Below are 121,896 nucleotides of genomic sequence, written 5' to 3'. Positions count from 1 at the left end.
ACACTAGAAACACTTTTAGCTCTGATTGCTGTTATATGCCATGTCTGAAGTCTTGTTTCTCCAGCAGACAGTGTCCAGCATGGCCCATGCATTTCCCACTCCAGTGAATGCATTATGATGCTGATGTCCAGCAGGTAAGTGTTTCACTGGAGTGCATTTACCAACCATTCCTTAAAGGGAAGATCTTTTTCTTTCTGGGGTTTTCAAATGCTACATCTCATCCCATGGTTGTTGCCTATAAACGTCTCAGAGCCCAAGAAAAGATGTTTCTAGTGTTAGCAATTGTTAACTCAGATGAACAGAAATTCTGAATGTGCATAAAACACTTCCTCAGCCACAGGATCTCACGTTGTTCCGTCCAAACTGCTCCTGCTTGGGGGTAAATGATGGGTGCCAGGCAGAGCACACCCCAAGCAGGAGTGTGGCAAGGACAGATGGCAGGCTCGGCTCTGCCTGGGACAAGATCATTGGAAGGCTTGAGCAAAACCAGATGTTTATGTTGCACTGATGTTTGGTTGAGTGACAGCCCATGAGGACTCCAGTGGCAGCCTGTGGTATCCCTTCAGTGAGGGGCTCCTCTGGCTTTTGACTGACCCTCTGTCAGGATCAGCTGTGCTCCATCTCTGCTGGAAGGGTGGCTGCTGTCACCCCAGGCCTGGAGGAAATATCATGGAGAAAGAGCAATGCAGGGCTTGAGGGAACACTAGTGATAAGGCAGAAGCAAAGACACCCCAACAGCTGGGTACCATTGACTTCCAACAGGTTGGAAGTTACATTTTATTTAGACACTTAACAGAAAGCAGGTAATTAGCACTAAAGTCATAACCCAGCAGCAATTTAACATGGATCATACTTGATGTAACACTTATTGTCAGACAAACTCTGTGTACATAAGCCCAAGAGATACCATGCATGGAGTAAGCATGAAAGATTGCTCCCCAGGTGGTGGTCCCAGGAAACTCTCCAAGTTCTGTCACTAAGTGATTTTTATTATTCAGTTCCCATTCTTCTTTTCCCTGTAAACAATTTGATCTGGATGTAAACCCTCAGGAAATGCTGTGATGGAACAGAAGCTCAGGGCTATGCAGAGGCCATGCCAAACTCTACTCCAGGGGTGGCAGGACTTGGGGCTGCCTCTCACCAGAGTGAAGGGTGCACAGGCCACACAGCTCCACTGGGCAGGACTCTTCAGTGTCCCTTGTGGGGCACACAGCTGTGTCCAGGACAGGCACTCATCCTCCACACTGGTTTTTGCTCATTTTCCCCAAGTTTGACTAAAAACCTGTCTGTCCTGAGCAGGAGCAAGCCTCCATGCTGGGGACACTCAGCTCCTCCATAGGTTGAACTCTGCTGTGAAAGGCAGATGGACTTTAGGTCCTTCTGGGGAAGCAGGGTGGAAAATCAGAAGTTCTATAGCAGCTTGTTTTCTCTTTAAATTGTACATGAAAACAAATAACAATAACAAATACAGTGATATCCTTGGGGTTAATATGAGGTTAGTATCAAGGCTGTATTACCTTTTTTATCTTCCTTTTCAACTTTCAATCTGTAGTTGATTTACTTTAATTGGCAAAACACAGGCATGGCCCAGAGATGCTTTTGGGACTGCAGAGGGGATCAGGTAGGGACAGTGGGGCTTGGTATATTATCTTCAATTTTAAAACATTTTCTCAATTCCAGAGCGGGAAATATGTACTCTTTAAAAGCACTGATCCTGTAGTGCAGAATCCATATTCTGCTGCAAACCTCCTTACCAGAAAACTGTGAAATATGTCACACCTCAGATTACTTAGAGGACAATCAATCCTTGAACTTTTAGACCACCTTCTGTTGCCTCTAATATTAAGGCTCAGCCCAAGCTTATCACATGCAAACTAATTCCCATTTAACCATGGTGGATGGTGCCCTGTACATTAACTTCCCAAATGCTCTCTGTGTCACTCCTAGCTTATACCAGCCTTGCCTTTCCTGGATCATCCCTTCCCTTTGCTCGCACAAATGTATGACAGAACAGAGCAGCCACCAGAACAGGGTTAAAACAAAGCTTGAAAGAAAGGAAAAAAATAAAAAAGTTTTGTTTTAACATGGATCAGTTCCTCAATCCTGTGCTTCATATTGTCAGGAGTGAGTGAAAAAAACCACAAAAAAATGGACAGTGAAGAGCAAATGATGAATAAAAAGACAAACTATAAATGCATGGACATGATCAGTCTCAGTCACATGGCTTTAGACAATAAAAAAATCTTCTTTAAGCCTTCAAGTATTTTTGTAGCTTTAAATCACTGGTTCTCCTCTCTCTGAAACAATCTCCAAAAATGGAGAATGACAACAGTGGCAGAAGGAAATGGGACCAGTACTCTGAGTATGGAGTGAGCAGCTCCCATCTAAGTGCCCAGCCTCATTCCTGGCTCCCTGAGCTGCCCAGGAGACCCTGGAGGGCCAATACCTTATTTTATTTTCCTGATTTCTTGCAGCCCGTGGAGACTTAAGTGGGACTCTGCTCTGCTCAAAAGAGTGAGAGTTTAGAGGCTGTGCCAGGTGATCCTGGGAGATGTTTGTCCTAGCTCAAACACACTGCTTGGACTGGAGAGGGCTCATTCCACTCTGAATTCCTGCCTTCAAGAGAGCTCCCCACAGGGATGAATTCTGACCTGCAGCTCACAGGGACAGAAGAAGAAAGCTCCAGCAATGCCATCGAGCCCTTCACTGCCAAGAGCCTCCCTGATACATCATCCACTGCCCGGATTTCTTGTGGCACAGGTGTCAAGGATGGGGGCTCTGGGCTCACTGCAGGTACATGTTCATCTTTGGTATCTGATTCTGAGTGTTTGACTGGAAACAGAAGGAAGTACTAAGCTGTGACCTGCAAAGTGTCCTGGCCAAGAGGCCCAGGTTACCAATGCCACTGACACTGAATACAGGTGCTGTTGCTGGGAGCTGCTCCTTGTGGGGGCTGGCACCCAGGGAGATGGGTTTGGTTATTTCTGAGAGCTGTCAGCAGAGATTCCTGCTGGCACCAGGCTATGAGACACAGCTGTGTGGTATCACTGAGCAGTGTGGGAGGAAAGCCCCCTCTCAAGTGTGGGGTGCTCACACCCAAAGCAGGGGTGTGTGAGCAGCCCAGAAACAAACTGACCTTCACTCTTGCACAGAGACCACATGAGACCCCAGGCTGCTCTCAGGCTTCTCAGCAGGGCTATGCCTCAGACCAGCTGGAAAAATGACTGCAATGAGAATCTTCTGGAGCTGCAGAGTCCTACAGCTCCAAAAGCAACATAAGTTTGCCAAAGGTCCCAATCACTCTCAAAGTGTAAAGAAACAGGATAGAGATAAAGGCAGGGGAAAGATAGAAATGTACTGCATGGCTATTATTTTGGGGCATGAATTTACATTTTAATTAAAAACAAGGTCCTGAAGCTTAGGGAGAATCTGCACCTAGTTCTGGATCCTATCTCCTTGCTGCTCCTTTTATTTACAGAGTAAGTTGCAGAAAGCTGTTGTTATTTTAGACATGAATATTTTTTATTTGAGTGTTACTGCCTACCAGAGGCTTTGATTTATTTTTTTAATGTTGGCTAATTTTGTGGTTTGAGTAGGAAGCTTCAACTTCACACCAGTTCTACACAGGCCCTTCTGCTATCCAGCAGCCTGGGCAAGATAAACCTGTAACCAAGACATTCCTCCCTTAACCTCTATGGCTTTATCATGATTTTATTATTGCTCACCTTACTGTGGACTTTTAAAAGATATGGGGAGTATTTGAAGTAGTTTAAAACTATTTAATCTTTTAAATATCTGGGATGCAGGCAAGTGTCCCTATATATCCACCCAGCCCCCAATTTTGCTTTTGCTTTCCAACTTCTGAATGAATTTGGGAGGGCAGGGCCAGGCGAGCTGCCTGCAGTGATCTCTGAGGGGAGGGAGCTTCCTCCCACCCCTCAAAATGCACTAACCACCTGTGCTCCCACACCAGATGCCTTCCCAAATCCTCAGTCCCTGCCCAAAACATCTGTGCTGTTTGTCCTGCACTACCCTATTGCTCACAGGAGAGGGGACCCCCATGGGCACCACCCCATCTTGCCCACACTTATGGTGGAAGGAAACACCCAGGCAGCATCAAGGCAGGAAAAGTCTCTGAAAAGCAGCAGAATTAGCAATGTCTTGCATGCCAAAGCAAGTCCTAAGGCAGGCAAAGCAGCAGCCAGGAAAGACAGAGACCCGCTCCCAACATCCCACGTTGTCCATCCCTCCACCTCAGCACAAGGTGGGAGGCAGTGGGCAGCTCCAGCACCCTCATCCTGCTCCATGGCTCATCCATCAGGAGCAAGAAGGAGGATTAGTGCTTGCTATCAACGTGGGCATCTGCCTGCCTGCCAGGCTTGCTCTTTAAAACAGGCTGTCAAGCACAGATAGCTGTTGAATCAATATGTGCCTGGTAGCTGTTGATGCCACTTCTGCCAGCACGGGGTGGGCTGAGGCACTGCACACCAGGAGGGATTCAGGCTCTGAGAGAGAGGATGCTGACTCCTCAGTACCCATATCAGATGACTGTGAGAAAGCAGTCAAACAGGAAGACTTCAGTGAGGGTGTCTCTGTGTCGCTGCTGCCAGTCCCCCCTCCCAGTGCCAAACAGGAATGTTTGCCAAGCACAGAGGAGACTGGATAAACCATGGCTGGTCAGTTCTTTGAATGAGATGTAAAAGCAGGGGCCTCCACTGCCAGCCTCGGCAGATCCTTCCCACATCCTGAGCAGATGATGAAAATCAGCTGACATCCAGATTGCTGTCTCCTCCTCCTCTGGGCAGCTTCGCGTGCCCATCCCCAGGCTGCAGATTGCTGTGGACAATAGCTGTGACCGTTCACCCAGACCATGGCTGCCTGCCTGTGCTGGCGTGGAGGGCCCTGCGCTCGATGGTGCCGCTGCAGAGGGGACAGGCACCCAGCTATTTGGAGCTGGTGTACTTGGTGACAGCCTTGGTGCCCTCGGACACGGCGTGCTTGGCCAGCTCGCCGGGCAGCAGCAGGCGCACGGCCGTCTGGATCTCCCGCGAGGTGATGGTGGAGCGCTTGTTGTAGTGCGCCAGGCGCGAGGCTTCCCCGGCAATGCGCTCAAAGATGTCGTTCACGAAGGAGTTCATGATGCCCATGGCCTTGGAGGAGATGCCCGTGTCAGGGTGCACCTGCTTCAGCACCTTGTAGACGTAGATGGAGTAGCTCTCTTTCCTGCTTTTGTGGCGCTTCTTGTCGCCCTTCTTCTGGGTCTTTGTCACGGCTTTCTTGGAGCCCTTTTTGGGGGCTGAGGTTGACTTTGCTGGCTCTGGCATCCTGAGAGCTCTTTTGTTGTGTCTTGGAGATGCTTGGAGAGAAAACAAAAAAAATTCTAATTATTTTTTGACCTTCTACAGAATAATTGTACTGCAAGATGAGAGAGTCTCAGTTGGAGGCAAGTAACAGCTCAGAATCTGAGACGAACACCCCATGACCCTGCAAAAGCATTTGAACTGCCAGCATTTCTGAACTGCCAGCAAGAATTTCTCTGGTTGTGTATGGCTTTTTGTTGTTTTTGTTTAAATACCTACAACGCTGGCCTTGTCAACATCTCTGAACACAAGCCTAATTGGCATCTACTCAGTAAATATGAGATGGAGCCTGAACATCTTTCTGAGAACACTGCAGTTCCAAAGAAAACACTAACTGCAGTACGGATTAAATCAAATCTTGCTGGAATGGGCCCAAGACTGTTGCAAGGTATCACTGCAGGCACATGAGACTGGTCAAAATTATTTTACGTGGCTTACAATCTCCAACAAACTCTTTTTATTTGCATGTAGACAGAAGTTTACTTTGAGGGTGCTTGCATTTCTGTGGCTATTGTCTGACACCATGTTTTCCAGTGAAATATAAAAAACAATACAGTTTTAAGCTGAGCTACAGGAATATATCAGTATTCACATTTGCTATCAAAAATACCAGAGAGTAGAAAAGCTTAGAGGAGGTGGCAGGAATCACCTGGCTGAGAAACAGAAATGTGGATAGGAGTCAAAAAGCAAAGTGCTTTCAGGCTACATGTTGATGGAAAAAATTATTTCCTGTTATTTGATACTTTTTGCTTTCAAGACAGCAAGCCTTTGCTGGACAGTTTACACCAAAGATGCCTGATCCTCCCTCTGAGTTTTTCTTCATTAGGTCACAACATGAGAGCCATGACCTGCAGCTGACTGCTCTCATCCAGAAGTGCAGTAACAAAAAACCAGTATGTAAACCCATGAAAAAACTGTGTGCCTCCCATACACTACAAATTTACATGTACTTTACTTCATGGGCCAAGGGGAATAATAACTGTGTTGCAACCTGGTAAATGCTTTTGTGTTTCAGACAACACTTCAAATCATCCCCTGAAAGACAAGGCTCCTCCAGGTTTTGTTGGAGGATGAGCTTACAGCATCACCCCAGGGCTTGGGTTTTATTGCTCTGCATCTCCTTTGAAGATGGCCTAGGAATTACAGTCTGCTGGCCAAGAGAGACTAGTAGAGAAAAAAGAGCTTCAGGGCTGCTGGCACATGGGAAATGGATAGAAGTAAACAGAAGAGAGAAAGCTGGGATGTAACATATGGTCTGCACACTCTGAGTATCAGAGAAGGACCTAAACAGTGCCTGTGCCAAGGCAATGGCTGCATGCTCAGCCCTGCCTCTCCTCCTTGGGAGAGAGGGAGTGGATGTCTGATTTCTCCATCTCCAATCACAGCCAGATGCAGCAGCACTGCTGCAAGCAAGCCCATACCAAGTTCCCAGTTGCTCCCTGTGGGAGGAGACACCTTTGATCCTGAGTCTGGATTGATGTGCCCACCCACACCTCAGTGGGTACCAGCTCCTGCTTCCAAATCCCCTCCATGGCTCCAAATCAGCCTGTGTGGTGCTGCCTGCAGCGAGCACCAGGGCTGGGCTCTGCTCTGGCAGCCCCTGGGCAAGGGCCAGCACTGGGCACTGCAGGCAGGGCTATTCCCAGCAATGCCAGGGCAGGCTGGCATTGCTTGGGATGCTGTGGAGTGGGGAAGAGAGGTCTCCACCACAGCCCTCCAAACATGCTCCTGTCTAGAAGCCAAAGTCAGCACCAGTGTCCTGAGAGCTGGGTTTCTGCTCCAGAACAGCAGTTCCTTCTCTAAAGACATGATTTTCATGTGATAAGTTTTTGACTCTGCCACCTCATGTCCTTTCTTAGTTTTTTTCTGGCATTCTTCCCAGTGGTGGCATTTGGAATGGCAAGCGCTGGACTGCCCCGAAAGTTCTGGACACCTTTCAAAACTGACACCTGCCCACTTAAACACAACATTTTCTTCCTCTGGTGAAATCACAAGTTTTCTTCCTTTTCTTATCTATTTGGGAAACAGTCTTGGGAAAAGAAATCCCCTGTTTGTAGACTTGAAAATATACCTTTTCAATGGAAAATGATTTTTCTACAGGAAGAAATAACTGTGCACTTGCTCCTTTTTCTTTTGAGCTCATTTTCTCATCAAAAAACACAACTGAAAAATGCAAACAAGTATTTCTTGAGCATTTTGGAAAGTATTTCCTTCTAAAATAAGTATTAATTCTTAAGTGCACTTCTACTGCAGCTTTAAAAAAAATGAATAGAGAGCCCAACAGGCACCAGAGTGATTTCACAGGGCTCCAGAACAGATCACATCTACAGGACATCTCCATCCATTTGATCAGCCAACACCCTTGGGTAGCACAGCCCAGATCTCACTCCCCTCCCATGCATGGCTGCAATGGGGGAAGCAATGATGCTGAAGTTCAGAGATCAGCACTTGTTGTGCTTGTGCTTCTCTCCACCCATTTCTTTGCAGCTGACTGTTTAACAGGCAAATAACATCTTCTTTGAAAACAGGTTCTGTTCTTTGTGGTTTATTTGGGCAGTGCCTAGCAGGCAGAGCCTGAGTGCATTTGCCAGGTGCTATATAAATAATGTTAATAATGGTCAACAGTATTACCAATCCTTCTGTCAACAGTGCAGGGCAACCCACAGCAGATGCTGCTCTGGTACAAAGACAGAACTAGTAGGATTATTCCCAAAGTGTCCTTGTGGAGAGTTTGTTGAGGAAAACAAAAAGTGACCTTCAAAAGAATGGTTTCTTTTTATAAAAATAGTTGTATATCTTTGTTTCCTTAAGGAAAAAAAGTTAAAGAGAGAGAGTTGGAGAGAGAACCTGAAGAGGTTAACAATTATTGGCTTTTATTTTGGAAATGTTGCCAGCATGACTGACTTCTCTACTGTGAGGCAGACCAAGCATTGGGTAGCTCAGAGAGGCTGTAGGATCTCCATCCTTAGAGATACTCAAAATCTAACTGGACACAGCTCTGGGAAACCCACAGTGGGTGACCCTGCTCTGAGCATGGACTGGACTAGATGTGTGCCAGAGGCACCTCCAACCTCATCCATTCTGTGACTTTTGGAGACTGAAACTGGGTAGAACTTTATGAACACTTTATGAGCTGTGTTCCCTTGACTGACATCTCCCATGGGATACTGCAGCCTGAGATTCCCACATGGACTCCTAAGAAGAGATGGTGCTCATCCCCAGGTCCAGGCCACTGAGGTCCCTGGTATGCAGGGTATGGCCATGCAAGAGAAGGCACTTTCAAGCAGCACATTTGGAAAGTTTGAGGTTTTTGAGAAAAATCTCTGGGAATGTTTTTTTCTTTATGGCTTTGTATGCTCTGAGTTATCAGTGCTGGCAGTTTTTTCCTTCCTCAGAAAACCAACAACAAAACCAAGCACAGTAATTTTTCCAGCCAGTTCCAAGCAGCAGCCTGAGTCCTGCCAGAAACCAGAGCAGTGCCAGTGACAGATACATCTTCCTTTGTGCTGACACTCCTTTCTTCAGCATCATTAAAGGGAAAGTGAACGGAAAAACATATTCAAAGATACAAATCACCACAGTCTCTCAGATCTGAAATGGGAGAGGAGCCCTGCTGAGAAATCCCACGTGGAACCTGATGCTGTCTCCTATCCCCAGGCTTGATATATCAGTGGAGAGAGACAAGCAGGGAAGATTTTTGTTCATTTTTGGCCTTGCTGCTGAGTCCTTAGGACCAGTGCCAAGCTGCTGCCAGCAGCGTGCATGGGTAACCGTGGGTGGGCTGTGAGCTGCCCTTTTGGACCTCTCCTCATGCAGAGGTGGAAACAGCACTTGGATTTTTTAAACTTTTTTTTCTTTTTGAAAGCTGTCCTTGCTATGATGAGCTCTGGGGAATTCACTGTATATCCTCATGCCCGTTTTGTAATTTCCTATTCAACCATAAAAGTTACATTTGTAGAATCAGCATTTTGTTCTTAGGAGGTTTTGGTGACAAATTAAGTATTTGTAGGAAAAAACTCAAGCTCTCATCATTTGGACACCTGAAATTCTGATATTTGTTAATCTTCTGATGTTCTACTTTAATCCTTCCTGCAGCAAATGAGAACCAATAGACAACTGCTGATAATTTTGCCCCTTAAATAAGAGTTCTGTCCATTCTGTCCAATTATTGCCCCTTTCCTCATTTTCTCCTACTATATAAAAGAAAGAATACCTGGCTTTATTCCTGCATTCCAAGAAATACTAAATGAAATTTGCTGCTGCTTTTTGTTTAATTTTCTTTGAAACACAAAGGGTAAAAAATTAGGGAATATTTCCACCAAAAAGAAAAGGCTTTCTAATGGATTCACCTGCTCTGAAATGCTTGTGAGATCTGGTAAATATAGTTTACAAATTACAATGTGTAATGACTGCAAATGACTGTTATTGGAAAAGAGAATTTCTGCAAACTGCAAATCCTCTTCCTTTTATTATGTACGGCCATCTACTATTATACAAGAACTTGTTCATCTGTCAGGTGTCATTATATAGTCATAGTTGAGAAAACAAACAATATTTGTGATTATCTGGTAGCAAGCTCTGCCTCAGGTATAAAGCAGAAGCATGATGAGTCATTGTGAGACATTGGTGATGTTGCCTCGTGCAAAAACTGATAGTTGTATTTTGGTCTGAAAAGAATTTTTCCCTTGGTATGTTGTCTAGCATGTGATGATGAGGTAATATTTGCTTTAAAGTAAGGAGGAGGAGAATTTCCTAGAATAAGGTAAACTAATCTGAAATGCCTGATTTCTTCCAGTGGTGGAGAGGTGCAGAAAACAGTTTTGAGATCCTAGGCTTCCTCCCAGGTAATCCAGTAATAGCACCAAGACCCCATCCTCAGTTCCACATGCTCTGCTGCACTTTGTATCTCTGCTCCTGTGAGGTTTTCATTTAATGGCTACCTGTCAAAATTGGATAGACACATGCAGTTTTCTAGTGAACAGAGGGCTGTGACTATAGGTTAAAATTGAAGATGACCTCTACTCACTGACAAAGAAGGAAAATGCTACAAACTCAGTCCCTGACACTGATGCTCACGTAGATTTTTCAGATTTCTTTAGAACAAATACAAGCAGAACAGCGCACTGTGTCCAAGCTCTTTGACTGATTCTTATCTTGCTTGTCCTAACCCACTGCTTGGGAGTTCTCTACAGAATACTACAGGAATCTTTTCTTTTCTTTTCTATAATTTCAATTTAAGATTTTTAGAAAGCACATTTTTAATCACCAGTAACAGCTGTAATTTCTTGTGCTACTTCTGCCCAAGTTGCAAATAATTCTCAAGGCTGTAGGGGTTTCAATCAGAGATTTTGTATTATTACCTACAAAGTAAGGAGCAGGGCCCTACATCAGAGCTCTCTGCAGAGAAGATACATTGAAGTTTTCAAGAAAATAAAATCTTACCCATGAGTAAACTAGAGCAATAGAGAGACAATGTTGCAAGAAGAATGACTGTCAGGAGACTAAATACTGCATATCTTACGCTGATTTAAAGAGTGTCTGAAGTCAATGGGGATTTAACATAGGTCTGAAAGCACCTATATGAAATGTTTAGAGATGTTTAGCACCAACAGCTGACATTGATTTCCACTGGAATCCACTGGCTCATTACTTCACAAAAATCAGACCTCATATTTTATCGAGGTTTTGTTACTGCTAATAAAGGAGTATTTAAAAAAGCTTTATTATCTGTTCTTTGTCAGAGTACTCATTGCATACTTGCTTTGAGATAGCTGTGATCTACATGCTTGAGCAAGTATCCAATAAATACAGAAAGGAGAATGACGTTTTCTGCGGATCCATACCTGTTAAATGTGTGGGGGGTACACCCAGTACCAGCACCTGCTACAATTACACTCCAGTCAGCTTTCCCACAGAGGGTCAGGGTTTCTGAGAAACCTGTAGGAGTTAGATTTGATGATCCTTGTGGGTCCCTTCCAACTTGGACCATTCAGTGATTCTGTGTTATCACAATCATCGTCAAGAAGCCCAACAGAGAACACAAGCAGGCTCAGTCCCTTCCCGATGTTTTATCAATAACTCAAAACCTCACACATAAAATGCAGCATGAGCTTCCTCCCCAAGTTCTGGAATCATCAGGATTTTCTGCTTCTGCCATGAATCCTTTCCTCAAGCAACAGCCTTCTTTTCCCTTCATATCCCACTTGAACTCAACTGGACCCACTGGGAGCCAGCCTGTCAGCAGCAGCCCCGTGTCCAATTGCAGGGTTTAGCTCCCATCCTCAGACTAACTCAGCAAAATTGCTCTGGAGGCAGGGGGAGGTCAGAGCCTGCTCACCGTGTAAGGGCAGCTGATGTCCAGCTGACCTGGGACAATCCTGCTGGGGAGAAGGAGCAAGGCATCACAGCAGCTCCACTGCTCACAAGCATCACAAGCTCTACATGTATTTTTGGTGGTTTGCAATGTACATACTAGAGGAGATGGGTGTGAGCACCAAAATCATAGATGACTGGTGTCTGTAATACCAATGGAAGAAAGATGCTTTACTTATTCCATGACACCCTATGCTATTGAAAATAAAAACTGCAGACTTGAAACTAATTGCTCTGTGCTGTATCAAAAATGAAAATCACTTGCTCTTTATCCACATAATTTCAATTTCTCTGGAAAAGAAGGAGAGCAGAACTTCACTAAGTAACTCCTCCTTCAGTGGAACCATGGTCTCTAAACTAGTAATAACAATAAGCCTAAAGAACTGCTACCACATTTAAGTAAACTATTTTTATGCATTTTATGGAGTAATGGAGAATTATCAAAATTCTAGGCTATTTCCATAAGTGCTGCAAAAGGCATCCATTAAAAATGTGCTAATTCAGCCATTGAGCCAAAAATAGGAGAGAAGCTACAGCCCAACACCTGCAGGCCATAGGGAGAGAGTGGGTGGGAGAGGGAGAAGAAGCTTCACCAAGAAATGAGAGCTGCTCTGAGTTAAGGTAGGAGTTATGTGGGAACCAATGCAGACACATGCAGCACCTCTTCCTCCTACATACCCCACACCCAGGCTTTGGCAGGCTCCTGTAACCCTGTTCCAGCACCATGGATAATTGGTGTAGCAAAAAGAAACAAAAGCTGAGATTGTACCCCAAAATGTGTACTTTGGCCAAGCCACACTGACTGAGAACAATAATTTGGACATAAACCCATGCTGAAGTGGAAAGCTACGTGCCCATATTAGGCTGAAGACCAGGCCAAGGTCATAAGGGTTTTATGAGTGATGTGATTGGTACATCACAACGTAGGGATCTACCTATGTAGTTACCACATATTCGCAATGCAATGGATAAAATAAACCCAGCAAAACCTTTTAACAACCTTCCAGGTATCTATATGGGTCTAGGGCATGTATGCTCAACAGACCTGGACCTCACCACCACCAAGTCTCCCCCGACATGGGGAGAAATGTCAGGCAAGGGCATGATGTGTGCAGCTGTAATCAATCATGACCAACATTCCTTCTAAATGAGTCTCTCACTTCAATCATCCCTTCCCAGCTACATTACTCACATTTCAGCAAGTCCTGAAAATGGTTTCAGAAAAAATAGCAGAAAGCATGCAATCAAAAAAGTCAGGGATATGTGAAAGCTGCTTTATAATGGTGGTAGAGCCTGGGAATACAGACTTTAAACACAGAAGGTGGGGCACCAGACAGCTATATCCAAAAGGACTGCATGCCATGTCACAAGCTAAAGGACAGCAAGTGACACAGCATCTGATTTCATTTCTACAGGATAGTGAAAATACTGTAATGTGTGTATTAATAATTAATTTGGCATGGTAAAAGCAATTTTACTGTAAAACAGAGATATGTGACTATTACTGGAGCCTGTAGGGAAACAAAGATAAATGTCCTTCCCCAGATCATTCAATATCTGGAATGGGAACACGATCCAAGACTACTGACACTTTTTTCTGCTGCTGCCACCAGATCACATTACCACAGGCAGAGAGTCCTCTGAGCATTAGAGGTCATCTTCTGTAGGAAACAGGAAAATGGAGAATCTGTTAGATGGAAGGAGAGAAGCAGGGCTGGGACAGCCAGGTCTGGCAAAGCTCCCCTGAAGAGGCAAGCTGGCTTTTCTCCAGAAACAGATGGGGGCAAGCACTAAAGACACAAGAGTTATTGAAGGTAAAAGTAAACTCTGAAACAAGAACTGACAATAAACAGTTTTATAATGTTCATGAATAAATTTACACTGGAGATGAAAGGGATTTACACTTACATCCTTAGTTGGAACTGGGAGGATAAAGGCAAGGGAAGGGCAGAGAAAGACAAAGAAATCCATTCCTTCCATATTTCAAAGACAAAACCTGATATTATATAAATTCTAGGAAATGGCTCCAGCATAGCAAGTAACTGCTCTACATTAACCAGGCAACATTTTTTATGGTGCTGTGCTACTGAAGAATTGTTATCAGAATGCACAGATGTCCTTCACTTTGTACTTCTCTTTCCTTTATTCTTTTATTTATTGTTCCTTCCTTCTTTTTCTCACATCCATTACAAGTGCCAGGAGGTTCAAAGCCCCAGCAGGTCTGCTGCCACCTGGTCCTGTCTCACATGTGGTATTCATACAGAGACTACCACAGTACTTTGAACAGCCACAGGGCTGAAAAACTGGCAGCCCTCCAGAAACTTTAAAAGAAATGGCTGTCAAGTTAGCCCATGCCCAAATTCCACAGTGTACAAATTGCTTGTGAATAGTGTTTTGATTTACCTCTAATTTGTGATAGCATCATTATTGCATGAATTTAGTGTGGTAAATGTGCTGATGCAAGTGAAAAAACACCATCTCCCTTCCAGAGAAGTCAAGATATAATTGGAGATACACCAATATTTACATCAGGCAAGGAAGCAAAGAGCAATATGCTGAAGACTCGGTTGCAACCACTAGACCAGCAGTGAAGAAAATGGGGGCTGCTGGACAAAATGGCAGTGGTCCTGGATGGTCAGTAGCAATTGGAACAGTTAAATGTAAAGTCCACTTTTCAAAACTCAGAAAGGCAGCAGGTTTAAAATGCCAGTGGAGTGCCATATTAGCTGTACAAGACTGTTATTTTTAACCATCCTTGGCTCCATCCTCCCACATTCACTTTCCTCCTGAGCTTTCCACGCCCTTAGTTTCCCCACTGCTTTAGTCCAACAGCCTTCCAAGCTGTTTCTTCCTCAGATGAAGTGCTCACCCTTTGCTCTCCTCCCTCCCTGCTGGTGCCTCCCCAGCACACTCCCTCCACAGAGCTCATTAGTGCCTCTGCTTCCAGAAGCACATCTTTGCAGGTGACTGCCAAGTCCTTTTCTTGACTTGTGTCCCAGTTATCAGGCAGCTGCAGTCGATCAGGAGGATGACTGGAGCTGGGCTGAGGACCCACAGAGCAGGAGAGGAGATAATATGGGGTTATTATTCTGGCATGCAAGAAAGAGGAGGGTGGTACTGGAAGGTCCAGACAGCTGCAGCCTCCATATCTTTGGGGCAGAGCTGCTGCACTTGCAGTGCATTTTAAGACAAACACATCAAGAATGAAAACAGCCTGTATTTATATTAGGTGTGGTCAGACAGCTCCTTCCTGACAGAAAGTTATCTGTCTCCCATCTTGTTGAACCTCACTTGTCACTCAGTCAATTTTCAGGTCCCCCAGAAGACCCAAAGAGGACTCTGTCAATGTGGAAGCAGCTTCCCTTCCCTACACTTCCTTCTTTGATATTTACCAATGGTTCACTTCAGTCCTTTCAAATTTCCCCTTTCCTTCCTGTTCCTTGTTTCTACCTGCCTTTGTGACAGAGAAATGAGGAGACTCTTACCAAATGCCTTCCCTGGCCTCTCTTCACACTTGGTTTTATCTTTAAGTGCTGAGCTCAAGAATACCTCCCTTTCTGCCCTTCCCCTATGTAATTTCAAGAATTTCTTCAGAAAAAATGTCACAGGCTTTCTGCCCCAGCTTTCTAGTGTAACTTATGTCCTCTTTGTAACTCCCAACAACCTGGGGTGGCTCTGTTCTCCTACCCTTTCTTCCATTGCTTCCTGTATACACTACCTATTGCATTGCCACCTCTGTGTTCATTTATTGTTTTTATTTATTTATGTATTTATTTATTGTTTTCATTTCTACCTTGCAGTCTTCTCTCATGCAATATTTTCTGCTTGACAAATATCAGCCTACTTCATATGATCTCTCTCCCCACAAGTGACAGTCACAGAGGTTACACAAACAGGTTATAAGGAACAGAGATCTGATGTGCCCAAAGGCATGTCTGTCTTTCCTGACTCTAATATAGGTACTGCCTCTGACAAATTTTGCCCACTGTCATCCTTGACCATTGTGGCTAAAAGCCCACAGTTTCCCCCTCAGCACACACCACCTGCAGTGATTACTTAGGGGATGGTCCTCTGCCTTCAGCTGATGGATTTCCACTCTCCAGGTGACACATCTCATGTCACAGATATGTCCTCTGCAAATGGAAACTCTCTCTTCTGTGGTCCTCAGGTAAAGGTTATCTTTTAAAAAATAACACAGAAAATCTTGCTGCATTGGACCGCCTATGTACTTTCACCAAATTCAAGAAAAACCCCTCACCCTATTTTTATAGGAAGTTTTAAGGCTGGTTTGAAAGGTAATTCCTACTCCAAGAAGGTCGATGAAATAATATGACAAGGGTGGTGATTAAGTCTCACCACAAAGGAAAATGTTGAGCTGCTGTAGGTGGCACATAGAACCCCCCACTCTCTTTATGAGTCAGGTAAGCTGCCAGAAAGCGGAGGTGGAATCCGTGGGATGGAGCTGTTTTCATTCCAGCCAGTTAGTAGTAAGCTCTTTGAACAACACAGAAAAAAGAAGTTTAAAGAATAAATTATATTTTTAAAAACGAAGACTCTTATCTAAATGGCAAAATCTAACAATTGCCCTTAATCCTCAATGATGGTGTTTGTAGTCAGTGACAGTCAAGGGAAAAAATTATTAAACAACTTTTCCCCCCACCCTCTGAGGTTAATGTAGCATTTTTGGATTATGCATCTATTCTTCCATCTTCCACCCAATGCATATGATCCTGCAGTCACAGCTCTCTCCTCTCCCTCTGGCTCCAGAAAAAAGGGAAGCTGACAAGCTGAAATCCCAGTCTCACCCCACACAGAACCCTTTCCAGAGGAAGAGCTTAGCTCTGCTGAGGAGAAAGCATTTCTCAAGCCACTTTTGTGCAGCTATTTCTTCCAATAGCTGCAAAAAGTTGGCTTAACAAATGCATAAAACAAACAATTGGGGAGAAGAAAGAAAAACATTTTGTGAGGTATTATTTTGGGTCAGTCCAGCATCCAAGGGATATTTCAAAGATATGGCAGTGTCCCTCACTTAAAAACTAAGTCTTTTTATTTACCCAAAAAAACCCCAAAATTGAGAAACGTAAAAAGAATGTCATTAGGTTCTTGAGTTCAAGGGGCCTAAAGTCCTCCTCTGGTACTGTCAGTGGGAGCACAACATCTGCTCTGTTCACAGTGCAGCCTGAGGAAGAGGCTTTCTCAAGTACACATCTGAATTTAAGAACATTTCCCACATAGTTCTCCAGTCTACCCAATACATATGTTTGAGGATGGGCAGGAACAGTGTATTTCAGGTGCTAAGAAAGGGGTTAAATAGCATCAGACTCTCAGCATGAGTAATTTCTTGTTTTCAGCTGAAGAGTGAAAGATGTGGAGTGGAAATATAGGTATACATATATATACATAATATTAAATTAAAATATATGTAAATGTAAGGGAGGAAAAGGACAGTGACCAGAGGAACAGCTTGGAGAAGAAATGTCAAGAGGAAGGTAGAGTTAGGCAATGGACAGAAGTGAGATGTCAGAAAGGAGAGAGAGAAGGAGAGGATTTAAAGAGAATGACACAGAGGGGAAAAAAGAGATGTAAGAAGATATATGAAGGGGAACAAAAATGAGAGAAAATAAATGAGTTGACAAAAAAACAGAGGAGGAAGATAAAGTAATGAGCACAATGTTTGGTAAGGCAGAAATACTTAAGTATAAATAAGACACAGAAAAGAGAAACTCATAAGAAGAGCCACAAGAAGAAAAAAAGACCTTGCACAGCAGAGATGGGAAATGAGCAGCAGGAAAAAAATCACTTGCTAGCACAGCACTTCTGAGAGTCACGGGTGAGAGGTGCTGCTGTCCCAACAAGGGACAGACAAACCCTAGGAAGTGACAGGCTAAACCCAAGGAGAACAAAGGACAACACTGGGAGAAGGTAATGATACCCTTGTACTAGGTTGCTGCCTTTTGTCTGAAACAGAAGTCACAAAGGTCATTGAAAATGCTGCTTAAATCTTACATCTGATACTTGGAAAAAACCTCTTTCCCAATACAATCATTCTTCCTTCTCTCTCAATGCTGGATTAAATTAATTACTGTACACTCTACAGTTGTACCTCCCTGGCTGGGGAAGTAAACCCCAGACACCATTCTGCTTAAAGTAGACCTTTGTCTCTGGCTCCCTTTGCCTATAGGGGCTTCTGTAGAAATCTTTCAGTAGATAAAGGTAAATTTCCTGCAGCTCCAAAATCATCATGCTGGATTTGGCTATCATTAGTAAAATGAGGAAAGAAAGAGGAAGGAAACAGGGGTAAGCACTCAGGAAGAAAAGCTTTTTTTTTTTTGTTATTATAATTAGGAAATTTACCCAGTAGAGAGAGAGAAAGAAATTGCTGCCTGTAAATAAACTGTCACTCCTCTGAACATCAAATAATAGGAACAAGAGGGAGTGTGTGGGAAGTACATTCATATTATCAAATTCTTTCTGATATTTACCTGTTCAATATAATTAAAACATAATCAGGAAAATAACATATTGTAACAGGAATACTATGGAGGCTATAGAGAAAAAACGCCAGGAAGATTGGTGTTCCCAGGGTAGCTCCAGTCTGAGAAACCAGAGCTTTATTAGTAGTAACAGGAGCAACATATGGAGATGAATGAAACCATGTTTGTAAATGTGATATGCAATTGCACGCTCTCATTTGGCTTTCCTTTTTCACGATCTGACTCAGCCTCCACACTCCCCCACCTTTTGATTCATAAATTCTTGATATCAAAAAATGAAAGAGTTACAAAGCCCGCATGCAAAGGGCATGAGATGACGTGAAATACAAGGATGCTGGTGAGCACAGAACGTGCCATCAATCACCACCCTGCAAAGGGCCAAATCTGCTGGAGACAAGCAGTGGAGACAGGGCCACCCTCTCCAGGGGCTCGCTGGAGGACGCCGCGCAGCAAACCCCAGCTCATCTCCACTGCGCTAGAGGCGCATGCTGAGGTAGACAAATCTATTACAAAATTGTATAATATTGCTTATGCTGCACAGCAGCCACTCTGTTAGGCAGCCCCTGCATCACCAAACCCGTGAGACTGGAGGTGAGGGGAATGAAAAATAAAAGGGTTTCCTGTGGCGTATACTCCCCGCATTTTTTAAGCTATGGAAAAAAGATCAGGGTTAACCACAAGCAACACAAAACACAACAAACAGTGCATGAGCAATGGTTTACAGCCCTATACGCTCACTAAATAATTAACGACCTCACAGAGTGTTGACACAGTGGGGGTCTGTACACAGGATAATCCCTTCCTTCCCCGGGGGCCCGGGCATCTCGGCATGTGCGCGGTCAGGCTGCAGAGGGCCAGCCCGGCCCGTGGGCACCGCTGCCCCACTGCGGGCAGTGCCGGCTGCGGCCCCAGCCCCGCCACGGCCGTGCCCGGCCCGGGCTTCGCCTTCGCCCCCGGTTAACCGGAGCGCACTGAGCTCCGGCGATACGACTCCCACCATGGCAGCAAAGCACTGGCAAGGCTGACACCGTTCCGGTGCATTCGCCAAGCCCGGGGAACGACGAAGCCCCGACTCTGCGGGGCTCAGGGTCGAGCACAAGGCAGGGCAGGGCAGGGCAGGGCAGGGCTGGCCGCACACCGCATCGCGGCACGGCGGTGCTGCAGCCCTCACGCCGGGCAGCGCAGCCCCGCTGCGGACACTGCGGCGTGCGGTGCCCACCGCTGCCGCACGGCAGGCAGCCAGCGCAGGGGAGGGTCTTGCCTGCTGGGCGTCTGGACTCCTCCGCAGGCGAGCTCCAGGCGCCGGCGTGGCGCGGGGCAGGCGTGGGTGGCGGGGCCGGGGGGCTGCTCGCTGCCGCTCCGCGCAGATCCGGCGGCCGCCGCGCCGGGTGGGCCGCGGGACCGGGACCCGCCTCCGGTCCCGACCGGGCTGCGACCGGCGGAGCGCCTCGCTGTGCGCCGCCGCCGCTGCGGCCCGGGCCGTGCCGCACCGCCCATAGCCCGCCCGCCGGCTCCGCCCGCCCCCGCCTCTGCGGGCTCCCGCCGCGGGGCCGCCGGGGGCGGGGCGGGCGCGCAGCGCGGCCCCGGCGAGCGGCTCGGGCGCTGCGGCGGCGGCGGCTGCGCGGGGCGCTCGGCACGGCCGCGGCGGCGGACGGGCACCTGCTGCCGCCTCGCCCGCAGCAGCGCCGCGCTCGCTTTGTCCGGGCTGAGCGGGCGCGCCCGGCCCCGGCCGCGCCCGGCCCCGCTCAGCACAGCGGCCGGCGGCTCTCGGGGCGTCGCCTGGCTCCGGCGGCCTGGGCACGGCGGGGAGCGTGAATGAGAGTTTGCTCCGATTTCCGAGCAGGGTGAGTGCCTCGCTGGCCGTCTCGGAGGCATTAATACTAATAATACTAATAATAGTAATACTAGTACTAATAATAATAATAATTTTTGGGTGTCCATACCTTTACCCACTAGCCCGTCGCCACCTCCCTGGGACAGCGGGGCGCGGTGTCTCTCGCCACCCCCGGACGGGGAGCCTTGGGAGGGGGTTGCTGTCCTTTGGTCCCTCCGCTCCCTTTTGTTCGGCTCTCCCGAGGCCGGGGGGAAGGGGCGGACCGGGAGGTTGCGGGGCAGCCAACGGAGGTCTCGGCCGGTGGCCCGGCTGTCCGGGCGGTTGCGGCACGGCTGTCCCCGTGCGCGCAGGGGGTGTCCGGCTGCTCCCTCCCCGCTTCCCGGGCGGAGCAGTGGCCCTCGTCTCCTCCCCGCGCCCCTCCGGCACGGAGGAGCCGCCCTGGGCTGCGGGGACAGGCGGTGGCATCGCCGCCACCAGCCAGAAGGCACCGGCTGTAGTAAACACAGCGCATGGGGCGGCGGTGAGCCCGGTAAAGGTCACATCCTTGTGTGCACACGCAGCCCGACCTCTCCGGGCTCCCCAGCTGCTGTCTCGGGGCCGCTGTGGTGGCTGCCGGTGGCGGTGGCTGGCAGAGCCGCGCTCCCGGCCCTTGGCTGGGCTCGGCGGTGTTCCCCGGCTGCGTGCAGGGATCTCCCTTGGCGAGGAGCAGCAGCGGGAGCTGCGTCACACCCTCCTTTGCCTCCTCCCGCCCCCGGCCGGGGTGGCAGCTGGGTGGCATCCGATTTAGCAATAAGAGCTGGGAATGCAGGTTCTGCTGTGAGGCTTGATTCCTGAGCGGTGCCTGTGCCTAGCCGAGTTCAGGGCTGGGCACACGTTCATGTTAAATAGCAGCCAGCAATGTGCTGATTTCTCAGAGCATGCAGTGTCTGGATGCTTCTTGGTGTGGAGCAGTGAGGCACGGGAGTGTTGGAGCAGTAGAAGCAGAGGAATGCTGCTGGAGAGCTTACTCGGGAGGAGACAGAGAGGATGGCATGGTAAATGGCTGTTTTGCAATTCAGGATGTCAGCCTGGACTCCTGCAGACAGGTCAATAGGTATGCGTAGATTTTGTGGTCTTCTGTGTGCTCCTGTGGTCATCGCGTGCACAAACGGGGCAAATGAGAAATGACAGTTTTTTGTCATGTTTTTGTGTCTGGCCGTGTTGCTGCAGCTCGGGAGTTTTAGATTAGTAGATGTGGTACTGTTAAGCTTGTGTGATTATGGAATGAATGATGGACGAGTTCTCGGTATCATGTTTCCAGTGGTGGTTGAGATGTGGGTGGGGAGAGGAAATATTTAATAAAGTAGGGCTCTCAGGTCCCTGTGCTTTGCATTATCTGGCAGTATCCTGCCTTTACTTTTAACATGTGATAAATAATTTCATTCCACAGAATTAGAAGTGTGAGCTTAACTACTTCTTTTAATGCCATGTTTAGCTATCAAATACCACATCTTCAGAAAGGGAAGGCTTTTTTTAGTCCTTGTCTGTGTTCTTCAGAAGCTGACAGTTAAGCTGTTAGCTCTGAAGCTGATAAAATACAAAATTGGTGTTGTTATGGCACTGAATTGTGCAAAATTCCATGAAAGCCTGAGTTATGTTTCACTATTTTTCATATGGTTGCCACAAGAATGTTTGGCTCATCCCTCTGCCCTAATAAAGGTGGTTTTGGGCTGAGATGTCAGACTGAGCTGAAACGAGCCATGCCGTGCATCCTGCTCTGCAGGTAAGCTCTCAGAGCTGGTTTCAGACAGTGGTAGGTGGAACTAACTTGAGTTCAAGTATCAGACTGATAGGTTTGGTTTGGTTTCTTTTCCTCATTTAACTGTGGTACTATTGAGATGTGATGTGCTCAGTGTGTCCTTGGCCAGGGGGTGGCTCTCAAGCAGCCTGGGGTTGGCTGCTGCTGTTTGGATGTGTGTGTGTGCCACTCCTTGGCATGGTACACCTTCTGCTCTGGGTGAAGGCATCGCCCAGGCTTTCACCTCCTGCCTGATGCCTTGCCAGCATTGCTGTGTCCTGGTGACCTCACATCAGTACCCGGGGTGGGGGGGTGAGGAATTAAGGCAGCAGCTGGGAAAAGCCTTGTCCTGGCTCTGCTCTTTCATGGGACCCGGTTTGAAAGAGACTGGTAGAGGGAGATCCCAAATGAGGAGGCAAAATCAGGGGACTGACTGCAGCCCTGCTGTCCTTCCAGCTGAAATCTAATTCCCAGTGATTTACAGCAGAAACTGTTCCCTGCCCCTACCTCTGCTCTTCCCATGAGTGATATTGAAAGGTTATAGGAATAGAAGTTCATTATACAAATGAATGGCTGGAGCAGTGTTATGTGCCAAAGAGATTCAGTGTTGTTTGAGACCCGGGGGGAAGATCCTCAGCTGGAAGACTTTGTTTTGGCAAGGGAAGCCTTTCAGTGTCTGAGAAGTGATTAGTGCTGCTGTTAAAGGTCAGGTATAGGTACTGGGTGTGAAACATTGTCTGTGGATACACATGAAGTACATACATGTTGTACTACATATATGTGGTATGTCTTCAGCATCATTTTGCTACTTGAGTATTCAATCCTTAATACAGAGACTTCAGAACTAGGGAGAGGCATTAGCTGTTTAACCCCCAAAGTGATGACAGATCTGTTGGAAGAATAACAAAGATCCCATTTCTCCTTCTTTTGTCTGCTGAAAAATCGCATTTTATTTTTTGACTGTATCACCACCAAATGTATAGGGACTCTTGAACACCAGTCTGTGTTTTGTGTAACATATGGTCCCACTAACAATTTTATAGTGAATAATTTTTTATTTAAGGAGTAATAGATCACATTTCCTGATGTTTTCTTTTTTATAGGTCTGGGTAATAAATGCTGTTCATGAATGCTTGAGTCAAGGGCAACATATACCTCACTGATTTTTTTGGGTTAAAGTTATGTAGCTATTCAATGATTTGTCATGGTCTCTACCTCCCTCTCTTACCCCCAGTATTTATCAGGCTTAGCAGTGATACTCTCTAACTTCAAAGTCTTGAAGGCCCTGGCTGCAACTAAAATACTCCAGTATTATGTTCAGAGAATTCTGTCATCTTGAATTGGAGGCTCTCTTGTTCAAACCTGTGTCAGGCCCAAATAAAGTACACAATTTTCTAGCATTATCCTGTAACACTGGTTCTATTTCTTTCCTACACTGACTTTTGCAGCTAAAGAATATCTGCATGACAGCATCCATGCTAGGAGGAGAGATCACTTTCTCTAATGTGTTATTTTTATGACACACAGTTTGATCAGAGGGAAAGCTTTCGACAGTAAGTGCTTAATCAGAGTTTTCCAATACAGATTTTCTCTCTGCCCACTGCCCTTAACCTGACAGGTTAATCCATGTAATAATCTGTGCATAGAAATACAGACAACAAATGTAGTGCTTCAATTGTAATGTTGGCTGCTTTGAGGTTTTTATCTGTTTTGGTCTTCGAAGTTTCTGAACATGCAAGTTTCCTCTTTGCACCTTGCGTTCATTGCTGTTGCTATGGGACACGCACTTCCAAACCAAAGAAATAACACCTTTTCCTAGAGGTCAGAATTTACTAAAAGAGTTATAGTTTAGTTGTGAACTCCCCTTAAAATTTAATGACTTAGTGCTGCTTTTTGTTATGACATAAGAAAAATGAAGTAAAGAGTCTTTGAAGCTACTTCAGACTTCATAAATATTAACAGGCTCTGCAGTCTTCAGAGAGCGTAGGTTCTGGGTGTTTTTCTTCACCTTAATAGTATGGTTTCATTTGCAAAGTAAATCTTCTTGTCTTGACTAAACTGAAAGAGCAGTTATCAGATGCAAATCAGAAATGCTGTGTTTGTGGGTGGGAGCACTCTTACTGTGTTTCCCCTTCTCTCTTGAACACCTAATCCTTTCTCCCAGTGCATGCTCTGGGAGCAGTAAATTTAATTCCATGGCTTACAAGACCAGATCTTCAGAGGTGCTTAAATGATTGAAAATGCAGGTTTTTTGCTTCTGAGGATAGTGGAAAGTAAAGATTCACAGCTTGCATTGAAAAAATCCTTTCTGTTTGCATCCTGGGCCACTATACATGTTTAATATTTGCCTGTGTTAATGAGGAAAAAAAACCCACAGGAAGTGTTCTCTAAACATGCCTTGAGTATACCCAAAATTGTCTCTAAGTTTAAAAACTAGTTTGCATTTTAATAAAAACTGAAATTCTGTTTGGTTGCAGCTTCCTATGAATCCCGGTTAATGCAGAAAACTTTCTTTGGTGGTGAATAAAAAACACTTCACCTGTAGATACACTTTGGATGAAGCTTGATGCATTCTTTTAAAACTTGCTCTAGGTGTCTCATCAGTAATGGAAGAGAATTAGTCTTTTTATTTTGCAGCATCATGGAATGACTGAGGTTAGAAGGGTCCTCTGGGGATGCCTGATCCTACTCTTGGCTCAAGCAGAGCCAGCTAAAGCAGGTTGCTCAGGGACAAGTCTAGATGGCTTTTGAGTATCTCCAAGGATGGAGACTCCACAACCTTCTTGGGCAGCCTGTGCAAATTCTCAGTCACCCCCACAGTAAAAAAAGTGTTCCCTGATGTGCAGAGAGAACTTCCTTTGTTTCAGTGTGCCCCTTAGATGTGCTTCTGTCACAGCACCACTGAGCTGGGCCCAGCTCTGTCACCTCTACACCCTCCCTTCAGCTTTTTATCTAAGTTTATAAACTCCTCCCCATGAGCCTTTTCTTCTTCAAGCAGAACAGTCCCAGCTCTCCCAGCCTCTCCTCACAGGAGATGCTTCAGTCCCTTTCCTGGACTATCTCTAGTTCATGTATCTCTTGTGCTGGGGCCCTCAGAACTGGGCACAATGCTACAGCTGTGGCCTCATGTTTCCCAGTATGCTTTAAAAATAAGAAACTTCTAAAGTAAATTGTGCCTTTTTTTTTTTTTTTGGATGCAGGTCCAAGAGATCACTTTGGTGCTGTAAATCACTGGTGATTCGCACTCTGAGTTCTTCTGCCCTTCCATAGGAGCTAATGTTCCTTGTTTAAAACACTTCAGCATTTTGCTGATCCCATCAGTGCAGGCTTTGACAACTCTTTTGACCTGTGATTAAGGGATTTATGACTGGGTTTGCTGCTGCACATCCCTAATAAGCGTAAGCACTGGATGCTGAGTCACATGGGGACATGTGTTTTTGGGGTGTGTTGATGCAGACTCCTGTCTGAAACAGAGCTCATTGCAGCTTATAATGAATTTGTGGTTACATTTGGGAGGGCACATTCCTTCTGTGGGCTGGTTTGGCTCTCCAGCAGCCACCCTTGTGCTCTGTTGGGGCTGCCCTGCCCAGCCCTGGGCACTTCTGCATAGCTGCATCTCCCAGAGATGAGCCTGGAGAGGAGCAGCTGTCTGTAGACAAACCCAGGCAAGTTTGGATGCTGTGTGCGTATATGGGTGATTCTGTAGTTGGTGTTAAGTATGGAATTTGTAAACAGGGGCTTTATTTTTAGGTCAACAGGGCTTCTATTTTTAGGTGAGCACTTCTAGGTGGAGAATAAAGATGTTGGTATAATGCTGCTAACGCTGGTCATGGACAGGAGGGAGAGAGAAGAGCAAGAACAAGGCATAAAACACAAAATATCACTTTATTCTTGGGTTTTGCATCAAACTCCTTGAGAGGGGATGCTAATTTCTTTACCATTAAGTAAATGTAATGGTTTACATTATATTTACATCCTCTTAATGTTAGTATGTGTTGTTGGTTAAGATAGGATTTTTTGAAGGTTCTTAAAGAATATAGCAAAATCATGTGGGAAAGGAAGTTGGCAGTTGCTTGCCTTCTCTATGCCCAAATACAATGGTTAATAGATAGGCACCTTTCAGATTTTCTTAGTATCCCCCCAAAAGTAACTTCACAACATGAGAGGTCTGTACTTACCTTAATTGGAAAGAACAAAACCATACCCTCCAGGCTGGCCTGATGCATGCAGTTAATGACTGAGTGCAGTTAGTTTCCAGCTGCTAAAACTGTCTTACCAGATCTCTTGACAGGACTATCAGCAGTTTGTGTCAGTATCCAGCACTACTAATGCTTGGCATTTTACCATGTTGTAAAAGCCACTTGTTCCTTCAATATTCATGTCAGGTATCAGGGTTACTGACATAGGGAACATATCAAATTCACTGGTTTGGAAACTGACCAATATTCAGAGATCAAAAACTAGTACCAGGTTCTTCAGTGAAGGATGCACAAGCATTTTTAGATGCTCTCAAGGCAGGGTTTAATTCATAAACTAAAATTTATCATTAACTTAAATTTTGAAAACTGTCTTCTTAAGTTCGAAACGTGTATGAAAAAACTGACTTCTTAAGAGAGTTTTAGCTTTAGAGGTACCTTCAGAAAAAAATCCTCCAGCCTTTCACTATGTATTTTACTACCTGAGGCTCCACATTCCTTCTGCATTTGGAAAATGGTTTGCATGTTTTTCTTTCTTTCTCTCTGGATCTCTTCCCTGCATTCCCAGGTGTGCACAGTAACTGCTTTAAAATACCTTGCTGCACTTCTCAAGGTCAGAAGTGTGTTGTAATTCCTGGGGAAGTGTCACAGAGGTGTGACAGATTTCTAACTGTCAGCAGTTTTTCAGGAGTGTCACAGCCATAGGGGTGGGGAGACATGAGGTGTCTGGAGAAGGAGCTCTTAAAATGTAGCATTTTTTGGACTTCACCTTGAGTAGTCCCTGCTGCTGTGTTAGAAGCCTTATGAGGATATCCTTTTTTTTTTCCATGTTGTTTTTTAGATCCAGGTGATGTCTGTAGTTGTACAGCTTCAGTGACCTGCCTAGTTATGTTAGGACTGAAGAAGGTGTCTAAACCCTGTAATTTGCTGTAATTTGCTCCAGATCAGAATCCAGGGAACTGTATGACTGTGTGCTTTGGGTAAAGCTGCTTCCCATGGCACTTCCCTAGTAGTGAGACCACTACCAGTGTCAGACTTTGTTCCAGGGATAAGCCAGAAAATGGGTGAGTTTATGCTTTCTGTGTTGTCTGGAGAGAATGGGATGTCCAATATGAGCCTTAGAGATCTTAGCAGTAGAGCCCAGTCTGAAAATACCTGTAACCCCATTCTGGGAATGCAGAGAACAATAGCTTGGGCTCTTGAGTGTTTTGTGAAATGCACAAGTATTGCAACAAGATACCAGGTTGGAACAGGAAAAAACAATAGCATTTTAAGCACCCAAAGATGAAATGCTGTGTACCTTCAATGTGATATTCCTTGCAGTTACATGGCCCCTGATGAACATGACCTTTACCTAATTGAAATTAAGTGCAAGATGATCTGTAATCCACAATCCTATCTCTGAACTCATTTTTGTGTTAGGGGCTTTCTTCATCTTCTCTCTTGCTCACCTTTTCCCCTGTGAGACAGGGAGTAGTGCCAAAGAAGTTGCCTTCATGCACCTTGCTGTCTTTAGCTGAGATGTTTGATTCCCAGCAGCTGCCATCCTATTTGTGTGGAGCAAAGATAGCTGAGAAGTGTGGAACTTAGGGGCAGCAAAGCATCTAAAGAATCCTCATGGGACTTAGACTAGTCTTTGGATTGATGGGATCATCAGATAATAGTAAAAACCATCTCTGAAGACTACTAAGTCTTGCATTGCCCTGCAAGGATTATGTTGTTGGAAGGAGTAGGAAAAATGGCAATCTGTCTGAATATATTCTTTGTGTAGTCTGACTTTTCAAAGCATTAAACCACTTGCAGGTGTTACTACAATTAGATTAAGTTTATAATTCTTTGCACTTCTGCAGTGCTTTTATCCAATATCTCACACTCCTTTAAAAGCTAATCTACAAAGTAACCCAGAGGACACCTCCAAGTGTCTGAGATCACTTTTTGTACCAAAATGTGGTGTGACTTGGTTTTGTGTAAAACCCTGCATGGTCTCAGCAGCTCTGTGGGATCACAGTGGGTGTGCAGTGGGGAATGCCCTTCCCAAAAAGCTGTGAACGGTGTGGCTGAGCACGGTGATCCTTTAAGAGAACTACCAGCTGCTACCAGGTGCTGGGCTTGCAAGATTGTCCTCACATGGAAGAGCTTCCTGGAAACTTGCGGTAAATAAAACTAATGTCAAGAGTTTTCAAAACACTGCAGAAATGAGAACTCTGTTCTCTTCCAGATTATCTGGAATAATAAGCAAGCCCTTTTCTATTTGGAAGAAATGTTCTGAAAACAAAAGCTTTTGATACTTAAGAAAGGTCTCAGCCTATTTTGAGAAACTTTGTCTTCCCTCCCTGGCAGGGTTGCTTATAGGGCTGATGATTGTACATGCATTCAACAGCTCTTTTTACTTTCAGTCATGGGAATAACCAGCCAAGGTGGAATAGTTCTGACTTCCCCAGAAAACTATATTAGGCAATATTTTACAGCAAATACACATTTTGTAAAGTGTACTTCTGCTTCTTTTCTGTTTCTTCCAGTAGCAATTCTTCCCCAGTTTGAGGCCTCTGCCAACAAAGATTCCCTCTGATGCTGGATCACTTATCCCTCTTGAAAATAAATGAAGCACAAATACCATTTCTTGAAATATTTTACAGGCGGAATGGGGAGTTTACTTTGTTAGCAGATTGAATTTGCTTGGTGAAGCTCTCTGGCCCTTGCAGTCCTCTGTTAAAGGAGAACAGGGACAGTATATGCTTTTTGAGTAGGAAACAATGGCTGACATTTTCAGTCTGGTTTTCCCGGTGCAGTGCAAGCCTGGCTGTGTCCAGTGCCCACTCTGAGTTTCACTTGGGTGGTTACAGCTCACCTGGTTTGAGACACTACAGGGATCTATTCAAAACTCATTTTGTGTTTTGTTGTTAATACTTTGAAATTGCATAAATATTTTTTTCTTTAGCAATAAGCTCTAAGTATTAAGCTGTTGTCTGTGACTCATTAGTCTGTTGTTGGTGACAGTTAAATCGTGGAAAATCCTTCCATGCAGTTTGTATTCCTTATTGTCTGAAGCAAACTGCAGCTGTTTGTTTTACCCTGAAGGAGGCTTTCTTTTAATCTGGCTAAGAGTTCATAATAACACCTGAGAGCTAATATGAAAGTACAGCAGACCTCATTCATTGAAGAAAATATTTCGTGTGCACATTTAACTGTTGAACATTTGTGTTAGATGAATTTTGAAAACACTGCCTAGACTGACACAAAAAACAGTGTCCGTTTCCTTGGTTTTTTTAACTACTTATTCTCATTTCAAAAGCTCCAGCAGAACTAGGTGTTGGTAGTTACACAGAGTGATGTTTTCTAGAACTTTTTTAATCAGTAGTTTAGTTGCTATGGGTTAATACTGCATTCTTGTAAAAGTCAGAAGAAAAGTCAGTTGAAGACCCATATACTTACTGGAAACACTGTGAAGGGGTTCCACCTTGAAGATGGCTGAACAACCACAGATTGCTCATTGTGTGAAATGAGACATGGGAAACTGTGTTTAGGAAACAGATGCATTGCTGAAGGTTCTGAACCACAGAGGAAGCACCAGACACGAGATCTTGAGGTAGATTAGCTACAAGCTGGCAGGTTTTCTTTCATATGAGTTGATAATTGGAATAGCTTATTTTTATTTTTAAATAAGGACTTACCAGTAGATTTAACTTTTACTTTAAAAGTTGTTTTGAAAAGTGTAGTCATAACTGGCAATGTGATTATAGTCCAGTGTGCCAGTATAGTCCCTTGTGTAAGAATGCCAGTAGGAAGTGGTATGACCTCTTCTGTATGTTTGTTAACTATATACCAAATCCAAAGACTTTTTTTTCTGTACATATGTGAGCTCTTGGTCAAAGTTCTTAGTGCTGGTTGTATACAAATCAGACCCAGCTTTCTGATCCCAGTGTCAGTTGTGATTCCTGGGCACTCAGAAACCTTCACACTTATTAGGAAACAGTCTAATTTAGAAAAACTTGCTTTCATGTCTCTGGGTTGTGTGCCTCCCTCTTCTGAAGGAAGGGTTTTAGCAAGGGGAGGTTTTTATTTTGCTTGTTGCAATATTGAAAAGCCTGATGCCCCTTTTTGAAAAGTCTGATGCCCCTGGTGTGCTGTGGGGCATCAAAGTTGAGTGCAGCAATTAAAAGCTAGAACAGCCCCTGATTAAAACTGCTGTTTAGTTTCTGAAGCTTTTGTACTATCCAACAAATAAAACGGTTTGGCAGGGGTATCCATAGGAGATGAACTATCCCTTCATTGTGTATTTACAGCTTTTCTTTTCACCCTAAAGACAGCCAGTCCCTGTTACTCATCAACTCTTCTTCCAAGAGTAAGGTGTTGTTTAGGGCAGACTCCCATTTCCAGCCATCCAAGTCCCTGCTCAAGTTTAGTCTGTCTGCCTAGATCCTGAAGCTGGATGGAGGCTCCAGGTGTCTACAACAAAGAAATCCAAAGATACCATTTTCTTTTTACTTACCCTTTACCAAATTTGATGTTTTGTAGTTTGCTTTTGGGCATATATTGCTCTGGAGATCCCAGTATATTCAAGAATAGTATGGTGTAGCTGTTTCTTGTTTCTTGTTTCTTTTTTTTTAAATTTTTATGCCAATCATGTAAGCAAATCAGAGGCTTGTGGGAGTTCAGTACTAGCTGGTGGTTCCATCATATTCTGCATTTACTGACATTAATGCAAAAAGTCTCAGAATTCCAAGTTTCCATGACTTTTGAGAGACTCTATCTGTTAAAACATTTCTGTAGTATAAACAAAAATCTTGATATCCCTATACTGGAATTTGAGCCTGACTTGTAATTCAACTTTTGGAACCCTTCTTGAAAAGTGAAATCTATGGTTTAGGTTTTAAAATTCCAAGATTTAAATATGTGAATATTATTTAAGTAATTGGGAATAAGTTAGAGCTGTAACAAATCCCAGTCAAGAAACTGGCAGAAGTGCCAAAAATGTTGCTCTCTGTCTTCATTTGTATCCATTCTTACATTCTTTAGAGAATTTTCAGGAGGTCTTTAGAGGTCTATGGTGGTCTCTGGCGTTCAGCTGGTGACAGGGCCTCTCAGTTTTAAAATGAGGCACCACTGGCTTCTCTCTTGACTTGGAAAAACACTCTATTTTGTAGGAGTGGTTGGATGAAGAAAGGTGGGATCTCTCCAGAAATCTCCTTTGTGGACTGAGGCAGCTTTGAACGGGGCACAGCTGAAGTGGTTTTATGGCAGCAGGTGGGTGGGTGGCTGCAAGGGCTGTGGCTCCTGACTCCTTGCTTCCCCGCTCCAGACAGACTGCTTGGAAAGACACACATACATGGCTCTCTGCCTCCGGGGACTTTGACCTCTGGACCTTTGTGGTTGCCAACTGAAGTGTCAGCATGGCATAAATAAGTCAGATCAAGGAGTGTAGTTCTGGCCCTTGTCCCAGCCTTAGAGGCAGACGTAAATGCCATCCTCTAGCTGCCTTTTAACTTGTTTGGGCTGATTGAAATGATGACTGATAGAATCTTATTTCTTTTCCCTTGGTTTCTTCACTTTGTTACTAAACTCTCTCCCTCTATCTTTGTGTTAATTTAAATCTATTTTGAGTCTGAAGGCTCAACATGTGCCAGGTTGCTATTTGCTGTCATTGGCTTTGGATTATTTTAGCAGCCTGACAGGCTTTGCGTTGTAGCTGTGACATTTTGAGACAAGAAAGTACTGGGGTTTTTTTATAATAGAGCATGCAAAAAGTATGGTAATTTAGAGAGCTTTTACAGGCTTGGTTAATAAACCAAAAAGCTGATCCATTAAGTGCATTGGATTCATGTGTTACCCCATGCTTGGGATCAAATGGACCGATCTGGGAGAGATTTTTTTTTCCTTTTCCATGTGTTCAGTACATCTCATGTTGAAACCTGGTGGAAACCAGCTAGTACTGCTGTTTCTAGAGAGGAGCTGGTTCTCTTGGGAGAAATGCCACTTAGCCTATGTGTATACTTTGGTGGTGATGCTGACAGCAGGCTCCCCCTTTGCAGAGAAGTGGAGCTGGTTTGTTGACATGCCCTGCTTTATTTAAAGACTTGCTCTAAGATAATCTTGTTCCAGTTGTTTCAAGCAGCTTCAGAAATGTAGTTGTTAACTCCTTTGTCATCTGCAGTAATGAGGCGATAGAATATAAGAGGCACCATTAAAATGTTAATTTTTTACAAATATGACCAAATTAGTATGAACTGGGCAAGCTTATGGTAATTACCTCAGCTGTGTGCTTTATTGTTAGGAAGAGCCTTTGTGTCTTCCTTACAGACTTATGTGAAGCATAATTTTTGTGTTTCCTTGAAATTATGGAATTTTTTCTTTAGTTTTTCTTGGCTCTATTCTTGCTTTAAGGAGGCCTCAAAATTGCTCGTAGAATGTGGCCATGCATCTCCTGTTTTGTCCCTGTTCCTGTGGCAGCCTGTGTATGCTCCAGGCTGCTGGAGGTGGGGAGCTGAGCTGCCCTGTGTGTGTGTGTGTGAAGATGAGTGCATTATGATTGCTGGCTGGAGCTTGTTTCCAGCAGTGTTGAGTGTCTTGAGTGACGAGTTATTTTGGTTTTGTGTGTAAAATTAAATAGGTTTTGTCAACTAATAAAATTTGGGAGAAAACACAAGAATGCACGGGAAACTTGAGTAATGTCTTTTTTTTTTTTTTCTTTCCCTCCCTGACTTCTCCATCATTCTTTCCTAGGTTATTCTACTTCCTCATAGGCTACGGTCCCCTCTGTGACTGTTGGTGGGGTGAGGGGATGTACTTTGCTCAGCCTCACCTTCATACTTCTCCATCCGTTGCCTGTCGAACCCTCACTACTGCTAAGCATGTATGGCAGCCTTTTCCTGGGCTGGCCTGGTGTCCATCTTCAATCCTCACCTTAGAGCAGTTAGTGGTAACACCCAAATTGGCTTTTTTGACAGCAGTTGATATTACAGGCAGAGGTTGTTGGGAAAGAACATGAAGGAGATGCCCAGACCACAGCTGCTTCTTGGAAGAATCAGATTTAATAGCAAGGATTTCTGCTGAGTTTTGCTGTCCCAAGCATGTTAAAATCAACATGTGAAATGAAAGATCTGCAGTTATGGCAGAAGACCCCAGCAGTTTACTGAACAAAAGGGTTAACTTGCAGGATTGTGGTTCTTTTCCTTAGGGATCTAGTTTCTCACAGGACTGTACCCTCTGCTCCCTGGTATGGCTACACTAGCTGGGAGTTTTGTTTCTTAAAATTTTAGGATTTCCACTGTAAGCATGGGGACAAAGAGCAGATATTCTGGTTACTGTGGGAATGATGCAGTTTGAAATGTGAGAGAATAGAGGTTTGCTCCTGTAAGGAAGATTACCTTGAGCAGCAGGGCTTTTCAATCTGGAGCCTGCTATTTCACTAGGTTAATTATTTAAACAAGTAATTGCAGTTCAGATATCAAACCCATATTTCAGGTACAGTGATTTCTTTCTTTTCCCAGCAAATGTAAGAGCAGTGCAGTTGGGCTTACATAAAGGGTGGCAGTCAGAAGACATGCAGGAGGGGTCTGTGATAACTAGAGACCAGATTTGGTGCTTTCCTGTGTCACACAACTTCCTCTGCTATTTCCTAACTCTTCTACATGGAGTAAAATATCTCTCTCATCCTTTGACAAGCTGCGTGGGTGGAATGAAGGAGACTCTTTTCCAGAGTGCTGCTTTCCAGCAGAGCTGCTGTCAGTCTGGTGGGAACTTGACCTTGACTTCTTTACTCTGTGGTAAGATTTCAAGGAATAGTTTACATGGCTTTTACAAGGGGCTGTGTAGTGCAGACAGTGCCAGAAATTAAACTGATGACTGAAGCCAAACTTATTGTATAAAACTTGGTCTTTCTGTGTTACTTCTTCATTTAACTTACTCTGATAAACCCCATCTTTCTGTGTTGTGCCTGTCCTTTTACGCATTATTTATGCAATTTTTGCACAATATATTATGCCCCTTCATTTAGAGGTTTGACATGATGAGTAATTATAATACTGCAAACTTGTGTATTCCATGGTGTATTTTAACTTTTTTCCCCCCTTCCCTCTCTTGTGTATTTGTAGCACCAACTTCAGAAGCATTTTCAGATATTTGTTGGGAGAAAGTGGCAAGGAATAGAATGAGCAGCAGCTCTGCTTCGTGCGTGGAAATGTCTGTGATTTGGAGATTATACACATTCTTTGTAAGCTCAGGGCCAGTATATAGGTAGGAAAGAAAAGATGCTGAATTATAGTGATGGTTGTAATTGGCATGTGCTAGCTATGTCTTTATAGTTCTTCATGGAATTACAATATTATATAAATCTTTAATGCATTAACATTATTTTTATAACTGCATGGCAGTTGGAGAGCTACTGGTGTTTGGTAAAATGCTCAGTTCTTTTCCTCAGCTGTTTCTGTCTTTTGATTTTTGTAGTCAGCATAACTGCAATGCTCGATTGGTTTTTTTTTTTGCAACATTCACATTTCAGAAGGTTAATGAATTCTCAGATCAGCAGTAGGATAGTTAAAACTTGGAGAAACAAGTTACAAAGTGTTGTACACAAAATTACTGCATCTTGGGAATCTTTCACTGAAAACTTGCATCGGGATGGTTTCATGTTAACTGGATACTCACAAAGTTCTAGTGTTGACTTCTACTGAATTGTCTCCCTAAATTGAGAGAAGACCCTCAGAATAGACCATCTTGCTGTACTCTGGCCCTTATTCTTGTTCTCAGTGAAGTACCCTGATAGATATGTGATTTGGGAAGTATTTGGGAACCTGGGCCTGTGGTTCCTTAGTGTCAGAAGGGTAGGGGGGTTCATTTTATCCCTGCGTGTGTGACAGAGCAGTTGCAGCCTGTGATCCTTTGCCTCTTAGCTTGAGTAATTCCTTTTGTATGGCCTGGCCGTGAGTGAGATCGCAGTGCACAGGAGGCTTGGCAGTGTGGCTCAGGGAAGTGTTTCTCACATGTCAGAGTTGCAGAGGTGGTGAGGGCTGGGGCAGGCTCCCCTTCAGCCCTGGCTTGTGCTCTCAGCTGTGCTCGTGGCTGTACGTGCACAGCAGAGATTGGTCAGGCTGTGCTCGTTAGCTGTGAGCTGTGTCTGCTTCACTTGGGTATATCTTTGTTTTTACACACAACAAACAAAAAGGAATGCACAGACATTCTTCAAAACTAGGCAATGCTGTGTACCTTTGCTCTGTTTTCATAGGTTGCTGAGTGAGCTGTGATCAGACACCCTGAGCTGATGAGACACTTGCTTCTGAGAGACCTCTCAAAGAAATACCTGCTAGCACCAAGCCAGTGTGTATAGACTTTGGAAGGCTGTTCTCAAAGAATCTTTTTTTAAGCTTGGGTTGCAGCTCATTTCTACAGTGTCTTTTTTTCTTAGTAGTACCTTCATTCTCTGATTTATCTGTAGTTACCCTCTGAAGATGAACATGCAGTTGAGATGATTAAAAACTTGGCATCAAAGAGGTGTCAATAACTTGCTCTTTCTTACATTGAAGGAATATAATCAAAATTCTTCAAGGCTGGCAGGACTCACAGTTTTTATAAACAGTCAGTGATTACCTTCTTAATAAACTTTATTAGTCTGCATAAGATGCTCCTGCCAGTATATGTACTTCCAACTTTAAATATTTATTTTAAAGTAGGTTGCAAAAGACCAGCATTATTTTGAGTGTTGTGTCAAGTTAGACTTCTTACAGTTTCCATTTGAACAGTGGAAGAGGAGATAAACGCAGTGACGACCTAATCTTACGCTGTGTTAATTGTGTCCTGTCCTTCTGCCCCATTTGTCACCCCCATGTCTCTGTTTTTATAGGCAGAAGCTGTTCTTGCTGAGGGCAGCACTTGCTGTGTGCCCCACCTTCTTACCTGTTGGAAGTCCATCCAGTTCTGAGCTGCCTGAACCTTCTCATATGCAGAGGCTCTTGCTAAGCTGGTGATGCTCATCTTCCTGTCTTCACCCTCTGCTCTGCCCAGACTAGGAGACAAAATTCAGAGCAAGGAAGCAGAAAAAAGCCTTTTGTCAATGCCAAGCTGTGACAAACTCTTCCCTGTCCTTCAGAGTAGGGAATGAAGCTCTTGAGTTCAATTTCTGAAATGTGCCTTGTGGCAGCTTCATAAACACTGTCTTTAGGGTGAAGCTTTGCAGTTGTTTAACCTCATTTAAGTGCAGGTGGCTCCTGTAAAATGATGCTTTCTCCCCCTTCCCACCACCACCAGAAATGTTTTCTGTGTGGGAGTAGCAGAATTTCCAATAGTCTGTGCTTCCCGGAGTGAGACTGCATCCCTGTCTGCTCTGATTAAACTGACCTTGCCAGAAAACAAACACAAAAATTAGTTGCTCAGCAATGAGCTGATAAACTGCATGAGTGATCAAATGACGTAAAGGCTGTGGCAGAAATTAATGGGGTTGCTCTCTTTGGTGTCAGCCTGTGATCTAGAGGGCTTCAGGCTTGGCTGGGCTCCTCTGGGATTGGGATGGGAGCACAGCAGGGGAGAAAGGAGGACCCAGTGGGTGACCTGGAAGGGAGAAGTTCATGTCAGCAATGGCCTTTATCACAACATGCTAGCCCTTTCACAGGCTATCTGCCATGGCTTGAACTGGTGGCTCCTCCAGTCTATACATGCTGCTGGAGATCCTCTCTGCAGGCAAAGTCTTCATGCAAGGTTTATTTGTTCAGCTCTTGTGGTGCCATAACCAGTGTCTCACTTTTATTATCTCCCACACAGGTGTCCTGAGGAAGAATGAATTTCATCTTCCTGTTCAGGGGTTAAAATTCTCAATTTACAGACAAATTAATTTAACAAAGCTTGTTAATTTCAGGTTTCACAATGACAGACAGAAGAAGTGTGTATGGTGGCTCTCTGTTAGCAGAAGAGGTGTTAGGGTAAGTGGGGAGTTCAGGATAAAGTACAACTCCCACAGACACTCAGTGGAAACAATTAGTGCCTTTTGTTCCTTGACCCAATGGAGTTTGACCTGAGTAGGTACGTGTGTGTGGTTTGGGATTTTTTTTTTTTTGTGAACCAGTCCACCCACAATTTTCCAGTGGTGGTCAAGTCAAGGGCCCCAGTTTCAGCTGTCTTGGACGTGGAGCAGCAGCTCCCTCTTCTCCATCCTTCTTTGGAGGTGTGGAGGGTCGCTGGTGCTGCTGCCTGGCTGACTGAAGGGCTGGTCCCCAGGTGCTTGAGGGTTAAGATCTGCAACTCTGCAGGAACTGAGCAGCTCATTTTGGGAATGTCTGCCTTAACATTTTTGCCAGATATGTGTGAAGTACTGTCTGAGGAAGGTACAGAAGAGATCCCTACAGCCCCAAGCCACCATGTTCTGGGTCTCCCCTCTTCCCCCAGCCCTTTTGTTTGCAGCAGCCAAGCTGAAGGTTTTGAAGACAAGTCACTTTTACTGTGCAGTCCTGATTTGTCTCCCAGGGAACTTCATGTTGTGAGCTGAATGACATGTTACTCCCTTTTGGGGAAAAAAAGATAGATTTTACCATAATGCATATTCATGAAGCTGCGTTATGGTTGCTGTGACAACCTCAGCAGCGGTAGTCGAGATCTGTATGTTGAACTTCATCTCCAGTCCCCATATTGAACTACAGAACATGTTACACAGCTTTCCACTCTTTTCTTCCTCCCCTCCTCCTCTCAGTGGACAATATAAATTGTTTGACTCGATGCTTAATTAATAGCTGCATCTGTTTTAAGTCTCAACACCAAAGCACAACTTCCTGTTGGTTTCCAAACTGTGTTAACTGAGTGTTGCTTCTGCTGGGAGTGTGTACACAGAGGAAGTGATTCTGGTGGGATTTTTTTGTTTGTCTCCCTTCAAACTTACAGACATAATAATCCTGAGTTACTAAGCATAATGTTTCTTCAAAGGTAGCCTGATAACTTCATCTATTATGAAGAAAAACAACCCACCAGAGTCCATCCCCATAGTCTATCCCTGTCTAGTCTAGTCTGTTCCTAGAGTTTTAAGGACTCCTGACCCTGACAGGAGCTTTTAATAGATATTACTCAAAACCAGAAAGGAGTTTGTTCTGGGTATGTTATGGCCCTGAAGCCAAGGGTGATGTAATTCAAGGAAGGCTTGACCACACTGTGACGCTGAGGCAGTGAGTGTTATTTCAGGATGAACCTGTTGTGATGAGTGTGGGGAGGGCTCAGTTGGAAGATTTGTTTGCGTGTTTGTGATGTCAGAAATTGAGGGCTCTTGTGCAATCCTTGTAATTTTCAGAGTGTTTGTAGGCTGCTCTTGGCCAATCCAACTGAATGTTTGGCCCAAAGTATTGCAGTCTTGGTTTCCAGTGACAAGTGATGACATCCTACACTGAGAACCCAAAATGTTGCATTGTCCTGGATGAGCTCAGTCTCATGTTGGGGCTGTTCATGAAAGGGCCATGGTGAGTGTGAGTTGTGCCCCTTCTGTGTGCTAGATGTCTTTGAGTTGAGCTTAATGCAGAGTTTTCTTGAAAGGTACAAACTTCCCCTTTGCAAAATCACTCTCTGTTGTTAAAGAACAGCTGTGGGTAAAGTTTGGCTTTCTTCACAGATGTGAGCCTTCTGGAGAGTAGTCTGGGAGAAGTCTATGCACAGGGGGAAGAAAAGTGTCCTTTTCTTTTATCCTGTGTTCTAGGATGACCCTGCTTGAGTAGGGAGATTGGACCAGATGACCACTTTGGTTCCTTCCACTCTGACCCATTCTAATTCTGTGAAAAGCTGAGCAGACAAGGAGCTCTCTGGTGCAGTTGATCTTTCTCTGGTTAGTTTCTTAAATATTAATAAGTACAAAATGTTCGGAAAGTGACTTGAAATAAGATTCCATTCATTAAAATGAAAAATTGGGGGGGAAATCATGTAGCAGGAGGGAACTTTTTGCACAGTACATTATACAGAGGACTCTGAATCTGTATTAGGCTTAGATATACTTGCTGTTCCTTCCAGTTTTAGTTAAACATGTCTAGAAAAAAATACAATAAGCTTAATTTTCAGTGTATGTGGATGGATTGAGTTTGTCTTGTGTTACTGCTCTCCTATCAACTCTCAGGATATTATTAAGGAGCATTTCAGTGTAGAAGTAATGAATACCAAACACAATCTTGATACTTTCCACTCCCTCAGTTTGTACATCCCTTCCTCATGATAAGACCGAAATGTCCTGGTGTTGACAACAATGTCTGTATTTGTTCATCCACACACAGCCTGGCTTTTCTTGGATACCAGGGCTCTTACACTGGACTTCTGCAGAAATGCATTTTGAGAATGAAAGAACAATATGAAGGAGATGGAATGTAGAGATGAGAACTAGGGGTATGCTAGATTAGCAGGTCATCTTCAGCTTTCTGAAAAGCTATTTTTCTAGCAAAAGGAACATGGGTGCCTTGAAGGTTACTCTACTGTACCATAGTCTTGTACGGCCTTTATGACCTGGAATGACATTCATCCATGATGTTTTAAGTGGTTTCTTTGTTTGTTTTCCCTCAGGCTCCAGACTAACACTTGCTGAGGCAATGCTGTTTGACTTTGTGTAGCAGGTTTGTGTTTTGTTAACAGCTAAGGAAAACTGACTGAACCCTCTGTTGTGAAGCAGAGCCCTTTCTCTGAGAAGTGCACATGAAGATTTCACTGTTCAATCCCCGCTGGGTCTACCAGGCCACAGACTGTACTTGTGTAAAAACTAAATGCAACAACAGGAAACCAAAACCTGTGTACTACTTGTAGGAGACTCTACAAGGGGTAGAATTTAGGCAGGTGTCAGACAGCAGCAGTGCATTGGCTACTGCACTTCCCTGAGTTCCCTCTGCATCCCAACCTCTTCCTCCTCCATACAGGAGTAGAAATGGGGTGGCAGTGGCACGAAGGGGTGGGAGGGTTGTCCACATCTCATGCACAAGTCCCTCCAGATGGCAGGGGTGGCTGTCTATATTCCCTGGAAATGGTTGTCTGCTTACTGAAGCGTCTCTATAAACGTAGGCTGAAAAATTTCTTGTAGATCTCCTCACAATTTTCATGTGGAAGTTCGGGAAAACTTGATTTTTCTGTTCTTAGTATAAATTTGGAATGTGAGTGTATGTTGTTTTTGGGTCTTGATATATTCACTTGAAATAAAGGTCTGACAGTTGTTTGAGGGTTTTTCATGCTAGGTCAAAATAAAGGCGTCTTTTCCCTGGCCCTCTCTAAAAGGAATAAAGCTTCTGGCTTGAAGGACTTGTGTTAGCTGGTAGATATTAATGGCAGATATTAATAATTAATATTAATGAATATTAATGTTAATTAAAAAGAAAATCTTTAAAGATTATTTTAGCTAGGAGGTTTTTTAAGCATGGAGAAAATAGGCCTTTTTCACTTGATTATTGTCACATGTATGATAGTGTTGGGAAATGCATGTTTGGTAGTGTTTAAAATGCATGGAATTAAAATACTTGTATTTTTATTAGAGTGTTATGATATTTGTTAATAGTTAGTTTGGAAGCAGAGTGAGATGTGGGTCTGCCTGTGCACTCTGAGCTCCTCACATGCAGAGAGTTGCATGGTGGTTTTGATGTAGTGGGTATGGGGAGTTACTAGAAACAGCCTGAAATAATCACAGCTGAACCAGCTGGGCTCAGAATGGGTGTTTGGGTAGGGATGGGTCCAGGGTAGGTAGTTGGGAGAAGGTGAGGGATGAATAGCTGTGATGATGAAGCGAGTGTTTTGATATTTAGTTGCTGTATTTTACAGTAAATCTAATTCTAGATCAGATTCTGGTCTTTCATTTTACAAAAGCTTCCCCAAGCTTGCCTAAATTTGACTCAAGTTAGTTGGAATACAGAATCTCCAAGAATCTTTTTTCCTAGTGAAACTGCTGAAATGTCAGCATAAAAAAAGTTGCTGGTTGCAGGAACAGGCTGCTGACATAAAAAGCCTGTCTTAGATCCAGCATTTGGCTGGAGGCCAGATAATGAGTTTTCATAGGAGCTTGTTGGCAAGCTTACATTTCTGCTTAGGTTAATGTAATGTAACTGTAAGTAATTTGGGAACCTGGTACATGCAAAACAATTTTTAGACAAAATGATCTTATTATTTTTAAATTTTAACTGAGAAGATATTTTTATAAACCAGATTCTTGTACTTCAAGCACTTCAGAAATGCCTTGGAGTGTGGTTCTTTACTATGTCCTCCTTTAATGGTTAACCTACTGAATAATCCTTTAGAAATATTGACCCTCATGACATACCTGTCAAATCAGAATTTATGCTGACTTCATTCAGTGGAGTGATTTAAAGAAAGGATTGCATTTTTAAAAGGCTAGGCGGTAAGGGGTAAGTCATACTTAGGGGTAAGTCATCAGTTTTGTGAGTAAAAAAATACCATAAATGTGTTCATGGGTGACCTGTTGGCCAGGTCATTCTGTGACCTTGAGCTGAAATGCATGAGCCATCCTAGGATGAGAAAGGAGCTCAATTTCCCCAAATGGTGCCCATCCCTGGCAGTTATGGCAGTGGGCCTCTTCACTGTCCTTGTGGCTTCTTTCAGTCTTCATTCAAAGGGTTGGAGATTGCTTTGTTTCCAGATGTTTTTGATGCTTCTCATTTCTTACACGTGCAAGTGAATGTGAATTTACGCTTAAGGGGAAAGAAAGCTGAATTCTTGTCTTGATCCATCTGTGGAAGTGCTGGATATACCAGGCTATAAAAGATGTCCAGATCCAGCCCTGTCCTTTGAGGATCAGTGGAATAAATGTGATTTTAGAGGAGAATGCTGAGGACTCCTGTTTCTGTCCAGGACAGCAATGCTCATCTGCACTCACTCCTCCATCTCTGAGAGGGGTTGAGAGGGCATGGCATGGGTCCTTGTCCTCCATCGTTATGGGCTGCCAGCCACTCCAGAAAAGGAGTAACTCTTCCATGCCTTATAATATATTTCCATGCACTGCTGTATCATTAGCAGTGGCAGCATGGATGATGAGCAGACAGGATTTGGTTTACAGCTGCTTTGCTGTAGGTCTCCTACATGGTGTGTAAATCTGGTTGAACATAGATGGAGATCATTGTGATGGGAGAGAGAACCATACAATTGTGCTGGTGCTTATCAGAGGTTTAAACTTCCCTCATACCATTTGTTCCCTAATTGCTATTAATAGTAGGGCCTAGAGATATTTCTGGATGTGATAGCTGACAAGTTTCTTCATCAAATAGTCAATGAATGAGCAAGAAGTGTTTCTATTTTAAACATAGCTCTGACAAGTAAAAGAACTTCAAAGAAAAGCTGTTCTTAGAAAATAACCTTGGTGTGAGTTACCATAAGTGTTTCTCTATAAGTGATAGATTAAACACAGGTTGAAACTTTAAGCATCTCTGATAAAGGAAGAATTTTGTGGGGTTTTTTTGCCAGCTGTACTGTAAGGGGTTTGTATTGGTTTAAAACTTCTGTGTTTAATTGAAAGGTGCTAATAAACTTTGGCAGAGGTGCAAACTAAGACATATTTGAAGGGAATGATCTCGTTTGAACTTGGAGTGAATAGTCAATGCCAAAGTGTTAGGTTAAGTGGAGAATCCATAGGGAAAGTTGTAGAGCTTTGTTGAAAAGAGGTTTGTCCTAGGAGGTGAGAATTGCCTTAGGTACAAAGGCTGTGGTAGCAAAAGGTTTTTGTATTTTGCTCTCTATTTTACTCCTGAAGTGACATGAGTCTGAATTTACCTTTGTACTTCCATCTCACACCAGTGTCTGGGATGATGTGCCATGAAGCCAAGCATGACCTCTAATGAAGAGGATGGTAGTGCTGACCACAGAGGACAAAAGGGTAGTACCAGGAACAAGTGCCTCAAAACAGATTTTTAAAAATCCATTTGCTAGAGCATGGCATCATCCTCCAGATGAATCTCTGTGTACTGAGATAACTGTGGCTTTTTTGTTATAAACTGACAGAGCAGGAATGACAGGATCAAGGAACTAAATGTTGGGTTTGGCTTTTTTTTTTTTTTCTTTTTTTTTTCTTTTTTTTTTTTCTTTTTTTTTTTTTTTTTAGATGAAGCTTGTCACCTTTGGTACAGAGTGTGATTTCTTGAATGGGACCAGTTTGGCAAGTCTGGATTAAATCAGAAATTATACAGTGCAGTGTCTTGAAAAGCTGCCATTACAATGAGTTTACACACATAAATAAAGCTTTCTTCTGTTGTCTTTCTAAAAGCAAAATTTCAGGGGTATACAAGATTGTCAAGTTTGGTAATTTTAAGGATTTTGGCAGTATGTTTGAATATGATTTATGGTCTGTTTCAGCTGTCTAATTTTTCATGAAATCTTCTGCATGGATCTGTCTGTGGCTTTTTTCAGTAAACCTTTGGTACTTTGTTTCGTTAGGCTGAGGTCATAGTAAGATATGATGGCATCCTTACTCTTTTGCTTTAGTTTTTCTTGGAATTTAAAACTTGGTTATGAAGCTTGGTGAATTTTCCTGTCTTTGTTTAGAAGCATCACAAATTGAAAAATACTGACTTATCAGCTAAACTTTCCTTTTTTTTCAAGTAACTTCCTAATCTTTCTTTGGAGTGCAGGTTGTTACTGTTTGTCTATTCTGACTTGCTTTAAAAGCTGCCAGGAGAGAGGGGCCATGATAGTCTGGGAAGAGGTAAATGATCAACTACTGCAAACTAAACCATGCATCTGTTACACTGTGGAAAAAACTCCTGTTAAAAAGCTAAGCATGTTTTTCCTCAAGTGGCAGGAAGGCACTTGAAAGATGGTTGGGAGGAGTTAGTGATAGAAATGTGTGTATTTAGATTTATTGCAAGCTTTCTAAAATACTCCTGATTTCTTGATCTTGCAGAGACTCCAACCGTCATGTTAAGGTAAAGCAGAAAAGTGCAGTGCTGAACATGCTAAAGAAGTTGGACAAAATAAGGTTCAGAGGTCACAAGAGAGATGAGTTCCTTGATTTAGCAGAGTCTCCAAATGCTTCAGACACTGAATGTGGAGATGAAATCCCGGTGAAGATACCTCGAACGTCAGCTCGAGACAATGAAGAGTTGAGAGACCCTGTAAGTACTCAAATTAGTATCATTATATTATATTATGTTATTTACTTTTCAGGCAGAAAAATAATAGAAATTACTAATTCTTTATCCTTATATTATGGTTGTAAAACTTGAAGATTGTGGGCTAGGAAGTAACTTTCCAGTAATAGGCCTTCATTTTGTGGAAAAATCAATTAATTTCTCAATACTAGAGTTCCTTGTCCCTACTTCTAATTTTAGATGTTGTGAGTTGACAGGTTTGTTAACTTTGGATGTGCTTCTGAATGCTCTCTGGTTTTTATTTGTTTTGTTGAATTACTAATGAACATGTGAAAGAGAAAAGGCAGCCTAAGGAGCTCAGGTCTGCACAAATGGCACTGTCCAGGACTTTAAGGATAAGACTTCTGGTAGCTTCATTAGTGTTAGAAGGTCACACCAGCTCCTTCTTCACTGCAGTGTTGTAACCAGTAGTGCTTCCATGCAATTAGAGCTGGTTTAAACCTGTGAAGGGGGTGCTAAAACGTTTTGGTGCTTATAAGCAGAAGCACCAAAGCACACCTACCTTTTTCAAAGACATGGCTTCAGTAAAAGTTAAATATTCGTTAAAAATGTAAAATAAAATCCTTCTTTAAGTGTTTAAAAATAGCTGTGTATCCATGAGCTTGGAGTGCTACAGTATTAGTTTAGATTTGTTTATATAATTGTATTGTGGAAGTGACTTGGAATTCAGAACTTATATCACCCTTAAAAACTTCCTAGTTTTTATCCCCAAAATGTAATCAGACTGTTGTCTGAAGATTCATTCCTAGGAGCATGGGGCTTGCTCACAGGAAGCTGTAAACTAAGATTTTAAACTGTATATGCTTATGCATCTCCTTTGGGGTTGGCAGCTTGTATCTAGTTCTGTAGCTATTAGCTTTTTTAAATTTAAGTGGGCTTTTATGGTACTACATACAGTCCTGCTTATAGAGGGCTTTTTTGCCAGAATGTTTTTCCTATGATCATGGAACAAACAGGTGGTAATGACAGAGCATGTTTTGGTCACAAAAAGTCTGTTATATGAAAATCCTCAAGCTTCTCAGACAAGGAAATCTGTTAAATGCTACTCCTTTGCTCTTATTCTACTGAAGACATTTATCTGTGGCAATGTTCCTCACTCAGGGTCACCAAATGTGGAATTGGCAGGCAACTCCAACTTGGGAAGAGATGAGAATCTTGACTCCATGTTTCAGAAGGCTGATTTATTATTTTATGATATATATTATATTGAAACAAAAGGATATATTAAAACTATGCTGAAAGAATAGAAGAGGGGTTTAATCAGAAGGCTAGCAAGGAATAGAAAGGAATGGAATGATAATAAAATCTTGTGACTGCTCACAGCTTCAACACAGGTGGCTGTCATTGATCATCAAGCAAAAACAATTTCACATGCTGGGTAAACAATTCTCCAAATCACATTCCAAAGCAGCAAAGCATGGAGAAACTGAAGCTTCTCAGCTTCTCAGGAGAAAAGATCCTAAGGAAAGGATTTTTCATAAAATATGGCTGTGACATTTGTCATTTGTTAAGATGTAAGTATTGTGCATACTGGGACTAATCTCTGATGCTGTCCTTCCAATGTGGTGTTTTGTGAGTTTTTTGTAGGTAAATACTGGCTTATTTTCATTAAACTTCAGGCTTTATGTTTGGTGTTGGTATATATGTCTTTTGTATTTAATCAGAAGTATCTGGATGGCAGAGCTAGAGGCTACAGAAAGATCTGCCTGAAACTCCAGGTACCATTTTCTGTATTTCTTCAGGGGAATAGTAGCTCCTGGGTGGTGTGGAGGGCAGCTGAGGGCACAGCAAGGTAAACTTGTAGTTTTGAATAGTAATAAAGCCTTAACAGATGCACATCTGCAGTGATGATCTCTGTTTTCTCAAAATGTTGAGCTCTGTGTGCTGAGAAGGGAACTTGGAGAAGCATTTACTTTCTGGCTGATTGCATTCTGCTCTAGGCTGTTGTGGTCTAAGTCCTTGCATACAGTTGAGGGCAGTTCTTTAAAATCAGGGAGAAAGAAAGAGAGGAAAGCAGAAATGGCATCGAACTTGTTTTGCTCCGCTCCTGATGTTTGGGAGCTCCAAACCCAGGGTGATGCTGGAACAGCCCAAGAGCAGTGGCTGTGTTACAGATATGAGCAAAATAAGCCAATTGCTATGAGCAGAAAGGTCTGATGTATAAGGGATAAATTTCAGATGGGAATTTTGAGAGATTAGCAGTTGGCCCTCACAGTCATCTGTGCACTCAGTGCTGCTGCCCATCCCTCAAATGAAGGGAGAAGAAATAATCCCCTGTGCTGCAGAGGTGCCAAGAGTAAAGAAAGCAATCCTTATATAGTTAAATCAATATTAAAGTAGTGGTGTCTGAGGTTGTGTAAACAGTGCAATTTTGAATTATTTGTCTGTTTCTTATTGAGATTATATAGTTGAGTTGTGCCTGAAAGGGTTTTAATTCAGTGTCTAAAACTCATAACTTAAATTGCTTGTACATGGTGTTTTATAGGCTCTGTGAGCAACTTAGTATTATACTTGTATTCCACTGATCATTAGAAAACCAAATCTTCTTGGTTTCTTCCTGTTTAATGCCTTTGGGAAACTGTTGAAAGCACACAAAAACCAATGCAAGTCTTCTGTGTAAATGCAAGTCAGGCTACATGTCTTTTCAGATAGATGTGAGCTGTACTGTGCTTCCACTTCTGTTCCTTCATTGTTTCTATTGAAATCTGGGTACAGAACTCATGGTCTTGAAAGAGCAAGGTTAGTGGCTTGGAACTGAGCATAGTACCCAAAATTAGGGTCCTAGCATCTTCACTGTCAGCCATTCCCTAGACAAAGACTTCATCTCTACCCCTCTCTACTTCCCTCTCCTGCCCCTGTCTGGTGTATTATTCATTATGGAGGCATTAAGGAAAGATCTCTGTCTATTAGAACAGCACAGTGCAGTCATATGAGTGAAGAACCCTTCATGGGTTACAGTGCTCTTAAAAATGTGCCTCTTCTGTAGGTATGTATCTGAACTTGACAACAAGTGCAAAAGCTTGATGCAAATGGAGGTTGCAGAGTAAAAAGCCTTGTCATAAAAGCTTGTGATTGCAGAGCCCTGACCATCTGGCAGGAGGAGCATCATCCTCTGTTGCACTTGCAGCAAATGAAGTGAATGCTCAGTCCCAGGGCACAGATTGTGCAGTGGCACTTAGTCCCAACACTTCACATGCCTTACTGAAGTCACACATGTAAAATTCATACCCTGTGAAAAGACAGAAAGGATGGCCAGATAAGGTCATTTCCTGTTCTTTATCTTTAAACTGAGCTTTACCTTAGCTTTAGTTCAATAATAAACATCCTAACCTGTGTTTGGGTAAAGCACCCAGCTAGCTGCTGGTCCAAGGACTCTGGAGGTGGAAGGATTTATATTTTCCTTTGAATTCTCAGTGGTTTCTGAGAGTTTTTGTTCAAAAAAGAGTTTTTGAACTAGTTTGGATTCAGCTTACAGGCTGGCTGCTTGCTTGTGTGGGTTTCCCCCTCTCATTTAAGTGCCCCAGCTACCAGATATGCCTTGAATAGGAGATACTTTCTTGGGTCCCTGTGGGTGTTTGGATGCTGTGATCAGATCATTGCCAAGACAGCAGTACTGGTTAACAAATTTAACTCTCTGCTAAGCATCTCTTTCAATTCCTGAATGGCTTCCTAGATTTCTTCCTTCATTCCCTCTTTACCATAGCTGGTTGTTTGTTTTTTTTTTAAGGCAAGGATATTAGACACTCTATGCAGCACTGCTCTTTCTGCATTGTTTTGTAAAATCACCACAATTGCAAAATAGGTAGAGGGAGGAACCTGGTCCATTCCAAATCAATTAGCATGTGATTTGTTGTGACATTAGAAATTGAGGCAATGTTGCTTGCTCAGTAATTAAAGTCCCCTTTATTCAGTGCTACCCTTCCTGTTTGTACAGAAGGGGAGACAAGATACTGTTCTACATGCAGGTGTATGAATGAATGTGTTGCAGACAGATCACGTCCCCTTCACAGAGCAGAGAAAGAACAAACTGTGTTTAAACCTGTAGAGGCTGGCACTAACCTGACAGTGAGAATTACTGGTAAAGCTCTCTTGTATCTGGCATATTGTACTGAAAGCAGTCTAATCTACTTATGCAAGTTCCCTGCCAGTGTGCTAGGATTAAATCTGAGTTACTGTGGTACAGAAAACATTACTTTAATTGTTCTTGCAGTATAGCTTGCTTTTCCCTGACACATGTCAATTAAAACCTCAAATGCTGCTCTGTTGGTCATCTCATTTACAGGGATTGGAAGGTACAAAGCATGATGCAAACATTACAGTTAAGAAGTTAAAGTCTCTGAATCTGGCTGGCATTAGATTTTAAAAAATTTATGTAGACTATAGCTGTGGTTTAGGAGCATGCCAGTATGGGTGTGCTTCCATGAATAGCTACTAAGAATTAACTATTCATGCAGATGCTTTCATTCTTAAGCAATGTTGTTGAGTTTTTCCTTTTCTTACAGCAGGTAATTGCATCATTCATGGGGAGCCCTTTCATAATTTGAAGTAAGAAAATGCACATGAAGTGCAGATGAAAAACTCAGGAGGCTAGAACTTCATGAGACAAGCTGTGTAGTTTGTTGTATTGCTGAAGACTTCTCCCCTCCTCTTTTTTCCTCAAATGAATGCAAGTTAAAAATTTCTATTTTAAACTATCTCTTCCCTGTGTTGTGTCCCAGCCACTTTCTGGGCTCTAAGGAGTGACTTGAGTGGAGGATTTTACCCCCTGCATTGGCATGTTGTGTCCTCACTGCTCCTCATCCTTTTGAGAACTGCTCTTCTCCAAGGAAACCTCACCATTTTGTGAGATATCCCTAGAAAAATCTCCCACATACATATGATGTTGTGGAAGGAAATTAGAAGCACAGAGTTGGGCGGTCGTGTTTCTGTGTGATACTGAAGTTATGCTGTGCTGCAGGTGGAGAGGACAGATCCACATCCACTTAGCTGGGAAGTGACTGGGACCCTTTCTGTGGCTGTACAGCAGCAGTGGCAGCACACAGAACAAAATCCCAGGGCCTGCAGGATGGAGGGGTTTTGGAGAGGGAGGGCAGAGAAGTCTTGGGCTGGGAAGTGCTGTGTGAAAAGCCTGAACTGCAGATGGCTTTTGGAAAACACTTTTGTGGGGAGATGTGGGTTTTAGATGTGGAGCTGGATGTGGCTCGGACAAGCAGCCCTGAGCTCTGCTAATGGCTTACAGGCAGTCTGTTGTCATCAGAAATGTTCCTTTAACCCCTCTGTCTCTGTGTTCCCCTCGGGCATTTCTCTGTCTTCCTAGGCACTGCCAGGCCTTCTTCTCATGGTCTTGGCTAAGTAATAACGATTGCCAACCTTTTAAGAGGGCTCCTGTGTCAAATGCTGTCAAAGCTAGAGAGGCAGAAGGAAAAGCAGAAATCTGTGGAAGCCTTCAAGGCTTTTACTGTGAGTCAGGAACTGGAAAGGACATCTGTACAGGGCAGTGTAGGTAATCCAGCCTGAGTCCCAGCACTGTCCACAGAGGCAGCAGAGAGGAGAAACCTTTACTCAGATAAAACTGGAATTAATACCAGGATTTTGATAACTTGTGAATTGATCCAGATATGCTAGCTTCAGACAGAGGGACTTTTTTGAATTCAGAGGCAGGCAGTTGACCTTCAGCAAATGTAGAGACATTATTTCTTGTTTTCTTAGATGTGTTGGTGTGGGGAAAAAGCTTCACTGACAGAGACATCTGCTTAAATGTTTTCTATATCACTGTCCTGGGCATCCTCAGTTTTTCAGAGTGTTTCTAAATGGTACTCATAAAATGTTGTGGTAATGTTAATTTTGGAAATTGGGTGCACCACCAAACTTGTGTCACTGTGTATCTTAATAAACCATTTTATTATTATTACATGTTAGTTACATTATCTTGCTCCTAGTATTCTAGTGAGCACCCTTATGTTTTAACTCAGTGGATTTTCTTTCTCTTTTGTTCTCCTCTCCAAGTTAGAAGCTTTGTAGCTAGTTTAAAGATGTGTACCTTCTGATTTTTAACCTGTCTGTGGATGTCAGGCTGCTTAGGTCCAATGCTTTAGCAGATAAACATATTTGGAAACCCTAAGAATGAGTCATGTTAACTGGTATCACTCTCCCCAGTGCTCTGCACCTCTTCCTCAGAGGCACTGTTAAGGTATCCTGGGCTTTAATTATTCACTCAACAGCTCTGAAGAAGCAAAAGCAGAGCTGGTCCTCCAGGCATATTTCTGAAATGTAGCACATCTTTGGGTAAAATATCTTGAGTACCTTCAATGAGGATGAGAACTTGAATATGCTTAGGTACTTGCTAGCCCCTTTTTTTTCCTGTCTCCTCCCTCACCTGGGGTGGGGACCAGCTGCTGTCTAAGCACGGGGCTGATGCCCAGAGAGTTCAGGCACATTCCTTTTGAGTACAGCTCCTTGCTCCTTGTCCTGTATGTGATTTTATTATTTAAGCAGTGGCATTGATTCTTCAGACAGCTCCCTGTGAAATCCTGCGTGCTGGGAGCAGAGATTGTCCCTGTGTGCTAGATGTGGGTGTACAATACAGAAAGCCATGCATTAACACCTGGGCAGCAGTCTGAACTTTAATAACACTTCCCTTGTGCCTGCCCATGTTGTAAGGGTGCTGCTTTTCAGCTTCAGCAGCACCATCCTCCTTGGGGCTCTCCAAATGTCTGGCAAGTGATAGCACTAAATCTTGCAGTGTAAATAAATACAGCCCAGCTCAGTAGATAAGAGATCAACACAGAGGTCAATTTGCATCCTGTGCTCATCTGAAAAGAGTCTCTGATAATCTTCTGCAGTGGCTGGAGCAGTTGCAGATGGCATCTCTCACTGCACCTCCCTGGCTAAAGGCAGGAGTGATGGGGAAATGTGGGCATGGCGAGGGGGACGCTGTGCTGCAGCTCCTGGAGTGAGGACTGCCCTGGGCTCTGTCCCTCTCTGCTGTGCTGTGATTCCTGCCAGATCCAAAGTGGATCTGCTGAGCTAACAGCTTCTCCTCCTCGTCAGGGCCAGCAGCGTTGACAGAGTGCTGTGTGGGTGGGTGCTGCTTGGGGGACTGGAAATAGCATCTCTGCTTGGCACTGTGTTCAGCAAGCCCAGGTGGGGACTTGGTGCCAGGTAAATGCTGGGCAGTGACTGCCTGCAGATTGCTAATATGTCTGCACAGACAAATTCTGAGGCTTTAACTCAGGATCTGTTCTTAAACTCAGTTTCAAACAAGAAAACAGATGTTTAATAGGTATTTCCACACTGTTTTATCTTGAAAGTACAAATCCATCCCAACTGTGAAAAGACAACTTTGCTGTCAGTAAGCTTTCTGCACATCTTTCCTAAAACATAGAAAATGTCTGAATTTAATGTCTCCTGTAGATTACTTGAATTTATATATGTATGTAATTTAAGCTGTCATGGTTAAATGTATGCAAGCTGGTGTTTGAAAGGAATGCAGTTCCTATGTGTTTTCAGGGTTCAAACAATGAGTGGATAATAGTCAGAATATGTAAATAAATTCCTTTTTATCTTGAGATCATTTTTGAGAGGTAGGCTTCTGCAATCTATCCCTTTGGTTTTGAATACAAGCTGCTAGAGAAGCTCCTGTAATTCTCATTGACAGATTTTTCATACCTGGTGGGGGCTGTACACAAGCACCGAGCAGCCATTACCCAGGAGATGCCCTCACCCACCCTTTCCCCTGCTGTCTGAAAATGCCCACTTTATGAGAGAAAGAAGGCATCACCTGCCTTCTGCTCTGTGGCCTTGGGGTTTTTCTGTGTTTAATTCATGGGGGTGGACATTGTCAGTGGTTTCACTAACCAATTAAATTGCTTTTTAATTCCTGCTTTCTGCAGTATTTTCAGTATTCTGCTGAGTTCATTCAAGGGGTGCTGGTAAATCTGTTGAGGCATGCAATCTTCTGGTTTCCCACTCCCCTGGCCTGCCAGGGTGAGCTCCTGGGCACCAGAACATCCTTCTGCAGTAACTGGGAGAGTTACTGTTGTGGGGGAGTGGGGAGCCCCTTCCTTGAGAGATCTTGAAAATTACACATTCCATAGATGGATATTAAAATATACAATATGTGTTTCCCAGTAGCTCAGTAATTATCTAGAAAAGTATTACTTTTACTGGCCTCACAATTTTATGTTTAAAGTGACCATTCATTCTATGGGAAGAGGAGAGGAGTAGTATAAATATGGCTTTTCAGTCAGCAGAAGAAGGGATTAAATGATGGTGCAGTAGAACTGGTGAGGGTGGTGGTGGTGGGAAATACTTGTTTTCTGTGGCTTCCCAAGGTTTGCAGAAGTGTGTTCTGTAAATTCACATTTGATTAGCTTTCATTCGCTTATTTTGGTAATCTGATGCTGACAGAGGCATGTAGAGTTGTTAATACTTGCATGTTTCTCTCATGCTTGTTTCTTTACTGCCCCAGAAAGCAGTTGATATATTTAAATGACACACACACACAAAAAAAAAGAATTCCTTCTGAACTTTCAATATGTTCTGGCTTTCTTATAGGCTGGTCCAGGGACCACCATCATGGCTTCAGGAGTCCAGGATTTTAACAGAACAGAGTCTGACAGACTGAATGAGATCAAAGGTCACCTGGAAATAGCCTTACTGGAGAAACACTTTTTACGTAAGTATAAAATGCTCTGTGGAGAGGAATAGTTTTGGACTTCTGAAATAATGTTTCTCTAACAGTAGGAGCTGGCATCAGAATTTTGAGGTGTGCTGATGTGCAGATAGCACGTGAGTTTATGCTTCCCTGAGAAGAGCTCAAAAGCATTCCCAGGGTTTCTGGGTCACTTGGGTATTTTTTCCTCATTGCATTCCTCACAACATACTCACTATGTGACAAAAGCTGCGTACTTGAAGTCTGGATGTTGACATCTGCAGGTTGGCTTAGAACTATGTCAACCTTAATGTGCCTGCAATAGGTGTTTTGCTTTCTAGTAGTAATTGCTAAGAAGAGATTTATGACAGGGAGACCAGTTCATTTTCGTGGCAGCTGTTTCAACAAATAATGCACCTTAAAACATATGTCACTTAACATTATGTGTATTATTGGTAAGTGGTGTAAGAAATACAGAGAAGAGGGTCTGGAGATTTAAAGTGCTGGTTTTTTGGGTTTATGCTTATATATGTGTACATATGTGTGTATAATGAGAAAAAGTTGTCATTCATGGCAAGGGGAAGCTGCAAGATTTTGGGGATTTTATCTCAGCAGGTCTGAACTGTTGATTTATAAGACAAGATAGTTAAAAACAGAAAAACAGAAAACAAAATAACTTGATACAAGTAGAGATCTCTGTAATAAACTAATGAGAATTCTTGCTCAGTTGCTTCCCAAAATGGCCATTTTAATATTTTGGTTTTGAACTTCAGAGTATGAGGGTTGTTTTTATGTCTTCAAAGCTTGTCAGATATTTTCTAAGGAGTAGAAATAACAAGACTATAGATTCTGTTCAATTTCTAGGCTATAATCCAATGACAAGACTTAGGTTTTTATCTTCAGCATGTTCTCAAGGATTTGTCATTATTTTTCTGTGACTTGTTTTTCACTTGGCAATACTTCTTTGATATGTTTTCCCCCTGATGTGTATAAGAGGGAGGCCTGATAAAGGAGACTGGGCAGGAATTTATAACAAGCTGCTGTCAGCTTCCACTGATACCTGGAGAAGGTGTCATGGTTGGAATGTCAGGTAAAAACTGAAAGAAATGTTTGACTTGCCTTGTTAGTTTCAGTGATTTACTTGATTTTTATTTAACTATTTGGTACAGAGTTACCATGTACTCCTTCCATCCCCAAAGATACATTGCTTAAGCCCCTGTTACACAGCTGTTTTTTAGGCTAGGTTGGACACATGTGATTTCTCCGTGCAATCTAATGTGCAGTAGAAACAGCAGGACTTAACAGAACTGATTTCTGATTTGAAATGGGATGTGCTTTTTGATGTAAAAACATGGTAGGGCTCCCAAGCGCTTCCGTGGCTGGTGAATTCATTCTCCTTCTTAGTATGTTCTTACAGTAACTAAATGGGGCACACAGGTTTGAGAATATTGGTAGTCTTCAGGTTCCTGCTGTAATTTGAAAACCTTCTGATCAACTGTTACTTGTAGCTGAATCATTTTTCCTTTGCACAGAGCTTTGTTGTGAACTCCAAGGTGAAGGATAAGGAGGATAAAGTTTCCCCTTTGTGTAAACTTTGAGCAGATGTTTGGGGGTTCAGGCCAGTGGGATGGTTCAGCTGAGTGCCTTGAGTCAGCCAGGGTTGTCTCCAGCCCTCACTACTTCAGCAGAGCCTGATGTTAGCTGTAGGTGAAATAACAGCATTGTCCTGACAAATTGGTTGTAATTCTCTATATAAAAGCAATAGTAAGAGTCATAGACTGGTTGAGAAATAAGTAAAATAAAGCTTATCCCTTATTTGGCCACTTTCCATTCAAAATTTTGGGATGAAATAGGTCACCATGTTTGTCAGTTGGAGTGAAGTAGGAGTTCAGCTTTTGCATATGGCTCCTCAGTTCTTACCCTTCCTTTTTCCTTCTCTTTTGAGTTGGTTTGGGATTTTTGATACTAGAAATCCTTCATTACTGTTTTCTTCCCAAAAATGAACTAATGGTGTGAAGAAAAACATTCTTGAAATGTGCAGTTCGTTCACTTCAGTTTGCCCTTGGAAGAAAGCCTGATTATTATTTTTTTCAAATCCTATTGCTGCAGTAGGTGATTTTTAGGAAGACTAGTTGCTCTGCAGTATTTCCATACTATTTTTGACTATGGAATCCCTTAAGGACACCTTGCTATGATTGTGATTTTGCATATTGTTTGCCAGGTCCACATACTCCATTTCCTCCAGCTGGGCATGCAAAAGTCAAAGCCATTTCTAGTTTGTGAGGGAAATATATAAAGTTTCATGCATTTGCTTTTTAATGTGCTGTGGTTCTACTTGTTATCAGCTTGATTCTGACTTTTTTTTGGTCTCTTCTATACTTTTATTTGTATTGATGTCATCAAGCAGGAGGTTCAAGGAGGAGAGATTTCCTCTCAGCTCTACGTCATGTGTGATGTACACACACATTACACAGCTGCAGGTCGATGTGGGTCTGTAATTTGAGGTGCCTGGCTAAAGTCTTTCTCTAAACTCCATTCACTGTTAGTAGGCAACAGCAATGGGTGCAGTTTGGCTGAGTAGCACATTCAGTGAAACACATCCCAAACCTCACTGTAGCCTCTCCAAGCTGCAGGGGAAATCCAGAGCAAGTAGGTATGGAGAGAAGCTGTTGTCTCTAAGGGGGAAATATCTTCATCTGAGATGCCAGATGAATGTCTTCTTTAGCAAAGAGGTAATCCAGACTCCCAGAGATGTGAAGATGGAGAGGAATTGCTTAGCATGTGCAGAGCTGTAAATGCAAATCAAATGTGTCTAGAAATGCAAGGGATTTAAGCTGTGGATTGACAGGAGGCTGAGGCATGCAGAGAATGGGATCTTGGATAATGTCTTAAGCAAGGGGCAGGGATCATCTGATTCTCCCAGCTAAAGGGGCTAAAGTTGCTTTTCCTGTCTGTGTGGGAATGGTCTTAATCTCTTGATCTAAAGGCTCATTCTGAGCCTTATTATAGGAATGCTGAAAATGTGCCTGTTGGGTTTGTGGTATTGGAGTGGGTTCCTTCAGAAGAAATCTTGGAACAGCAGCTGAATCAAGAGTGCAAAGGGCTTAGTCTGCTGGAGTTTCCAGTGCATGTGGTTGGAAAAAGCTTTGTCTTGGAGCTGGGACAATCAGAATCATTTATTTCTAAAGGACTTCCTGTTATTTTAACCTAGTTTTTCATACATGTGAACACTGCCTTGGGCTAGTTAAGGGCTCAGTTTTGGAAGGCAACTACTGACCCAGGGCAGTTAGATTGATATGCTAAGATTAGTAGTTTGCAGTTCAAAACCTAGTTGTATCTTAACAAAAAATAAAATTGTACCTGCTGCTGTTGCATTTGAAAGACAAAACAACCAACAAAACAATCTTTCTGCTTTTGCACCTTTTTTGTTTGAGGTAAACACCTTGCTTCCTTGTGCCTGCTTATAGAGGGCAGTTTTGGAGATATCAGTGCTCTTGTCCTGGTGCCACAAGGTGCTTTGTAAGCACACATGCATCCTGTGGTTTATATGAAGTATTAGCTAATTCTAATTCAAGGGTGTTGAAACCTTTTGCAATGTGGAATTCAGCAGCTCAGGAAAGAGGAGTTGGTAGCACCAGCTGAGAGTGAATAAACCTGGTGACTCTTAGAGAAGAGGGTTAGTCATGGACTGTTAAATCAAAGGAACGTCACATGAGGATGAGGAGTAGTAGAAGGAAATATAATTCTCTCCCAAAAGGGTTTTTGCATTCCACACCACACAGCTGTCTGTGGCAGGATGCTTTAAGGTCTCACCAAATCAGTGGTCTCAGTCATGATGTTTATACCACATGACAAAAGAAGTTGGGATTATGTTGCTTTCCCACTGAAATTTCTGCTGTGGCACACTGTTCATCCTCATGCCTTTTTGAACCATTTATGTGACTAACTCCACAGGATTTTCTCTGGCTTTCACTTCACTTTCTGATAGAAATGACCTGATGATTCTTTCTAAGAACAACCTAGAAGAATACTGACCTCATGGAAATAGAGCTCTAGAAAACCATACATGATTCTCAGGCAGAACTGGCATGTTAGAAAGTGTTAAACCTCAGAGGCCAAGCGTGTGCTGACCAGCAAAGGACCTATGCTGAAAAGTCCAGTTCTGTGCAGAAATGCTTATACCTCCTCAAACAGTGCCAATCATTCTGTGTGAGGAGTAGGCAGTGAAGCTGCCCAATTACCAACTGTGTCAGAGCACCTTCTCTTTAATTTCCCCTGATGTGAGGGTCACACCAGCTGCAGTAGCAGAGCTAGAGAAGAGCAGAAGAATAGATTCACTGCATTGGTTTTGCTCTTTTCATACTGACTTAGCAGCCTGTAGTCTGAACCTCAGGTTCAGAAATCATGAAGCAGAATCTAGAGCTGATTTGAGCTGATTTACATAGCAGGTGAAGACCCTGGCAAGAGAATAAGCAGCTGCTGTGTTTATCTGAGAGACCCAAATCCCAGCTGTGGGCCATAATGGCCATTCCTTGCTACATGGTCAACCCTTGGCAGGTGATGCTGCACCAAGGGCTCTGAAATGAAGTGTGCTGGTGCTGGTGAGTGCTGAGGGTGCTGTGGCACTGGAGTTACCCTGGGTTTCTCACATCCTTTACTCCTTCCTCTAAACTTCCTTTCTTTCAGTTTAAAATCCTGGACTCCTTAGCACTAAAAATGTATCCCTGGGAGATTACCTGTCTCTTTTGAGATTGTAGAGTTCCTCTGATGAAGACTGGTTTGCCTATGGTGACTTTTGGGAAATCTTTAATGTTTATCCTGGGCACCTAGAGTAGACACAGTCAAAAATATGTGAGTCCAGCCTTTGCTATAGTGCTGTCTCTTTACTAGAGCTGCTCTCATTTGCTTCCTAACAAAATTTAAAGTTTTTCTAGGTCTGACTTCTGTCTGGGAGAATTCTCAAAAACTACAGAAAGTTTCTTAAGAGATGTAGGAAAGATTTTGCTTATACCCAGAGATACTCAATGTGTATGTTGAGTTCTCATACTCAACGTGTATGTTGAGTTCATTTCTAGCCTTCCTGGGAAAAAAAAAACCAAACCAAAAAAAAACCCCTCCAAAACTCTGACTTCATTTTCCTGGAAACACTTGGAAGAGGGAGTCATGAGCAGTTGTTTGGGGGTCAACAGGCCTCAATACAGACTAATGAGCATTCAGATCTCCATTTCTCATCTTCAAAAACTCTGCTCTGACTGGTGGAAGAGACAGATTAGGCTTTTGCTCACTCTCAACTTGACTTCCCAGAGCATGAGGTTCCTGAGACAGGGGAGAGGGACAGGATGTGACTCCATGCCAGTACAGCAGCAGGCTGGGGTCCTGGGCTGTTCCTTGGTGTGAGCCTGGCTTGTGCAGTCTGCCCTTGTCATTGTACAAAGGATGCACTTGGTGATGATGTAGGGGATGGTGCTGTACGTGAAGATGCCCAAATGCTGCAGGATCTTGTATTGTCACACTGCCTTTCATGAGGCTGATGGACCACAAAAAATGCAGCACAGTGCTCAGAGCGATGTCGTGTTCGAGCTGCTGTGGAGCCTTGAACAGATCCCACCTACACACTCTGTTATGTGTGTGGGCTGTGCCTATTTCTGCCTTTTTTTTTGGGTGCCCAGCTTGGCTTTGATAATTGCAGAGATGGTGTGAAAACCCAGGCAGGGTCAGCACTGTTGTGCCTCTCCCTTTTGTATAACTGGGACAGAGATTTTGGGAGCTCCATGTGGAACCTGCATTTCCCTGCTCAGCTTAGTAACACAAAAGCCTTGGAAGAGCCTGCTGCTATTCCTAAGCCAGACATTATTTCAACATTTATAGACTGTTTCACTTCTGCCAAAACCACAGAGTGAAAACCATTCCTGCAATAATGACAACATTTTTGCAGCTCTGTTTATTTTAGGTGGGTTTTGCAACACTTCTGGCATTTTTATTCTCTGAAATTCTGAAAATTCATAGAGGAGCAGTATTTTTCTTTGCTTTTAAACTGAACTTTTAAGTGTATCTAGCAGCACAAAACTTTCCACTTGGTGTTTTGAGAAGGGGGTCTGTCTCAGTAAGCTATATTTTCAGGAAGTGTAATTTAGAATCCTTCCCTAATGAAGGGGAAATGATCCAGGTCTGTGTCTATTACAACATGAAAAAGCTCCACTGAAAGCACTAAATGTAAATGTAAAGTTACTAATTGGTAGTTAGCTTAATGATTTTGTACAAACCTTAGCAATGGCATCTTAGTTCTTTCTAACCTCACCCACTCCAAGTAGGACATGACAGGAATGGTGAGAGAGGAGGCTGGAACAGCCTGCACAGAGGAAGAAGACTTTATAAAATACGATGTGTTTTGTAAATCAGTCTTCCTGATCACATGAAAGAGGTCACTTTATATGAAACTCTTGGTGTTGAGGTGAAGAGAATACCTGTGAATATTAACTGACTGAGGGAGGATGCTGCTTCAGACTCTGCCTTCCCTCCACTGTCTCTGGATCAGAGTTGGCTTGTTTCTTATCAGCAGAGCAGGAGCCCTGTCAGCACGCTGCTCCCTGTCCTGTAGGCATATGCAAAGAGGCTCAAAAACTGGTCTTTCAAAGCTCTCCTTAGTGTAAGTACTGGGGCAGGAGCTCTGTCTTTGGAAGAGCAAAGGGAAGCACAAAGGAACGATGGAAACAACGCAAAGCAAAAAGCGATTGTTTAACTGCCAAACCTGTGTTAAAGTTTTTAAAGGGAAATTGGCATGACTGGTTCTGAAAATGACAGGTCACTTCTTTGTTTTGATGTGTGCAGACTTAGCTGGAGAAAGGTGATATTGAAAATGTGGGGTTTATATTTAAGCATTTCACTTCTCCACTCTACCAAATGCCTGTATAAAGTGGGCAGAGAGGAGGGAAGGATATACACTCAGTAAAGATACTTAATCATTAATGATTCTGTCTGCCTTTTGGCTTTTTATGACACCAATATTCCTATTAGAAAATCTTTTTCTGCTGTATGAAAGATTAATGCAAACAAGCAAGAGGCTTGACCACAAGGGAAAGCCATTAAATTGACAAACCAAGGTGTTCACAAATGAAAAAAAACAAAACAAAAAAATAAAAAAAGAGGAGTTCTTCCAGACCAGTTGTTGTTCATCTCTGGAAGAGCTATGGAGAACAAGAATACTCAAATCCATTTTGACAAAGGACATTTTTAGGTTCTTCTTCATAAAATCCTTAGAGCAATCCTCCTAAGCAGTGAGCTTTAAGATTCCCTAGTGAAGTGTAGAAATCCAAGCATGAAACAAACATGACCGTAAGAGGTGACTTAAGGAAGAAAGGACAGTTAATGAAGTAGAGCTGCTAGAGTGATGGCTTAAATAAGCACTTTGCCAAGCATCTGGCATGCAAAGAAGTAGAATATCTCACAATGTCTGGTAATGTTTTATCTGAAATCTTTTGGGTAGATTTATGATAAGTTCTTTGGCAATCTCCATGGTTCTCAAGTCACTGATGGAAAGAACATACGCCCTGGAGAAGGAGAATCATGGATTAGAAGCAGCACAGGTAACAAATAATGCACAGTTAAGCTGTATCTAGTTGTAGCTGTGAATTGTGACCATGCCTTCAGAGGAGTTAGGTAAATTCCAGAGTAAGTGTAAGCAGGAAAAAAGCAGATTAGGGAATTCCATTGCAGGTTCTTCCTCCATCACTGCTTGTTGGTCAGACAATATTCTTTGTTTGTCCTTGCTTTATCATAAGTGATGGAGCTGTTCCATGTCTTTCACAGCACTGCCATTTGCTGCTGGTTTTAATGATGAAGACTAAAAGCTCCTCAGTGTCTATGATGATAAAAATATCTGATGTTTTCAGACTCCTGACATTTTGTTAGTAGTGTCATATAGTGGGTTTACCTTGGGACAAAGTTAACATATTAGCTTTCTGTAGGAATGAGGAGTCTGGCAAGGGTGGAAGCTGCCTGCCCTGGAGACAGCTCCCAGCCCCATCAGCACAACTGGTGAGATCCAGACTGAACGTGTGTGGTTGGGATTTAATGTATTTAGTAACAATTAAATAACATACTTGAACTCAAAGGGTTGTAAGGAGATTTACCATGATTAACATAGATGTAGAAGGGTTATTTTTGTCCTGTTAAGTACTGGTGTTTCCCCATGTAAATATGACAGGGTTGCACACATGCTTTTTGCTGTTTCTAGTTTTTAACTCAGATTAAATTCCTTAGATTTAACACTAGACTGAATTCAGGTAGCTAGAAACAGTGACTGGCAGTCTCTAGCTCTGCTCTGAAATAAATTTTTGGTCACTTTGTCCCAGAGGGGGATTTTGCAGCATACCTGTAGGTCTAGGAAGAAATGGTATTATATAAAACAGCTATGAGGAGGCTCCCTAATCTACCTCCAATCCTGGGATTAAGGGAAACATCCGCTTTACTGCACAAGCAGTTTTGAATTAGAAATCCAACATTCTGCCACGCCTTTCTAGCCTGATGTATCATCCTTCTTTTCTAAACACCACTCACATTCTGTTCAGTCACTAAATACTGAATACTAAACACTTGGGTGTTAAAGTGCTTTTTATCAGAACATTTCTTACAGGTGAATATTCTGAGGAGCAAACTGAAATTTTTCATTTGCTGTAGTGGCTGATGTTGTAAGATGATGCAACAAAAACACTGGGTGCTGCTGTCTTGTAGCAGTTTCATGGTATCAGCTAAGCTTTTTGAAATGCTAAGTCTTTCCATTTCAGTTGTCAAATCCTAGGAGTTCAGGTGCAACACTTCCATTACACTTCACAGAGGATAAAATGCTGTAGATAAACTGAAATGGATAAGTTTTTTTGGTAGCCTGTGAGATACATCACTGATGATGATCTTTACTATGGGGTCAATTCTCGTAGGGTTTACAGTGCAATAAGAAGTGTAGTGATTACTGTCATTGAAACACCACTGTTGCCTTGTCTCACAGACTTTTATAGCTCATTTTCAAAGAGCAGTAGCATCCAGATATTGTTCTGATTTTCTACGCAAGTTGACTTTGCTAGAGAGCTTCTAAAGCATTTTTTTCAGAGTCACACTTGCTGTCCAAACCTAGAGTTACCCAGTGTGTAGGTATTTAGAGGTTGTGACTGAGTTCATAGGCTTCTCTAAGACTCAAGGGCATGGAGGTTTTTTACTCTAAATTCTCTACTTCATTACATATTGTGACAAAAATCATGGCTAGCAACAATATCTATGATTTATAACTCAAATATATATATATATATGTGTGTGTGTGTGTATAAAAATATATATTAGGCTATTACAAATTCCTGGGAGCAATCAATAGTATGGCAGCAACCAAATATGTGTATACTGTTACAGGCTACTGCAAACTTTCACTAATTAAGCAAACTTTCCAGTAAAACCACAGAAAATGTAATTATGATGGATTATTTATATGCACATATAAAAATGTTTACATTAATACCAGTATCCAGCTTATTGGACAGATGTCAGAATGGGCCAGACCATCCCAGATGTTGGAGGAAGCTGTCCTGGGTGAGGGTCCAAGATTTCTTAGAAAGTTTGTGTGAAGGGTTCATCTCGTTTAGGAAAGGACAAGTATGTGCAGCATGCAAAGTTCTTGGAGAGAGAAGTTTTGTTTTGGATAAAAATTAAGTCATATTAGACAGAAATAAGGAAGTGTAGGACTTTGCCACTTCAGCAGCCAATAGATGCTGTTAATTTCTATATTTCACTTGGAATAGCCAATATAAGTTGTTTTCTGTTCTCTCAGTACAATTATTTTTCTAGACTGTTTTCTTTTTCCTGCAGATAAAACAGCCAATGGTAATTACCAAGTCTTACTTCCTTAGGATGCTTTCCCTGTTTTTGGACTACTTTTCACCTTTTCAGATGATAAGTGGCTGTTGTGTTTCCTTGTTTTTGTGCTTATCAATGCTATCTCAGGGTGTCTCAGGTTTGTAGGTACCAGGCTGTGCATTTCAGAGAGGCCAGCTGCACTTTTCAACAGTGCTTCTGGTTCCCAGGTGTGGTTCCCAGGCATACCAGCATTTTCTCTGTCAGTATTTCAGCAGACACTTTCTTCTTTTAGTAATTTCCCCCCTCTAACCAGGTCACCTTCATGGCTGCTCACTTCACCTGAGTGTCCAGCTAAGACATGCACTGAGCCTCCAGCAGTATTTTAATGTTTCTTGCCCTGGAGGAGATAGTGAGCCACGATGGATGTGCCTGGGAAAGAAATTATGGAAACTGATTAATCTGGAACCTTGAAGCTTGATGTTTCATGTTTTATCATTTTGTGTGTGTGCAGAGGGGAGAGGATGTTTGAATTTTGACTGACTGAAGATGAAATCCAAGGAGCCCTCTATTCTCATCATCATGGATGGTACTCATCTGTAAAACTCAGTAGACAGATACCATGGTGAAATATTCTTGTGTATTCTTCTCAGGGGTCCATGACCTCTGCTCTTTGTAGCCAGCTTCAGTCATTCTGCAGGAGGGCTCTTCAGGGACAGAGAAATTTGCTTTGAAAGTGTAGATGAGCTTGGCCAAATGGTAGATTATTTCAGGGGAGAGAGCAAGGAAGAGCTTCCCCCCCCTTCCCTTCTCTGTGGCCTCTGTTGCTTAGCAGACTCAGGAGTATTTAACTAACTGAACACGAAGGTTTTGCAGTGCCAGACCACACTGCTGCCAAAGTAGCAACAAATACTGCTTTAAGGGCTTGATGAGATGGATTTGGATTGCAGTCATGTATGGGAAAGTTAGGAAGTGCTCTGAAATGTGAAGCTATGACAGTCCTTAAGGATTGGATGTTGTATTTTTTGTTTGTTTGTTTTATAGGAGTTCTGCCTCTTTCACTGTGCACCCTTTAACTCTGCCTCTTTCCATATAGAATACTTGGCACTGCTTGTCCTTTTTGGAGGACAAGAGGTACAATTTCTGGAGGTTTTGTTTTGGTTTTAGTAGTACAAGATGTAGCACAATCAGAACAGCTGGAATTAAGGAAGCTGGAAAATCTGACTTTCAAGGACACTGAGGTTAATTTATAATTTGTGTGGTTTTTTTTATGTACACAAAATGCATAGTCACTTCCTCTTTAATCAAACAAAAAATGCGTAATGAAGAATTTTTTCCCTTTAATGGTCTTGAGAAGATAGTGTCTCTATCAAGCTTTGGAACTTTCTGTGATATCTGCATGATATTGCACAAGCTCCAGTGCAACAGATGTTTCCCCTCAGCTGTGTGCAGGCTCTTGTTCTGAAACAAGGCAAGCCCTTGAAAGTAGGGTAAATTAATTATAAATTTTAGTTTTCTTGTTGAATTTAAAATTCCTTGTGGATATGTCATTAGGAGCAGCCCCATGTAGAAGTCTGCCCTCATATCCATATCTGGACAGGAGAGACAATACCTTCTGCACCAGTGACATTTCCCTGCCCCACCCCTGGGGGTTCTCAGTTTCAGTTGCTGGGGATAAGGTGGTGATTTCTGTGCTCCAGCTCCTCCTCCCAGGGTCACCATCTCTCGGGGGAGATGGGTAACAGCGCTCCTGTCTTTGTGGTGGAGTTCAGTTGTGGAAGCCATAGTGTTGTCCCCTTGATTCATGTATCTTCTTCCCATGTCCCCTAATTCTGTGCTCTGAAGCTCCTGCTCTGCTGCAGGACAGTCAGCAGATGGAGTGACTGGACACCCTGCACAGGGCCTGCTGCAGGGCACGGAGAGTGCCTCAGTTCCTCTGGACATTTGCACTATGGCTTCAGACCTTCTCAAGAGCCATGGTGCTTGGAGTCAGTGAGGCTCAGATACCAAAATTCTCTGAGTATCAAAGATTTAGAAGGCAGTATGTAAGAAGAAACAAAAGACATTGTGTAACAACCCTCTGGAGGGTATAAAATGGTATTCGAGTCTTGTAAAACAACGTAAAAAGCCTGAATCCATTGTGCTTGTAATGGTAGTAGAAATAGAAAGTAGTTTCTGTTCTGGTTTGCTGTAAACTTGAAATACACCTGCTGTTCTGCTATTGATTGTTGTGATTGTGCTCAAAAACCATACCAGAAAAAAAAAAGTAAAGTAAATTTTGGTTTTAAAAGGAAAAGGAAAAAAAAAAAAAGAGAGAGAGACTCCCAATCTTATTTTTGCCATGTCTCATGTATGCCTATCTGGAAAAGCTGTCAGTAATAGTGACTCCATTTTAGCTCTAGAGTAAAATAAGGTCATGAGCAAGGACACTGGCAGTGACAAAAAGCAAGGCTAATTAGCCACAAAAAAGCCTTATACATACTTGATACTAACTTCTTGTGAAAAATGTTGTGAGAATGTTTATGTGTTTGTATAACAAAATATGTGAGTATATTTATATATATAATTATTCCATGGAATTTAGTAGCTTTTACACTTTTCCAACAACCTTGGAAAAGTGTAAAAATTTAAACTTAGTTTCTTGTTTCACAACCCTTTCTTAAAATTTTAAGGTTCTGAGGCTCATAGAGGCACCATATGACTTAGTGCCAGAAATTGATGGGCATGGGTTTATATGGCATCATATAACTTCTTTTCAGTTTATGATTTTGTGTTTTCCCACCCACAGACACAAGGGAAGAAAACAGATTATTTTTTTGTTATGACCATTGGATTTAGCAGTAGACAGCCTTTCCTGCTGATTATTTCTTTGGGGAATGAAGAGTATGTCATGTTTAAGTAAAGATAGCTGATATCTTGTACCAAGGGCTTATTTTGCATCTTGAAAAGAAAACTTAGGAGCTGTTTTCCTCCTTGTTTAACAATAGTAATGAAACATTTTGTACTTGATACAGCTGTGTGCTTTTTATGAAGTCTGTCTATCCCTTGAATACTTGTTTTTTTCTTTTTCTGGTGAACATATTTGGTATAGCACAGCTAAAGAAATCCCCACACCAAATCTGTCATAATTAGATTTTAAAATTTCTTATAGAAATACTTCAGGGTAACTAAATCTTTATCTTCTTCTTCTTTAATTAACAGAGGAGGAGCTCAGGAAGCTGAGAGAAGAAACAAACGCTGAAACATTAAGGCAGGAGCTAGAAAAGGAACGGCAGAGGAGATTAGAACTAGAACAAAGAGTCAATGAAGTACTTAAAGCAAGGTAAGAAACATCTTCACTGTAGAGCTGAAAGCCACTTGAGATCTCTGTCTGTCTCTGGGAAGTGCTGGTAAAAGCAAATGTTTCCAGCCCAGGTGCTCTTAAATTAAATTACTGGTCACAGAGAGAGCAGCTGTCTATGTTGTCCTGTAAAATGACATCATTAACATCCATGTACATATAAGTTACTTGGCCATAAGTGCTGCTGTAGCTATAGAAGTGCCATGACACTTTCTAGTTGAGATATTTTTCATTTCACCTCTTCTGATGCTCTCCCTCTGGGATCTTTCCTTCCTGGAGCTACTGAATGCCAGAGCCTTTGCCATGCCATTGCACATGCTTATCCTTCTCAAAACCTGTGTCTTCTGCAGACTGCCCAATCCTTGTTACTCTTACTCTAGCAGCAGCAAGGATGTCCCAGCACCACAGCAAAGCCCTAAATGCATGTGAGTAACTGGACTTTGAGCCTTTCTTGCCACTGCAGTGACAGATGGAAACACCTCCCCACACTCCTTTCAGCCTCAGGGGCATCCATCTTGACGATGCAAAGCATCACATTTGATGCAGTCTCTCCTTACTCTGCTTAGCTACGCAGATCTTCAGACCACAGCAGTTGCTTGGGGCTGGTTGTTCTAGACCCCTTGTGCCTGTTGTACCTTCCCCAGCAGGAGCTGAGATCACTGGGCTGAGCAGCAGCAGCTGTGGCTCCCCACCCAGTGCTGTCATCAGGACACGCTGCAGGCAGAGTTGGTGATCATGTGCTAAGCACTTCCACTTACTGGGAGGTGACAAGCAAGAGCAGACAGGCAAAATGTTTTGCTTGGATATGTGATTTCCCAGTGCCATGCAAATTCTTCCCAACCTCCCACTTCATTCTGTACTCAGGTATAAAAATACCTTCCCTCTCAGGCCAGTCCACATCCACTGGTAGCAGTGAAAGTAGGAGCTATTTATAGGAAACATGTGGGCCTACTTTCTCTCTGTTCTCTGTCTACCTCCTGCTCCCATGGAATCATAGAATTATTTAGTTTGGAAAAGACCTTTAGGACCATCAAGTCCAACCATTAACCCAGCCCTGCTGAGGCCACCACTAAACCATGTGGTCCAGAGCCACATCTACATGTCTTAAAATTCTCAGGGATGGTGACTCAACCACATCCCTTGGTAGCCTGTTGCAGTGCTTGAGAACCCTTTTGGTGAAGGAATTTTTCCTAATACCAAGTCTAAAACTCCCCGGTGCAACTTGAGATCATTTCTTTTTGTCCTATAGCTTGTTACCTGGGAGAAGAGGCTGACCCCCACCTGGCTACAGCCTCCTTTCAGGCAGTTGTGGACAGCAGTGAGATCTCCCCTGAGCCTCCTTTTCTCCAGGCTAAACAGCCCCTGTTCCCTCAACCACTCATTGTGAGCATACACATACACTTTATTTAAGGGTGTCAGAAGGTACATTGCTGTCTTTCACTTCAGTCTCTCTTGGCAGACCTGTTATCCATGAATTTATTTAACACTATTAATTGCTGGAGCTGTCTTCTTCTGGAAACTGTGGAGACAATGCATTACAGAAGTCCCCTCTTAACTCTAAAGAAGCATTTTATTTGCTTTCCTTTTTAACAGATTTTATAGTGGTTTCAAGAAGTGCCCCATAGTTACAGAATTGTAAGAAATGGTGAATTACTGTTTAGCATTCAGTTTATTTGCCATTCTTAATGAGTCCTTTCTTCTCTTACATTCTCTCCAGACTAAAGTGTTCCAGCTTTTCCACTATCTCTTTAAGAGTTCTCCATCCCCTTCATCAATTCAGTTGCAATTTTTTTAACTATTTTAAGAGTTTGAGCAGTATTCAGAGTGTTGGTGCACCAAGGCTTTAGATAAAAGATAGATTAGGCCTTCCCTCTTATTCTCAGTACCCACTACAGTGGGATTTTTTCAGGTGATATTTCACAGTGATGGTTTTCTAAAATCACTGGTTCTGTGCAGGATTGGTCTATGTGAAGTCTTTGACCTGTCCTGCCAAGTCAGCTTAGAAGGGGCTCTTGAAGGTCCTTGTGGAAGAGTCTGGTTCCCAAGCCAGCACCACAACTGTGCAGTGGGAAGGTGGCCCAGACTGCTCTGATCTGGACTTTTTTTGAGTGACATTTTAAAGTTGCTCTTACAGCTGGGATGTGAGAGTGCAATTTTATTGCCTGTGCTGGTTGGTCTGGCTGTGTGTCTGGACTGGTATTGCCTGTTAGAGTGGACAGCTGAGGAGGAGAAGCTTGAGCCTGTTGTGTGCTGAGAGGATCAGTTGGCACAGTGACAGCTGTGCAAAGCACTGAGCCTTGTTCCCTGCTCTTGGTAGATGAAGCTGATGCTTCAGGGAAGGGTAATTTCTCACCTGTGACTTGCTCCTTGAAGAAGTTGCTTGAGATGCAAATTCCTCGTGCTTGTCTGTAGAGCTGGCACAGCTTTGTCCCGAGGGTGGCTGTGCCTGGACTTCAGGTCATGCACAGAGAAGGGGGACAGGGATCTCCTTGTGGCTGTGAGTCCTGGAGGAGGATGAGGAGCTCTCTGGTTCTGCACAGGGGTACTCATCATCCTGCTCTGTTTCACAGTAATAAGGCTGACTCAGAGTCTCATCTGGCCCACTGCAGCTTATCAGCACAGGTTTTACTGAGGAAAGAGATGGACAGTCTTTGTTTATCAATATTTGTGTCGACATCTGTACCTTGTTGGGTGGTGAACAACAGCAAACCTCTAGCAGGAGTGACAGTGCTAAATTAAGGTAGGATGACATGGCTCCCTGAGTGCTATTTAGATACCCTAAGGATTGCATTAGTCCTGTCAGCTTGGGTATTGCACTTGGGGATTACATTCAGTCAATTATCCTCTCTACTGAAGTGTTTCTCTAACTGGTCTTACTACTATTTCAACCTCTTTGTGACAGGGTGCATAAGGTGACAACAAAATAAGACTTTGAAATTTTTTTGGTTTCTACCCAGGAGGAGAAAATTTTGTTTGTCCATGATTTTTGCTTAACTTGTGCTTCATTGTGTGAAATTCTTCACTGCTTACTATATTTTGCACTTCATTGTAGACATTTAAAAATACTTTTATTAGGACTGCAGGGGAAATTTTGGCTTACGTAGTCAAATATGTAATAGCCCATATTTAATTGGAAATTAAATATGGGCTGATGGAAATTTAATTTTATTAAGCAAAGTAATATTTATTAATAAATAAATATGGCCTGATGGAAATTTAATTATTAAGCAAAGTGGCTGCAGCAAGTTCTGTGTGGTTATGTCAAATTCACCCTGCTTCTAAGGTTATTGTTAGCAGTTTTAAAATAGAGATTCATATGTCCCCTGGTAGGGGAGGGAGCAGCTTTGTGGTACTTAGTTGAAGGCTGGAGTTTTCATGTACTGTTCCTTTTGCTTGCAGAAGTAAACTAATACTAACGAAAATCAAACTGTGCTCTGGCATAAGAAAGAAATTATTTTAAAAGTTGCAGTATTCAAAAGTATTCGTGAGGCAGATAATACATGTATCAATATAAAACATGATGAAAAATGTTTTGCAAGGAGAAAACAAGTTCAAAATCTAAATTTTTTTTTCTAGTGAAGAACATGGGCCTCCTTCATTGAGGTCACAGTTGTGCACAGGGAAGAGGGTAGAGTGGAAGAAGAGGATTTTTGGTGCTTTTGTTTGTCATGGTGTTTATTGTTTGTATACATGGTGTATCGTTTGTATTATTCAAACAATACATGGTGTATTGTTTGTATATCTGATTATTCAGAGATACAGTGGCCTCAGCTGAAGTTTTCCACAGATACAGTTCAGAATATCCCAGCATTTGGTATGGCAGCTGAAGCTTATGACATATTGTGAGCAGAATGATGCATAAATAATCTGGAATAGTTTGTGAGAGCTGTAACTGCCATATTTTCCAAATTGTGAGCTACAGTCATGCAGAAAAGAAAAATAACAAAAAGTTTTGCAACACCACTTACCAGGAGCTTGTGACTTATGCAGCACACCTTGTTATTAGTACCATTGTGAACTATTTTTACAAGGACCAAATAGACAATGCTTCTGCATAAATCACTATTCCTTCATTGTAGATGAGAATAGCAAGGGCTTCTGAAATGTTTGGTGTGTTTTAATGGAAAGGAGATGGAAAATATGAAGATTATTTAACTTGGTTTTTTAACAGCTCTTCAGGGTAAGAAGCCATGCATACCTGAAAGATATGTTTTTAAACTAGGCTAAGAAAATACCTGCTTATTTTTGCATTTATGAGGTTGGAATGTGCTTTTGATGGAAGTACACACATATTCAGGTTGCTTTTAGCAGTAGGAAAAGTGTTAACAGCCTTGAGTGTCTTCTACAACAGTGGTTGAAAAACTGGTGGTGGGTTGCTTGTGAACTTGGAGTTAGCCTGTGGGAAAATTGCTTTGAATATGTCTGAGAACATCATGGCAGTGATTGCACCTCTTGTGTCCAGCAATTCTGGTCTGCATCCTGTTTTTTGGGGGAGTCTGTTGATTCACAGACATCTCAGCTTGCAGCTGCATTCAGGGCCTAATATGCATAAACAAAAATGTTTATTTTAGGGAAATGGTCTTCAGTGTCAAGGTTCCCTTAACTTTTGTGTTATGCTTGCAACTAAATAATTAAATAGCACTTGGGTGCTGTTCTGTGGGGCAGCTCTGAATGGACACTGCATCAGAGTGTGCTAGTTGCTTTTGAGAGTTACACGTGACCTGGTCATGAACAGCTCTAATATTCATTAATATTGATGCTTCCCTGACCTCAGTATATTAAAATAAACAAAAAAGACAGTTTGTGTTTGTCTCCTTCACTGTCTGAGCTTGCTCTTATCTGTTTCAAACAGCCTGTGCTTTAAATGGCTGCAATCTCTAGTTGCATAGAGATGACCTAGCTTCATGTTAGGGATGTGTTGGTGTTACCAGTTACACCTTTTTCTGAGTGGAAAGTGTGTCCAAGAGGAATTTTAATGCAGCTTGTTTTCTTAGGTTCAGGCTGCGGTTAGGAAGCCCACATAGGAACACAGTGCTGTTCTGGGGACTGTTTGTGTTTTTCAGCCTTTTATATTATCTCTGGCATGAAGAGTGGTTCAGAAACCTGGAAAGATAATTTCTTCCCTCTGTCAGTGGTCTTGATGAACTGGATGGTTCAACATGACCTGGTTTTACAATCGAACTTCCCAGTAGGTGTGCAAGCCCAAACAATGAATTCTGAGCTTCCTGTCACAGATCTGTCTGAAGTGGCTAATTATAACCTGATTCACAGGTGCAGTAATGAGCTGTCATTAACCTGATGATTCGTAAAGGTCAGGTTCTTCATGGGGAAGAAGTAACAGGCAGATGGCAAGTAAGACATTGCCAGAAAAATGAAACAAAAGCACCAAGAAGGGCCAAAGCCAGCTGTCATGTGCTCCTGATGGAGCCCAGTAAGGCTGCTGTACAGAGCTACTTCTTGGTGAGATTTTCTTGATTTTTTGCCCAAGAAATGTGAGGAGTAATGTTGCTGTGCTGCTTTTGAAAACACATCCCAGCATGTCAAAAGGAAGACCCAGCCTGAAGACTCTGACAGCTGACAGTGGTGGGATCTCATCTTGGCTCTGGTGTGACACCACCCCAGTCAGTGCCTCCACACATCTGGAATGGGCTGAGTAACTGATGACCACCTCCTTTCCACCTAAATGTGGCTTCAGCTTCAGTGAAACACAGCCCGAATGACAGATTTCAGCTGAAATGCTCAATATGTGGTGTAACCATCTGATGTGTGGCTGGTAGAGGAAAACAAGATACCACTGTGTAAGAGTTGGTGCAAATTTGATCATGTTTGTTGCTGTCTGTCTTTTGAGAGCTGGAAATGGAGGAGATGCAAGGATATGGGAGAAGAAGCAAGGATAGGAGGAGTTTTTAGATGAGGAACCTGTGACTTATATAGAAATTGGGGCAAAATGGCACAGGAACCAAAGTTAAAGTTTAGCTAAAGAAAATAAACTGATGACATTTCAGGTGACTTTCAAAAGGACTTTCTGCTGCAAATACAGAAGCCATGGGGAAAAGTCCTGACGAATCATGAAAGCAAGTGTCTTTCAAAGCCAAAAACATTGAATTCTGCTAATTAACACCAATAAATGTCGAGCTGTAATTCATAAATCAGTAAACTACTTCTAAATGTTCTTTTTAGAAATGAACAAGGATGTGGAAAGCTCATTAAGGATCAGGAATGCTAAGGAAGGAAGGGATGTACTGTAGGTCTCCATCATGTTCATTGATGTATGGTAATGTTGAGCAGCACACAGTAGTAATGACCTTTTCCATGTGCAGGCAGTACAGTGACATCTTTTCCTAACATCCTTTCTAGAGGAACAACAGGAGAGAGAACTGTGTGTCCATCTGTATTGCTGCAATCTGCCCAGTGCAGTGGGATCCCTCTCCTTGCTCTTCATTTGCTGACCATGTTTCACTTGATTTCCTTTCTGAGGAGCAAAAGATGAAAGGAACATTTGAAAATGCTTGCATTGCCTGATAAATGAGTGATCATGAAATTGCACAACTGACACTTTTATTTCAAGAAGTAATCTTCTCAATCATACAACTCCCTGCCAAAGCTTGCTGTGGCTGGTGTTAAGTTGTCAAAGCTCCTGCTTCCTTAGAAAAATCTTTCTGTTAGATATCTGCATAGATGAATGAAGACTTTGGGACTGAAGCCTGAAGTATTCTCAACACAAGTTGGCAGTTGGAGGCTGTGTACAAATGTAATTTGAAGCCTTGCACATGTACAGAATGCCAAAAGCATTTGTGTTTTAAAAAATCTGTTCACTTTTAATGGATGAGAATATTCTTGAGTCATTTTGAAAGGTGAGACCAATGATGCCAGCTTCTTGACATATATTTAGAACATTTTTGTTGCAATTTTTCAGACTATTTGATTTCTCAAGTTATTTTTCAAATTGGTTGTTATCTGTGTATTTTGAGAGTTTACAACATAACATTTTAAATCATTCTTAACACCTGTTCCTCTTGTGAAGTTGTTTGACCCTAGTAGCGATGGCAGGATTCAAGATTTGTGTGTTAAATTGTGGTTTTGTTCTGCTGCTGTGGTTATCAACTTGTGATACAGAATCCCTTTTAATTTCTTGCTGTGGGAAAAGTCATGGCTCTGAAGAATTTTCCTGGCAGGCATTGCAATGAATATACCACACAAAGGCATAAATAATGCAAGAAATTTAATACTACATTGTTGAGCAGTTGTAAGATGAAATGGAGCTGTTGTAAGGTGAAATGGAGCTGTTGGTGACAGGAATGGCTAAACCCCACCTCACAGTGGATGCTATTTCCCAGGATCCTAAGTGCAGTGAATATTTTGAGTTTTGTGAAAGGGTGTAAGCTGGGTTTTCTTTTGTCATGATTGTATAATCTCAGCTATGGAAACCATGGAGGCTCTGGTGTTTCCTTTACCTAAAAGGGAATAAATTCTTCCTCTGTAACATTTCACATTGTTTCTGTTTTCTTTGTAGGGCAGAAGAGGTGCCTGCAGCTCAGCAACCTGCAAAGCCACAGGCACAAGCCAATGGAACAGGTGAGCCTGGTCAGATCTCTAACAGCGCTTTAGTTCAGTTGGATTTTTTTCTTTTTTTTTTTCTTAGATCCTGAGAAGATCAAATCTTGCTTCTTAAGAAGCTGATTATAAATGACAATTCAAGCAACTTCTCTCTCTGTACATGATTCTGCATTTACTTTTTGTAGTTGACCTAGCATACCTGAGCAAGGAATTTATTGTGTATTGTAAGGCCTTTAGGTATGTAATGAAACCTATTGGCTCACTTCATCATTCTGGCATGCTTTGCTGATCCTTGACTTAGCAGAAAATATGTAATATATAGAAAAAATGTTCTGTTTTGTTCTCAATTGCAGAAGGTCTGTTATGCCCTTAATCATATTACTACTTCCTTCATCTAAAAGAAGAGACATTCTAGTGAAGGAGTAAGACTAAGAGTTATTAATTTGCTGGACACCTACACTGCCATTTCTCAAGCTGATGCTAATTATGAATTCAATCATGTACTACTGATGTATGAAAGAACTAAGGCAACAGTTAAATTCTTAATCTTTCAGTGCACTTTTACTTCCCTTCCTACCGCTTGTGATCGAGATTTAGGGTTTTAAATCTGTGGACTAAATCTGAAATTTCCCCTCCTGTACTTCCTCAGTGTCAGTGCTTTCTGTTATGTGGGCTACAACCTGACATTTTTTTCCTCTTGTCAAAATCTCTTTCTCAGTATTTTCTGAAGTATTAGCATGTGGGAAGCTACTTCATATTTTTATTCTCAAATAGAAATGTTGTCCCAGCTGTAAACAGTCACTAGATTCCTTATTTTTTCTAGATTTCATTGTAAATCATTAGTAAATGGTTTGATTCTATTTTCTGAGCACCAGTGGCTTTTTCTCATGAGCTTAAATGCATCTTTTTGGCTGTTGTAATTGGCTGATGAATCTTCCATGCCTCTGTTTAGTCATATATTAATTTAATGGAATTCTGTACTAAATTTGGTCATGGAGTAATTATGACCAGTATCCTCTTGGTGACATTGCTGCATTGAGCTATGTTTCCAAATGGTCTGTCTGTTCCTTCTAGACCACAATTTTGTGAGTTACAGGTGATTCTTTCATTCTCACTTGCAGTGCCTTAAGGCTTTTAGCCTGATTTTCTTGCCATGTACCCCTATATTATGTTATTTTTCCACTGAAACTGACACACAGAAAGTGTGCTTCACTTCATTATTTTGCTGTGTAAGACTTCCCAGGTAGTATTATGACTGTATATTCCATATATAGAAAGTGGTATATGCAGCATAATTTCTGAAGGCTGCCTTTAGAAAAAAAGAAACTGTGTGGTTTTTTTGTATAGCTCTATGAAGACACACACACACAAAATCTTTATGAACTATCTGTGGTTGGAAAGTGGAAGTAAAAATGGCTCTAGCAGAATCTTGATTATGTTTCCACCTCCCTTTCCTGTCAAATCCCTGTGGCTGCAGGGTGGCTGTCCATTTCTTTGCTCAGGAGTGTTTTGCTTTGCAGTTGCTTTTCCCAAGGTGACCCTTCAGCACAACAGGGAGCACTGCGATTTACGTCGGGCTTTGGTTTACAGAAGTCTCTTAACCAGAAAATGTTTTTACTGTGTTTGCTAAAAATTACTGTTTGTTAGGATGTTTTACTTTTTGTACTTTGGGTAATAAGATGCTTTCATGTACTGTCCTAAGAGCAATGCAGGAATCACTTTTAGTGTTATTTTACCAATTTAATGCAGTTGGGTTCCTGTGCAATGGCAGAAGTAAATTGCAAGTTTCCACAAAGAGTGTTGGTGAGGGATGGGGAAGCTGAGCAAAGTGTGCTTCCCAACAAAGCACCGTGTGTGGGAATGGGCTGGCTTTGGATTAAGGGGTCTTCTAGCATTATCCTGATACTTAGTGCTTCTTTTTTATAGATAAGAGCTGTCACACAGTCTCCTCAAGACTCCATAAGTGGTTTTGTGATAAATTTGGGGAGTATGTTGAGGACTTCAGATTTCAGCCAGAAGAGAATACAGTGGAAACAGAAGAGCCACTTAGTGCTAGAAGGTAAATCCCTAATGTCATTTTGAGAAATTCTTGGTGCCTTTACAAGTTACTTTTCTTCTCACTTTTTTTTTCTTTTTAACCAACATTTGTATGGTTTGAGCAAGTGTTTCAATAACAAATAAAAGTACAGAACTACCTCAAAAGTTTTTTGACTACTTTGGACAAAACATGAGATTTTAAGTTTATCTACTGTCTGAAATAAAATAAGATTTGTATTATTTACCAGGTTTTGTCATATGCCTCCCAGAAACAGTGAACAAAGTCTTAGTTAGGTTGGAGATCTTTTAAACTTCAGTTTTTGGTCTGATGCAAGGTAGATTGTATTAGTAGAAACACATTTTGTAGCAAGAAATAATAAAGAGTAGGCAAGAATAAAGGCTTATAGTTTCTAAGTGTGAAGAGTATTTCAAGGATCAAATGTACACAAGTGTGCACCAGTTGTCTATTTAACAAATTGCTTTTATCTATTATTTTTCAGGTTGACTGAAAATATGAGAAGATTAAGTAAGTACTTAGCAATATTTTATTTGTTGTGTTTGTTCTGGTTTCATTTGGGAGAATATTTGTGATTTGTTGTCAGTGGTGTACATGCATTGCCTTCAGAATGCCTTTTAAAAAATAGTATTAAAGTTAAATTTGGGGTGGTTCCTAACTTCCACTAGGTTAGCCACAAAATCTACATCCCTGTTGTCCAAGGAGCCTGACTCAGAGCTCTCCAGAGTGTTGTTGTCACCAGTGATTTCCAGCCTTTCAAGTCCTAATCTTCTCTATGGGCTTGGTGCAGGCTGCTGCAGCAGAGCAGGTGGAAGCAGCACTTGAGTCCATGAGCTCTTCCAGTGCCTTGGGTGTGCCCTTCCACTTCCTTCATCTGCTGCTTTGGATGTGCTGCTGGAGCTTAAGGAAATCCAGTGATAGTTGTGTAATTACTTCACACAGCAAGCGTGTTTGGATAGGTCACAAGCCAAACTGGGACAGCAAATCTGAGGCTCTCTTGAAGAAAGACTTGAAAAGTTGTGAGTTCTACTGCAAAAGAGAGTGAGAGCTTCTGAGGCTCTCTGTGCAGGAGGGATCATCATTCTTCTCATCAGGAAACACAAAACTGATGTGGTGCAACAGGCACCTTGGTGGCCTTGCAGCAGCCCTCTCCTGTTTCCTTGTGTTCCCTAGCTAGTTTGCCCAAGTAGTGAAAAGGACAAGAGGGTTTTAGGGAGCTGAGGAAGAGCTGCTGTTGTTCTTGCTGGCTGGGTGTGCCTGTGTGTGGGCCTCTCCCAGCACAGCTCAGTCTCCCCTGCAGCCAGACCAGAGTCTGCAGAGGTGGCACACACACTTCTTCAGGGGGTCATCTGCTGGGTTGCCTGGCTTAGCAAGAGTAAGCAGCAAAGTGCTAGCAATGGGTAGAGTCCTGCAGAGACACAGCCAGGAGATCCAGCCTGGCTCCAGTCTAGCTGGTGAAGCAGAGCAAGGGAGGGAAAGGCTCTGGATTTTGTCTACCTGGGCTGTAGTAAAGCCTTTGGTGCTGTTTCCCACAGCATTGTCCTAAGAAAGTGGCTGATCATGGCTTGGACAGGTGTGCCTTTACTGGGTAAAAAACTGGCTGATGGCCAGGCCCAGAGAGTGATGGGGATGGAGCTACACCCACCTGGTCACAAGTGGTGTTCCCCAGGGCTCAGTACTGGGGCCTGTCCTGTTCAACATCTTTATCAATGATCTGGACAGCAGCATGGAGTGCTCCATGTCACTTTGCAGATGACACCAGCTTGGACAGGAGTGTTGATCTGATGGTGGGTGGGAAGGCTCTGCAGAGAAAATCATTTAGGGGCATGGGTTTTGGTGGATTTAGCAATGCTGGGTTAATGGTCAAATGCAATGATGATCATAAAGATCTTTTCCCACCTAAATGATTCTGTGATTCTAAGTTGTTCCTTGGTGGCTTGTAATTCAGTCAGACTAATGTACATTGTTTTACAGTGAGACAAACTGACCTGTACAGTGGTCTTTGGGGTAGTGTGAGCATGGCTGAGAACAAGCTGCTTTTAGCATCCAGGGTGCCCTTATAAATGATGTTGATATTTTTTTCTTTGTCTATACATAAGAGTTGAGACATAATCTTTGTCTTAGGTAACACTTCATTTTTTGGAAATACATTCTTTAATTGTTCAGTTACATTGGTGAGTTTAATTTTTTTCATTTGGATAAGCCTTTTTATCATTACATGTTGTGAATATTCCTGTAGTTTTCTAATTTGATTGTTTGCAATTTAAAAGTGATTTAACCACTCCCAGCTAATTCTAATACTGTGTTTTTTCTCAACTTCCATTTAGAGAGAGGTGCCAAACCTGTTACAAATTTTGTGAAGAATCTTTCTGCCTTATTAGACTGGTATTCTATCTACACTTCTGCTATTGCCTTTATTGTAAGTTATCCTACTCCTCCAGGAGTAGTAAGAACTTGAAAAAAATACATTATTTGCTGAAATTCTTTGAAACTGCCGTATCTGAGTAGGGATTGTGCTGCAGTTCAAGTCAAATCAAAAAGTGTAATTTCATTTGACACAAAATAGCAGTAGTGGTCAGTTCTGTTATATAAAAAACCAGTTAAATTGTGTTTCCTGGGTCTTTTGTAGCCTAGCTTTGTAATTGTTAAAATAACTTAGAACTGTCTGGGTGTTGTTCACTCCTTTCTTGTTTCTTGTCTCCCAGACCTGGTAATTCAATGGTTACTTCAGCCTCTGCAAAGTTTCTTCTTGTCTAGGGCTGAAATGCTGAGAGTGGTTACATTTGATTGTCCCCATCAGGGCTCTTTGCCATTTGATAGGATCATACTGATGAGAGGAAAATGCTTTAATTTCAGTAGGATTCACTGTGCAAACATCAGGTCTGTGAGCTAGGTTCAAGCATTTCTATGCTATCTTAATGAGGTTTGGATGCTGCAAAGAGACATAAGTATCTAGTGGAGTTTTGGTTGTTTTCCTTCCTCCTATTGTTAATTAAATTATCTAAATTCTTTTGGTCATAGTGTATATAAAATGAATTTCTGTCAAATGATTTGGCAATAGCTGTGTGGTGAAAATGTCACACACCTTTTTGTTAAATATTATCTGTAAGTTATAGTCCTTCTGCTATTTTGCATGGCACAGCTGAATGAATATTGAGAAGGAGCCTTCCCTCCCAGTGCCCTCTGTCTGTCCCTTCTCCATATCTGCTGATTTTTCTCTTGCCTCACCTGGTAAGCCCATATTTCAGATAAAAACTGAAAGAAGAAACTTTAGCTGGGTTTTTTTTGAAAGCTCTGGGACCTGGGAGCCAGAGCAAGGTTTCACTTTGTGGTTATCAGTAAAAACCCTAGTGTCTTTCACAGAGAGACTGTAGTCTCTGTTTTCAGAAGCTGGGTACAGAATACCTTTTGAAGCTTTTTGTGTTTGTACTTTTTACATAAAATAAAACCTGTTTTCTTGCAATCTTTCTAGTCTTGGTAAAAATTTGGATTTAATTGACCTGAAATAATAGAATGAGAGTTTATCCTGTTACCCAGTATGGGGCTAGTTGCTGTAATTCCACTTCAATACCATGGCTTCTGTGCCATTGCTGGCCATATCATGGTCATGTAGCAGATTCACAGACTTGAGGGTTTACCTCTTTTTTTTTTTTCCTCCTACCCCTTCAAGTAATTATAGTGTTGATAATACTCAATGCTCTCTCTGAGGCAGCTGAGAACTAGTTCAGTGTCATCTCTGGAGATCTGGTTCATTCTTAGTTTTGATTTTGCATTCCTGAGTGTGGGGCCATTGTCAAATACAGAGTGGCTAAAATTTATTAATTTTTTATATGAATTGCATGGTTCTGAACCCAAGAGCACAGTGGGAAGTGGTATTTCATGTAATTCACTGTACCCCAGTTTGTAATCCATATCTCTCTTTGTTTGTTTTTCTTCTTAATCTGCAGATTTACATCAATGCTGTATGGCATGGCTGGGCCATTCCTATGTTCTTATTTTTAGCAATTTTGAGGTTATCCCTAAATTACCTCATAGCCAGGTATTTGCATAAATACTAGCTTACTCTCTTAAGTAATGCTTTGTTTGAAAGATGTTTTGTTATCCTTGCACTGAATTATAAACTGCTACCTTTTCTTACATTTAACACAGGGAAATTCAAACTCAAATATCCTAAGTGTCATTGCTCAGTTTCTATAATCTTTTACTATTATTGGGAAGTATCTTTGTATCTTGTGGCTTGGGTTATCATAAACAGTGTTGCATGCTCTCAGACAAATCCCTCAGCACTGAAATTCTAGTATTTCTAATTCTGCAATGCTTAGAGTACTTGAAGAACATCACCTTCAATATTGAAGCTTGCTGTTTTTCCCAGCAGAGAATGTTCACCTAGGCCTAAAATGGCAGTTTTGCCTTTTTCCATAGCTCTTGAAATATTTTATCCAAAGTATCTTCCAGTTGTAAAGTCAATCTCTTCTAAAAATTAAGTCTATGTGATTGTTGTTTTTGTTTGTTTTTTTTTTTTTAATGCACCTTAAAATGGTGTAGAGGACCTTAATGTTCCTGTTGTAAACTACTTTTCTGACTTCTTAATTGATATTTTGTTTGACATTGTATTCCCTGGAAATTGCTGGTAGCAAATAGGCTTCTGAGTAAGTTGATGTAATTTTCTTCACATGGAAAAAGAAGAGAAAAATATTCCTAATCCTTTACTCCATGCACACCATTAAGTTTTATTGTAAAACCCAGAAGTAGTGATTCTGTTTAGTATCTACTTAACTAATATTTTTAAAACTGGCTGTTGTTGGCCACTTGTGCTTCTGTTATATTGTGGGTTCTTTGTTAATTTGGGGGTTATATTATTTGCTTTTAAGCCATAAGTGCTTATTGCAGAAAACTGCTTTTTAACCTTTTACAAATAAGCCATGTTGATGGATGGAGTTCTTGCTCTCTTTAAATATTTCCATCATTCCTAGGGGTTGGAGAATACAGTGGAGCATTGTGCCTGAAGTTTCTGAGCAGATGGTAGGTGTTTGATCAGCTTCACCTGTATGCCTGCAGAAAAAATTGCACCTTTAAACCTTTCTCTCTGTTTGTGTGGGTAGCTGGAAAGCAAGGAAGAGCAAGCTGCAAGTGAAGACACATTTTTTTTTTCTTTCTCTTGTAATTTAAAAGTAAGGGCACTTTAGTAAGGGCACTCTTGGTGCTTCACCCTAAAATATTCCAAACCTAAACCGCATTTCTGAAATGAATTTTAATTTGCCAGCTTGGCCCAAATTAGGTCCTGTGGGATCTTGAAGAAGTCTTGCAATCTGTTTTCTTTAAGAACATCAAGTCCATCTGTTAATTCAGCATTGCCAGCCCCATCACTGGGTCTGGGTACACATCCCTAAGTGACAGATCTAAGTGTCATTTAAATACTTCCAGGGATAGTGACTCCCCATCCCTGAGCAGCCTGTTTCAGGGCCTGACAACCCTTTTAATGAACAAATTTTTTCTGAATAGCCAATCTACATCTCCCCTGGCAAAGTTTGAGGCCATTTCCTCTTGGTCTGTCACTTGTTACCTGGGAGAGAAGACTGACCCCCTCACCTCATTACAACCTCCTTTTGGATAGTTGTAGATAAGGATAAAGTCTCCCCTGAGCCTCCCAGAGCATTGAAAACTAAAAATAACCAGCACTGAAAGACATAAAAAATAGCTGTGAAACAAGAGAGGAAAATGGTAAATGTAGAGACAATTAAAAGTGAGATGAGTATTGCTGAGAATGTTGAGGAGTCACCTTGTTCTGTAAGAATGCATTTTATCTGAGCTGCAAATCAATGGATTGTCTCTTTCTTGCTTAAGGAGCACCCAAAAGAGGACCTGACTGTGTCTGAAAAGTTCCAGCTTGTTCTAGACGTGGCTCAGAAGGCTCAGGTACTGTGCTGCTCTCTGGCTGCCTCCTTGGGAACAAGGGGGTTCATGCTCCAGGTGGTCAAAGGAGGTTGTTCAGCAGCATGTGAAAACAAATGCTTAAAGAAGAAATACTTCTCTTGCAAAGGGAACTTTATCTGTGAGCAGTGGAGATCTCAGTAAGATTCCTGGAGTTTTTGAAATGCCATGATGCTTCAGAGAATGGTGGTTTGAGGTTCTCTGACTGCAGAAAAAATTGCACCTTTAAACAAGCAAGCTCTGGAGGGGAACAGAAGCAACTTCTCACAGTTTCTACCTTATATATCATATAAGCTTCTGATAATGTAGATTGGGTGGTGAATCTTCAAAATGTACTGGAGTGTGGATCCATATCACAAATCTGCTAGTCATAAAACTGAAGTAGGAGACTCTGTTCCTTTAAGATGTAGCTGAAGGCAGTGGTCTGTTTAGCTGTGTTAATTCAGCAGTTTGCACTTCATCTCTAAAACAGTATGTTTTAAAAACCTCCACCCCCTCCAAGCCCTGAAATCTGCTGGTGCTGGAGAGGCTGAAGGAAGGTTTTCTCCCAGCCCCCTGAGTTGGCTGAGGTAGCAGCTGAGTGACTGCAGCACGCAGATGAGCTGCAGCCTTGTGCCCTGCTTGGTGATGTGCTGCTGTCAGAGGGGCTTTAACCTTCCCTGCTGACTGTGGCTGCTCAGCTCCTTCCTTCTGCTGGGGGTGGTGCATGTGTTCATATGAACACCTTGGGAAATTGATTGGGAAGGTGAAATTTTCAGGTGCTCTGATGGTAAGGATTGGTCAGAGAATATGGCCTGAGTCCTGAGCAGGGGTCAGCTGCCTCCCCATTTGTTGGAATTAGTTGAAATCTGCTGTCTCTAATGGTTTATTATAAAAGCTGATAATGGTCTGTTTCCAAGAAGCTAATAGTCCTTTTGATGAACTCAGTAACCACTTCCTGAAATTTCAGCACTCAAAATGTCTGAAGAGACCTTCAGTTTTGTTACCTACTAAGAGAAGCTCTTTACTCTTAGATTGACAGCTTAATTTAAAATATTTGCAATAATGTAAATGCTTTCCAGTCATGACAGTGGGATCAAATAATTTCTTCACTTGTAAGGATCAATCACAAGTTACAGAACAAGGTTAAATGAGATGGAAGTTATCATGTATTGCTACTCTGTTCTGTATTTACTCAGTTGTGAAGTACATAAATGGCTAAAAGTTAATTTTAAAAAAGTCACTTCTGGGAATTGCTTACCAACAAAATCAGAAAGCTATTTGTTTTCATTACGTGGACAAAAAACCCCAGGACAATGCAGGAGTTGGTTTTAATTCTCTTGCTTCTTATGCAGAACCTTTTTGGCAAGATGGCAGACATACTGGAGAAATTTAAAAAGTAAGTTATCTGATATGAGATTTTCTTCCTTTTTAAAACAAGACTTGACCAATATCTGTAACACTGGTAATAAAATTTTGCTTCTTCTTTGTTTTCAGCTTGTTCATGTGGGTCCAGCCAGAAATAACACAGAAGCTCTACATTGCTCTATGGGCAGCTTTTATTGCATCCTGCTTTTTGCCCTACAGGATTATTGGGCTTGCATTGGGTAAACACAATAAATAATTCATCTGTTATGGTCTAGATTTAATGGTTAAAACTTACATGATCTTTAGAGGGAGAATTTTAGAGTTTAAGAGAGAAAACCTGCATTAATAAATCATGCAGTGTTCTAAAGTATTTTCATTGTGCTTGGCATCATTTGCCATGACCATTTTGAAAACCATCTCAGTGTATAATAGGAAAAGACTGGATAATGCTTTTGCTTCTTGAAGAGAAGTCTATGATGAGCTGTTAGCAGAACTCCTCAGACTGTCAGCTCCAAGGCTTCTGGAAAATCCTGTATGTTGAGGGTTTTTTTCTCATACATCCTTGTAGATGAAATATGTGGCATGGCCCAGGATGCATGAAAATGACAATGTAGGAAAAAAATAAAAGTAATAGTGGGATTTCTGGTAAAACTTGGAGGATGGGCTGGACAAAACAAACAGACTACAGCTGGTCTGTTACAGACACTCAGTCTCAGCTGGGAATTGAGAAAAGGGTTCTCACTACATCATGAGACTCTTTGCTAAGGTATGAAGCCATGTACTGTGAACTAAGAATTCTAATTTTTTCTCATTAAACTAATGATGTAATCAAATTAGTATTACATTTAGTTAGCATGAACATAAATGTAGGTTCACTTGACACAGCAATTGAATTTAGATGCGTGAGGAATAATTTTTGACTCTTAGGAGATCTGAATTGCACTCAGTAAAGTTTTGAGAGAGTATTTTAAGGCCATTTTGAATGGCAGAATGCAAGGAAATAACTTGTATAAGATAAGAGTTGGGACTGGAAGGTAGAGGTTTATGTAGTACATGAGAGCCCTCTGTTGCCATTAAAATTCTTGCAGGAGCTGCATAGTTGAATGCTCTGGTGTGTTTTTTGTTTTGGTAGTATATGTTTTCAGAATGCTTCTGGTAATAAGGAACATATGTTTGAATTATTCAAATGTTCTTCTGCATAATAGTGACTATGTAAATGTTTAAAAGAACTTGGGATGGGAAGGAAAGAAAAATCATTTTCTGGTGTTGCAAGAAGAATAACAAAATAGTAAACCTAGGAGAATGGTTTTAACACTGTGACTAAATATACAGAATTCTGTTTCATTTGTGAACTTTTGAAAATATGATCAAAACAGTGATGTTCTTAATGCCTCTTCAGCATTCAAATTGAAGTGACCTTTTTCTTCAGGACTCTATGCTGGAGTCAAGTTTTTCCTTATTGATTTTATCTTCAAACGATGCCCCAGACTAAGAGCTAAGTATGATACTCCTTATATCATCTGGATAAGCCTCCTGACAGATCCTCAGCTCAAAGAAAGATCTAATGCTACAGTGTCGAGACGGGTAAGGGTAATGAATCTTTTTGTCCCTGTGTTCTCAGCCTCTGAAAATCAGATCCCTTTCTCCCTTTTCCTTTTCTCCAGTGACTAGAGCACATTAAAGAGAAGGTTAATTAAATCCTTACAATGAATGTTAGTTGATTGTAATATCCCTTTTTTATTATTTTTAAGATTTACAGTTCTTCTATGAATTCTTTTTCTTGTATGAAAGGAATCAGTTATCAAAAATGTGTATGTATGTATAGAGATACTGTGAATCATGAAGCTGAACACACAAATATAACACCATCCATATTCATACCAATTTCTTTAATCTACATTCTGTGTAATTCTGTTGTCAAATACAGTATTTTTGTATCCACTTTCTCTATTCTTAGACATCCTTTTTCAGGGGAAATTTACATACTTACTTAAATTGAAGTGCAGTTAAAAAAATAGATAAAGGCTTGAGTATAATATGCAGCTTTCTAATGGGATAATCACTTACAAAGGTAGTAAGGTAGTTTACATATTTAGATATGATGTCTCATGGTTATTTGTATCAAGTGACCTTTCAGCATAGTGGTGATAAATTACTTTGTGTTGTACTCCAGGAGTACATTTTCTTTTTTTTTTTAATGTCATAGTTAAATCACTAAGTACTGTGCTTTGTGCATCTTGGTAAATTCTTTTGGGGCCTGACATGGTAACTGAGTCAGGGTTTTCCATATTCTGGGATTTGTCAATCTTTGTTAGTTTAAAAATTAAAATAGATATAGTAAACCTTGAGTCTAATGCCATTTTAGCATTTGCTGAATGCCTCTTAGCACAGTATCTAATTGCATTCATGGAGTTTCTGAGTACTGTCTGAAGTGCACAGTACTGAGCAGTAATTCAGCCTGGGTATACAACTGGAGAGTAAAAGGGATAAGATATTAACCCTCAGTTATTAAGAGGAAATCTGGGGCTTGGGGGGTGGTGGAGCAGAGGGTAAAATAAATAACTGCAGCACAATTGAATATTTCAGAAGGAAGTGGACAAGGACAGTTTCTTACAGAAAGTGAGTTTCCTGTTCCTGTTTTCCAAGGGATGAGAGGGGTAAATAAGCACTTGGATGAAGCTATCCATGGCCTGTATTTCTCTTGCTTGCAGAAGATAATTTTGAAAGCTTCTCTGCTTCTCACTCTTACAGGTTATCTTTCACATACTGTGGTAGTTGTGACACCATGTTGCTGGGTCTCTCTAATCTGCCTCAGAGGTGGAAAGATTCTGAATTGTTGAACTTGAGTCCATAAACTTAGAGAGTAATGACTACTTTTGGCTTTTCTTCATGGCTTTAGTTTTGCAAGTAGAGACAGGGTTTTTGTACTTCCAGGTCTGGCTCAGTGGCCTTGGCTTGTCTTCCTGGAAAGGATGTGCAGGACTGCATTACCTGCTTCCAAATGCCTTTGAAAACATTAACTTCATCTCAGTAATTTTAGAGAGACTTTCTTACTCCTTGAGAGATTTCTGCAAACCTCATAGTATGAAAAATAGATTTTTGTACTAAAAGGTAAAAACCAAAGAGAGTTTTAATTTTTTTTTTTTCATAGGAAGGGCAGAGCCCAAAACATGTAGTGCCAGCATGTGTGCATTTGCTTTGGCTTCTTATTATTCAACAGTGTACAAGGCAGAGTAAACTCAGACACAATGCAATATTAATTGCCTTTGCCAGCACTCTGACCTTGTATCCTTAGAGAGCAGTCCTGACAGCAGTATCTGATGGGTAAAGGTGGTATGTCAAAAGCTGATGGCAGATCAAGTGAAAAGGAATACCTCCAGGTTGTTGGTGACATTTTTAGACAATCAGGACTCTCCTAGCATTACAAATCAAATCACTTCCAGTTAGATTTAAGGCTTATGGAAATACTTTTCTCTTAGTAATTGGCCATTGGTTGTCTCAAGCCTGAGTGGTAAGAGGAAACATTTGCATGTGTTAGGCAGGACTAGAAGTAGGGGCAGAACTACTCATATTTTCAGCCTCCAGATGGGTAATGGTACTGAAGTTTAAACTCAAATTTTTAAATCTCTTTAGATAGCAGGTAGGTAGGAAGCAGTGTAGCAGAGAGCAGAAATAGTCCTTATACCAGCACAAAGAGCATTAAACTTCTTGGTTTGATCATTTTTATATTTTGGGCCATGGTACTTCACCTGGTTGTATGCATGTGCAGCCAAATAGCTCGTCTAAGAAGGCCTTCAGAAAATTCTTTTCATCTTTAGTTGCACACATATTGTTGAAGAAGCTGTTATTTTCCTTGGTTCCAGGGACTTAGCACCTCAGAAGTAATATTAATTACCATCAGCCATTTGCTTTCCATGTTAACTTTATTTTTTCCCCCTGAGGCATCATTGTCTTACAGGTACCCTAAAAAGGCTGATGGCAGATGCCCTCTGCTGTGCCTGTTTTGTCAGTCTGGTTTCTGGTTAGCAGTTGCAGTTCACAAGTTTTCATTTGCTTTGGATTTGTTTCCTTAGTGTGTAAATCCTGTGAGGTGTTGAGTGCTGCCAATTTGGTGCAGAGTAACAGAAAAGCAGCTGAAAGCTGCCTGGCCTTCAGCAGCACTGGGCTGTACAGAAGAAGAGCTCAGTCCTGGGCTGGCATGCTGTCAGTTTGCCACTTGTTTAACTGCATGTGCATGGGAGGGCTCAGAGCAGAGCTGCTAGTGCCAGCTCTGGAATCATGTGGTGCCCCACCAAGATGAAAAGGGAAGAGCTGTCCAAAAGAAAGTGCCTGCTGTCCTTCCAGAAGCAGGGCTTGTTGCCAGAGCAGTCTCCAGTGACTTTTAATCTCTTTTTAAAAGTAGATTTTACTCAAGTACTATGGTTTTAGGAGCTCCATACTGCCTTTTTTCCTTCCCAAGGATGCCAACAGCCATTCAGATTTTGTTTTATGTGTCAACACTCTAAAAATTCAGTGCATCTTCAAAGCACAGAAAAGATCACTGCTTCTAATGCAACCTGAATAAATTGAACTGGTGTGCTCTAACCACTCGTAACTCATTTTTAATTGCATTCATTGTGTGTAGTCTCTTGGTTTGTGAGCAAAATCTTGCAGTGCCACTCAGTTCATGTTTTATTCTGTGTATTATACTGTTAAATAGATTTCACTTTTTTTCTTTTGTCACTGTCACATTTGTGTTGTTTGTTTCTTTTCCTGCTAGCTGTCAGGGCATGAAAAGGTATGGATCATAGTGTGGAAAACTTCCTTTCATTTCCAGCATTTGTATTCATATTGAGCTTATTCAGTTCTCTGTGGCTTTTTTTTTCTCTCTTTTTTCTTTCTAACTTCTTTTGTGCAGTAATACTTTGTTGATCTCTTGAAAACAAGCCAAGTACTGATAAGATACTGTCTGTTAGTAATCCCACTAGTTACAATCGTTGGAGCTGTTTGCAGTGAGTTAGCTGTATCTAATGAGACAGCCTTTACTGTAAAAAAATGGTATTTTAAGATAGGTGCATTTAGCACCATGTGCTTCTCCCAGCAAAGTGTGTCCATCAAAGGGCAGCACTTTGAAAGGTTATGTTCAGGTGCCATGTTAGAGGCTTGTGCTCTAGCAGCAGCACAGTGCACTAGTCTGAAGTTAATTTATGGAAGTAGTTAATGCAAATTGTTGCATTATAGATTTTTTATTTTTTTTAGAAAGAGTAGTTAGCTAATTATTTTTGAGAGTGTAGCTTAAATGTTGCTGCTCAGATTTTGGAGTCATGTTTCTTTTCCTGCAGCTTCAAACAGCAACTGCCAGGAGTTATGTGGGCTCAAGTGCCCCCACTGGAATAAGCAAAGATGAAGACACAAGTCGCTTTCATACCACCAAGAGAGGAAATTTCCATGAAGTTTTTAACCTGCCAGAGAATGAACGCCCTTTGCCAGGTATGATGCCACAGCAAGGCTACATTAGTAGAATATTTCGTAAAAAGCCAAGGATAATTTAAAGTTGAATTCCTTTTCTGTGCATTGTGTAGGTGTAAGCTTTTGATTTAAAGGTCTTGCTTTAAATTAGGATAAATGGAGGTGGTCTCTTTCATTCCATATCCTTGCAGCTCTTGGAAAGAGTGCACAGCATGGTGTTCCTTTTATGGTTATGCAAATCCAGTAGTCAGGTTAAAGGGAATAATTGTGTGGGTGGTTTTATTTTCTTTTTTTTTTCAAAATGAGTGTTAAAACAGATGTTATGGTGTCTGGAACACCTGATTTAGGCTTTTCTTTCTAAGCACTAAAATTTAATATTCAGTGTTTTCTATTGTATAAGGAGTCTGTTGGGGATAGTGCCAGTCTCTCTCTTTTTCTTTAAGTCAGGTTTCTTGTTATGCCTTTTTCAGTGTGTGAAAATGGCTGGCGCTGTTGCTTGATCAACAGAGATCGGAAGATGCCCACAGACTACATCAGGAACGGAGTTCTCTATGTCACAGAAAAGTGAGTCATTGCACTCCACACCTTTCTTAGGAGGCAAATTCAAGACATTAAAGTGTTTGAATCAAAAAAAGGTCCTTTAATGGTGTTTTGAAACAAAAATGCCTTTTCAAGGTGCTTTGCAACCTCAAGGCAGTATCACAGGAGAGGGAGAGCTGAGCCTGGTGTGTGGCTGTGCTTAACAGATGAGATTTTGCCTTGGAAAGGCTTGCATAGGAATGCAAAGTAGCTCTGTACAGACAGCTGTTAGAAGCTGCAGTTCTTGATGTGGATAACATACTAACTGTATAGATACTAGAATAGAAACCTAAAACCTAAGTGAACTTTGAAAATTGTGATCAACAGCTATTTGACAAATATTCTTAGTTTGGGCTTTTTTTCAAGCAAGCTGAATGTGTGGCTTCCTTGAAATAACAGCAACAAAAAAGAAAACTGAAAAATAAGCCTTGGATTCAAATTTTTATGGGTGAGTGGTTGTTTTTTAAAATTTCCTTGCTTACCTCCCAGCCTCCCAGGACTGAATAGCTATGGTCATTACTGTTTGGGTCGTGCACTGAAATTCCTTTGGAGTGTAATGAAAGGAAGTAAAGCTCATCTGTATGCAGTGTCACCTAGTGATGGAAGCTGCTCTCCAGTGTTTAGAAATCTGAGCTTTTGTCTGCAGCACAATAACATGAAACTAACACAGTGTTTCTCATTAATCTTTTAGGATGGTGAAAGACATATAAGCCTTTTGACATTTGGTATTTCAACTGTTTAAGGATATATGTCCCTTGTGTGTCTTTAAAATGCTTGTCAGGTTTAACCATTCAGTGCAGTGATATAAATACAAGAATTCTTGTGTGTATGCATACTGTATGTTCTGGGCTTTCAGATGCACACCAGCCAGCTGCTAGAATTTATAAATGTTTGTGCTAAATTAGAAACCGTAACTAGACTGAATGTCTTTTTTTATTTTGAAAGTTATTTTAACTTGTGAGATTTCAAACTTCAGAAGAGACAAGAGGATATTTGAGAAATTTATTTTAAAACACTCTATCAAAATGAACACTTTCTTTTCTGGTTTTCAGTTACTTGTGCTTTGAAAGCTCAAAATCCGGCTCATCAAAAAGAAATAAAGTTATAAAGCTGTCGGACATAACAGATATCCAGAAGGTATGTCTGGTTGGTGCTGGAAATAGGGGAGAAGACTGGTTTTCTGTTCAGCCAATCATGTTTTGCATTTGTGCTTTTGTCATTTTGGAAAAGCATGCCACTGATAATTTGTATAAGTGAAATGTAATTCTTTGATTATGAATGTTTCACAGAACTGCTTTTTCAGACTCAGCACAAGCAATCTTGCTATGAGCATGAAGATAAACTAGTTTACTCTAAACCCTTACACTCCTGCATTTTTTTAAATTTTAAGTCATGTCATTTACTAGCTCCAGTGTTGACCAGAGCTGTGTAGGCCTTAAGAAGATGTATTGGTAACAGGAATTGTGTATTACTAACTTCAGTTTGGGTGTGAATATGGATAGATGCACCATCTTAAAAGTAGGTGCCTTAGAGGGAGGCAGGATTGTTGTCAGTGGAGAAATGTAGATCATTAAAATAAATTGATGAATTGATAAATAATGATATAAATTTTTAGATCATTAGAATAGCCAGACTGGGATGGGCTGGAGTTTCATCTAGTTGGGACCCATCAGTAACAGAGGCAAGAAGTGGAAGGTTGGAAGCAGTGCAAAGGCAATGTTGTCCTTCCTCTGGTTGAGGTTTATCTGCCTGTGGTTACTAATGGCTTCACTGGTGCCTTGCACCACTCTCTGTGTCCTTTAACATCACTTTTTGTTACCCTTTCTGAACTTATCTCTATCTTGAACACAGACACCCTTGCTTTCTGCTGCATCCTTACAACAGATTAAATCATGTTGAGCAAAGAAGCACCTCAGCCTGGTGTCTATTACTGCATAAGTACCTCCAGATTTTCAAATTAATTCTTTCTATTTCTTTGACATGTCTATAAAGCAGACAGCTTATGCTCAAATTGAACATTCCTACTGGAATTAATAATTCATATTAATGGCTTTCAAACATCGTGCTTCAACTTTGTTGTTCACTAGGCCTTTACTGCCATAAAGTTTCTTTTGCATCTTTGTAGTGTTTTAATGAGACAGAGATCATGCAGTCAAGCATAAAAAAGTACTGTGGTTTTATTTGGAGGTGGGAAACCCAGGTCTGACTTGAATGTCACTTTCTCCCTGTGCATACTTCTGAGTTCAGCCAACTGTATTCCTTATCTTTATGGACTTTGTAAAAAAACAAGCAAGCAATCCACGTGTGTGCCACTGGGTGCTATGGTTTAGGTGGCATGGTGGTGTTCAGTCACAGGTGGGAGCTCTTCTTCAACCTTAATGATGCTGTGGCTCTGTGATACCCTGTTTTCTATCTAATTTTGAAAAAGAAGCTTTTTCTGGTCTGCTTGCTGTTCCTCCAAGGAGTGGGTGGGTGTCAGCTGTAGGGGAAGCAGTGGGTGATGCTCACCCAGCCCCATCTCTCGTGTGCCCTGCCTGTGTGCCCGCGCCACGGCCGGCTCAGCTCCCCGGGCTGGGGCTGCTTCCTGCAGCTCCTGGGAGGAAGGGGAGAGAAGGGTCCTGGCTGTCCAGCTGAGGCTGCACCCAGCACATCCAGGAGAATCAGACTCCAGAGAATGGCAGCTGCCTTCATCCTGCTTTTACTAGAGGTCTCTTAGTCGTGGCTGGGAGGACAGGCCAGTGATGGATTGTGTAACCTCTGCAGCATCTTTTGCAGTTGTTCAGTACAGAAGGTATCTTATGTCTTTGTGTGTGGCTTTTTTTTTTGCTTTTTTTAGTATAAAGTGCTCTCTGTTCTCCCGGGATCAGGGATGGGTATTGCTGTATCAACACCATCTACACAGAAAGTAAGTAGCTGGCTGTATCTGTACTTTGCTGTGTTGGATTTCTTACCTTCTTTTCCTCCTCTGGTTAGCACCAGCATAAAGGCTTTTTTATCCCCTTATGCTGTATCAACACCATCTACACAGAAAGTAAGTAGCTGGCTGTATCTGTACTTTGCTGTGTTGGATTTCTTACCTTCTTTTCCTCCTCTGGTTAGCACCAGCATAAAGGCTTTTTTATCCCCTTATGCCAGTGGCTGGCTTTTTTCTTTTAAAAAAAATTCACTTGTCTATTATTCAGTATGTTTGTCTTCAGAATTTTAATGAATTAAATATTCGGCTTGGTCTAGTGCATCTGGAGTGTTTTACTCTAACACTTCAGAAAGCTTTTCCCCAGCACCCTCCATCAGGAGCATGCAGTCTGCTATGCAGTCTGAAACAAAAAGCTGTTGGCTTGAGAGTATCCGTGGGGGGGAGGCTTTGAGGTGGGAGGGCCTGACCCTCAGATGAAGTTTCTAAGGAAATGAAAAATATTAGAAAATATTAGAAAAATATCCTCCACGTGGTCAAGGATTTAATAGAGAAAAGGATTATTTTGTCTTTATCAATGCATTTCTACCACAATTGATCTGTTCCTAGTGACTTGACGAAAATACACCTAGAGGAAATTATTTTTTCTTTGTGGACTGACATGATGTGTTTTTTTTCTGTCATTTAGCCTTTGGTGTTTGGTGCCATGGTACACAGAGATGAAGCTTTTGAGGCAATTTTCAGCCAATACATGAAAATAACATCTGCATCATCCAGCACTGAAAGCTAGTGTCTTATCTTGGAAGAACTAAAGGAAACTTCCTTCTTGTATGACTTGGTAGTGAAAAAATGAACATCCTCATCTATTTTGCAATAATTTTTCTTGTCTGGTGGTTTATATTCTATCTGTTACATAAACCAAGTGTATTTTATATATGCCTTCATGTTTGTTTTTAAGGTTTTTGTAAAAAAAGACAAAAAAACCAAATGAAAACAGTGAAAGTGCTATCATCACTATTAGCCTTGCACATTAAGCACTTTTAATGTTTATTTACTGACATTAAAAGCTGGGAAGATGCTTGGAGACCTGACTATATAACAGATTGATCCCTTTATCTCCACTGATGTCACTAGGGATTTATTTGTCCCTTTATCTTAGTTGTTTTTCCCTGAGATGTGAGAATGATGACTGCTGCAGCCTGAAGTCACCTTCTTCAGCTTGGAGTTTTTAATTGGGTCCTTTATTAAAACTGATGGCAACACCAAGGAAGTATTAGCTTCTTAGTATTTCCATATGTACAACTGCATTTAAAATAACTCCTCCTTGCTAGTTTTTGCATTGCAGAAGGATGTTTTACTGGTTTGGTTAACTTCAATTTTTCCTGCACAGAGATGTTTAAATTACTTGTACAGTGAATTGGAGGAGAAAGTTTGTAACTATATCTTCCTTTCCTCATTAACCAAAGCAAGAGGATGGAAGGCAGGCAGATACTTTTTATAAAAGAGGGCACCAAAATGTTGTTCCTAAAATGTTAGGCATCTTATATTTCTATAGGTACTTGTCCTAGAAGGGCTCAGCTGTTGTACATGTTGCATGTACAAGGCGTTTGTATGTAATGCATTAAAGACTTGAAGGCTTTTTGTGTTGAGGTGGGAATGATTAAACTAAACTCAGATGTGATCTTTTTTAATTTGGCTCTTTTCTTGAGTTACCTTGTGATAAAATTATGCTATAATATAGCAACTGAAAGCACCAGTTCTCTCAAAGCATAATTTGAGGAGCGTTGGTGTGCTTCTGTCTTCCCCCTTGCAGAACTAAATTTTAATAACAATTAAACCCAACTGCCAGGTAAAACAGGAAGGCTGCACTCCTCTAAACTCTCTCAGGCCTGTCTAGCAGCAAAGCACATATTGACCTTTGTCTTCAATATTAGAGAGCTTTTATGCTCTATATAATAGCACCCATCTGAGAGGTTTAGAGTTTTATTTGCATTTTCATGAAAGCACAGTAGGAGTTATGCCAAGCCTTCCTGAGTGTCTTTTCCTTTGCTATGTCTTTTGAGTTGAGCAGTATAGATGTCTCCAGACGTTATATGAATGGCCCTAAAAAAAAGCAATGGAGATGCAAATTCTTATGTAAAATGAGATTTAATTTCATGGATTTTTTCTCTGTTTTTTTTTTAAAACAGGAATTTCCTTTCTTTGTAAGGAAAGGGGTAAAATGAAGGAGGGAGAGGGGTAGAAAACACCAAAGGGTGTTTAACTCTTAGCACAGTTTTAACTTGAAGTGTGTCAATAAGTACAGGAATAATGAAGAAGGTGGAGGTCAAACTCTACAAACCTTATTTTAGTCTGGCCATGAAAAGGTAGGATATGAGAACTTAATACAAATTTTATATGAAGCAATTGTGTTGAATATCATAATTTGTTTGAGTATTGTAAAGTGAAACACTGATGGGTTATGCCCTGGGTGGAAATGTAAGCAAGAACAGGGGAGGAAACCACTGTAATGGTTAAAATGCAATTTTCAAGTTCTCACTTTAGAGTAGCACTGGAACATGTCTGTACATGACCTGAAAAATGGGTGCATTTCTAAGACCACCTTTGGTATGCTGTAACTCAGGGCCTGGAAACTTCAAATACAAGTGAACTGGTGGGAATTCCATTTTGCTGCCGTTTAAAGTGGATGTAGCTTGACAGTTTATGGTTTCATAACTTTACATATTCAGGTTATATGTTTAAGAAAAAATTATTGATCTTAAATCTTTCTCATCAAAACTACTTTAAAATCAGTTAATATGTTTTTTGTAATTGCTACATGTTATAATTTGGCTTTTCTTTCTAGAATCTTCCTTGAAAAGCAAGTGCAGCTAAAAAATAGGCATTAAAATAGCTTAATGTTATATAAATCTTAATCAGATTCATTCATTTTGTCTTAAGAAAAAAATCCCTTGGATGTGTTTTAAGGTTATCTTTTTTTTTTGAAGAAACAGAAAACTATATTTTTTACAGAGAGCATGCTCTTTTTCTTATTTTTGTATCATTTTTCAAGTGTAATTTATACCTTCACTCTGATCATAACAGCAGTTTCAGTAGGAAATCAGTTGACTTGCACTTATTACCTCCTCCCCTTCCACCCTTCACTGGTGACCCTCGTGTGCAGGGTTGTCCTAGATTCTGGTTCCTGGAGGAGCTATAGGATCTGTACTGCTGGTGCCAGGACAATTAACCACACCTAGGCTTCCCAGAGGGAGAAGAGATAGCATTATCCTTTTCCCAGACTGAAATGCCTCATGTGTACAATATACTCTTAAAATTTATTTTCTGAATGGAGAAATTAGAAATGTCCTATGAAATCTAATGTGCTGATGTTTGAAATGAATCCACGCTTTAACAGTGTGAACTTAAAAGTTAGCAATCCTTAAAGCAGCAAACCTAGTGCAAACTGCAATGCAACATTGGTTCTAGTATAGAGAAAACAGACTGGATTTCTTTGTTTAGGCTTTTTTTAAAATAGACTTGTAATATAATTGACAGACATCTGTGTACATACTTTGCAAATTTCACTTTACATTGGGTTATCCGGTTTCCCTGCTGCACAGCTGCTCCTCCCGTGGTGTCCCTGACTTCAGAGACTGGAGGTGACCTTTGGGTGTTTACTCGGGCTTTACTCTCCCTCTGCACCCTCTGGAGGGCAGGAGGGGATGGGCAGTGAGTGAATGTATCCTGGACATGTGTGATCACACTGAAACTCCCACCTTAAATTCCAATCTTCCTCCTTAGTTTTGCAGTACAGCCTGGTGCACTTCAGAAGCAGGCTGGGTCGGAACACTTAATGTAAAGTACTTTAAATAGCTGAAAGTGATGTTCTTGTCATTCTGTCTGTCTGATTGCTGTTTATATTTGCAATTCTGTTCATGTCTGTGGATGTCTGGATCATTCACGTGTAATTGGATTTAACTTCTTTAGAAGTTCATTGGTTAGTTTGAGTCCCTTTTAAAGACAATAAAAAAGGGAGATGAAAACTGACTAATTCTTTATCACTGACCATTTAAATTCAAAAGCAAAACAAGCTGAAATATGAAATCATGCCTTTCTGTGCACTGTAGCTGTTTTGAGGCAAGATTGAATGAAACAAGCTATTTATTAGTAGCAACATCACACAGGATGCCAGCAGCAAAACTCTACCCTCGTTCTGCAGACAAAGAGAAAAGGAATTTTACCCGACTGTGAAGAGATGAAAGGATGTACCTGATTTTTGGCTACTTAAACCTGTTTGAAAACATTGGTAGTTTTTATTGAACTCTGTACATTTTGGCAGATGTTTAATTTCTACTAATCATTGAAATATAATGGATGTTAAAATTTTTATGTCTGAAGTTTGAGTCTATATTTTGAAATTGTAAATAATTCATTATCAGTGTAACTTTTGTTCGACAGAAGACTTATACTGTATGAATAATTGAAATAATGAAATTATTTGCCCTGTACATTTTTTAAGAAAATCTTGTTTGTTTAAAAAGTCTTGTATAAATTATAATTTTTATTTAAATAAACCTAAAAATGCTTTGTGCTAATGTTTCGTGCAAACTTCAGTTATGTATCTATCAAAACTACACCTGCTTTCTTGGAACAAAGTAAGTTAGTGCTTTTTGGCTGATTCACAGCCATCTCTGGGGGGAGGCGGGTGGGTGTCATTGCTTTTGAAGCCCAAGGAACTGGAATTTTATTTAAAATAATTATGTTACTTTATTGGAGAGTGTATGTATGTTTTGGTGTGTGTGATAGTCCTTTCTGTGAGTACATCAGTCCCTTTGGAGTTACGTGGTTAATTTAATGAATGAAAAAGCAAGCAGTGATTTCTAAGATGCCACTGCAGGAGGGCATGGATGACACAAGGGTGCTGGGAGGAGTACAAGCTCCTGTCAGGCAGAGCTCCACTCCACTGTGCTGCCAGAGGTAGGGACAAGCCCTTTCCACCCCGAGGGTGTGTAGGAGGGGTGCTCAGCAGCAGCATTCCCTCATCAGGAGCAGCATTCCCTAATCAGGAGCAGCATTCCCTCAGCAGCAGCATTCCCTCATCAGGAGCAGCATTCCCTCAGCAGCAGCAGCATTCCCTCATCAGCAGCAGCATTCCCTCATCAGGAGCAGCATTCCCTAATCAGCAGCAGCAGCAGCAGCAGCAGCAGCAGCATTCCCTCATCAGCAGCAGCATTCCCTCATCAGCAGCAGCATTCCCTCATCAGGAGCAGCATTCCCTCATCAGCAGCAGCATTCCCTCATCAGCAGCAGCATTCCCTTAGCAGCAGCAGCAGCAGCATTCCCTTAGCAGCAGCATTCCCTCATCAGGAGCAGCATTCCCTCATCAGCAGCAGCATTCCCTCAGCAGCAGCAGCATTCCCTAATCAGCAGCAGCATTCCCTTAGCAGCAGCAGCATTCCCTTAGCAACAGCAGCAGCATTCCCTCATCAGCAGCAGCATTCCCTCATCAGCAGCAGCATTCCCTTAGCAGCAGCAGCATTCCCTCAGCAGGAGCAGCATTCCCTCATCAGGAGCAGCATTCCCTAATCAGCAGCAGCATTCCCTAATCAGGAGCAGCATTCCCTTAGCAGCAGCAGCATTCCCTCACCAGGAGCAGCATTCCCTCATCAGGAGCATCATTCCCTCATCAGCAGCAGCAGCATTCCCTCATCATCAGCAGCATTCCCTTGGCAGCAGCAGCATTCCCTCATCAGGAGCAGCATTCCCTCATCATCAGCAGCATTCCCTTGGCAGCAGCAGCATTCCCTCATCAGGAGCAGCATTCCCTCATCAGCAGCAGCATTCCCTTAGCAGCAGCAGCAGCAGCATTCCCTTAGCAGCAGCATTCCCTCATCAGGAGCAGCATTCCCTCATCAGCAGCAGCATTCCCTCAGCAGCAGCAGCATTCCCTAATCAGCAGCAGCATTCCCTTAGCAGCAGCAGCATTCCCTTAGCAACAGCAGCAGCATTCCCTCATCAGCAGCAGCATTCCCTCATCAGCAGCAGCATTCCCTCAGCAGGAGCAGCATTCCCTCATCAGGAGCAGCATTCCCTAATCAGCAGCAGCATTCCCTAATCAGGAGCAGCATTCCCTTAGCAGCAGCAGCATTCCCTCATCAGGAGCATCATTCCCTCATCAGCAGCAGCAGCATTCCCTCATCATCAGCAGCATTCCCTTGGCAGCAGCAGCATTCCCTCATCAGGAGCAGCATTCCCTCATCAGGAGCAACATTCCCTTAGCAGCAGCAGCATTCCCTCAGCAGGAGCAGCATTCCCTTAGCAGCAGCAGCATTCCCTAATCAGCAGCAGCATTCCCTAATCAGGAGCAGCATTCCCTCACCAGGAGCAGCATTCCCTTAGCAGCAGCAGCATTCCCTCATCAGGAGCAGCATTCCCTAATCAGCAGCAGCATTCCCTCATCAGGAGCAGCATTCCCTCATCAGGAGCAGCATTCCCTCATCAGGAGCAGCTCTTCTGCAGCCTCTGTGTCACCTCAGCTCCCTGCTCTCAGCAGCCCACCCTGCCCATTTGTTTGCCTCTACAATGCTCCAAGTGTTTGGCTCGGCTGAAGTAGACCAGTCTGAGATGGATCCCCCACACGTGAATGTGTCCTGCTCTCCTTATTTCAATATTTAGTTTTCTCCTGGTGGCAGCAATGCAGCTGGCGATATAATGGTGTTTTAGGCTGGTATTTTAAGTGTTCTGGCAATACTTAACTTGTTCAGAGAATACTTAGCTTCCCTCTTGTACTGGTTTAATGTGTTCTTTGTTAAATGTTTGTACAAGGTGAGTTGCAGCTGCAGCAGTACTCACAGAGGTTGGATTCAATCCCACCTGCCTGAGGCCTTGGGGAAGGAAAACGTGGAGCCTGGCAGTCTGGTTTTGGCTATAGACACCATGGTATGTGTGAGGGGACTTGGTCTTTGTGGAAACAGTGCTTGCTGTGCCAAGGTCACTTCAGCAGCCCATGGAAAACAGAATTGAGCTGAACAAGCTGTTCACCTGCTGTCCCTGTAACTGCAGCCCCTGCTGCAGAAAGGCTTTCCAGCCACCCTCTGCAGTGTCACCCACACACGGTGGCTCAGTGCACCTGAGCAAGGCATGGCCTTGGGCAGTCCTGCATTAATGATAAAAGGGCAGTTACAGCTTTCAGCTTGGACAAGCTGAGGGGTTTTTTGCAGTTACTTTTAAATAATTTTCCAGTTAAGTCTGAGTTCTTCTACTGAATCCTTGGATTCACTAAGTTGCTCTTCTTAGTTTTAGGTTAGGCTAAGTGTTTAGTACATTAATTATTGGCTCATCTTAGACTTTTGAATATTTTTATTTCAAAGGTAAGAAATACAGAAGATGTAAAAAGTTGAGTTTTTGTCTTAGAGAGGTTGGGGTATTGCAAAGGGATCAGTCCCTTGCAGCAGTATCCTCACTGATTTGTGGATGCTCCAGAAGTTACGTGGGTGTAATGCAGTGCCTGAAGGATGTAGTTATGAGCATGTCTTTAATACTAGATTTAGCTTGAACTGATGCTGTATTTAGTCAAGTTGGCTTTGACTGGGAAGCAGAGAGATGAGGGGTAGATAAATACCTTTCTCTGTTTTTAAATAGCTGGCACTTTTCTGTACCTTGAAAGCTGCAAAGCCTAGTTGAGATGTGCATTAGGCAAAATTTCTGCTTTTGTATTATCTACTGAAGTTCCTTCTATTGTTTCCAATTTCTGTGACATAAGGTTGCATATGGATAATGATTTCCTTCAGTTTTCCTTTTTCACTATCTTTCCCTATTCAATACCAAATATTGATAAAAATTGCTCTTTTTTTCATTCCTAAATTTCCCAAATTTCTCCTTTGCTGTCTATGAAAGTTTTGAATTCAGAACTTTTCCAGTGGTTCCTCTGACCTTTATTTTTCTCCTTCAGTGTTGTTCCAGTTTTCTTCCTCTCACAAAAATAACTCTGTTATTTCACTTCTGATTATTTAGAGATACTGACAGACCATGTCCCAGTGAGCATGTCACAAGTTCACTAAAGCTGCCTTCACCTCTTACATCTTCCATTTTGTATAAATTGGAGCTAAATTGCTATATTGGATTGGTTGGATTGGATTACTCAGTAGTTTGGATTACTCAGTGGCTTCCATTTCCTCAGGCTGATTTGTCATGTCTTTGCTCCTGATCATCTACATGACTGGGAAAGAAGATGCTTCTTTAACTTGTGGAGTGAGCTCTTTAAAGTAAACAATCTCTTCTTGAAAAGGCAGTTTTACTGGTGCAAACATTGGTTGAGTAAAGCATGTATCTGCAGAGGAGCAAATGTAGATATAGATGATTTTGCCTGCTGCAAAATGGTGTTTGGGAAGGAATGTTTGAGCCTAAGCTATTTGCTGAGGCATCCCCATGCCAATCTCTTGAGCACAGGGCGTGAGGTTTTAACCCCTCATGGCTAAACCAGTAAGAAATTCTGCAGATCCTCTCCCTAGGTTATTTATGTCAGATGAGCATTTGGGAAGGATTCCTGGTATAAAGTCTGTGAACAAAGCAACTGTATTCAGTGTTGGTTTTGCTTTGTGAAAAAATGTTGCCCCTGCCCAGAAATGTCTTTGACCAGTCACAAATATTAACCAGCCACACAGCAGGAATAAGAGTCATGAGTTGATTCTGAACCTAATAATCCTTAAAAATATCATGCAAGTTATATATTTGTAGAAATGGGATCTATACAAGAAGTATTTGAGGTGAAAAGAAGCTCTTAAAAGAAGAAAAGTAAAAAAGGTTTAAATCTTCTAGATGTTATTTGGGAAAAAACTGTTGATGGGTCCTGGAGTGTGAGGTAACAGCAACCTCCATTAGACATTTTGCATGAAGTGTGAATGTGTATATTTACCTTTCTTTACTCTCATAATGCAAGGCTTTCCTGTGTTTCAGATGTGTTTTTCTTGCAATACCCTGCATTTGGGATGCCTGCAGGAAGTGTGTTGGTGTTGGTTGGTGGACATGCTCTAGAAGTTTCCAAAGCTATACAGGATGTCATCATTACTCCCAGTACTTGCCTGGCAGGGGAGATGCCTTAAAAAGCCCTTTTCCTGCTCCTAGAGGGAGCTTCACATTGTCCTCATGGTGTGCTGACCCCTGTGACTTACCAAAATAGCAGCCCTGATGCACAGCTCATGGAGTGGTGGCAGCTGTTTCTGAGCTCAAATCCTTCTGCAAGATGAGTGGCTCTGGGCACTTTCCAAGGAAAGCAAAGCCCTGAACTTTACCTGTGTGATGCAGGGCTGAGATGGTGAAGGGAAGACAGATAGGATATGAGGGAGAGGCAGCTTTGAGTCCAAAACTGGACTTGTCATGACTGTGGGTGCTCCTCACACCATCTGTGGCTGAGCAAGGTTCAGGAGGGCTTTTAGAAAAAGGGGAGATACTGTCTTCAAAGCTGTAAAAATATGTTGAGACTCTTCATTTAAATATGCCAGAAAGTGTATAAAGAATGTCTGTATGAAAAATCTAACTTTACTGTATTGCTCTAATACAGGCATTTTCAAATTTGACCACGATGGTCATCATGCAAGGTGGCAAATCCCAGTTGTATTTGGGGACTTCTTGGGAAAATAAACACAAAATCCTCTAAACCTCAGCAAACATCTTAAACTTGCTGGTTTACTAACTCCTGCTTAAGATTTATTTCTACTTTTTTATTTAGATGAGAAATTTTACTGTTTTCTGCTCCTGACAGTGTGGACAGCTTAGTGAAGGCTTACAGTGCATCTCCTGGCTTGGAGATGACAGGAGCCTGTCAACACTTGCTTCTACAGGAGTGCCAGGCTCCATGTCCAGCTGGGTAAACACCTTGAAAAACCTGAGCTCTGCTCAAGCAAACATTTTAAGATGACTGTGGTTTCATGCCAAACTAAGAGCTCCCTGCCTCCTGCTTCCTATCTTATTCCAATGCTGGGGCTCACCAAACCTTCCTGTAATGGCAGGAGCCCAGCACAGGATGAGAGCAGTGAGAAGAGCAGTGCATTATCCCTCTTCCCAGAAAGCACAGGAGGTGTTACAGGCTGGCTTGGCTGCCCTGGATCTGCAGCCCAGGTATGGTCTTGGTGGCCATAAGGGATCTGACATACAATTACCTCCGTGTTCCCCTTGTCAGGTTTGCAATGTCTGTCAGATTTCAGAGGTAACTTTTGAATATAACTTGGATAAATGTTAAGGGCTAATCCTGAGCATATAGTAATGAAGAATAATGCAAAGAAACTGAGCTAAAATGTCTGTATGTGCAATCTGCATTTGATTGTGCAAATATTTAAAGAGTTGGAATGCTGGTGTTAGAGGTATGTTTAATCTGCTAAATCCACTTCCTTCAAGCACCAGCTTTTACCCAGCTCCTTCCCTCAAAACTTCAAGTAGGGCTGGCAAAAAAAAAAAAAAAAAAAAAAAAAAAAAAGGTGAGGGGGTGGCTGTTGCTCATCAAATTTTTGGGGCCATTGCAATAAGAGCAGGGATGGTTAGAGAGGAGGCAGGAAATACAGCCAGGAGAGGTCGTGGGCTTTTTTGTTTGAGCATGCTGTCTCAGGGGCCGTGCTGGGTTAGACTCATCCCTCTTGGAAGCAGGAGCAAAGAGGCAGGGGCTGTTTCACAGCCTCCATGCAGAAGAAGAAGGCATGTTATCTGATGTGTGGCATGTTTTCATCCTAAAAACCATGAATAAGGACCTTGGACGATGTTAAATTTAAATTTAAAAAGGTTTTGATTTAATTTGCATTTTTAGCCCGTGTTATTCTTCAGTTTTACCTCCTTTCTGCATGCGTGCCTGTGGACATGCAGCTGTGTGCACTGAAAAAACTTAACCTCTCTGTGCACAGCAGATACATTCACATGAAGGCTGGCAAAGCTTAGCCCTCTATTTTCCAGACCCTTAGCCCCACCCAGCCTGCTCGGGCTCCCCACCCAGCCCACGCTGCCCCTGCAGCTTTCCCACTGCAGCTCCCAAAGCTGCCTCCAGCCACATCATGCTCCCACAGGGGCCGAGTGCCACTGTGTGGCTTGGTGGGTGGTGGCACTGCTGAGGTGGTATAAAATGCAGGTAAATACAGGACTGGGTGGTTAAGCCTTGCAAAAAAACTGCTGCTGTCCTGTATCTTTGCAAAAAATCTCATCTTTAAGTTGTAAGATGTGCTGTGGATAGCAGCAGCGGCAGCTGCTGGGAGAAAGCTCAGGCTTCCCAGATCCCAGTCAACAAATGCCTGAGTATAAATTTTTTGCAGGTGTACACAGTTGCTGACACTTGCTCTTTTTAAAACCAAGATAGGACTAATTCACATTAGATGGGGGATGTCCTGCTCCTGTTACACCCCATATCCTCAGCCTGCAAAGAATGCTATCTTGCACTTAAACACCCCCAGATCTGCGTCCTTGCACTGGTGCCAGAGATCCCAGCATCTGCTGTATTTATCTCCATCTTTATGATTTTGTCCCCTTGCTTTTTGAGAGCATGTGGAGCCCACCAACACCAGACTGGGGTGGGGAATCTGGGGTTGGCTTCTGTCTCAGTGCTGCTGAGGCTGAGGGCGTCCTGTGACAGCTCTGGGAACCTAATCTGTAAGCCCCACATGGAAACATATCACACTTTATAAGCTATTTATGTTATTTCATGGCTGAAATACTTTATAACACTGCATTTTAATCCTCCTTGCTGCTAACATTTTTGGTGGGGAATATATTATCAAATTACAAATGCCAGGTTCTAATTTTTTGTTCTTGTTTTTAGGAATTATGGTGTTGGGTTTCTTTGTTACTGCCAAGAAAGCCCTAATGAGAGATACTTTTCTCCTGCTTTCAGGAGTGTTATTTTGATGATTGCATCGGGTTGCTCAGGGGTGGATGAGTCGATGAACAAAGACCTGAGCACCTGACAGGAGAAGACTCTCCTTGTGTCAAGATCCTGAGAGCAGCCATGGTGAAGAGAGAGGGACACCATTATGAGGAGTGTCTCCCCTGTCCCATGTCTTTTATCCTCTTCTATTAGGTCGATTTTCTGTCTGGTTTCATACTGGTTTGTATAGTTCCTGAAGTGCAGGAACTACCTAGGCTCTCCTTTTGGGGCCTCAGCCTGCAGATCTAAAATATGGCTGTCAGAGCCAGGGAGACTGTGCTATGTCAAGCCAGTCTGAGCTCAGGGGACCCTTGGTCTCCATTTGCTCTTACTATTGATGTGGTTGAGGTAATTTAAATGCCTTTCCCTTTGTTAGCTTTTCCTGACATACAGCTGCTGAGTGAGGTTTCTAACCAATCTGAAGGGAAGTCCCTGTGGGAAATGAAGTGTATTTATCAGATGTTGGTTTTGATGCTCTCTTCAGAAAAAGCAACATTGTGGTCTGTCTAATTTTGTGTTTTTAATAAGCAGAGGCACTGTTGTCTGCTCTGGTGGGTAACTTGCAGAGCCTGCTGAGCTGTGGGGGTGACGTGTTCTGGGCACAGACTGGGACGAGCTGCTCATCCCCATGGGGTACAAGGATTGCACTGTGCTGAAGCTGGAGGTCTCCATCACCCACAAAATTGCTCACCTGGACACCTCTGAGGCCTCTGGGGTGGGATTTTTAACAATGTGTTTCCTTGTGAGCTCTCCTGGTGGAGAGCATTCAGCTCATAAATGAAGACAGCCTGATCCTCCCCAAGCCCTGGGCTGGTTCCATCTGCTAGTATTTAAAAAAGAAGGGAAGGAACTTGGAATTAAGTGTGCTGCTTTAGATCTCTTTGGCAGTTTCTACTTGCACATCAGCAATGAGGTGAAAATAGCATCTGGCTGCAGATCAGTGTGCAGGAGAAGGTCCCTGTGCCCAGTGATTGCAGTGGCATTGAGATGCAAGGTTTTGGCAGGCACCTAAGTCCTTTATAAGAAGAAAACAGCTCTGCCCATTCCAAGAAGGGAAGCAATGTTGTTAATCCAAGTGATCTGTAATACTGGAATGCTTTTGTACCAAGGTGGAGGCTAAAGGCTGAAGTGAACTGGTATTCCACAACCCCCCAACACAGCAGAGTGGCAGATATAGGCAGGAGAGAGATGGAGAGGCCTCAGCTCCAGCTGGATGTGTGCTGTTCCTTAGGCTCCAACAAGAGGAACAGGTGGAAAATAGCTTGGAAAATGTCTTTACCCTCAAGAGTGCCCTTTCTGTTGCCCCAGGGGCTGGCCAGTGTGGCTGGGGGTAGCTCCCCACTGCTTCCCCAGCCTCCCTCCACCCCCAGCTGCATCCTGAGCTCAGCCCCACAGGGCACCCCTTGTGCTCTGGCTGGCAGGACGTGGCTCCTGAGCTCTGTGGCACTCCAAGGGGCAGCCCCTCCTGAGCAGAAACCCCTGGGTTTTACAGGGCTGCAAGGAGCTGTGCATGGCAAGCCCTGTGCCCTAAGGCTGCTAAGTGAGGCCTGCACGTAGGCAGGCGTATTGCCTGTACCTGCTGTCTCTATTGCCTGGTCACTGCTGTCAGCCATTCTGGGGAGGAAGGGCAAAATAAGGTAAATAAGGGTAAATATCTGCTCAAGCAGAAACTGGCCTCTGGCTTCCCTCCTGCTTCCCAGTCCTGCTGCCATGTGCTGGTTTACGGTGCATGGAACATCCCAGCGCTCCAGCCTCAGCTGCAGGTGGGTTGATTTTCACAGAAGGGGCTTTTATTGAGAGGGTTTGTCAGACCTATATGCAGATCTGGTTCAATATTTAAAAAAATTACAGTAACAATTTTGTTATATCTCTGATTCAGTTTGGTTTTTCCTGAAACACATCATATCTTCCAGAAAATGGGCAAAGATAGGAAAGAGACAACAGATAATGTCATTATTGATCTAAACATTTTTAGCCAGGCAGTAGCAAACATTTAAAAAAAATTATATCTCATCTCTAATATAATTAGCTGTTGCTGTCAATATCTAAGGAACAACTGAAATAACCATGTTAGACTCTGCTGTATACTGTGACAAGTAATTTTAAGTCTTTGAATGTTTAGCAATGGAAGGAGGAGGGAGAAGCAGGAAAGGTTATTCTAAAAAAGTCTCTGAAGGCTGAGGCACAGCAAGACGCTGTGATCTTCTTTCAGACCTCAGTTATTTGCTTTCCCAGGTACAACGCTGTCTTTTTGCAACTGGAATGCATTTTTATCCCAACACATACTTAAATCCTTTCTGGTGGACTAATTCCTACTTGCTTCCTGATTCATGTCCCCTAAACTTTGCATTGATAAATGACAAGTATAGATTTGGGGATATTCACTGCTATTATGAGAATGTGCATATTTTCTTCCTGGTTGTTTCAGGTCTGTTATCTGGTTCAAAGTCAGAAAAAAGCTCCAGATTTCATTGAAAAGATGTAAAAAAAAGCACATACCTTTTTAAGACATCAAATTCTCTTGATAGTAGTCCCTCTGAGTGCTGCTTTGTTGCTATGGTGATTACTAGTCCATTTAAGCCACTTTAAAATTGTAATGATGAGCAAGAAAACCAAATTCATAACAATGTCATTAGCATAGCTATTTTTGTGTGTTCCATGAGATTAGGAAATGACCAAAGTCTGGGGTCAGATCTAATGCAAGCTGCTATCAAAGACATCAGCTCAGAGCTTTGAGATGATAAAGCTGTGGGGCCTTTGTGAACCACTATGGCAGAATTAGCCAGCCTGAACTAATTAAAATACCTTCAGGGGCATCCTCCAGCACTGGTGTCACATCAGACTTGTGCTCTGTGAGGAATCTGGTCCTGCTGAGGAGGTACCAGGGAAGGGAAATCCAAAGTTAACTTGGTTCCCAAACTTTTTGGACTCAGGTCCTCGAAGGCAGTCAGCTGAATGGTGGATCCCATGAGCCAGCAGCCCTGGCACTTCAGCTGAAGAGCCACAGTGGTGATGCTGTGCCCGTGGGCAGTGACTCTGGGCTGGGACTCAACTGGCAGATCTGCAGAGGGAGACCTCAGCCCAGTCTGTGCTCTGAAGGGAACCAGACAGGGGGGAAAGCCCAGCACTCACCACAGGAAGCCTCTCTACCTGTCAGGACACATGCTTTAGCTGGAGGCCTTTGGGTGAATGAAAGGCATCACACATGGGGTGCCTGGTGAGCTCCGCTGCCCGTGGAGGGGACATGGAGGATGGCCCATGTGGAGCTGCCTGTGCAGGGGCTGGGGCAGCAGCAGGAGAGAGACCTTCAGGCAGCACTGCTGAGGCTGTCCAGGCACACCAGCACTTCCTTTAGTCTTTTGGAGACCGTTTCAAATTATGATTCACTGCAGTGTATTTAACCCTTCAGTGAATAAAGTAAATGTGTTTCTTACCCATAAGTATCATTGAGCAGGGTGGTTTTGGTTTTTGGTGCCAGCAGGAGTTGTGATGCCCCCCAGCAGCAGGAAGGATGCTCCCACCCAGCAGAGAGGTCTTGTGTGAAGACAAAGGACACTGGATGCCCTACCAGAGAGGCACAGTTGACACAGGCAGGTGACAGACATCACCCCTTGGCCCGCAGCAAGGTCTGATCCAGGGATGGGGGCACCCTGCAGTGCCACCCCCTTGCAAACTGGGTCATTCAATAGTTGTCCTCACTAAAGTTACACATCAAGGGTATGACTCCAAAGTCTCCTGTTTAATGAAATATGCTCTAAAATATATTTTAGTGACTGAAAATCTTAAAAATATTGGCCAGCTGGCAGAGGAGGAGAAGAGCTGAGATAAAATAATGAAATAGATGAAATGGCAGACTCTGTGCTGCTGGTGTCGCTGATGCTCCTTTGGTTTAACACTTGCATGAGGCAAGAGGAATCTGAAGTCCCAGATACGACAGACAGGAGTTATCAAAGTAAAGTTACTGTGACTATTTTTATAAGGCTCCTAGAAAATTAAAAGCCTCTCCTTTCCTTGTTAAGAAAAAAGTTTAAGCTGAAATACAAAAATATCACCTGCTGTTCAAGGCCAAATCCTTTTTCACTTCTGAAAATGTGGAACTTGTTATATCCTGAGTGACTCAACAAGTGATCAAACTCTAAATTCAGAGGCAAGAGGCTGGTGCTTACAGCAGCCTTTCCATGGGCAGGAGGCACAACAGGCACAACTGGAAATACTCTTGTCTCAGCACCTGGCTTAGAGTCTGTCTGCCACTGGTTCCAGCTACAATGAATTGTAAAATAAATTAAATTTAGAAAAAATGAGGTATTGATTTTATGATATTTTTGCGTGACCTTCTTCCCTTTACCTAGGGGTAACTGTGTTACTTGTTGATTCACATCCAGTGCTGACAGCCTGTGTCAGCATGTGATGTGTAGTGAGAAGTCCCTCCCCAGAAAACAGCTCTGAGAAGCTGGGAGTTGGGCAGCATGCTCCTGAAAAACTCTCTGGTGTCATCCCGGCCCAGCCACGCCTACCTAGTGCAACACTTGCTCCTTGGTCTACCCTCTGTAGGAGAAATGCTTGAAGTAAATCCAAAATTTGAGTATATCCAAAATTGAGACTGCCACCCTTTCCTTATTTTGTACATATGCACATATAATATATTTATTCTTATTATATAATACTTAGTTTGAAGAAGGTAAGCAAAGGTACCCAAAAAAATGCTGAACCTAATCTATCCTTATAATTTGATATCAGTATCAAATTTTAAGATATCAGACCCTCATCAGGGTCATCAGCAGGCTGCTGATGAGCCAGAGACATCAGGGTTCTGGCTCCCAGAACCAGATTGCAATGAGCATGAACCAAATTGTTGGTGTCATGGAGATGCCCATTGCTGTGGCTCAGGCACCACAGAGGATCTGAAGCTGCCATTTGGAAATTGCCACAGCCAGGGTCATGGTGGCAGCCTCATGTGGAGGAGGTATATTTAGATAAAATAGATAAAAATAATAAAACTTTTTATCATTTAGATAAAAAGTTTACTTTGTAGACAACAAGAGATACTACCATTATTGAGCCTGTTCCACTTCAAAATTGTTGCGGCTTTCACTGGCCAAGATGAACTCCCTGAGTAATCCCTCTTAGAAAAGTGGAAGAAATGCAGAATTTTTCAAGTGTTTTGCTCCATGAAAAAAACTGTGATGCAAGAACTTTATTTTAATTCCAAGCCTGCACAGTGTGACATTTTCCTTTATCTCCTCCATCCATATGTGGCTTCCATGTGAATAGCAACACAAGAAAATCAACATCCAAATTAAAGAGAAAACCATAATATTTTTGGCCTGCAGAAATTGTTTCATCAAACAATTCATCACAGAAGGGACTGAGTGAAGGCAGACTCAGCTTGTCATTATGGAGGCAGGCAAATGGAAAGGTAAATGAAAGGAGAAAAACGGAGGTGTTGGGTCACTATCTCTAATAACACATCTAATTCTGTTGTTATTCCATCTCCAGGTTGATCTGGGGAATTTGTTGAACTATGAATTTCTGTACACATATAGGGTTCATGCTTCAGTGCACAGGGCTGATTGCTCATCAGAGGCCTGTGAGCAAAGGCAGCTACTGCAGAAATTCAGTTCTTCTTCTGTAATGAGCTTGTCCAAAAGAAAGGAGGAAAAGGATTAAAGTCAGTTATAAATTGTGTGTTTTATTTTCCATTACGACCTTTCTTTGCAAATATCTTCAGTTTTCCCCATATGATTTCTGTATTAATGAATATATGTTTTTCTTCATTAAAATGTAACACCAGATGAATTATCTTTTGTCAGTCACAGAGCAATGAAGAGAACAAACAAAAACCCACTGAGTGGTTATTTATTGCCTGTGATGTTTCAGTGAGGAAAGACTTCCTGTTACCAGATTAACCAGCTTCCCTCTCTGTTTATTTGACTAACAGATGAACAAGACTGAAAGGATTTGCTATTGCATCTTCTCCCTGGTAATGCATCAGTGTGGAGCCAGAATGCAGCAGGAAGGAGCTCTGTGCTGGCAGGGGGTCTCTGGCTGTGGCACTGCTATAAATGTCACCCTGGCTCTCCTTCTAGGAGGGAGATTTAGCCCAGCAAAAATGGAGTTTTAAATAAGAGGGCTGTTTAGAAACCATTCACACAAATGGAACGAGCCTTAGAGTGTGTTTTAGAGCAGCAGCAAGGAGGAGAGTTGCACAGAAAGTGTTTCCTGTTCATCTGCTCTCCTGTTAGAGGCCATTAACAGCTTCTTGTTGGAAAGTGCATTGAGGACAGCTGAATAGCACTGAGCTCTGCAAGGACAGCTTGCATTTCACTTGTGAGCCAGGCTGAGAGCAAGTGAGGGTCTTTCTTGGAAGGTTCACAGCGAACATTCCTTTAAAAGAAACTTAAACTCTGCAGGTTTTAGTGTAATTTCTTTAAAATCCTGCCACTGTGATCTCTGCTGAGCTTCACTGCATTTCCCACGAGGTGTTCAGCTGCACAGCAAGAGCTGAGGGACTGGCTCAGATCCCTTGGCCAAGATGGCAATACATTTTGTTTCCACCATTTCAAAAGCACTTCTACTTCTCTTTTCTATGAGTTCTTAGTTGCAAGCTGGTAGTAAAAACACACAGCTCTATAAATTACATCTTGTTAAAGTAACTTTTTCTATCCTGTACATCACTTTTGTGCTTGTCTAAGCTGTATTTATCTCCAAGGCTTCCATCAGTAAAGGCTGTGTTCCCAGAGCCCAGCTGCTCTTCACAATTGCTTTTCTCTTTACACTGTCAAGTCAAGTAGGTTTGAATTCTGGTTGGTTTTTTCCTTTGAATTTCTCACAGAAACCACTGAAAAGTCAATGTCTGCCAGTTTTTACCACAGGTATACCTGGCTTTTAATTAAGCCTCTAAGCTACTGCAGATTGTTTGTTTTCTACTGCCAAGTACATATTGGGTTTTGTATCCAAGGGGGAACATTAGTTCTTCAATATTTGTTGTTTGGCCTGATGCAGGTTGGAATATTCACATAAGCACACATAAAAATCTGAACAAATTGTTCAAAAAACACTAACTAATCTGAAAACATCTTGATGTTTTGGTTTCAAGCTGCAATCTACATCTCATACCTGTTTCTGAAGCTGCAGACCTTGGGGCCATGAGTTTAGATTCCCTTTGTGCCCATTTTCCCCTGTAGCATTAAGCATTAATCTTCAGGCTTAGCTAACTCACAGACAAAAAATCCTGGGGAAGAAATGTCAATTAGACAGCAACCTACTTTGCTTTCTCTCAGCCCAGCTTCTTATGGATTCTCATCAGCCTCCTGGGAGCACAAGAAGGTTTGAGAGTCTGAGGATCCTCTCATTGGTGTAACCACATCCATCATTTACCCACAGTAATGCTAAATCAAAACCTTCTTTTGATAGAGAGCTCCTGCTGGAGCATTGCAAATGTTTTTGGTAATGGCACCAAATTCCCATCTTGAAAAATGAGACTCAAACAACCCACCACATTCTGTGTGGTGAATTTACCTGTGCTGTGTTACCTTTAGAACTGTGTTGACTCCCAGATTGCTCTCACATTAGACAGGGCCCAATTGATATCTTAGGTTTCGTGGGATTTCTGCCACATCAGGCACTGTGAAATGACTAAAGAGATTTCTGGGTGCAATCAGGCAGGAAGCAGGCAAATGTTCTTCGTGGCTAAACTCAAATCAAGTTTTCTTTCCCTTTCCTTCACTTGTTTTAGTGCGCAGGTCTGCCAAGGCTCTGGAGCATCCATCACATATTTATGCTCATTTCAGATCCAGAAACAAAATTAAAAATGTGGGGAGAGGCATTCACATGATTCACAGAGTTTCTAAAAGCATAAAGATAGTATAAACCAAAGAGAATTTAAACTTTGAGTGATATGAGGAGCCCCTGAAGAAACTGAGTCTGATGCAGTGCAGGAGGGATGTTGATGGGATGGCCTTGTAGCTTTAAATATTTTCAGGTCAGCAGATTTAAAAGGTCAAGAGCTCTTCAGAGGTGGTAAAGCTTAAAAACAGGTAGGTTACACACTATGAGAAACCTCAGAGTATGATTAACAGACTAAGGCATGGTGAAATAGGGAGCTGAGGCACTGGAAATGCAGGCACCTAGTTAGATAAAACTTTGAAGAAACAGAGGATGAAATATCTTATAAAATTATCACTGACAACAAGGGCAAAGTAGTGTCTTTTACCAATTTTAAGACACTAGTTGGAGAAAACAAACCCATTCCTCCAACACTTCCAAAGCAAACCTTTTGTGTTTTGTTATGATTTCAGTATGTTACAGGTTTTAAAACAGATATTTTAAAATAAATAAAGATTTTAGATAAGCTGTGGCCAGGCTGAAATTAAGATCATCATTTTGATATACAGGGGCTCACATGAGTGGCAAAGCTGCTGGTGGGTCCAGCCATAGGATCAGACTCTAACTTTCCTTTTAAGAAAGCAAGACCAACAAACAACATTCACTCCTACACTTACAAATCACAAAAGTCAAGCAATTTCTTGGTACCTGAGGGGTTTTTTTTAAGGTATAATAGGTAATTTAAAAAATATCAATGATAAGTTGTTTTGTTTCTCACTAAAGATTAAAAAAGACAGTTTGCCCACCCCCCCCAATGTTATTATCTTATTGCAAAGCCCCCATACCTTCTTGGTGATTTCTCATGGACAGCTCCTGACAGCACTAACTTCAACAGCACAATCAACAAACCCTAGCTCACTCTTCACCCAGCTACCCCACTCTTTTGTAGCACTCATCCTTATTGGATACAGCTGTGGCCTATTGAGGGCAGGCCTGTTCCTAATCTTTGGTGATTAGTACAGCTGCAACTCCTCAGGGGTGAGATTACCTTCTGCACCATCTTTATTTTCTTACATTCTATCCCCCCACACCCCCAGGGTTCAGGTCTCCTATACAGATTTTCAGCAAAATCCTGGCTGAATTTTTTAATTATTTTTGGTGTTTGGCTTTAGATTAGGGTGGAAGTCTGTGGGACAGGTTTAGTTTTGATCCATTAGAATAGATCAGCATTTCCATGCCATCATTGTGTAGGCATCTGAAGGGTATAAAGCTATTTGGATTTATTATGAAGCCAAATGAGTCCAATTAAATCTCTTTGAATCATAGCTATGTAAGAAATGCAGAATTAAAAACAATGATAAAGAGGAAAATAATTTTTGTAAAGTTCAGTTGAAATTCTCTAAATCATGGAGATAAATTGAGGCAAAGATTTTTAATTATTATTAGTATCTTAAAATAAAATGTAACACAGCAGCACAAAATCTACTACTGAAACACTGCACTGAGCAGTTCCTTGTGGCCTCCTGCTGCACTGGGACAGCAGCTCAGGATAGAACATTCAGGTGCAGTATGGCATCTCTGTGTGGTGATCTGAGTGTTCACATCAGAGAATCACAGATTCATGGAATAATTTGGGCTGGGAGGGACCTTTAAATGCCATCTAGTCCAACCTTGCTGCAATGACACCTGCAACCAGATCATGTTGCTCAGAGCCCCATCCAACGTGGCCTAGAATATCTCCAGGGATAGGGCATCCACCACCCTCTGGGAAACCTGTACCACTGTTTCACCACTCTCATCATAAAACATTTCTTCATTATGTATAGTTTAAATCTATCCTCCTCTAGTTTAAAACCACCACCTCTTTTCCTATTGTGCAGGTGAGCTTTGTGGAGGCTTTTTGATTCTACTCAAGAAGAAAGGGAAAGCTGGGGGATGGATGTGTACATGTAAGGGGGATTTATGGTAAGGGGAGATGAAGGCTTTGGTGCTCAGGGAGAGCTGTGCCTGTTGGGACCTGGGGATGGGGTGACCACTGGGGTGCTGTGCCAGGCAAGGAAAACTGGATCAGGATAGCTGAAAGGCTTCCCATATGCCAACTTTCCTGGTTAAACACAGCTGTAGAAGAAAAAATCCCCTATGTTTCCATTCTGAGGCCAAACTCGGGTGGGATATGTGGAGCAGCTCAGCTGCATGTGCTGGAAGTTTTACATGGGGAATTTATGGTTGTATCAGAAAGTGTTTTCTGGGTCAGCTTTTCCCCTTTCTGGGCTCTCGTTTTCCCAGTTCACTTCTATCTCACCTGGACACACACCAACTTCTAGGATATATAACTTTCCTTTTGCCCTTTACTACCCAGCTCTGTGGTCTGGAATACAGATACCAGAGCAATGAACATGTTAAAAGAGGTAAAGTTTATATGTTCATCTAACACATGCTTATTCTAAATCTGAGTATTGATCACAGTAGGCTTATTCCAATACTTAAGCACGTACTTGAACATTTTTATATGTAGGAAATCTATTTATGTGATATTTATGAATGCTATTATGAGTTTCTGCATCATTAGAGATTCATTATCTTGCTGGAAAGTGAAAGGTGGTTAGCTCATGACCATAATTAAAGTGTTTGGCTATAATTTTATTGTTGTGTGCAACTTTTTCCTGTGTCCATCTAACATTTTGTTTCAGGACGAAGCTATGCATTGTACCACACAAAACTAACTTGCTGAAGCTGGAAGCATCTCAGAAGACCATCTAGTCCATCCCCTGCTCAGAATAGGGTCAGTCACAGCAAGGTGCTCAGGACCATGTCCAGTCAGCCAAGGGTGGACACCCTACAGCCTCTCAGGGCAGCCTTTCTATGTTTGATCTCTCGCAATAAAAATAGTGGGTAAGTGCTGTATACTACAAATTCTGGCTTCCTTAAATCACCATACAAAGCAAAATAGAAATCAGTTTAAATAAACAAACACACATTTCATCCTATGTACATTTTTACCACAATGTATTATCTTATTGCAGCAAGGAAAGTGCCCCTAGCTGGAACAAATACAATGGCTGGATACATAAAACTGTTTAGGTATCTCTTACCCAACCAAACAAGGAGTGTGCACAGAGCTTCCAAACCATGGTCTGAGTAACTTGGCCAGGATCAAGATTGAGTCTGACCCCCTGGCTCACTACCCTAAATTTCTTGTTGCACTTGGTCTGTCCTCTCTCCCCCCCCCTCCCCGCCATGAGATCTGAGAACAGTTTTGGCCTTTCCAAAGCCTGACGCAGTTTATTCCTTGCAGAATTAAGGCATTCTGTCTTATTGAAAACAGTGTAATATTGGAGTAGCATTGGGTGTTTTGCTTCATAGATAGTTCATTATGAATGTCATTCAACATTTCATGAAAATATGAAAAAAATGGGTATTGTATAATTAAAATCTTTACTATTTTAATCTTCTTACACATTGCATAAACACGAGCAGTTCTTATGAAGTGTGGGTTTGGTCCAAAAAATAAAAAAAACCCAAAACAAAAAAACCAAAACAAACCAGTAAGATGAATGCTTTTCAAGTATGGAGCTTTATCTTTCAGGCAAGCAGAAGCAGTGAACACTGAGTACTTACAGGCTACAAAACACAAAAGCAAATTGTATGCGGTGAATTAAAAAAAAATCACGGAAGATTAATATCTTAAAAACACAGCAAACCTTCATTTAGATTTCTTATCATGAAACATTTTCTCTTTGACAGCTGTGAAACAGCAGCTCAAGTCAGCCCCCTTGGATGTCGGGCAGGCAGGGTCTGACTGCAGGGTTTGGCAGCCCAGTCCCACCAGGATGGAGCTGCCAGCACAGTCAGGCACTGCTGCAGCACAGCCATGGCTCATTGCTGTAAAATACCTGTAGCACTTCTCCAAATGAGGTCAGTGAGTGCCTTAAGAGCCAAATACTCTTGCTTTGTGTTAGCTCTTAATAGTGGATGGTGGAGTCATATCTCAGAGAAGCACTGGATGGCAGTAAATGCCCAGCAAAACCCAGGCAGACAAAGGCAATTAAATAAAGCAAGGCAGGGAGAAGCTGAAAACTTCAGCTGCTTCAATGATCAGTTCTTTACAAATGGCTATTATATAATATAATAAGTAACTGTAGTTTTACTTATTCATAAGAGAGTTTTGTGCATGGCTACAATCCATCTGCTTTAAATAGCTTGAGAGTGAAATTGGCTGTCTCAGACTTTTTAGGAGTTGCTGAATATCAGGGAGGAGAAAACACCTTTCTGTTTTCAGGTACATTGCAAACTGGATGAACAAAAGATTTTTCTTTGAAAATTTAAATAACTGAATATATTTTCTTATTTGCCAAGGTTTAGCAGTTTGATTGCTTTTTTGTATGTATAGGGAAATGAGGACAGAGCAGTATTTCTGTTGAACTTGATATTGCTTTTTCTTTGAGATGCATTTGACTGATAAAAGCAACAGCATTGCCAAGCTTGACACTGCAAGGCATTTAATTTGATAATGGATAACATTCTGCTGAAAAAACCCAGCATTTCTTTACATAAAGCATTACAAATCCCTACCAAAAGGCTAAGAAATCAGCTGATGGTCAGATCTCAGAAGGTAATTATATCTAAGAAAGCAGTGTCCCAGTGGAGGTGCTCACAAGGTGCCTGCTCATGGTCCTGCTCTCATCCCATTCTCTGCAGCCAGGGTGCAAATACACCCCATGGACTTGACTGCAAAAAGTTTGTGTGGAGGAGGGGGACAAAGGGCAGCCCTTCAGAGCTCTCCATTGTCACAGCAGCTCGGGCTCCCTTGGGTAACACACATTTTAGCAGTGGGCTGAATTGCTGGAGATGGAGCTGCACAGCTGGAATATTTTTATGCAGTTACCAGTGACAGGACTTCGGACTCTATTTCAGCAAGCAGTGGCCAGGAAGTGTTTTCACGGTGGATAGCTGGCTGCTGATGGGCTCCCAGACTAGCCAAGTGGTTAAAGTGCTAAAGTAATGCATGGCTGCATGGGAAGGAAATACTCTTGAGAAGTGGGAAGGGAAATTATCACTCTGTGAGGCATTAGCAAGAGCTTTACTGGAACAAACTGTCCACTTCTTGGATACCCAGTTTAAAAAATATGCTGATAAATTGGAGAGGATACACAGAAATACTGCAAGAATGATTTGAAGTCTGGAAAAGCTTAGAGCATGCCAAGAGCTCAGTATAATTCATCCAGAAGAGCTTAAGTGCCTTGGTCATGGCCTGTAAGCTCCTGTCCAGGGAAAAGGTTTCTGAAGTTTCTGAGTCTCTAACACAGCAGAGAAAGGCTGGAGTCAGGGTCAGAGGAAGTCTGAAGATCTAGGATGGAGAAAAATGACTTTTTCAAAATCTCTGTACATTATTCGTCAGGACCCTGGGCTCAGCCATGCAGGGACAGCCATTATTGAAAAAAATGAGCATTCAGTGGAGGAGTTTCTCCTCTGGTACAGCAGTGGGTATCTAGATTAGCAGCTTAAGTCAACACTTGTTTTAGATTTATTCAAGTGTAAATAAGAGCAGATTTTTGTCTGCCCTTCACCAGATAAACAGCAATGGTCCGGATTTTTCACAGCAATATTAAAACAGAGAACTATGTTGCCATGAAATAAATTGTATAGGGCTCAGAAACAACATACTGTAGACAACAAGGTCCTTAGGATAAACAGATATTTTTGTTGCAAATGCAGCAGAGTTCTTTTTATATAAAGAATACCATAGATATGTCAGATAAAAGCCTTGATACAGATAACAGACTGTATTCAATAAGTTGTCCAAACATCTTGTTCTGTCTGTCAGATCTAATGATGACTGGTGACTAGATACTTCAGCAAAATGCTGCTTTGCTATTTATTTCTCATTTATTCTCTTGAGAAATCGCAAAACATTTCCAATTTGATTTAAGGAAGTTTCCCAAAGTCAATTGGACATGCTGCAGAAAGCAGTTCACTTTCATGGTCAATATGTGGTCTATAAAAGAACAATAAGGAGAAGGTAATTTCATTTTGATCATGCTAACCTTGTATGTTTATGCTCTGCTTAGATTTTAGTACTCCTGTCACTCGCTCTGAAACTTGCATGATGTTGAATCCTTTTGTCACATCCAAATCTCACTTGGATGGAGGATAAGGATGCACCCACACGAAGGCCAAGCTAATCAGCAGCCTGGGAGGCATGAAATGGGAGACCCCCAGCCATGAGTGGTGGTAGAGAGCTGTGCTTTCAGCCCGTCCTGCCACAGCCACAAAGGTGGATGTCCTTCCTAAGCTTTCCCTTGGCTCTGTTTGAGAATATCACCAGGGAAATAAACTATTTTTGCCAATATAATTGGATGGTAAATCATTGCATTCCTCAAGCATCAAAGACCCTCAAGCCATAAGGCTACTTTAGCATTGATAAGATTGACCACATAGACCACCTTCAAATCCAGACCCATCCTCTGGACAGCAAACATGCAGGTCTGATCAGCAGTGTCCAGCAGGGACACTGCCATTGGTTTGGCTGTCTGTGGAAAGGAAAAACTGCCATTCCAGAGGCAGCAAAGGGTCTGTGTTTAGCCTAGGAAAACATGGAAGGAGAGAGAATATATTCAATATTCAGGGAAAGGTCCTCAGGGATATTTGATCTGGAGGCCAGCTTAGATGTGGGTTATAAACTGGTCTTTAATAAACATAAGCTGGAAATTACCAGAAGTGTCCCAGTCTATTAGAAGAACAAGAACCATAGTGTCCTAGGGGAGGAAATGTATTTACCTTAGTAACTTTAAGGTGGATCTAGGTCAGTTTATGAAGGTTCTATTACCTGCCTGCTGAAATGGACAGGGCTCACTGCTTGACCAGGGAGGTCCCCCCAGCCCTGTGCCAGGTTTATCCCTGTGCTCCCAAAAGTCTCATGCCAAACTGCAACCTGGTGTTTTCTGCTTTCTCTCTCCCACACAATGTTTTTATTTACAGCAATGATAAGAAATTTTCAGTCTGTGGTTTCCAGACATTGTGGGTTGATTGAAAAAAAACCCCACAAAAGAACCCCTAACCCAGCAAACAAGCTATAGTTTTACTGGGAATTTCAGGCCTGCAGGAGTTTTTTTGGTGGTTTGTTGCCATATTAACTCTTTTTCTAACATCATTAAGTGCTAAAATTCCATGATTTAACACTAGAAAATTTGTGTGTGTGGACAAGCCAGCTCTGTGTTTTAATGATTCTTATGTATATGGAATTTTAATGAATATTGCCTTCAGTGGGCCATTTGTCTAACCAAGATTATGTAAAATGCTTCTTTTCCTGTAGCATCTGAAGAGCAGAGAAAGACAAGAATTTGACCTGCCCCAATGCAATTAATTGTATAGGGCTCAGAAACAACATACTGTAGACAACAAGGTCCTTAGGATAAACAGATATTTTTGTTGCAAATGCAGCAGAGTTCTTTTTATATAAAGAACTGAATATATATATAAAGAGTGAGATTTTCCATCTACAACCAGACGGGAAATGGGGACAGGCCCATGCAGCTGGGCATTCTGAGGAGCAGGAGGGAGTGGCTGGGGAAAGCTGCTGTGGCCTGAGGGTCAGGAAGGGCTGTTAGTGCTTCAGGCATGCCTCTCTGAGAAGATGAAAGGATGCTGAGCCCTAAAGATTGCTGGGCTAGAGTTTCTTTACTTCCCATAGACAGAAATGCAGCACATGAGGCTATGTTCCTAACTCCCCAATCCACTCCCTCCATCTCTGGTCCTAAATAATAGAAAGTAATTTCATAATGACATTCACAAGGCATTCAGCTCTTTGCAGATAAATGACAGGCTTTGGAGTCTTCCCTGGTGCTGCTGCTCATGGCAGTGCCTGTTCCTTGGGGACCCCTCTGTGCTGTGTGACAGGAGAGCTGTGGGTCTGGAGGACACTGGCAGCACAGGGTGCTTTCCCCAGCCAGACCCCTTGGGAAGCAGAGAGCCTGCTTTTCCTGGGCAGGGAGCTGAGATTCTCCCTGCCTCCCACCCTGCTAAATTCCTTTTGGCAGGGTTAGCAAACACATCTGCTCCCATCTGGCTTCTCTCAGGTACCTTCTCTCTTATTTTTGTAGGGCTGGCCACCTCCATGTGTGTCTCCCAAGCATCCCTCCCATGTGCTTTCCTGGCTGACTGCTCCACTCCCATCCAGGTGAGGGCTTTTGCAAGGCTGCCTGCACCTCCACAGTGGTGGACCAAGGCTTTTTCATGCAGGTGCACAATGCACCTTGTTTCTCATATTTCTGTGATTGCCCATTCCTAAGAAAGCTTAAAGGACCTTTATGTGAGGAGAGAGCTTCTTCAGCTAGAAGTAAGTGAAACCACTTTCCAAGTCACCTTCATGGGTCTTTCTCTGCTTTCTCCTGGTTTCAAGCACAGTTTAAGTTAAGTGCCAAGTCACAAGAAGATGTAAAATGATAAAATATGTGCCCCTAATACTTGTTTGGCTTGAATAATGTGTTTCCTTTGTGTTTTCTGGCAGTTAATGGAAAGCTGACATAGAATATTTTGAATGTATGGGTTTTTGTTTTGTTTTTTTTTGTGGTTAACTCCCCATATTAAATTCTTCTGCAAATCCAAAATCTGATGGTTTTATCCTTCAGGATGCTGAGCCTAGACTCTCGTTCCCTCAGAGTACTGAAGTTTCCTAATTTGTTGCAGGGAGAGCACTTTCTGCCACTCTGGCATGGAAATGATGTATCATGGGAAAAGTGGGGCTGAGTGCTCAGGCACACAAGTACTTTGCTATCTCTGAACAGATTTTAAGCTGTGACAAACTGTTCACTGTCCTGGTACCTATTGGGTTTGGAACTGAAGGAGTTAACAGTGTCAGCTCTCCATGCCCGTGGCAGGGGGCTGGAAAACACACTTTTTTATCATAATAGTGCCTTGACTCCTGAGCAGTATTTGGAGATCTCTCATATTTCTGTTTAAAATTCACATCCTTTCTTCAACGATATGCAATGCCTCCATCTCCATGGAAATGCTGGTGTTGTTCAGCGTTCACAGCTCATGAGGACAAAACACAGAAGAAGCATTTTTTGTCCTGTAAAGAACAGGCCCATATTCTGCTGCAGCTGCCAGGGGCTCCCCACTGCTCTTTGCTTATTCAGTACCACAGCTCACCTTAAAATGTTTTTAAGCATCAGCTCTCCAGCCTTTCACTGCCTCGAAACACCTTTAAGGAATCTGTGTGGAAGACCTGCAGGCAGTACAAAACTCACTGCAATATGACTGCCCCTCTCCTGGCAGTGCTTCAACACCCCACAAGTTTAAGGAGTTGCTGAAGGGACGAATGCAAGAGGGTTCTGGGAGTATTTCTTGCTCTCCAAATAGAAAAAAGCAACTGGATTTATTTCCCCTGTGATTTACTTTTGAGTATGCATATTATGCATTTATAAGAAAGGGCAAACAAACCTGGAGGTGTGTTTTATCAACACTACACTAATTGACTGTTTCCTTTTTTACCAGCAGGAGAGAGGAACAGCTTTTCAGGCAGCCCACCTTGAGAAGCTGGGGTGATGCTTTGCCTGCAGAGCCCCTGACCTGCACCATCCAGCAGGGGATCCCTGGCAGCAGCAGCAAACACACAAAGTTTGCTCCCATCCTCTCCCATCCCTTTCTGGTAGAGACCTGGGGGAGGAAGGAGATGAGAAGGAACCCAGTAGAGGTCAAGCACACCAGGACAAGTGGTGGGGACAGCATGAGAGCTGGCAGCTGTGGGAGGCTGGTGGGGTATGCTGGTGCACTTGGTCACGTCCCTTCTCCTCTCAGGAGAACACAGAGAGTGACAGTAATGTCCTTTTGGGGAGGATTTTGAAACCTGCAGATGAAAGCCTATACATAAAGGCTAAGTACTATTATTGCCCCTTCTATCCCACAGTATATGCTTATGCTTGCAGCACTCTACTGCTTCTGCTCTCACTTTTAATAGAAACAGGAACAAAAAAAAGATAGACCTAAGAGGATTGCCAGCCTATGGTGAGTTATCTTATATGAAATGATGGTGGTTGGAAATTCTCATTGTTTTCTTGGCATCAGCCACAGTTTGTCCCCATCTGATGACTCCTCACTTGCAGTCAGCGTGTGCCATGTGTGATGGGCACCTGCAGCCTTGTACCTGGACAGGCTGTAGAGGAGAGAGCACTTTCCCCTTCCATTAAGCTATTGGTTTGAGAAGTGATTTCTATTAAAATATAGTTTATAATAAGTAAGACTGGATAAGGCATGGGACCAACCATAACTATTAGTTATGTCAGATTAAAACTAAAACTAACCACTTGGAGCTTAGAGGGGGTTTGGTATGTGACCAAGAATAAAACAGGCAGGAAGCCCTCCCCGCTGGGTTTTGTTGCAGTGGTTGTCACCACCCTTAGCAACACAGATTTTGATGTAAGTTTGCATGCT

At 42.1% G+C, this 121,896-nt stretch overlaps 2 protein-coding genes across 2 annotated transcripts; one reads left to right on the top strand and one right to left on the bottom strand.

The window, feature by feature from the left end:
- Positions 1 to 743: 743 nt before the first annotated feature.
- LOC136557179 (histone H2B 5-like) lies at positions 744 to 19,601 on the bottom strand. The gene is made up of 2 exons (XM_066550784.1): positions 19,488 to 19,601; positions 744 to 5,356 (listed from the first exon to the last, which is right to left on the bottom strand). Exon 2 carries the CDS (start codon positions 5,322 to 5,324, stop codon positions 4,944 to 4,946), a length of 381 nt encoding a protein of 126 aa, XP_066406881.1. The 5' UTR covers positions 5,325 to 5,356; positions 19,488 to 19,601; the 3' UTR covers positions 744 to 4,943.
- A 424-nt stretch (positions 19,602 to 20,025) lies between these two features.
- GRAMD4 (GRAM domain containing 4) lies at positions 20,026 to 96,337 on the top strand. The gene is made up of 19 exons (XM_066550783.1): positions 20,026 to 20,070; positions 43,861 to 44,071; positions 52,664 to 52,784; positions 65,796 to 65,916; positions 73,448 to 73,509; positions 75,418 to 75,550; positions 76,029 to 76,054; positions 77,872 to 77,963; positions 79,492 to 79,583; positions 80,518 to 80,566; positions 81,389 to 81,460; positions 82,810 to 82,853; positions 82,952 to 83,061; positions 84,252 to 84,406; positions 88,144 to 88,291; positions 88,741 to 88,834; positions 89,902 to 89,986; positions 91,686 to 91,754; positions 92,449 to 96,337. Exons 1-19 carry the CDS (start codon positions 20,042 to 20,044, stop codon positions 92,548 to 92,550), a joined length of 1,815 nt encoding a protein of 604 aa, XP_066406880.1. The 5' UTR covers positions 20,026 to 20,041; the 3' UTR covers positions 92,551 to 96,337.
- Positions 96,338 to 121,896: the final 25,559 nt, after the last annotated feature.

Source organism: Molothrus aeneus, chromosome 5, assembly GCF_037042795.1.
Source record: "Molothrus aeneus isolate 106 chromosome 5, BPBGC_Maene_1.0, whole genome shotgun sequence".
Taxonomy (NCBI): Eukaryota; Metazoa; Chordata; class Aves; order Passeriformes; family Icteridae; genus Molothrus; species Molothrus aeneus.
This window is presented reverse-complemented; position numbering and strand designations above follow the sequence as displayed.

Bases quoted from the DNA above. Each gene is read 5' to 3' on its own strand.
- LOC136557179 (XM_066550784.1), bottom strand. From the start codon at position 5,324: ATGCCAGAGCCAGCAAAGTCAACCTCAGCCCCCAAAAAGGGCTCCAAG.
- GRAMD4 (XM_066550783.1), top strand. From the start codon at position 20,042: ATGAGAGTTTGCTCCGATTTCCGAGCAGG. The intron at 73,510-75,417 runs GTGAGCCTGGTC...TCTTTTTTATAG, and splicing joins GGCACAAGCCAATGGAACAG to ATAAGAGCTGTCACACAGTC. The intron at 77,964-79,491 runs GTAAGTTATCCT...CTTAATCTGCAG, and splicing joins CTTCTGCTATTGCCTTTATT to ATTTACATCAATGCTGTATG.